The following is a 144,179-nucleotide window of genomic DNA, read 5'->3' on the forward strand; positions in this document are numbered from 1 at the left end:
CTGAACCGTTTAGATCTAGAGTATGAGAACATCATCCTGGTTTATATTTAGGAGCTGCATCAGGATGCTTCCTCAGCAGAATAAATTCATAGACAAAGCACTTTTCAGATTCTCTTAGGCTCACCTCTTCAAAACAATATCTGGTTTTCAACAAATATTAATGTACTTCTTTATCTAAGCTTTAACACCTGACTGAAATAAATTCTCTTGTTATACTTTTGAAAATGAAACTTCTAGAGTAATAAAATTACTTATCAACAGCAAATAAGTGGTTCTAGCTATCCAATTTGTTGTCGTACTCAAAAACCATTCATGGGATTGTGGTAATATCTTTTTAGATACTAATTGGTTTGCAGCAAATCTCCATAACACAGTGATCATGGTAGGCATCATGCAGATCAAATCTCTAAGAATGTACACTGAACAGGAAGTAACTGTTTCCTGTATCTGTTGTTCAGGGTTCAGTGACTGTCAGATAAGGTTTCCAAAATGATCTTAAGCAGGATACTCAGTGTACATTTACGCATTCAATCTTTAGCTGTAAATCAACAGAATGCCTTAAGGGAAATAATAAATTTGTCACCCACATAAATCTTCGCTTTGAAAACAAGCACAGAAAGAAAACAGCATAGAAATTTATATAAACACTTTTAATTGAAAAGATGAAACTTGAGGCTGATAATGCTATAACTGAGAATACAGTTAATGACTCAGTTCAATAAACCTTCCCTGTGACAGCACATACAACATTTTGCCCAAGGCCTGAAGTGTGTGCTGAGAGAAAGAGCAAAATACTATAGAGTATAAGCCAATCAGCTTTGTGACTGCATTTGATAACGTGGAATAAGGGTTGCTTGATTGTGAAAATAGAATGTGCTATAATGTGGCTACTTGTTCTTCTGCATGAGAAAGTGTCCCTGGCAATGATTTTTGTACCACTTTAAAAGCGCTGGAGTGATTAAATAGTAGTCAAAGGAAAGCAACTAGTTACGCATATTTTAGATAGATAAGCTTTTTAGCAATGTAGACTCTGAAGTTACACAAATAATGAGCAGCTCAAATCCCCTGACACATTCCCGCAAGGCATTCCAAACACTGTCCGTTCATTGCCTTGAATTAGCATCATTCTGTGGCTTTCTGTTTTAGGTCTTTCACTGGTAGCTCACTTAGTTGTCACTCAGTTTCATTACATAGTGTTCATGGGAAATATCTTGCAGATCAAACATCCATATCTTTACATGACAATAATTCAGTGATAAAGATGCATATGAGGTAAGCAATAAACTGTTCAGATCCTGTTAAAGTAATGCAACCAAATGTTTCAGTAATTAAGGGTAGTTGTTAAAGCAGAGTAGTATGTGACCACATTTACTATGTAAAATATAAGTGCACTAAACGTTTAAACTTGTAGAATTTTTTTAAAAAAGGAAAAAGAGTTACTGCTACCTAGATCTTCAAGACTACACAGGTTTTTTCCTTTTCAAGTCCTGGTTTTCCTTCAAGTCTCTGCACTATCTCCATATGCTGTAAAATAAATATTCACTCCCTTTACTGTTGGTGTTTCTACTTCTGTTGCTTGCAACCAAATAAACCTATCTGATACATACGAGTTTTCAAACTTCAATGAAATAAATCCCATTTTAATCTGTGTGAGATCACCTGGATAAGGGGAACTGAAATTGTCAATTTAATCAGATCCTTTAACCATCTTTGCTATTCTCCCGACAAAAGAGAACCAGAAGCTTTGCCATCAGATATTAGGAGTAAGTAATTGTATTAAAAATAATTCTAGGTGTGTGCCTTCCCATAAGCAGACAAAATCCTGATAAAAAAAAGGCAGGATCCAGAACAAGGAATCCATGTTTTCTTCCCAATACCAGTGTATCCACTCTCCCCTAAACACTGACTCATCTCTGGCTGGCTTTAAAATTCACAATGGGTTTATATTTAATTCTTGCTATGGCTTCAAAAGCAAATAAAACTTCTTGTTTACATACAGATTGGCTTTTATTTCTAATTTTATTTTTGCCAACTTAAAATTATTTTTTCATGTTCAATTACATGCCAGGTATTATGCAAGGTTCTTAATCTTCCATTTCTGACTCTTCTCTCTTACTCTCAACACTTTGAAAATTAGCCCTGTGATCTAGCTTTGGGAACTGTGGTTTGAGATGTTTTTCAATATATATTTCCTAGTGCATTGTTTTTTGAACCTGTTCATAAAAACTTCACATCTAAATTCTGAAGTATGCAATGAAAAATTTATGATAAAAAATAATGTGGGAAAGTCCTGTTATAAAGGAAAAGTTGATGGTGTAATTTATCTTTTTTGGAAATCCAGACTGTTTTCCTTTAGTTTACTAAAAATAAAGACTATCTGTAGTTAGTTAGGGGTTCATATGTTTATTGAGAACCTGCTTTGTTCAGGCACTGCCAGAAGATCTGGGATTAGAGCAATGTTAAAAAAGAAAAAGTTTTCTGCTATCATAGACATACAGTCTAGTGGAAGATCATTTCCACTGATCAAGGACACCTACTGTGGACCACCCATAAATGAGAGATAAACTTCTATTGTACTAGCCAAATGATTTTTTAGTTCTTACCCATTACAGCAGCTAGTATTGAGGTAGGAGATAGATAGGTCTCGGGTTAACCTGCTGCAGCCATTTTCAAGCTGACCTTCCGAGATAAACTACCAACGGGAAGGACGCACCCTAATTGGGCGAAAGATGAGGTAGCCCACTGCAGCCTCCACATTTTTGTGTTCGAGAAGCTTTCCCAGCACTACACATGTGCAGGAGGGGCCTCAGGTCCTTTTCTAGTAACCTTGGCCACATTGTAATATCTTTAGCATTGTGGTTTTGACCCCCCTTCCCCGCGGGTTTTGCTTTGGTGTTCACCGGAAAGAAGACAAGGACCCAGGTATTCTCACCCTCGAAAACAGTATCACGTAATACAATCACTAATTTGCAAATATCCTCAACGCCTGTGCCCTTTGTCTTTCATTGTGCTTACCTGGAAAAACTTCAGCCCTGGATAAATCTAGCTCTACCAACTCTATGCCAACCTACAAGAGAGCACCTGAGATTTAGTGGAGAAAATTACAGAATCATGAGGTCCGGCCTTGCTTTTATGTTAATGACCATTCACCTAAAGTGGGAAATTAGAGATACCCAGCAATTCTACTTGATAATCCACTTTCCTATATGGTGACGATTTCACATCTCTTCCTCCCTTTTCATTGTCCACTGATGACCTTCTTTTCTATTTCTCTAAGACAATGGAAGCAATTAGAAAATAATAGAATTCCACAGTCCTCCACCATAAGGTGTACCAAGCTTCCTATATCTCTACCTGTACACCCTGCCTTTCTTCCTGTCCTATGGATGAATCATCGATGTTCCTACCCTATGCCAACTACTCCTTTTATTTTCTAGATTGCAACATTTTTACTTACACATACAACATAGCTCCTACAGTTGTCTCTTCTCTCTGCAGATTCATCTGCTTTTTCTTCTCTATTAAATCATTTCCATCAGCATACAAACACGCTATAATTTCTCTCAACATTAAAAAGCACTCCCTTGACCTCACATCTCCTTCTAGCCAGCTGCCACCATATCTTTCTGCTTTCTTTACAGCAAAGCTCCTAGAAAGAGTTGTCTATATATGTGCTGTCTTTACCTTTCTTCCACAGTCTCACTTGACTTCGTTTCAAACAGGTTTTCTCTGAAACTACTGTCCTCATAGTCACTAATAACCTCCATGTTGCCTAATCGAAGTCTTTTTTTGGTCTTCATCTTATTCAGACTTACAGCAGCATTTGACCAGGTTGAGCCCTCTCTTCTTGAAATACTTGTCTCCTTTGGCCTCATGAACACAAATAGTTATCTTCCTGCCTCACTGGATTGTCTTGTCTTTCTGACCCATAAATATTGGAGTGTCCTAGGGTTGAGACATTAAACCTTCTCTCTTCTCTGTCTACATTCATTTCTTATGTTATTTCATCCAGCATATGACTTTAAATACCAACTATATGTTAATGATACACACATTTTTACCTTCAGCCCTATCTATCCTCTGAAATTCACTTTTATTCAACTATTGATTTAATATTTCTACTTGGAATGTGTGATAAGCATCTCAAATTTGGCACATACCCAAATGAATTCTTGAGTTCTCCCCTATAAAAGTACACTCAATCTCTCCTTCTTCTCAGTAAATGGTAATTCTGCTATACCATTGCCCAGGCTAAAACTCTGCAGCTGTCTGGAACTCCTCTTTTTCTTCAAATCTGTGATCTGGCTGTCATCTCCATTACTTTTCTGAACTATCTTGTCTTTCTGAAATACACCAGGCATGTTCATACCTCAGAACTTTTCCATTTTATATCCATATCCCCCAAGATGGCTTTCCCCCTCACTCCATTCCAGTCTTTACACACGTCACCTCAGAGATGAATTTCCTGTCCTTCCTATATAAAATAACATTGTTTTCCTTTTAGCATTCATTCATCACCACCTGAAATATTATATATTTGCTTATTATCTGTCCTCCCCTAATAAAATGTAATCTCCATGAGGGCACATATTTCACAGGTTTTATTTGCTGCTGTGTTACCAATACCAGGCAAGTGGTAGACACTCAAAAAATATCTATTAAATGAATGAGCTATTGAATAAATAAGCAACAGGAAAAAATAACTGTATCTGGAATAATTCATTTATCTGAATCTAAGAAGTCAAACACAAAGACGTTAGTCTGATAGCACATACTATAACTGAGATATACTTTTCTTCACTAGTTCATCTTCTTTTACCTGTTTCTGAAATACAGGGCCCACATTTTCTTCCTGGTTTATTTCATCTAGTCTCATTGCCTCAATTATTAACTTGCATATACATTTTAACTGTGCCATAAGGAATTATAGTAATTTCTCTGATGGAAAGGCCTTGATTAAAAACATATATATAACTGGACTGTTAAGTTTCACATCAATTTTTTTTTTTTTTTTCTGGTACGCGGGCCTCTCACTGTTGTGGCCTCTCCCGTTGTGGAGGACAGGCTCCGGACGCGCAGGCTCAGCGGCCATGGCTCACGGGCCCAGCCGCTACGCGGCATGAGGGATCTTCCCCGACCGGGGCACGAACCCGTGTCCCCTGCATCGGCAGGCGGACTCTCAACCACTGCGCTACCAGGGAAGCCCACGTCAACTTAATTTTTTTACTGCAGTATAGTTTATTTACAATATTTTATGACTTTGAGCTATACAGCATAGTGATTCCGTATCTTTAGAGATTACACTCCATTAAAAGTTATTACAAGATAATGGATATAATCCCCTGTGCTGTACAATATATCTTTGTTGCTTATCTATTTTCTACATAGTAATTTGCATCTCTTAATCCCATACCCCTAATTTACCCCTCCCCTATCCCACTCCCCTTTGGTAACTACTAGTTGTTTTCTACATCTGTGAGGCTGTTTGTGCTTTACATGTACATTCATTGGTATATATTTTTTAGATTCCATATATAAGTAATATACAGTATTTGTCTTTCTTTGACTTATTTTACAAAGCATAGCATTCTCTAGGTTAATACTTGTTGCTGAAAATGAAAGAATTTCATTATTTTTTATGACTGAGTAATATTCCATTGGATATATATACCACTTCTTTATTTATATGTCTATTGATAAGCCCTTGGGTTGTTTCCATGTCTTGGTTATCATAAATACTGCTGCTGTGAACACTGAGGTGCATGTATCTTTTCAAATGAGTGTTTCTGTCTTTTCCGGATATGTAGTCAGAAGTAGAAAGTCTGGATCTTATGGTAGTTCTATTTTTAGTTTTTTGAGGGACCTCTATAATGTTTTCCATAGTGGCTACAGCAATTTACATTTCTGCCAACAGTGTACAAGGGTTCCCTTTTCTCTGCATCCTCTCTAACACCTGTTATTTGTAGACTTTTTGATGATAGCCATTCTGACAGGTGTAAGGCGATATTTCATTGTGGTTTTGATTTGCATTTCTCTAATAATTAGTGATGCTGAGCATCCTTTCATGTGCCTGGTAGTCATCTGTATGTCTTCTTTGGAGAAATGTCTATTAAGGTCTTCTGCCCATTTTTTGATTAGGTTGTTTGTTTTTTTGATACTGAGTTGTATGAGCTCTTTATATATTTTGGATATTAACCCCTTGTTAACCTAGGTTGCAGGCTTTTCTCTTTCAGCAGTTTGAATATATCATGCTGCTTCCTTCTGGCCTGGAAAGTTTCTGCAGAGAAGTCAGCTGATAGCCTTATGGAGGTTCCCTTTTATGTGACTCTTTGCTTTTCTCTTGATGCCTTTAGATTCTCTCATTACATTTAACTTTTACCATTTTAGTTATGATATGTCTTGTGTGGGTCTGTTTGGGTTCATCTTGTTTGGGATCTTTTGTGCTTCCTGTACCTGCATATCTGTTTCCTTCTTCAGGTTTGGGAAGTTTTCAGCCATAATTACTTCAAATATATTTTTGATCCCCGTCTTTCTCTCTCTACTCCTTCTGGAACCACTTTAATGCAAATGTTTGAACACTTATGTTATTTCAAAAATCTCTTAAACTGCTTTCATTTTTTTAAAGATTTGGTTTTCTTTCTGCTGTTCTGATTTGGTGATTTCCATTATCCAGTCCGCTTATTCTTTCTTGTAGGTCACTTAGTCTTCTATTTATTTCTTCTAATGTGTTTTTTTATTTCAGCTATTGAATTATTCATTTCTGATTGGGTCTTTTTTTATATTTTCTAGTTCCTTCTTAAAATGATCAGTGTTTTTAGGTCAATTCTTTGCCTTAATTCAGTTAATATTTTTATTATCAGTGTTTTGAATTCTTTATCTGGTAAATTGCTTATTTCTGTTTATTTTTTCAGGGGTTTTGTCTTATTCTTTCAATTGAGAGTAGTTCTTCTGCTGTTTCATTTTGCTTAACTTTCTCTGCCTCTATGAATTTGAGTGAAACAGTTACCTATTGCAGTCTTGAAGTTGCGTTCTTATGTGGGAGCGTCCCTATGCAGACTGTGTATGCCCGATCCCTTTGGTGGGAGAGCTGAATTTGATGTGGATGCAAGTCACATCTTTCCTCAGAGTGTACTGGCAGCTATTACCTTGGTAGCAGATGGGGCAGGGGATGAAGGGGCTAGCAGCCATACTGGATGTGAGGTGAGACTTCCTCTCTGCTCAGTGGCCATCACCACCCTGTCAGGGGAGAGTCTGATCCCAAGTTGCTGGCGCAGAAGCCCTGTAGGTCAGGCTTAAGCTGTCTCTGTTCCCTTTAAGTGTGTGTTTTTCCATCTCCCCACACTGGCATCTTTGCTGATCACTGCTCCCTGTCTATGCCACCTTGCCCTGTTGAGGAGCCGCTCTGCTGGGCTGGCTGGGGCCTGCATGGACTCTTGGCATTTGTCAGGAGGTTAGCTGCAGCATAGCCGCTGCCATCAGAGATTTTGGTGGCTTCTGAGGCAGTGCTTGAGTAAGTGCGAACAATGGCTGCCACTGTCCCACACAGGCTCCCCCTCGGGACTGAGTCACCTCTGTGTCCCACAGTCAATTCTTTACCCCATTCATGGCTGCCCCAAATCCAGTGCTATGCTGTAGCCTGGACTGTGCAGGCCCAGTCCTGCAATTGCAGGAAACCTGGCAGCTCCTAGGGAAGACCTCTCTCTGCCCTGCCCTGGGGGAAAGACCCCTTTGTCTCTCACAGTTGATCACTGTCCCCAGCCTCTGCTGCTCCTGCCCTGTTGTGGAACTGTTTCACAGGGTGTGTGAGGCCTGTATAATCACTCTGCCTGTATCCGGGCATGAGCTGTGGTGGAGTGATTTCTGTTAGAAATCTGGGCTGCTTCTGGGGAGCTGCTTGAGGAAGCACCAAAATGGGTTCTACCACACCACCTGGGCTCTGCTCTGGGACTGGGTTGCCTCTACATACCAAGTTTGACTCTTTTCTCTTCTCAAAAAGAAAAGCCCAGCCATCTGTGTATTCAAATATATGTGTATTTTGTATATTTATATTCATCTCAGCATTGTTTTTAATATACGATTTTTTTTCCATTTATAAAAACGTCATTTTTTTTTTTTGGTCTGTATGCAGAGAGTTATTTAGGGATGCCTGAGTTAGTTATAACTGGATAAATAGGGTTTATATAAAATGATCTTTTGAAACAGTGTGGGGTCAGATTTCTTTAGCATGCTAGAAACATTTGTCTTCTATGTCTTCTACCTTAAATAAAGTATTTAACGAGTGAAATAAACATTATTATTGAATATCATATTCAGAGAGAGGAGCTACAAAAACCATAATAACTGACAGCACTTAAGGTAGTTTCATTATTAGAATGAAAATTCCTTGAGGACATTGTCTAACTTGTCCTTATTTCCTGAATGGCCAACAAAGTATCTGCTATGTCTGCTGACTGAAAGAAGGAATAAATGACTTCAGTTATTCCTTTCACCAGACTGTAATTACCTAATCACTCTAGAGCACTGTATATTCAAGTGTAGTCCAATACATCTAGCATTAGGATCACCTGAAGAGCTTCTTTAAAATGCATACTTCTAGGCCTTACTTACTTCACATTTATAATCTTACTTCAGCTCTTCATATCTGAATCAGGATGGAGGAGAGGAGGTTATTTCCCAGGATTTTGCATTTTAAAAATAATCTCCTAGGTAATTATTATGTACTCTGCAGAGAGTTGTAAAGCATGACTGATTAGAAGATTTATTCCTAAAAAATTACAGGCAACAGGTAAGAATGCTTAACTTTCCCATTGGTAGGTTTCTTTGTTCATTTTGTGACATTTAGGTAGAATTTAGGGATTGAATGCTCATTCTTTTCTGACAGAAAATAAAGAGCGGTGGAGACACGCACATACATACACACAATGATTGCCCTCAGCCAAACACAAATCAACTAGAAGAAAGAAAAAAAAAACAAGACTGATTACACCCATTTAACACTTGACATTTTAATCAGAGTTGTTGGCAGTGCAGCATTCTTGAGTATCCACACTATTCTGCAGAATCCTGCATACCTCTTATTTTCTGAACACAGTTTTGTTTTTGTTTTTTTCTTAAGTTATATGTCTGTGTTTTATAGATGTTTTAAAAAATCAATGTTTTTGGGCCTCCCTGGTGGTGCAGCGGTTGAGAGTCCACCTGCTGATGCAGGGGATGTGGGTTCGTGCCCCGGTCCGGGAGGATCCCACATGCCGCGGAGCGGCTGGGCCCGTGAGCCATGGCCGCTGAGCCTGCATGTCCGGAGCCTGTGCTCCTCAACGGGAGAGGCCACAACAGTGAGAGGCCCGAGTACTGCAAAAAAAAAAAATGTGTTTATTTATAAAACTACATTGGCATTATTTAGTAACTTAATAAGCTGCATGGTTTTTATTGTGACGTCAGTGATGTTTTGAATATTTGGGTTAAAATTAGTTAACCCGAATTAGAGTGTGTTAATATTGATAAAATTAGTTCCCCATATTTATTTCTATAATAGAAACCCATTTCATAAGCATTAATCAGATATTACAACCTTCTTTCAGTTTGATGTCAAAAGGCAATATAATAATCTCCCTGAAGGAAAGGCCTTGTTTCAAACCTTTCTTATATCTTCCACAGAACAATAAAGGTTTGGACTCAGTGAATACTTGTTGAATTGACCTTATATCATTGGACTAAATTGGGAGAGTATTCTAAAAATTATGCTGGTAAAATAACCGTAAAACATATGTGACAGTTTAACTTTAACATGACGATACCCTTGGCTCTACTATCCAAATTCACGAGTTACTGGTATTTTCATTTTCTTGGTAGGATATCTGCTGCAAAAATCAAGGGTTCACCAGGAACTAAAACTTAAAAACTCCTAAAGGTTGACTAAGAAATCCAGAGTTCCAAAGGAACCCCATATTAATTCTGGTTGTATATTCAGCTAGGGATTAATGAATGTGTTATGATCTAAATTGGCCAAATTACCAGTTTATATAACACCTTTGTTCAATAGTATTGAGAGGAGTCATGAAATTATAGGAAATGGTAGAAACCATGTTGTATGGTAGTTGGGGAGTAAGTCAAGAGCAGATGTGATACCAGCCTGTTACAGATTAAAAGTTAATTACCTTAGTTTGTAATTTTCCATGTTAAACCTTGTATACATTATCTCCTAGGACTTAAATAGTTTTAAAAAATTAGCCTATAAAGGAAAATATTTTTAGATGAAGAAATAATGGACGTGTATTGCCTTTTGCCATCCCCACTTCTTGTGGGGGACTAATCCTACTCCAGACTGTCAAAAACGGTATTCTGCTCCTCTGGCTGACAGGATGCATATATGGATCATGCCTGGCATACCATAGTATTTCATACCCATTGAGTGAATCATGTCCCCCAACAATTCATGTTTACTCTGAACCTTCTAATGTGACCTTATTTAGGACTCAATCTTTGTAGATGTAATTAGTTAAGATGAGGTCATACTAAACTAGGATTGGATTAAGGTGGGCCCTAAATCCATTATGACCGGTGTTCTTATAGGAAGAAGGGAGGAAATGTACAGACATACTAGGAGAATGTCACGTTACAGTGGAGGCAGAGGTTGGAGTGATATGTCTACCAGTCAAGGAGTGTCAAGGATTGTTGGTAACCACCAGAAGCTAGGAGGAGGCAAGGAGGGATCCTCTACTAGAGCCGTTATAGAGAGCATGGCCCTACCGACACCTTGATTTCAGACTTCTCATCTCTAGAATGCTAAGAGAATAAATTTCTGTTGTTTTAAGATATCCAATTGTGGTAATTTGCTTTGGCAGTTCTAGCAAACTATTGATAATACAGACCTCTAACTCATACCATGCACAAAATTAATTTAAGATGGATTGCAGATCTAAACATAAAAGCTAAAACTATAAAGCATCTGGAAGGACCCTAAGAGAATATCTTCATCACCATGAGATAGTAAAAGGATTTTATAGAGGAATGAATGATACTAACTGTAAAGTGAAAAATAAAAAGATAAAGACTTTATTAAAATTAAAATAAACTTATGTTCCTCAAACAGTACCATTTTAAAAATGCAAGGATAAATCACAGAGTAGGAGAAAATATTTGCAAAAGACATATCTGACAAAAATCTTTTATCTAGTATACATATAGAATTCTTACAATTCAATAATTCAGAGACAACACAATAAAAATTAGACAAAACTTCAATGTATATACTTCACAAAGAAAATATATTAATGGCAATAAACACATAGAAAAGTGTTCAAAATCAATAGTTATTAGGGAAATGCAAATTAAGCCGTAATGAGATACCATCATACAATCACTTAAGTACCTAAAATTTAAATGTTTCACAAATCTCAAACACTGGTGAGGATGTGGAGCAACTGGAATACTCATGAATTTTTGTTAGCAGTATAAAACAATACAGTCACTTTGTAAAACCATTTGTTGATTTCTTATGAAATTAAGCATACATTTGTTATAATCCAGCAATTCCATTTCTAGGTACTCAGTCAAGAGAAATGAAAACATATATACACAGAAAACTTTGAATAAGAATGTCAATCACAATGTTATTCACAATAGATCCCCAATGGAAACAGCACACATATTCTTCAACAAGAAAAAAATAAGCAAATTGTGGCATATTCACGCATTGCAATATTACTCAGCATAAAAACAAATAATATATTAATAAAACAACGTGGACCAACATGCAAGAAGAGATGATTTAGATGAATATCAAAACACTATGTTGGGAGAAATAAACAAGGCAGCAAAGAGTATATACTGCATTGTTCCATTTATATGAAGTTCAGGAACAGACAAAACTGACCTCTGACAATAAATTCAGAATAGAGGTTTTCCAGGAGAAATTCTGAATTTTGTGAGAACTGACTATAAGTGAGCATGCTGAGATTTCCTGGGGTGATAGAAAATATTCTATATCTTGATTAGTGAATTTGTTACATGCTTGTATTCCTTAGTCAAAACTCTTTGAAAGGGGCTTCCCTGGTGGTGCAGTGGTTGAGAGTCCACCTGCCGATGCAGGGGACGTGGGTTCGTGCCCCGGTCCGGGAAGATCCCATGTGCCGCGGAGCGGCTGGGCCCGTGAGCCATGGCCACTGAGCCTGCGCGTCCGGAGCCTGTGCTCTGCAACGGGAGAGGCCACAGCAGTGAGAGGCCCGCGTACCGCAAAAAAACAAAAACAAAAACAAAACTCTTTGAATTGAACATTTAAGGTCAATACATTTTACTTTATGAAAAATGTACCTCATGGGAAAAAAATAAAAACAATCATGTGGTTTTTATGAAGATATGGATTTTAGTTCTAACACATCCAAACATTTACTTTCACTAGATTTAAAATTAGGAAAATTTACTTCATTGGTTCATTAATTAAAACTATACGCTACATTCCATTATGTAATAAGTGAAAGCCCCCTCTTCATGTCTCCCTTCCAACTCCCACTTATCAAATGTGGTATATTTTTCCAGGCTTGTTTATAGGTGTAAGTTTGTGAGTGTGTGTTTCTGGATTTTTGTGTGTGTCTTCAACCTGAAAATGGAATTCAACTCCACACACTGTTCTAAAATTTTCTTCTATACTTAAAAAAAAAAAATATATATATATATACAATTAATATACTTTCTGTTTCACTGCATTAAATTTCACTTCTTTCTTTTCAAAGAGCTGCACAGTATGCCATCTTTTGTGCCTATGATATTTGATTTCATAATTGTCATATTAGTGGACATTTAGATTGTCTCCATTTTGTAACAGGGACAAAAAAAAACACAATAAAAATCCTTGCAAATTTGTCACTGCATACTTGGTCTGAGTAGGATAAAGTCATAGAATTGGCTTTGCTCAGTAGAACATAATGTTTCTTAAAAATACTGATTGGTTATTGTCAAATTGCCCTTAAAAAGATCATATCATTTTGCATTTTGATCAAAATATTAATAGCACTGCTTTCCTCACACCTTAGCTAATACTAAATATTATTACGATTTAAAATTTTCTCACTTTGATAGGAGAAAAATTTTATCTGTTTTTAACTTGCATTTCTATTATCAGTAGAGAGATTGGGAATATATGCCTATGTTTACAAAAGATTTTAGTTCTTTTATGAATTACCTGCTTCTTTTCTCACTGTTTTTCTCCTTTCTTGCTTGTCTTTTTCTGAATTGATTTGCAGGAGATATTTATATATTTTACATAAATATAAATATATATATATGGATTTTAGAGCATTTAAATAATTACACATTTAAAGTATCTGGAATTATATATATATATATATATATATATATATATATATATGCAAGTATTTTATTTTTCCAAATGGATATTAGGGTGTATTAACAAAATGCATTGAATATGCTAAGCTTCCAAATTTGAATACAAACATGGACCTATTTTTGAACTCCTTTTTTTTTTTAACATCGTTATTGGAGTATAATTGCTTTACATTGCTGTGTTAGTGGCTGCTGTATAACAAAGTGAATCAGCTATACGTATGCATATATCCCCGTATCCCCTCCCTCTTGCATCTCCCTCCCACGCTCCCTATCCCATCCTCCCTATCCGACCTCTCTATATGGTCACAAAGCACGAGCTGATCTTCCTGTGCTAGGTGGCTGCTTCCCACTAACTACCTATTTTACATTTGGTATACTGTATATGTCCATGCCACTCTCTCACTTCGTCCCAGATTCCCCTTTACCCTCCCCGTGTCCTCAAGTCTATTCTCTACATCTGAGTCTTTATTCCTGTCCTGCACCAAGGTTCTTCAGAACCATTTTTTTCTTTAGATTCCATATATCTGTGTTAGCATACAGTATTTGTTTTTCTCTTTCGGACTTATTTCACTCTGTATGACAGACTCTAGGTCCATCCACCCCATTACAAATAACTCAATTGTGTTTCTTTTTATGGCTGAGTAATATTACATTATATATATCTGCCATATCTTCTTTATCCATACATCTGTCGATGGACACTTCAGTTGTTTCCATGTCCTGGCTATTGTAAATAGTGCTGCAATTAACATTGTGGTACATGACTCTTTTTGAATTATGGTTTTCTCAAGGTATATGCCCAGTAGTGGGATTGCTGGGTCATATGGTAATTCTAATTTTGTTTTTTGAAGGAACCTCCATATTGTTCTCCATAGTGGCTGTATCAATTTATATTCCCACCAACAGTGCAAGAGGATTCGCTTTTCTCCACACACTCTGAAGCATTTACTGTTTGTAGATTTTTTGATGATGGCCATACTGACCTGTGTGAGGTGATACCTCATTGTGGTTTTGATTTGCATTTCTCTAATGACTAGTCATTTTGAACATCCTTTCAAGTGTTTGTTGGCAATCTGTGTATCTTCTTTGGAGAACTGTCTAGTTAGGTCTTCTGGCCATTTTTGGATTGGGTTGTTTGTTTTATTGATATTGAGCTGTGTGAGCTGTTTGTATATTTTGGAGATTAGTCCTTTGTCAGTTGCTTCGTTTGCAAATATTTTCTCCCATTCTGAGAGTTGTCTTTTCATCTTGCTTATGGTTTCCTTTGTTGTGCAAAAGCTTTGAAGTTTCATTAGGTCCTATTTATTTATTTTTGTTTTTATTTCCATTTCTCTAGGAGGTAGGTCAAAAAGAATCTGGCTGTGATTTACGTCATAGTGTTTTGCCTATGTTTTCCTCTAAGAGTTTTATAGTGTCTGGGCTTACGTTTAATCCATTTTGAGGTTTTTTTCGGGTATGATGCTAGACAGCCTTCTAATTTCATTCTTTTCATGTAGCTGTCCAGTTTTCCCAGCACCATTTATTGAAGAAGCTGTTTTTTCTCCATTGTATATTCTTTCCCCCTTAATCAAAATAAGGTGACAACATGTGGTGGGTTTATCTCTGGGCTTTCTATCCTGTGCCATTGATCTATATTTCTATTTTTGTGCCAGTACCATACTGTCTTCATTACTGTAGCTTTGTAGTATAGTCTGAAGTCTAGGAGCCTGATTCCTCCAGCTCCGTTTCTCTTTCTCAAGATTGCTTTGGCTATTCTGGGTCTTTTGTGTTTCCATACAAATTGTGAAATTTTTTGTTCTAGTTCTGTGAAAAATGTCAGTGGTAGTTTGATAGAGATTGCATTGAATCTGTAGATTGCTTTGCGTAGTATAGCCATTTTCACAATATTGATTCTTCCAATCCAAGTATATGGTATATCTCTCCATCTGTTTGTATTGTCTTTGATTACTTTCATCAGTGTCTTATAGTTTTTTGCATAAAGGTCTTTTTTATCCTTAGGAAGGTTTACTCCTGGGTGTTTTATTTGTTGTGTTGCAATGGTAAATTGGAGTCTTTTTTAAATTTCTCTTTCAGATTTTTCATCATTAGTGTATAGGAATGCAAGAGATTTCTGTGCATTAATTTTGTATCCTGCTACATTAGCAAATTCATTGATTAGCTCTAGTAGTTTTCTGGTAGCAACTTTATGTTTCTTTATATATTGTATCATGTCATCTGCAAACAGTGACAGTTTTTCTTCTTTTCCAAATTGGATTCCTTTCATTTCTTCTTCTTCTCTGATTGCTGTGGCTAAAACTTCAAAAACTATGTAGAATAATAGTGGTAAGAGTGGGCAACCTTTTTGTGTTCCTGCTCTTACTGGAAATGGCTTCATTTTTTCACCATTGCGAACAATATGGCTGTGGGTTTGTCGTATATGGCCTTTATTATGTTGAGGTAAGTTTCTTCTATACCTACTTTCTGGAGTGTTTTTATCATAAATGGGTGTTGAATTTCATCAAAAACTTTTTCTGCATCTTGAGATGATCATATGGTTTTTATCCTTCAATTTTATTAATATGGTGTATCACATTGATTGATTTTTGTATATTGAAGAATCCTTGCATTACTGGGATAAACCCCACTTGATCATGGTGTATGAGCCTTTTAATGGGCTGTTGGATTCTGTTTGCTAGTATTTTGTTGAGGATTTTTGCCTCTATGTTCATCAGTGATATTGGCCTGAAGTTTTGTTTTTTTAAAAAAAATCTTTGTTTAATTTTGGTTTCAGGGAGATGGTGACCTCATAGAAGGAGTTTGGGAGTGTTCCTTCTTTTGCTATATTTTGAAAGAGTCTGGGAATAATACGTGTTAGGTCTTCTCTAAATGTTTGAAAAAATTTGCCAGTGAAGCCCTCTGGTCCTGGGCTATTGTTTGTTGGAAGATTTTTAATCATAGTTTCAATTTGCATGCTTGTGATTGGTCTGTTTATAATTTCTATTTCTTCCTGGTTCAGTCTCAGAAGGTTGTTCTTTCCTAAGAAATTGTCCACTTCTTCCAGGTTGTCCATTTTATTGGCATATAGTTGCTTGTAGTAATGTCTCATTATCCTTTGTATTTCTGCAGTGTCAGTTGTTACTTCTCCTTTTTCACTTCTAATTCTATTGATTTGTGTCTTGTCCCTCTTTTTCTTGATGAGTCTGGCTAATGGTTTATCAATTTTGTTTATCTTTCAACGAACCACTTTTAGTTTTATTGATCTTTGCTATTGTTTCCTTCATTTCTTTTTCATTTATTTCTGATCTGATCTTTATGTTTTCTTTCCTTCTGCTAATGTTGGGTGTTTCTTGTTCTTCTTTCTCTAATTGTCTTAGGTGTAAAGTTAGGTTGTTTATTTGAGATTTTTCTTGTTTCTTGAGGTAGGATTGTATTTCTATAAACTTCCCTCTTAAGACTGCTTTTCCTGCATCCCATAGGATTTGGGTCATCGTGTTTTCATTGTCATTTGTTTCTAGGTATTTTTTGATTTCCTCTTTGATTTCTTCAGTGACCTCCTCGTTATTTAGTAGTGTATTGTTTAGCCTCCATGTGTTTGTATTTTTTACAGTTTTTTTCCTGTAATTGATATCTAGTCTCTTAGTGTTGTGGTTGGAAAAGATACTTGATATGATTTCAATTTTCCTAAAATTACCAAGACTTGATTTGTGACCCAAAATATGGTCTATCCTGGGGAATGTTCCATGAACACTTGAGAAGATGTGTATTCTGTTGCTTTTGGATGTTATGTCTTATAAATATCAATTAAGTCCATATTGTTTAATGTGTCATTTAAAGCTTGTTTTTCCTTATTTATTTTCTTTGGTTTTGATCTGTCCATTGGTGAAAGTGGGGTTTTAAACTCAGCTACTATTTTTGTGTTACTGTCTTTTTCCCCTTTTAAGGTTGTTAGCATTTGCCTTATGTATTGAGGTGTTCCTATGTTGGGTGCATAAATATTTATAATTTTTATATTTTCATCTTGGATTTTTCCCTAGATAATTTTGTATTGTCCTTCTTTGTCTGCTGTAATAGTCTTTATTTTAAAGTCTATTTTATCTGATATAGGAATTGCTACTCCAGCTTTCTTTTGATTTCCATTTGCATGGAATATCTTTTTCCATCCCCTCACTTTCAGTCTGTATGTATCCCTAGGTGTGAAGTGGGTATCTTGTAGACAACATATATATGGGTCTTGCTTTTGTATCTGTTCAGCCAGTCTATGTCTTTTCGTTGCAGCATTTCATCCATTAAAATTTAAGGTAATTATCGATATGTGTGTTCCTATTACCATTTTCTTAGTTGTTTTGTGTTTTTTATTGTAGGTCTTTTCCTTCTCTTGTTTTTCTCCCTAGAGAAGTTTCTTTAACATTTGTTGTAAAGCTGGTTTGGTGGTGCTGAATTCTCTTAGCTTTTGCTTGTCTGTAAAGCTTTTGTTTTCTCCATTGAATTGAAGGAGATCCTTGCTGGCTGGAGTAATCTTGGTTGTGGGTTTTTCCCTTTCAACCCAGAAGGGAGTGGCAGGACTTTAAATATGCCCTGCCACTCCCTTCTGGGTTGCAGAGTTTCTGCTGAAAGGTCAGCTGTTAGCCTTATGGGGATTCAATTGTATGTTATTTGTTGCTTTTCCCTTGCTGCTTTTAATATATTTTCTTTATTTTTAATTTTTGATAGGTTGATTAATATGAGTCTTGGCATGTTTCTCCTTGTATTTATCCTGTATGGGACTCTCTGCGATTCCTGGACTTGATTGACTATTTCTTTTCCCATGTTATAGAAGTTTTCTACTATAATATCTTCAAATATTTTCTCAGTCCCTTTCTTTTACTCTTCGTCTTCTGGGACCCCTATAATTCAAATGTTGATGCATTTAATGTTGTCCCAGAGGTCTCTGTCCTCAATTCTTTTCATTCATTTTTCTTTACTCTGATCTGCGGTAGTTATTTCCACTATTTTATCTCCAGGTCACTTATCTGTTCTTCTGCCTCAGTTATTCTGCTCTTGATTCTTTCTAGATAATTTTTATTTTCATTAATTTTGTTGTTCATCATTGTTTGTTTTCTCTTTAGTTCTTCTAGATCTTTGTTAAATGTTTCTTTTATTTTCTCCATTCTATTTCCAAGATGTTAGATCATGTTTACTATCATTACTCTGAAATCTTTTTCAGGTGGACTGCCTATTTCCTCTTCGTTTGTTTGGTCTGGTGAGGTTTTACCTTGCTCCTTCATCTGCTGTGTATTTCTCTGTCTTCTCATTTTGCTTAACTTACTGTTTTGGGGTCCCCTTTTCACAGGCTGCAGGTTAATAGTTCCCTTTGTTTTTCGTGTCTGTCCCTAGTGGTTATGTTTCGTTCAGTGAGTTGTGTAGGCTTCTTTGTGGAGGGGACTGGTGCCTGTGTTCTGGTGGATGAAGCTGGATCTTGTCTTTCTGGTGGGCAGGACCACGTCCAGTTGTGTGTTCTGGAGTATCTTTGAACTTAGTATGTTTTTAGGCAGCCTCTCTGCTAATTAGTGGGGTTGTGTTCCTGTCTTGCTAGTTGTTTGGCATGGGGTGTCCAGCACTGTAGCTTACTGGTCGTTGAGTGGAGCTGGGTCTTAGCACTGAGATGGAGATCTCTAGGAGAGCTCTCACTGACTGATATTACATCAGGCCAAGAGGTCTCTGGTGGTTCAATGTCCTGAACTCCACTCTCCCACCTCAGAATTTCAGGCCTGACACCTGGCCAGAGCACCAAGACTCTGTCAGCTACATGGCCAGGTATGTGGGGAGTTTCTTACCTTTTGGGAAGTCTGAGGTCTTCTTCCAGCGTTCAGTAGGTGTTCTCTAGGAATTGTTCCACATGTAGATGTATTTTTGATGTGTTTGTGGGGTGGAACCTGATCTGCATGTTTTACTCCTCTGTTATCTTGAAAGTCCTCTCCAGGAACTCTTTTTTTTTTTTTTAAAGATGATTTTTCTCTGTTTCTATGCCACATTTTCTAATATCTATATAATACATATATTTGTTTTTCTTTTATAGTTTTGTGTCTGTTAGAGTAGGTCTCACATCATTCTTTTGCTTTACCTAAAAAAAATATTTTGTTTACTCTTACAGAAGACATCATAAAGGGTTTTTCCAAAGGAAAATGTCTTTTAGAGTTTTGTAATTAATCCTTTATATTCATTCTTGATTTAGAAAGAGATCAGCTGGGACATAAAGACAGTTAAAACATTTTTTTAAAATATTGCATCAAGTTAAATTATTACTATATTGCTCTATTTCTTTCTATTAAAGGTATGTAGTGGAGAGAGCAGTATGCCTTTTATGCCTTTCTAATGAAGAGTTGGAGGTTTTCTGTACTGTAGGAGACCCTCAGATCGAATTACCATGCTCCAATACTAATCAAGTGTTATCTTTTTAGAACAACATCTTTATATAACACATAATGCTTTAGAATGGGTTTTGTAAAAGGAACATACATTTAAGTTAACAAGAAAGAGAGATTCAATGGCAATCACAGTTACCTGTCTGACAAAAGAAGGGCATCAATAGAGGAAGTTGTAGGCATTTGACCTATCAAGTATTTCATCTCTCTCTCATCAAAAACCCCTCTCTATATTGTGGGTGAGATTAGGTGACTTGGAGTGTTACAATAAAGCCAAAAGATTATAGGATTTAAAAAATTATCTCTCCCAGATGTTGAAAGATTCAAATGAACAGAAGTAAACACATAAACGAAATTGCAAGTAGAAGCAGCAATTATTCAAAATGAACTCCTCCAGTTGGAGACATAAAGAAGAGAGAATACAAAAAGACTATCAATGAAAGTTCCACAAAAGCACTCGAAGGAGGCATTTTTGATAGCCAAACTAAGGAAACCAGTTGCCTAAACAGAGGGTCTAATTAATCCACCATCCTATAACCTCATCCTTTTGGCACAATTATTAGTCTATTCGATTTTAAGTAAGTTCTAAGTAAAGCTGAGTAAATTTTGAAGCTGTAATTCTTACATATTTGTACTACACTGAACTAATAGTTAACTTTCGTATATTTACTGTTACTTTGTATATGTCCTCGACATTTCCCAAACTTTAAAAAATAATTTTATAACGTAAGAGTGTTAAGTGTTGAGATAAACTACCAGTGCTTAAGCAAAACAAAACAAAGTGGGTATTACTGCTGCTTATAAATTAGATTTAATTAGACCTCTCCCTTGTTAATTTTGATCTTCAGATACTTCATACCAAAATCAGAAATAAGACAGACAAAAAACACAAGATTAAAGTAAAAGAAGACATTGTGTTCATGCCTTGTTAGTAATGAGCAGACTGCTCCCTGGTACATTAATGTTCCAGAAATTTTAACATATCTTCCAAGGAAAAAAGGGAGGGTTTGCACACCATGTTTTATGGCCCTCCCCAAAATACTTGGTAGCACCCTAAATGCTTTATGAAGTCCTGTGTAAAGAACTGTTTAACTTTGTCATGCAGTGTTTCTCCTTTTTGAGAAACACATATTGTTAGCCCTCAGAATAAAGTTTGGGAAACCTTGTCATAGAGGCATGTATTATCTCTATGCAGAGAAACATTCTTTTTATTCATCTCTCCAAGGGAAAGAGTTAAATCACTGTTGTGAGAAAAAAATAAAGCTCTATAGAAAACATGGGCTGACTATTGACAAATACCAGGAAAATCTTTTGTGGTTAATTGGGGAAATCATTTGAATCTCTTATTTGATTCTAAGGCTAAGTGGGAGGTATTATGAAAGAGTGAAGTGCTATTTATTTTAAAAGTGGATATCAATCCAAACCAATAGAGAAAAAAAAAACATAGGAGAGATGGGTTCTTATTATCTCATCTCATATAGCTAAAATTGTATTTCTCATCATTCTGAAGGAGGCACATTTTCTTTATCATCTCTCACTGCAACAGCCACTCTTCTGCACTACAAACAAGAGCAACTTTTTAAACAAATATCATTCCTGCTAACATATAGGTACAAGTATATTAACCTCTCAGGTCTTAGCTAGTAGTAAAATAATAGTTTCTCATTATAAGTCCCCTTAAAACACTGGCAGAGTTCTCCAGAACTATGATATTAGCCTTAATGCACTTTTACAAAAGCACCTTTTGTGATTACTTGAAGAGAAAAGAATGGTAATTATGAAATATATGGGCCAGAAAATATCCACTAATTTCTAAATACAACTGTATTCAAAATGTATGCTGCATTTCATGAAAAAGCAAGATTTGGGGTGGAAAATATAGGAGTAAGAACAAGGCTTGCATTGATGCTTTGAATTTAGGAATGCAGGGGTCTAGGTTCCCAAAGAAGATGCCATATTTTTGCTCTAATTCAAACACAAATTACAGGCTTCAAGGAGATGAGAATTATTTAAGTAATTCCTTACACTCAGCACAAGATAGCTGTTGTAGTTTGACACCTAATCTACCATGCTCTAAAACTCCTTCGGTGGTAGCACCTAAAGCTCCCCAGGTGAACCGTTCTTCTGCAACACTGTCCTTATCTTTAAGAATCATTGTCTAGTACAACCCTTTTCCACAAAGTCAGGAATAAAGGTTCCCGAAGTGAATCTGATGTAGACAAATCATAGAACTAATTTTAGGAGCACTTGTTCTAATTGACCCAAAATTACTTTAGTGGATTCCTGAATTTCAAGATATTCATTTAAGTGGAAATCCTGCAATTGAAAATTCCCCTTTGGAATTCCAGATAAGAAACTTTTACTGCATATACATAATACACTTCCCATCACCCTTCCTTGTGGTCTATCACAGTATCTTTCCTGAAGAAAAATCTCACTTAAGTAACTGTTTCTTGTTTCTCTTTTTGTATATAATGTTTAATTTCTAAAATATGTATATAATAAAGGCCTAATAGATATCAGAAAGTGTCTCTGGAGGGAGAAAAATGTCGAAAAAATTTGGTTTTAATAAATTTATAAATAAATTTTGTGAAGAGCCAAGTGAAATGTTTTCCAAAAGTATACATATTTCTTAGCCTCACTTAGATTTATAAAGTTAAATATTATCTGCTAGTCTCCCCAGTAGCATATGGCAATACGCTTAAAACATTTATATGGATTCTGAGGTAACAGCTAATTAATGATTGCCAAATAAAATGATACAAGCTGAAATTTAAAACATTATATTTCTTAAATCAGAAAGTTTCAGTCAATATCCCTATGGTCAGAAATTATAGGTTTAGAGTTACAACTTTTTTTTTTTTTCGGTACGCGGGCCCCTCACTGCTGTGGCCTCTCCCGCTGCGGAGCACAGGTTCTGAACGCGCAGGCCCAGCAGCCATGGCTCACGGGCCCAGCCGCTCCGCGGCACGTGGGATCCTCCCGGACTGGGGCACGAACGCCTGTCCCCTGCATCGGCAGGCGGACTCTCAACCACTGCGCCACCAGGAAAGCCCTAGAGTTACAATTTTTTATAGAGTCTTCTGATCCCTAAGACATCTGGGTAAAAATCCATGTTGGTCATTTTCTGAAAAACACAGGGAAATTATTGATGGAATTAAGGTCATATTCTATTGCTATTTAGACATGATGTTTTAGGAAGAGTGTTCAGAAATAAATCCCAATTCTTCATTAACCTATTGATAGACTAAAATAACCTACTGTGGTAGAATAAAAGTAAGTGTACTAAGTATTGTGTCTTATAGGATATAACAAAATGACTCAAGGACATAAGCTGCATATTTTGTTTTTCTGAAATGGTGAAGAATTTTCAAAGAGCATGATCTAATTTTGATTCAAAGCCCTTATCTGTGACTTAGTCAACAATAGGGCAAAAGTTGTGAGATGGTTTTCTGCAAAAGTAACTGAATTATATAGCACTCAAATCTGCAAATTTTACTTTTCAAACACTATACTTTAAGCACAGGCTAACTCAAAACAAAAACAAAAAAGGAAATCAATAGTTTTGCCAACTCAAAATTGGCACTTGCCATCTGCCTCTACAAGGATTAGGTCCCTAGCTGCTGTAGTCACTGACCTTCAACACATCCTGAAAGGAGTTCAAGGTGGAGATTAAGAATGAGGCACTCTGTGCTCTGGGGAAAACTGGTAGAACAGGCCTTCAGATAGACATTTTCAGGGGAAGATTGTATGAGCCCAAATTCTTGCATCTTTGCTTATCTCGAAAAGCACTAAAATCATTAACGGAGATATCTGCTCCTCTTGACTAGCAGCAACCTTCTTGTGACTAGCATCAGCCTTTTGCCAAAATGTGTGCTTAACTCCACAAATCCCCCTTTTACTAAAATCACTTGTATACTGACCTCCTTCCTTACCTCTTTGGAGCAGTTCCTCAGAGCTATCTGAGAGGCTGTCTCCTGGGCTATAGTCCTCATCTTGCCCTAAATAAAACTTAACTCACAACTGTCACATTGTGCATTTTTTTTCAGTTGATAGTTTTGATAAAAAATATTAACAAAAGGAAAAAAGAAAATCAAATAGATTGAGCTAAAGTATTACTTCAATTTTAAATAGGTTACTAGGAAAGTATATATGTGTATGCACATACAAGTGTTCTTCCACTCACCACACTTTGTTCTTCCTTGCTATTGATATATATTTCTTCTTTATGTTCATGTGTAAAACAAAATGCACCTGAATTCCTGTATGCTTTGCATATTCAAAGCGTGCAAGTAATTGAGAAATATAAACACAAGAGTTGGATGGAAGATCAAATTGTTAAACAAACAAGAGCTGGTAAAGCAGGTTGTGAGAATGAGTCCAGAATGAGACTTCCTGCCAGAATTAAATTTATCTCCACTGTCACTAGAAACCACAACTGCTTAACACATGTGTAACAATCTCACATCCCAAGGGCAGCAGTCTACTCCAAATGAGAAAGACAAATGAATCTTAGTGCAGGCCAAGTGTGTGTGGATTCTCTTTCCAGTCTCACCAATCAAATCAACTACTCTTTCTTCCTTGGGATTGTCTGTACGAAGAGACTGAAAGAAAGGATGAACGTGACCTTCTAAAACTGTAATTCTTCTAAAACTGGAAATGGACACTACCCCATGGAAACATGAAAGGGGGAAATTAATGACAGCAGAGCTCCAGTTTCTGCCAATTAATACTGATGTCTGAAATCTAGACAAAATGCTTTCAGCCTTTACTATTTAAACTATGGCCAACAAGCCAGCAGTATTAACATCATAAGGGAGGTTGTTAGAAATGCATAATATCAGTTCTCACCCAGGACCTACTGAATCAAGATATGAATTTTAAGAAGATTTTCAATTTGCAGAACACTGCCTTAATTAGAGGCATGATTCTCAAAGTTCACTGTGCATAATAGTCACTTGGGGAGTTTAAAAAATACCAAACTGATATCTAGGTCTCTCTCCCATGTATACAGTCCATGGTGTATTTTATTTTATTTATTTAATTTATTTTTTTTCAAATTGGCATGGTGTATTTTAGATGAAAGCCACTATGTTATTTGAAATAATTTAGGTCATGAGTGCTGTTAAAAATTTCAATAATTTTCATCACATGTAGCAAAAGCTTCAAAGTGGAACCCAAGTCATATCTAACAGGTTGACTGTAGGATTCTAGAAGGACATGAGTATAAGCAACGGAGGCAGGTGGTGTTTGGCTGCGACACAAGTGTGCTTCAAGAGCGTTATTTGAAGGACAGCACAGAGAATTAGATATCGGTCCTTTAGCCAACCCCCTAGAAACTAATGTTTGACTTTTCAGAAAATGGGAGGATGAAATAGAGCAGAAATGGTGTGTTTGCATGCAATATTGAAAAACTTTGTGACTGTTAGGGAATCACCTAGATATGTGTGTTGTTAAAGAGTTTCTCCTTATTTTAGTAGGGCTTTTCAGCACATGGTGAACTTTTCATACTGGGTCTTTCCGTGGGCATCATGAGGAAGCAATGCCAATGGCAGGAGACATCACCTATAGCAACGAAAAAGGCAAGATAGCTTTCGTTTCCACTGGGGACATTAAGGGTGTGAGAAAACTGGATGGCCTCTATTGGAGCAGGGAATGATTAGATTCATGTGACAAACATTGTGTCACTTTTAAAATTAAAATTCACCGGATTAAAAAAGAAAGTCTATGTATCGAACTGTGCCAAATAAGGCAACTGAATTTTTTCAAAAGAAAAATAAACTATAGAATATCAAAATGTAAAGAGATATATTTTACAGTTTATTATTTTCTAATTCAAATTGAATGTAACTGTGGGTTAGACTGGCACAGTTTCCCTCTATCAAGCCCTATTTAGTTACTAAACAGTGATAATCTAGCTTCTGGAACGGAGTTAGTCTGTACTCTTAGCTCCGCTATACCTTGGTGCCTCCTATCTTGGCCCCTCTAATGACAACATAATCTTAATGATTGTTGTAATATAGACCTAGTATGGCATCAAGCCTGAAACAAATCTCTTTCTGTTTTAAGGCTGGGTTCTCATTTGTTTTGTCCTTTAAATTCTGTAACTCCTCCCCTCAGCTCCCCTAGGGACGCTCCATTTTTCATTCATTGACAGAGCAAAACTGACTGATGTACACTGAATTCACAGTATTGTCAACTCAGTTTAAGCCATTTCCATTCCTTTTTATTAGTTCTCTTTGACAACATCACTGCTATCCAGAGAAAGTGGTTTTCCAGGTAGGATCACTAATCTTTCATCCAATAAAAAACATTTCCAACATATTAAGCATGATGTAAATACAAAAGGGTGGGGAACATTTTATCTCATAGGACTCAAGAGATTATATGTGGTGCCATAAGCAAGAATTTAAAGACAATATAAAATAAAAGAAAAAATATGTAAACATCACAGTTTGGCTTGCAGTATAAAAGTATTGTGAGAATAAAGGTAAATATTAGCTGAAAAGTGGAAGGGTTGAAATAAATGTTTAGATCTAATTAGATCTTTGTTGTAATTTGAAATTGTAATAAAAGATAACAGAGCTGCAGTTCACATCTAGGGCTCAGAGTCTTCTAAGCTTACTGGTTTTTGGAAGAATTTATTTCCTTCTCATGCTTTCCACATGGTATCTCCGTCTTCAAGTCAGTAATGACATATTTAGCCATTCTCATTCTTCGTATATCTCTATCTTCCTCTTGTTCTTTTAATGGCTCATGTGATTACATTGGGCTTACTTGGATAACCCAAAATAATCTCCCTATTTTAAGATCAACTGATTAGTAATTTATAACATCTTGAAAGTTCCTTGGGCTATGAATTATACCATAACCATGGGAGTAACATAAAGGGATGAAGATCAAGGGGTCAAAATTCTACATATCACACTGGACAAATTTGGACGCTGGCAAATATATCATGATGGTAATATAACGTGATGACTGACAGGGTAAGCTCTGCAGGTTTGAGTCCTGGCTATGCCACTTCTTAGCTAGTTTCTCTAGGCTTTATCTCCCTGACTTATATGATGATGATAATAACAGAAACTAACTTATAATACTACTGAAAAGATTAAATCATAATTTATTTAAGCATCTGTCACATAGTGCATACCCAATAATTGTTATCATTAGTATCACTTCTATTTTATTTTTCAATATATTTTATTTTTTATTTTCATGAAAGTTACAAGTGCATGTAGAAAATGGCACATAGTAGAGATCAGATTGTAATGGAAAATCACTTCACACTTCAATTCTCATTCCCCAAACTTTTCAATCAATTCTGTTTTTAGTTATTTTGGTGGTTACCTCCATACTCTAAATGTATATACCTAATTAGTCCTTGACAATATCTATCTGTTAACTCCATGCTATGAACAGTAGAGATTTAGATCAATAACACTACTCCTATCTCTTTTTCTTCCCGTTTCCAATTCCTGATAGTTGTATTATTTATATTTCTTCTGTTGGTTACTTTGATAATTATTAATAAATACTTGCTTATTATTATTTTCACTTTAGACATTGTAACTCCCACAATGTAGAAAGGATATTAGAGCCCTAATCTTCTCTCCCATCACTCCTTCCTACCTCAGATCTCACATTTTCTGTCAACATTAATTTACTTTTCATTGTCAATATTGATATTCATATTGATATCATTTACACTCTACTTTGTAGTCATAATTAAAGATTTCATTCTTGTCCAAATCTAGATTCTTACTGAAAAACCATAAACAGCCTTTATGATATCACAGTTATATATTTGTTATTCATTAGAAAGACAAGTAATGGGGTAGGGTTACATTGTCTTCTCTATGGGCCCAATGTCATGATCTCTGTCCCACTAAAAGAAGTGTATTACTCCTGACTTAAATGAAGGGAGTTTACTCTTCATAACGTGAAATTATTATTCTGAAATGGTATATAATATATAATGTAGTAAAGACCATGGACAAACTTAATACTTTAATTATTGAATTGGCAAAGGTTTGTTTTTTAAATAAGTATACTATGAAGCAAAACTCATATAAGTATTATGAAAAGATAGAGTCTAATATTTTCTTAGTTACCAATAAAGAAGTGTAACCTTTGATAAAGGCAGTTAAAATTATACTTATTTCTTAGCTACCATTTTAATTCTGAAATAATGGTTGTAATTTGTCATTTTGATAAAATGAACAACAAGTAGCAGCATTTATATGAACCACTTTTTTAAAAGTCGATTTCTTCCTATTCCATTCTTGTTCATTCTTTGATTTCGTTTGAAGGTTCTTTCTTCCATGGCACCTGTTTTGTTCAAGCTGTGAGCATATTACAAAATAAAATGTCAAATTTTAATTTTGCAGTGAATTGAGAAATGAATTATTTAATACAGAGAGAATTACTTTGTAATGTCACAGTGATGTACACAATGTTTCTTATGAAAATGCATGTGGGTGAGGAAACAATAGTTGTGCCCTACTAACTAAATTCCAGGGCTATTTGCTATATTTGTCATATACTTCAGAAAATAGGAAAAGCAAAAATAGATTTATTCCCCCAAAACACAGCATTTTCCATCAAATGAAAAATTATTTGGTTATGGTAAGCTATATTTGTTTCTTTCAAGGGGACAGTGCATCTGGAATCATATATTATAAGAAGTACATGCTCAAAAAATGATGTGACCAAAGAGGTGTTCCCATTTAATCTCATTCATCTATGTGGCCTCATGGAAAATAATGGAAACACATTAACACTGCCTTATAAATATTTATTTTTGTAATGCTCAGTAAAAATCAAACCCAGAAAATGTTTTAGTCATATCCAATTCTGTGGTAGTTATATACACTATGATATATAGTTGTCTATTTAAGAGAAAAATGGCAAACCCTTCAATAATAAATTTATTTATTGTCTAATTTAGCTGCATCGAATGATTTTAAGTATAATAATTCAGAGTTAGCAAAGTCAGTTCTCTCCTCTGGATATGATAGTAATTTCCAAAATCAAACCAACCAACCAGCCTGCTATTTGACCAAGGAGTGTTAGACTCCATTCTAGTAACTATAATGTTTCTTTACATTTTGTACAAAACCAAAACTAAGTAGTGACTTTTGAGAAAGAATTACACCAAAAACTCTTATCTTAAATAAAAGTAATTATTTCAACCAATGGATCTTGAGAAGGGAGTTTATACCATCATTATGTGAAAAATAGGAAGCAACAATATCATTCTATTTTCCTGTTTCTAATTATGATCATGTAATTGAATTAAGAAAAAGGGAAGGTCCCAGTTAGCTCTGAAAATGGTGCTATAGCAATCACAAATTACCTGACAAACCTCTACCTTTAATATATTTTCAAAATAAGTTTCAGATATCTACCTTAAAGGTACCATCCAAATCCCTGATAGAATAATGTTACTAATATTGCATAAACACTCCTAAACTTTATGAATAAACAGATAACTCATTTCATTTTTCCATTTAGTGCCTAAAAGAGCTAGTATGCTCCATTTCTAAGATGAGATGTTCTCATATGTTCTAAATAGAGTGATTTCAAAGAGAAGAACGACTAGTATTGCCACAGATGTTTATAGAATGTTAAATGTTGGTAATTAATGAAGAGAATAAGACCAATGCTGTGAACAAAAACACAAAACAAAACAAAACTGCCACTGTGATTGTTTCACCATTCATTACCGCAGGACACCAACATGTCTTCTACAAGTTGCATTCCAGCATGGTGGAGATGCTGATTAAAGGGTCCATATGATAGCAATATGGATACCTGCTGAGCAACAGAGGAGTGAATTCTACAGGTCAGGTGATGAGTTTATTTTGTGATGGTGAAAAACTTCAAACTTTGGGGATTTCTAAACATTTGAATGAATAAAGTAATATATGATTTGAAAAATACAGTCAACAACTTTTATTATTTTAAGAATAAATGTGAAAAAGCAATACAGTTGTACATTGAAGTCATTTTTAATCTTGAAGACTCAGTAATAAGTTTTTAATCAAAAACTTCAATTTAGCATCTGACTTGGCAGATCCCCATCCCGAGTGGTTTATATACATCAGGGGTCTCTAACCCCCGGGCAGTGGACCGGTACTGGTCTGTGACCTGTTAGGTATCTGGCTGCACAGCAGGAGGTGAGCTGCAGACAATCGAGCGAAGCTTCATCTGCTGCTCTCCATCGCTCCCCATTGCTTGCCTTACAACCTGAACCATCTTCCTCCACCCCCGGCCATGGTAAAATTGTCTTCCATGAAACCGGTCTCTGGTGCCAAAAAAGTTGTTATTATCACCATTATCAACATCATCACCAAAACCACCAAAACCAAACCCAAAGCAGAATATGGTCCCTATGTTTTAGAAAGTTTACAGACTGTTTTGGAAGCAAACACAATGAAATTAGACCAAGTAAAGCAATATATCCACAAGAGCAAAGAAGTCACTGCAAGATTAATGTAAGTACTGAGGGAAAATAGAGCAATGAAATGGGAGAACATTTCCATGTTTATTTTCTCAGTGGCCCTCTCTCTGGCACAACTCTCAAATCTCCATTTCTCATCCTGATTTCCCACCCTTTTTCTGTTCCCTTATGTTCTATTGCTCAAATAATCTCATTACTTTTGTTTTCCTTTGATACTGGAGCAATGTATCTGCATAGCCCTAAATAGGAAAGAACCTTAATTTCTTCACTTACTGCAATTGCATGCTTTTCTCTTTCTCAGGCTCACAATCTGGGAAGATTTCTCTTATAAACTTTTCTCTTTTCTTCCTAACCCACAACAAATCCTTATTTTTATATTAATGTTTCTTTGCAATATCTCTTAAATTCATTCCATAATTTACATTTCAACATGTACCATGCTAATCTTATCTTTCATAGCGGGATTAACTCCAGCATCGACATTCTTCTTATAACATCACATCACTCTCCCTCATCCTCAATTTAAGAATTTATAGTGATTCCCTCTTGCCTATACTATAAAATAGAAATCCCATAGCCTGGCATTCAAGGTCCATTTCCAATCTTGCTACAGTTGTCTCTCCACTGTTTTTAAAATTTCTTTGCCGCTCAAATAATTCCTCTAATCTAGGTATATGAATTCCTTGGCACTTACACAAGTAGTTTATAAGAAGGCTCAAATTTGCATATGCTCTTATGGTTCTCCTGGCTTAGGGTATCATGCCTGCTAATTTATGTTCACTTAACTAGTTCATGTTTATCAAATTTAGCTACACTATACAAAGCCCTCTCTCAATGAAACTTTCACCAACCCCCACACATGCTAAACATTCTTGTCCTTCATGTTCAGTCAACACTTATATAGGCAGTTTATAGGATGATTCTTCATATTTGTGGGGATTGTGTTACAAATCCCAGGAAGAGGAAAATCCTCTAATGATGTACTGAGACATAGTGATGAAGCTAAAGAGGGAGGAGATGGGGGATGCATATGTCTAAGTTTTCTCTTTGATCTCTTTTTCTCTCTTACCTTCTTTTCCCCCCCAAAGCAGGTAGTAGCACAGATAGACAGTAACACTGTCACCTGTCTGCTTAGTTTACACTAGCAGTAATAGACTAAATGGAGAAGCCAAAGTGGAAAGCCTGTGGAGGAGGGGATAGGTGATTTTTCTTAACCTGGAGAAAGCTGAGATTTGAAGACTTCAATAATTTGTTCAGAATTCTTAATTTGATCTTTTCCAAACTACAGCAGATTTTCAATGATATGTTGACTGTTGACACTGCAAAGTAGACAAAATTTGTCTTTGTCGCTCCCACTTCCTGTGTGGCTCTCCTCAATCCCAAATTTCAGTGCCTGTATGCTGCTTTCTAGCTATCCTCCAGGCTTGTCTTGCATACTCTCTCCACCACACCAAAAAGGCCCCATCTTTTCTGCCCCAATCAAAGATCCCATTTTTTTCAGAGCTACAAGGCCCTCAGCAAGGTACTACAATTGATTAAGATATAAATGAGGTGCAACCCTCCATTTGCATTTTATAAAAGGAGATTGTTAACCCAAATGAGTCTCTAATTAGTAGAATGTGAAGGAGAGTTATTTTTGAACAAATTTAATGGAGGGTGTTTCAAGTACATCTTTGCCTATACATTCCTTCCCCCTTCCCTCAGATGGCTAGAGAATAAGGTTTATGGGATCTTTGCAGGCATATAGAACTTATTCTCACCATATCCTAATGTCTGCAAAGCAATTTTATTCCTACTTGGGCACAATAAAATTTATTTTGAGAGCAGTTATGTGTTGAATTGCAAATATTCTCAAAAGTGGACTCATACATGCACATATTTTAATGCTTTCTATTTTGCAGTTATTAATGATGTTTTATGTGTTCATCAGTCAATTCGTGTATTTTCTTACTCTCCCCTATGACAGGGTAAGAATGCTAAAAGGGAAGACTATTCTATAAGTATGTGTGTGGTAGCATGTTAAAGGAAAGATGTGGAATCAAACATTTCTTGTTTGGAATCCTAGCCTCTGTCATTTATTAGCTATGTGATGTGGCAATTTACTTAAGCTCTGCAAGTCTTAATTTTCCATTCATAAAACAGTGATAATATATTCATCAAACAGTTGTCATAGGGCTAAACAAAATATCATTCAGGTTAAAGCTTAACTAGGTAACTTGCCCTTCTTAGGGATTCAGTAAATATTAGTGTTCTCAATGTCCCCCCACCTCAAATCAATCAACATATCTCTACAATTTCCCTCTAAAATACCTCCTGCACTTTGGTGACTGCTCTTTTTTTTTTCTCTTCTTTATTGAAGAAAGACAGTGTGGTACAGCAGAAAATATGTTGACTTTAGGAGCAAATACACCAGACTGTGAATTCTAAGAATGCCATTTACTATTTGTGAACTCTGGCTAGCCGTAATCATGAGTTTAATGATACTGCCTGAGTTGCTATAAGAAACACACACACACACACACACACATACACATGAGTTCCTGATACATAGCTGAAGTTCATAAATGGTAGTTATAATCGTTGACATTTCTCTAACTGCAGGCCCTTTCCTCTTCATGCCTGGATTTCTCTGACAATTTCTAATGCAGCCTTCATGATTCCACTCTTTTGCCATTCTGATCATCCTGCTCAAAACTCTTCAGTGGCTTTCTATAACACCTAGGAAAAAAAATTCTAAACTCTGTATTCTGGCCTACAAGGCATGGAAAGATCTGATCTTTGCCATTATCTCTTGCCACTCTCTACTTTGCTCTTTATGTTCTAGTGACAGAGACCTTTTAGTTTCAGAAATACACTAAACTATTTCCCTCCTTAGGACTTTTGTAGATACTATTCCTTCCGGCTATTACACTATCCTTCCACCTCATTCCAAACCTTTGTGCATTGCTAGAGCTTCATCTTTCTGGTCTCATCATAAACACCCTCTTTTGAGACGTTTACCTGATTGCTTAAAATATATTAAATGTCTCTGTTATTTATTTTATTTTTTCTTATATCAAAATATATTTAATTTCATGACACTTCAATTTATAGCAATATATTTTATCTGTTTTCTGTCCGTCTTCCCCTAGTAGACTGTTTCTTTGGCTGAAATGCCCATCATTTGTCTAAGCTTGATTGTTAGGGGACATGGAAAAGAAGTCTACTCCCTCTTCTACATGACAGATCTCAAAATATTTTAAGACAAATATCATGCCCTTCCTGAGTAGTCTCTCTTCTATGCCAAATGTCTTCTGTTCCACCAATTGCTTCTTTTTTGACCTGGCTTTGTAACCTTTCAGCACCTTTCTCTATTCTCCCTACTCTTAGCTGAATCCCATTCATCCATCAAGTACCAGCTCCTCCTTGAAATAGTTCATTCCTATTCCTGTCTGCCCTCATCCTGCTACTCTCACATTTAGAGAATATTTTTTTTTTATGAGAGAGAAGAAATGTTTTCCATATTTGGTTTTAAAGTTGAGTTCCAAAATGTAAGAGCTTAGTGTTTTTTTCTGACTTAATGCTGTGATGTTAGGCACCCAATGAATAACTTAACATTGTAATGAGAAGTAAGAGGGCAGCCACACAACCAAATCAGAGTGATGTAGTGAAACTTATAGAAATAGTCTTGAGTATTATGTTTTTTCTGTTCTATATTAATTCACCAGAATTTCTACCTCTTTTAGTATCCAATTTAAAAATCCAGTTCCAAGCAGAATTTAGTGGGAACTCAACTAGCTGTAAGAAAAGAATGGCTTCTGGGTACTCAGCAATGTTCACAGATAACCTTGCTGACCTACTAATTATAGAGTTACCTGGGGGAATCTCAGAATAAAACATATAAGATGATAACTTCATTATACTTGAGCTAAATTTAGTCTCCATGAGATACACAGGAATACCTTAACAATCTATAAAATGCAAAGAACTAGAAGCCTATCTTGTAACATGATTACAATAAAAGAGCTGTTTAAAATCAAGTTTTTCTTGTATTCTATGCCACTGCACTCAAGTAGAAAATTTCCCTTCATGTTATTGCATACAAAACTTTGGTATATCTCCATTTCAACTGTCAACTCAAAAGATCTTGGTTAAAACAATATTCCTACTATAAGTTAGAGGTTTTTTTTAAAATGTTACTTCCTTCATCTATTTACAGTAAAGGAAGGGAAATATTCATTTTCTTTTCATTGGCTCTCTGCCCTCTAGTTCTGAGAAGATTCAAAAACATTCCAAGGGATGCCTTCTATCTTACCTTTCCACTCCCCTCCAAATAGAATGAAGATACAGATAAGTAGAGGATTGGGAAATCTTTCCATACATTCACACACACACACACACACACACACACACACACACACACACAGAGGCATATTTGATACCCTCAAATATGACAGAGATAAAAAGCATAAATATAAACTAAATTTAAACCATCTTATCCCTGTAGTTTCTTCAATGAGACATTCTAATTAGATTATTAAAATATTTATTTCTGCTTATAAAAATAATAAGTCCATTGTAGAATATTATGAAAATATAAACACGATAAACATATAAAAATCTATAGCTTCACCAGAGTTAACTAATATTTACAAGCAATTGTATTTCTAGGCTAGTCATGATTTTTTTTAATATCTTATGTACATACACAAAAAAAATCAGCATCAAATTAAGATCAACTGAGATTTTGCACTTCATAAAGTCTTTTTAAAATCATTTAACAGTACATGATGAGCATTTTTAGGTAGACATATTTAAAGGGTGATACAGAGGGAAATGAGTTGAAAATATATTTAAGATCTGGTTCTAAGATTGACAAAGCAGAGAAAACTTAGTTTAGAAGGTTTTCTTTCAATAGCAATATCTGGGTTGTGATAGCTTCTTTATTCTTTTTCATTTATGACACTACATAGTGAAGGATGTTAAAGCTGATTAGCCTTTTCACAAAAAAATTGGTTGTAATTGGTGATCTCATCTGAGGGAATGTAGAAGCACTATTTCAAACTTCCCCTTTCTCTAACATACCCTATACCCAGAGTTGACAATCAGCTGGTAAGTGTCAGAATGATAGAAAATGAAACTAAAGTTCTTTTAAAATGAGTTTAAAATGAAAATGAAACATAAAATTTTATTCATGAAAATAAGTTTACTTAATGTTTCCTTTGGCAAAATTAGGTTTATGGCTTTGTTTATTTTTACTATAATTTTTCTGACAAAATTGTCTGATAACCTAGCATGGTTCACCTTTTAATTGCATTTCACTTTTAGACAAAAAAAAAAAATCAGTAGGAATATATTCTTGCAAAAATGTTTGATGTTACATAAAATTTCCCATAGAACTCTATGAGTATTTTGAACATTCTTTTTGCAGCACTTACTGTGTCACAACCTTGTAGATTCTCTCTTCTAACTTGGCCAGATCCTAGTTTCACTCTTGTTTGTCAGGGGTTTTACAATAAGATTTGTGTGGCTCTCCAACATAGCTTTCAAGAAATTTTGCAAGCTTTGCAACCTCACTGTGCAACCAATTTTTATTATATTTGCACTGTACTATCAGATGTTTTCAATGCCTTACACTTAGCAGGAGAATGATTAATAAAGTACTTGACAATTATACCAAAACATTGTTACCCGAGAATTTGTTATAGATGGGGCCTATATAATGTAGAATCGATTTAGACACTATCCAAATGGTTTTGTAATTGAAATACAAAAATTATATCATTAAAGCACTCTTAATGTCAAAGAATAGGATTTGAAATTTCAGTACATTCAGTTTTATTTAATGTCTAAACAAATACCTAATTTCTGGGAAAAGTTTATCCACTAATTACAAACAATAGAATAAAAGGTAAAAAAGATTCCTTTTTGGCAAGAGAAACTAAGATCTAAAGTCTAAACAAAGAATGGAAATCTTGCCCTTAAGAACGCAATGTGTTTTTTTTTTTCGAAATGCAGTTAATTTCTAAGAACAAAATTGCACATGTGTAAAATGTTTCCAGTCCATTCCTCTTTTAATAAAATATATCACAAATTTATTCTGAGAAGTTACATCTATCTATGAAATCATTAATTAACAGCCCTATGAAAATGCACACACATATCTCAGTTTCACAAATAAAGGAATGGAGAAAGCAATAAAAGGACTTTATTGATGAGTGACATTTTGTGTAAGCCAAGCTCAAATGGTTTAATCCTGCAGTTGAGAAAAAAACACAGATAGCCACAGGGGAAGTACAGCAGAGAACAAGGCAAATGCTTTACAGCTAAATCAAGCATCTCAAGCGTCATAGCAATACTAACGAAATCAGATTAGCAATTACCATTCAATATGGAAAGCTGTTAAAGAAGCAACATTTAGAGCTCTGTATTTATTACATTATGTCTTTGTGCCTCATCAGGCTTATTCCACCTCTAAATTTCCATAAATAAGATTGATTGTTATTTTTCAAGTTTAAAAAATCCCTCCTCCTTCATTTAGCTTTATCTTTAGCTATTGAAGGGTGCAAGGCATTGCTTATATGAGCTTTAAGAGGGAGTTTAGTGTGGTTATCCTGTTTAGAGTGAAGTAAACAGGTTAATCATAATCTATGGTCAGAGATCTATGCAGGCAATTATTTTGAAATGGTTCTGTTCTCCTATAAGAATACTGTGATAGTTAATGTTATGTGTCAACGTGGCTGGACCACAGGGTGTCCAGATATTTGATCAAACAGTATTCTGGTTGTTTCCCTGAGGGTGTTGAGGATGAGATTAACATATAAATTGGTGCAATTTGAGTAAAGCAGATTGTCCTCCAAAATGTAGGTGGGGCTCATCCAATTAGTTGAAGGCCTGGAATGGAACAAAAAGACCAGCCTTCCTGGAGCAAGAGATAATTCTCTAGCTGGCTGCCTTCAGGCTTCATCTGCAGCCTCAGCTGTTTCTGGATCTATAGCAGATGGACTTCAACTGGAACTGAAATGCCCATTCTCCTAGGTCTCCAGCTTGCTGGTTTCAGACTGGAACTGCAGCATTGCTCCTAATGGGTCTCCAGCCTGTTGACCCACCATTCAGATTTTGGACTTGACAGCCTCCATAATTTTGTGAGCCAATTCCTTATGTAATAAATCTCTCTCTCTCTCTCTCTCTCTCTCTCTCTCTCTCTCTCTCTCTCTCTATATATATATATATATATATATATATATATATATATATATCTTACTGGTCCTGGAGAACCCTGACTAACACGCCTACTGTCTAGACCTAGGAAACTCCAGTGGGTAGATCAGCCTGGCTTTCATAAGGGAAACAAAGTGAAAATGTCACAGAAAACAAATCTTCCCTCCCCAGTGCTTCCTGTGTCTACTATGCAAAATGAGAGGTTGGACTAAATGTTCTTTAAGGAAACTTTCAAGTCTGACATTCTTTGGTTCCATGATTTTCACTATTCAGATATGTATATATATTATGAATGAAATTAATTTTGTATTAGATATTACAGGCTTTCTTTCAGAGATTATCATTATTTAAATTTATCCAGATTTTGTGAAGGTATATGCCTGATTGTATGCTGAAAGTAAATACCACAAAGGAGAGAATAGAACCGAAATATAGTAACATGAAATGTACTAGCTCTCAGTTGAAAATTGTTTGCACATCCCTGAGTTGATAAATTCGAGAAATCTCTGTATTATTAAATATGAACAGTTGCATATTTCACAGGAGCAAAATGAACTATTTTCTTCCAAAATATTTTAAGGAGGACATTTTCTAAGTATAATCTGAAATGCCAACTCTGGTTCTAATATGCTACAGGTCATGAAAATATAACTCAATATATAGGCTGATTTTGCACTTTCCATAGTCACAATGATTTTTACACTCAGAATACATTTATTTCCTAAAGGCATTCTACCCACGCTTGCACATCTTCACGATAAACGTATATTACTCAAAGAAAGATGCATGACTGATTTTATGTTTTAAGCTCATATATATCACACAGATTACGAACACAATAAAGCTTACTTAATAATTTTTAATTTTGGAGACTTCTCGATGAAAATATATGAAAATGGCATACATTATGTTCATAATTTAGTCTAATCATACACCTCGATTGCAGCAACATTCCCATATATTTTTTCAAATCTTCAGATGCAGAGCATAGCATATGACTCCAAATCTCCTGCTGACCTTGAAATCCTAATCCTTAAGGACTCTTTCACACAGAAGTACTAAATTTTGTAGGCACATAGCTTAACTGAGTTTAACATTTCTATCTCATCAATGGAAATTTTTATTATATAAATCAAGGGATGGTGCAAATCTTATGAGAATTAAAAATATACCCATTGACTTGTAAACCAAGCATCTTAAGTAGAAAAATATTATTGCATTTCTAAGATTTCAGAATAAAATAGCATGTGTACCATGCTAGCAGTGTACACTGGCTGGGTTGAGAAGAGAAGCTGTCTTTTGCTTCATGTTTGCTAAAGACAAAAAATATAGAATATCACACTTTCTCATTTCATCATGGCCAAATCATAAAAATGTATGTCAGTACCTAGGGTTATATATTCATCTACTCTTATTAGTAGCCACTGAGGAAAAATTTAAGATATGGAATCCCAGGTTTTTTCTATGTTTCAGGATTTCTGAGACTTCCATAGCATCTTTCTATTCCATCATAGCACTGTGGCAGTTCTTTTCATATAAGGAAACGTTAATAAATTTTGAGAACAACGCCTTTGTTGAAATAAATGGTTTAGATATGAAAGTTCTTTTAACTTTGCTATAGAAATATTATGTTTCTGGGATAGAGGTGGTTTTGTTGTTGCTGAGTTTTTTTTGTTTGTTTTTGTATGGATTTGCAAGGTGTGGTTTGTTTTTGACTCTGAGGAAGCCATGTTCTTGCTTTAGAAGTGTCTAGATCTGCTCTGAACTAATAGAGATATTTCAAGGTGTCTATATATTGGTGAATGTCTCATCTTACCCATCTTTACCATGGCTTCTGGACTCTTTAAGAGTGATTAGCATCTAGTTGAAGGTGAGTGAGGAATGCCCCCTAATCGAAATCACTAGTCAGTTCCCTCCACAGAGTGATCAGCCACCTACCAGATCAATATGGTGCCTCTGAGTGTGAAATATGAAGTTAATAAAAATAATTATCTCATAACCTGTTAATCAACTGTATTTATTTAGATCAGTTGTTCTTAGTGAGAAAGAGAGTGGCTTTGCTCCCTAGGGGACATTTGGTAATGTCTGGAGACATACTTGTTTGTCGCAACTGGGAAGATTATGCTATTGGCATCTAGTGGGATGCTGCTAAACATCCTGCAATGTACAGGCCAGCCCCCTACAACAAAATATGATGCTTCCCAAAGCATCAATTGTGCTGAGGCTGAGAAACCCTTCCTTAGAAAAATGCTCACATTACCTATTTAATGTGTCTGCTGTATTTTCCTTAATATTTATTGAACATATATTAAGTACTTGGAAATATACTAAGTGATTTACAAAAATCCGTTAATTTAATCCTCACATTTGACCTAGGAGAAAACCCAAGTAGAAGAGTCATATCATTTACCATGTATCACATATTTCATAGGTGGCCTGACTGAATCTGGGTTTGTGAGCTTAACATTGAGCTATTCAAAATTCAAAGTATTGTGGGGGTACTTCTTGTGGCACCTGGCCCCTTTTGAAAATCTGATGAAGGCTATTGAACCTCTGTCCAGAAAATGAACATATGTTCAAACACATAAAGAGTTACATACAATCTCGGGATATTTCATCACACACCCCCACCCATCTATGGGTCTCTGGGTAAGAAATTGTCTAGTAGGAGAGAAAGACAAGCAAACAAACCATTTTAAATAGCCTGGTAAGTGTAATGGATCCCAGCATTATGCCTGACATAGAGTAGACACTCAATAAATATTCACTCGGTGAATCAAGAAAGGTTTGTCAAGGCTGAGAAGAGTGGAGAGAAGAAGGAGTACACATAACTACTATTACCAAAGGAAATATTAGCAACTTAGATAGTATTGTGCTTTGTTAGGAACTAATACAAACACAATATTAACTGGACATATGCCAAGAGTTCAAATGCTGGGAAAATCTCTATAAGAGTGACCTGTCTCCTGTGGCATCATATTTTATCTTATTTCCTAGTGATTTGGACTGTGTTTTATTCTTATATTAGACTATGCACTCCTTGTATTAAGACTCTCCTATTCATCTTGATTTTTCTATATTGTGCTACCTTTTAGAATTAGTTCTTGCACATGGTAAACACTAAATAATATTTGTTGACTTATTTAAGGACTAGAAAAAACCTTAGAGAACATTCAATTTGGTGGTTTATCCATCTTTTTCTTAGGTAGTAGAAACTTCTTTAAAAGTGGGACATACCATGGAAGAAAAACATAAGAGATTAAACAAGAGAAAGGAAGAGAAATAAAAGAGACAGAAGTGATACAAGAGAGGGAGGGAAGAAGGGAAAGAGGCAAGATGGAAGTCAGAAAGAGAGGGAAAGAGAGAGAGAGAAAAGTAAGAACATGAAGATATGAGGATAAAAGTGAGAGGAGATGAAAGAGTTTGAATCCCAGCTCTGTGGAAGCTTGAGCAAATTATTTAGCATTTCTGTGTTTCAGTTTCCTTAATTTAAGATGGAGATGATAACATTAGAATCTCACAGGACTGTGGAGGGTTTTAAATACATTGATACTTGTCAAGTGCTTAGAACAATGCCTGACCTGCAGGAAGTAATTATCATTATTACTTTTATTCAGTTTTTACCCTGCTGTACTCACTTAGATGCTGTGAGTATGAAGTTTAAGACCTGTCTTCTACCCACGAGGAGCTTATGATCTAGCTTGCCAGGGACCTGGCAAGGGAAAAAATCCTAACCCCTCCTAGTCATTCTTCTAATTATTGCCAGTCAGGGATATGATTTAAATTATAATGCATCCCAGTTTGCCTGGGGCAAGTTCCGGTTTTGCATGTTATCCTACTATAATATTATGATTAACTGAATCTTTTTTCACTCTCAAAAATGTCCCATTTTAGACAATACATTTGGCAATAATTCTACTTATGTGTGTGTTGAAAACTGTGTAAGACTGAACACTTAAAGATAATATTAGCATACTCCCAAAACTCAGAGAAATAAAACCAAAAAACATGTTGAAATAAAGCTGCTGTGGCTTCTTAAACGTTTAGGAGAGGTTGATATGCCTTTAAACTAATTCCATTAGGATGTTCCTTTCATATAATTTTCAGAACAGAAGTGATAGTCACAGGCCTTTTCCCTGTATTTAAGGACTGTATCTAACGACAACCCAAAGGGTCATTGAAACATCTACAGCGTCTATGAAACATTTGTTATTTTCACTGATACAGTGTATTTACTCCAGTCTATGTGCATACACACACACACACACACACACACACACACACACACACACACACTCACACACACATATACACACTGAGTAAAGGGATTTTAAATCCATTTACTACTTTACCATCACAAGATAAAAATTATTCACTCAACACATGTGGGAATATTGCTGATAAGGCCACCTTTTTGTTTAGCATTCTCTTTCCTGAAATAAATAGCTGTAATTCTCTTCCTTTTTCTTGTAGAATTTATTTCCAATCCCTTTAATCATTTTTGCTGTTTTCCTTTGGACATCTTCCTACATCTTGCTTATGTTGCACAACCCCAAAATAGAGTCCACATTCCAATAGAGGTCTGAGCAATGCTGGAGATAGAGCCAGGATTAACTTGTGGTTCATAAAACAATGAAAATGTTATCAGCATTTCATAAGGTTCTATCTATTTGGTCATGGTGGGCAGGTGGACTAAAGGACACATATAAACTTTATTTCAAGGAATATAAAAGTTTGAGATGGTTTAGATAATGCTGCAAAAACTAATCATTAAAATTACTTAAAAAGCAGTCACCATTTTTAGGTGAACAGATTCTAGGATGGCTCCATGATTCCTGTCTCTTGGTGTTCACATCTTTGTGTAATCCTCTACCCCTGAGTGTGGTGGGACCTGTAACTTGGTTACAATCTTTAGAATATGGCAAAATATACAACACGCCACTTTTGTGATTATTTAGGTTACATAAAAATCTGTTTTGCTAACCAACTTACTCCAGACTTTCTTCATTGCTAGCTTTGGAGAAATAACCATTTTAGGAGGCTTACATGGAATAGATTCTAGGATCTGAGAGAGGTTTCAACCCAATATCCAGGAATAAACCTCTACAGCTGCTAAAAAATAAAATAAAATTTTAAAAATTAATAAAATAAAATAAAATATGTCAACAATCTGAATGAGCTTGGAAGCACATTCTTCCCCAGTTGAGGCTCCAGATAATAATGCAGACTTGGACACCTAGATTTACAGTCTTGTGAGAGCCTAAGCAAAACGGACAGCTCAGTCCTTCCCAGGCTGCATGACGCAGAAACTGAAAAAATACAAGTGCTAGTTTAAGCCTCTTAATTTGTGATTTTTTTTTAAACTAGGCAATAGATAATAGAGAATGACACTGCCTGGGTCATAGTTATTGGTCACATTTTTAATATCCATCAACAATCAGCAAATTTCTAGATTATCACTGTGTTAGCACTTGTGTCCTGAGTTTTTAATCACAGTATTCCTATTAGGAGCCTAAGCACACCTAAAAGATGTTAAGTTTAAAAGAAATGTTGAGCTGGCAAAATGTTGGAAGACATCAGCCATGACACGACATTCTGTCTGTTTGGCTCAAATAGTCATTAGGTGCCAGAGAACATTCTTAATGAGAATTAAGTATTTAAGAATCCTGTAGATAGATATTGCTTTCATTTCTGGTTGGTATATTCCACATGGGTTTCAGTCCTTCGATAGGACTGCTTAGGTTCGTTCAGACCTGCTTCTTATATTATGCTTTGTCTAGGTACTAACTAGTCTGCTTTTTCTTTTTTTTGGCTGCACCTCGTGGCTTGCAGGATCTTTGTTCCCTGACCAGGGATTGAACCCAGGTCTGGCAGTGAAAGCGTCCGACTCCCAAACAACCACTGGACCACCAGGGAATTCCCATCTGCTTCTTTATTCTTGTTGGCTTTTGCCTTGCCCCAGTCTGGCTGCTGATTTAAATGCTATCTCCTCAACTATGTTCTTCCTAACTACCTTGAAGACAAGCACCCAGACATGAAAGAGAGGGAGATTTTTTACTGCTAATCACTAGGGGAAACACAAAAAGTATCGAACTAAGGAAGTGATAATGTTTCCAGAATTAATTCCTCTTCTATAATTTCTGACTGTCCTATTTTTTTGTTTTTGTGCTATAATTCATATGTCATAAAATTCACTCTTTTAAAGTGTACAATTCAGTGGTGTTTTGTATATTCACAAAGTTAAGTAAACATCACCACTAATTCTGAAACATTTTTATCACTCCCCCCAAAGAAACACCATACCTATTAGCAATAGCTCTCTAAACTTCCCTCCCCTTCACTCAGACCCTGACAACCATGAATCTATTTTCTGTCTCTATGAATTTGCCTTTCCAAGCTATTTCATATAAATGGTATTATAAAAAAATGTGACTTTTTCTGTCTGGCTTCTTTCACTCAGTATAGTTTTTCAAGATTCACCCATATTGTAGCATGCATCATTACTTAGTTCTTTTTTATTGCCAAATAATATCCCATTGTATAGATATGCCACATTTTGCTTATTCATTAATTACTTGATGGACATTTGGACTTTGACTATTATGAACAGTGCTATTATAAACATTGTGTATGGATATTTGTTTAAATACCTGCTTACAATTCTTTTGGGTTTATACCCAGGAGTAGCATTGATAGGCCATATGCTAATACTATATTTAAGGACTCTTTTTGAGGACCTGACAGCTTTCTGAAATGGTAAATTGAAGGACCCTTGGTTTCTCTCCATGTTTATTTAAGGATCCAGCACATTAAATCTTTTTCCACACAGAAGTCTTAATTGAGATCCATGGAGCCTCTTCTTCAGAATGCCCACCCCCAATACTAACTTCCCAATGTTGTAAGATAGGGAAAAAAAATTACATTCTTATTTCTCTCTTGAAACAATTAGCACCGCTGAGAAACTTTGTTTTAGGTGATGCTCATTTCTTTAACATTTTACCTACTATGATCATATAATTTATTACACAAACCAGGACACTTTGAGTGTAAAAGTTGAGATATTAAAGTGTTTCTAGGACAATGGCTGTAAACTAGGACTATCCTGAGAAAACAGGAAGCGTGGTAACCCCATTACTGTCTAACAAAAATGAGAATTTGGAACCATTCCCTCAAACCCAAAGAAGTTGAAAAATGTGCTTATTTGCCATGGAAACAAATACTTGCACATTTAGCATAGATTACCAAGAGCAAAGTATTTTAACCTTTTATTTGCTTTACTGCATATGTGCAGTTGTGTTGGAGGAGGTGCTCACTGAGAAAAAGGGAAGCTTTCGGTAATAATTTTCTTACCGAGTCTTAAATGGACTTTTCATGGTGTTTTTCATATTTCAATTTAGCATTTAGTAATTTTTTAGAGCTGTTCTTGTTCAAAAATAAATTATTCCAGACAAATACTAAGTCAGCTTCATCTTATGCAAGGCAGGGATTGAAAACTGATTTGGTAAAGTAACCATAGATTTCAAGCATCTGGTTTTGTTTTGTTACGTTTTGTTTTGATACTGGAATCTAGGTTAACCCCTCACATCCTTAAACCGTATTAAAAATAATCTTTTCAGTGCTTTACTAAAATTTAAACCAGGACATTTTCATTTTTGTATAATTTAGTCATATAATTACTACATACATTTATATGCTTGAGCTAACGTGTGTTCGCCCTTAGGAAATACACTTATTATGTATGTATGTATATATGTATTCCTCATGAAGTTTTGCATTTTAAGACAGAAAAAGTTCACATCGGGCTTCCCTGGTGGCGCAGTGGTTGAGAGTCCGCCTGCCGATGCAGGGGACACGGGTTCGTGTCCCGGTCCAGGAAGATCCCACATGCCGCGGAGCGGCTGGGCCCGTGAGCCATGGCCGCGGAGCCTCTGGAGCCTGTGCTCCGCAACGGGAGAGGCCACAACAGTGAGAGGCCCGCGTACTGAAAAAAAAAAAAAAAAAAAAAGTTCATATCATCGAGTTTCTGGAGTCCTTACTTAACCCATATGACTAAAAGTGATATATATATATATATATATATATATATATATATATATATATATTTCTCCAGGATTATAAAATAATCACCTAAATTCACTGATTTCCACAAAAGATTTCATAGCATTAAGCAAATATTTTCTCTCATTACAGAGGCAGTGAGAATGCTGAATCAGAAAGGAGGAGCATGTTTGATGCCTTTATACAAATCATGTAAGCTTAATATCATCTCTAAGCAGAAAAAATATTATGGAGGCTATTACTAACATTGTGTACCATGGATCATAGAAACCTTACGATTTTTGATTGTTTCTATATAAGTTGAATTAGATATTAAGTGACTCCATATGTGAGAAATTACCATATTTCTCTTTTGCAAGCCAGAGACCCCACTGGTAAACAATCCAGAAAATGCATTTCATCTTACTGCCTCCCCAAATAACAAGAATGTCAGAAAAAGTCACTGCAGCTGACCTCATTTAAAGAAAGAATGTACTCTTCAGAAATATGACAGTATTTCATCATTCTACAACGGATAGGCAGACTCAGAGAGTTCAATTAACAATATGTGGAGGGAAAGAAAAATACATATGATTTCTCCCTTATTTTCATTGCCTTGTTTTCTTAGTTATTGCCTCTAAACTGAAGATACTGCTGTCCAATCTGATATAGGTTAATTAAGAATTTAAACCAGTAATAAATACTTATGGTTAGCTGTTTATCTAAAATATCATTTAACAAAATATTCAGAAAAGAGGAATATGTGTTATTAATGAAGTTGATAATGGTAATAATAATAATAACTAATTTCGCTGACTGCATACTATGTGTTTAATATCATCTGAAGCACTATATATGCATAATTTTATTTAAAACTTACCTCAAATCTATGAAATGGTATCATTGCATGGATTCATCCATTTTATAGTTTAGGAAATTGACTTGCCATCTTCATCCAGCTTGTTAGTGGCAGAGTTGGGATTCAAATTCAAATCAATTTTACTCCTTTGCATCAGTCCTATACAGTGTACAAGCAGAGATATCTGAGACATTCCATGTAAATATGCCTTCCAGACATGAAAATCAGATATACTAATGTATCCTTTTTCATTTGAGGGGCCTTGTTTATAAAATTGGAAGATGATTAGGCAAACAGGAAAGAAAACACCAGGGTTACTTTTTGAAGATGAGATCAAGCAAATTTAAAAGTTCTGCTTGAGGCAAATTCACCTCAGACTATGCTAGCTATAGCTTCAGCCAAGACTGGGTTTCAGATGATAAAAAAGAAGGTGAATTTAATTTGTGGTCTAAGAATGAGTGTTTAGTGACTGCAGTAAAACTTAGGAAGCTGGTTTTGGTGCACAACATTGTCAAATCAATCAAAATATATTCACATATTCATTATGATGCCATGCAAGCTCACTATTTTTAACATTCTGATTCTGTCACCATCTTTGTTTAAAGCTCTTCTTTGCTGACTTTTTAGCTGTTAAAATTGGCAAGATACTTAGACTGCCTAGGGTGTTATTTCAAATCAGTCCTTCCTAGTTTATCAATAGCCTTTATTTATATTATTAGTGAGGACTGCCATCCAGTGTTCAATTTGATTAATAATAACTAGCTCTTCTAGCTTCCAAATACTGCACTTTTTTTAAAAAAACATAGTTAACACCAAGGTACATTTAGTTAACTTGCCTGCTCTACTACGAGAGGAAATATATAGGTGACAATGAGAGATACCAAAGTCTAAAATACAGTCTCCCAAAGTCTTGATAGTGTTGTCTCTTGATGTTACAACTCAGACAGGGCTAAAAAGAGGACTAAGTGAAAGGCAGTGCAAATACAGTGGTATATGTAGCCTACATTTTAATACTTGGATACTCTAGAGAAATTTAGGTTTAATAACACCTCCATGGTTCCAAATAAACACACAGCCAAGATGTTATAAGACTTAAGGCATAAACCAAAGGAAATGTCTTTTCTTGGCAATTGAAAGCCAAGATTTAGCTTCTTTCTTCACTGTCTTCTTTATAACCTTGAGCGTTGTTGTTCTAGAGAAAGAACAGATTCAAAGATTTAGCATTACAATAAAACCTTTCTAAATCTGAGTAATTGCTGGGTTGAATCACTTTGGATTTTTAAACAAATGTGGTTATTACAATGCACCCTCAGAAATTAAAATTGCTTGAGATTGAATTTAAGCTGCATGCAAGGATATGTAGAGCACTTAGAGGAAGAATCATCTTATGGATTTACCTAAAGAAACTCTCTTTGTATAAGGAGATTTAACAAGATCTCTTCAGGTCTTCTTCAGAGTAAATTCATCTTGCATTTAAATGAGATGTTAGAGATGATTTAAATATAAGGCTTACAATGCAAGGTAGTTTAGTAAATCAGAGTTTCGGATAAGCAGTCATTGTATACATAAATTTGCACTGTATTTCAAGTTCATATAACAATTTGTTAGCTTTTTATAGGGTTTACAAATACAGGTCTTGGTGTAATGAATAGATAAAACTCATGCATGATAAAACAACAAAAAAGCATCTGCTTTCAACCTATTTTTTACTAATAGGCTAAATATCTTAAACCACTTGTTTTTGTTTTGAATTGGTTAAAGATACCCTGCAATATTGTATAATATTTTAATGGATTTGATAAACTTTAATGAAAGACAATGGAGCATGGTGATTAAGAGTGTTAGCTCTAGAGTCAGACACACTACCAGGGTCCAAATTATGCCTCTACTTCTTACTGTGTAATATTAGAAAAATTACTTAACTCCTATGTGCTTCTGCTTATTCATCTGATATATGAACCTTACCTCATAAAGTTGTTGTGACATTCAGTTAATTCATGTAAAGTTCTTAAAACAGTTGCCAGCATATGGTAAGTGTTTAATAAATGTTATTATCCATTTATGTAGGTCAAAGAACCACTTCAGCCCAAGTCAGAGCATGCAGTGTCACATGAAGTGTAACGTGAAGACCATATTAATTGGGTTTTTCTGAATACTATGGAACTGAAGGAAATTGATTCATTCTTTCTCAAGACACAAGAGCTGTACAGAGAAGCACATGCATAACACTAGAACCCACATTCACATCCAGAGCCAAATGTTTCTGGAGCATTATTGATGCTTGTTTTACATGTATTGTCTCATTTAATTGTAACAATACCCCATCTGAGGTAGATACTACTATATATTATTCTCATTGTACAGAGAAAACAACTGAGGTTCAGGGAGGTTAATTAAAAATTGCCCAAGATCATACACAATAAATGACAGAGCTACAAATTTAAACACTGCAGTCTGACTCCAGAGGCTGCCCTCTTAGCCACTTGGCTTTAAAAGTAGCTATCATCATTATTATCAGTTTTTCCTCATACCATAAACTGAAACATTAAATAGCCATCTTATTGGTTGCTATTTCTCTGCCTTCTAAATCTCAGTGACTTTCCAACATGAATCACAGTTCTAATCAGATAATGAAGGCTTAAGCAATTTCATTACATACTGTTAAAATATGAATCTATCTGGGGATTCCATTCAAATCGACTCTGTCAGAGCATAAAGTGAACTACCTGGAAGTCAGTATTGAGCTTTAGTTGAGAACTTTCACTCCCTAATCCAATTCATTTCCTTGCCCAAAATTGTCAGTAGAAACTACCAAATTTTCATTAGATTATTCAACCACGAAAATACTTAAATGTAACTCTTTGTTCTCTTCCTTAAGTGTCTTGTCTTTGGGGATGGTTAGTTGTCTGAAATAGTTTTGCTAGTAGATCTACAGTATATATGTAAGCATAGTACTTGTTGAAAACAGGAATTACTCCTTCAATATTCCTCTTCAAAGCCTCTCCTCTAGCTTTCTTTTTTTCTTTCTTTCTTTTTTATTGTTCACATATCCGTCATTTTATTAGCAACCCTAATCTAAAACCTCAGATTCATTTAGTTTCTCCCCTTTTATTATCTCCTACAGCCAATGAGTTGTCAGAGCATATAGTTTCTACTACCTTAAAGTCTCTCAAATGTACCCCACTGCAACCACTCTATTTCATGTGTTTTTATCTCTTGACTAAACTGTTGCCTTAGCTTGCCTACTGGCCCTTTCATTAGGGGTCTCTCTGTGTCAATCAACTTTATTCATTACTTGTAGATTTAATTGTCCCAAAATACACTTTGAAAACATTTTTCCATTTTTATAAACAAAACAAACATTTTCAATTGCTTCTCATATCCTTTCCAATCATTATACAATTCTCACTTTTGTTTTCAAAATCTAGCACAAATCTGGTCCCAATCTACTTTCAAAAGGCTGCTTCTACAGAACTTTACTACATGATATTGCTGACCATTCACCATGGTTTCACTCCTCCAAGCTTTTTCCTCTGTGTGAAATGTCCCTCTCTTTTTCTACATGTTAATTGCCAATGCATCTTTCAAAATTCATCTAAAATGAAACTTCCACTGTGAAATTTTTCTATCCCCCTAACTGGATATTACTTCTCTGTTTTCTCAATCTTAATAGCATACTATATTTATAGAATTTACAGTTCTCATTATATTTTGTGATATGTTTTATCTTTACATTCCTTTCACAAACTGTTCAAGGAATATCTGTTGAATTGAGTAAGTCTCAAACATTAGGCAAAGGTGACCAACTTCTTATAAATAGCAATCTCTACAAATTATGCAAAGACAATTTACTTGTACTTGATATTTACTTTTATTCTGATTATATAAGCATTGATTTTTTTAAGAATTAAACTATCTATGACATTTATAAGCTACACTGATGATAATATTTATGTTGTAAATATGTATAGATATACATAGTGCAAGTTTAATTAATATGCATCAAGAAACACCAATGTCATCAGATTTAGAGCTCAGAAAATTTTTAATATATCTTTTCCCAAAGGTTTAATTATGGCATTTCCTCCAATGAAAAAAATATGCAAGTTTGTGACAAAATATGAAGCGAAGGTAACTAAATTGTGTGTAATACAGTTCACTTTATTGTGGGAAGCTGTGAAAGATAAAGAAATAGAAGACAAAAAGAGATGACAACAACAAAAAAGAAATGAAACAAACCATTTATTATTAGGGAAAATTCTAGAATTGTATTGATCATATAAGAATTCCAGGCTATTAACCTTTGTCACTAAGCTACCCTTCTCTCTATTTAGCTGAGAATAGGTTTTCTACTCAAAAGATTTCATGAATTAAATCCAGGAGCTCTAATTATTTCTGCTGTTTGATTATAATGAGAGCTAGGCAAGCTCTGCAGATCCACATCTGAGATTCCTTCACTGCAATGGCAATCACCAGGTTCTCCCTAGGAGCAAAAGTAGACTGAGTTTGATTGGCTTTTCAAGCTGTGCATAATTACCAGTCTCCTGTCTGAACTTTTCAGTGGTTATACATTCCTGACCAAGGCCAAAGAGGTCTAGAAATGTATATTTCATGCTATTTGAAGAAAACATAAATTTTAATCAGAAACAGGAATACCAGCAACCGTGCAAGGATAAAACTGCAGCAGCTTTGCATAGAAGATGTTCACCTTCAGGATTCAAAGGCTATTTCAAGAAGAAAAGTACAATGAAAAATTTAAAATAAATAGATAAGAGCTAACAAAATTCCCTAAAAATCTGTCTCAGGTTGTGATCTTAACTAGAGATCTTATTTAATACATAAATGTAACCAATATTGTGTTCTTTCTTCTTATAGCAATGAGGAACTCTTCGGCTTCTCACGAAGATCATGTGGGCCAAGATCTTTCTAATTTTAAATTTGGCTGCAACTCAGAAATTCATTCATGAGGAAGTATAATTGACAACTAAAGTGGTGTGGTTCTATTTGTAAACTTCATTGGTCCCTGCTTCTATTGAAGGATCCTTTTGCTTCCATATTGTGTCTTAAGGGGACAGTAGTGAAATTGAATTAAGTTGAGCCATCTGGGACTTGGGATATAAACTGAAGAGAATACCATTTTAGGACTCAGGAATACATCATAAAATCTTATAATATAGTGCTCAGAGAAGTTGTTACAGAGTAAGCAATGTCCTCTGGATGTGCACAGAAGTCTTATGGAATGTAGCAAACCTGTGGAGTCATATATTAAATATACAGTTTAGGGGAGAATAACACTAAAGAGCTTTACACTATTTAAATCATTGGATTTTCCACCAGTCCTACATAGGGGATATAGACCTGGTGATCAAGCTTAGAAGGCATCAAAGCTAAATAGCTTATCTCAACTTAATGTATTCTGAGGTGGTAAAAAAAAGAATGCATATAAGAAACACTGTTTTATTCAAATATAACCTTCCTGTATATGGACTTATAGCCTGTTTTGGCTTAAAAAAACACTATAAAAATGTTTTGGGACTTACCTAGTGGTCCAGAGGTTAAGACTTTGCCTTCCAATGCAGGGGGTGTGCGTTCAATCCCTGGCCGGGGAGCTAAGATCCCACATGCCTCGTGGCCAAAAACCAAAACATAAAACAGATGTAATATTGTAACAAATTCAATAAAGACTTTAAAAACGGTCCACATCAAGAAAAATGTTTTTCTCTATCTGAGCACATGATAAAATAATAAAGAACTTCTACTTATTTTTTTAAAGAAATACCAAATCCTCCTGTCACAAAATTTCAGACATAGAATCTTACATTTAGTTCACTTACAAGTAAACTGTAATCATAGTAGCCTTTGGACAATAATGAATTTGAATGTATTTTGATATTCACTTATATGTACTAAAATTCTATTAACAGTGCCAAATTCAGTGAAATATGAGATTAGCTTCATATTGAACTGGTGTATTAGTCAGTGTAGTATTGTTTAAAGAAGATAGTTAATTGAGATCACCAAAGTAATCATTGACCACAAGGATAAAAGTTCCATATTTATTCATCTTCATTTTAATAAGAAGATAGAATAGTGTAACAAAGCTCATTTAACTCAAAGCCCTATGCACAAAATTAAAAAGACTTAGGTTTAGCTATATTTACTTAGAGCAGGGGACACATACAAATTAAATATAGCATATGATGTGACTTTATCCTCTTTGTGTTTACTTAATAACAACCTACCAGAATCGTGGCAGATTATCTACCTTATGTTCTCCAGTTAATCTTACCTATCTCTAGCATATTTCAAACATCTACTTTAGTATTTGGAGTTACCACAAACATCTATTTTTGTGCAATGCATGTGTTAGACAAACAAAAGAGAAAAGTTATGTCTTTCAAATATAAAAATAATCCCCCTGGAAATAAATTGAGTTTGTTTATAACAGGCTAAGGGTCTCAACAGATGAGGGGAAGAGGAGGAAGAAAATTATATGGGGGAGAAAAATACAAGCAAAATTGAAATAGCAAAAATTTGTGACACACCATGCTTTCATTCATCTCTGGGTCTTTGATTGGAACAATTTCCTTACCTGCCCCAACCCCAGCCCCATTCATTTACCTGGAAAACTCTTGCTCATCCTCAATTTAGAAGACACTTGTTGGGAATTTAGAAGACACTTGTTGGGAAGTGTCTTCTAAATTTAGAAGACACTTGTTGGGAAGATTTGGTCCTGTCACTTGCTCCTGTGGATGCTTGGTTTCTGCTGTTCATGTTCTTTGCCTAAAGAAATATAATCTATAAATATAATGATTATTACTGTGACTATTAATCAATACAAAATAAAATTGTTAAGAGCTAAAAGTTATTTTTGCATGGTGAAATTTATTATTGAGTATAAACTGAAATTACAACTTCAAATATTGATCCATGAAACTAAAGATAAAATTTTTAAATGAAAAATTAAACTTGGTAGAAAGCAAGGCTGAATACCACTAACAAAGGCTAATATTGCACACAGTTTAATTGCACTATATAAACAATGTATCAATATCTTAACATAGCTAAGTAGAGTTTATTCTTGAAATTATTTTTTTATTGAAAATTCATGCATGTGGAATAAGTTTTATTAAAATTGTAAGATTTATAAACTTGAAGTAAAAATATCCATTTGTCAAAACAATAAGGTCTAAACATCAACTCAACTGAAAGATGGTAGAATCAAACCTTTTATATCTTTTCCTATTTGTTTGCCTAACTCTTTTAATTGTCCTATGATAGAATGTATCATATGATTCTGCAGTTGCTTATCTGCAAACCACACTCAAATGTAGCTTTTTGAAGCCAGGGAAAAGTGTCACTTTTTTCCCCCATTTTATCTTCAGCATTCTAGCAAAGTACCTGGGACATAACAAGCATTCAGTAAATATTTTCTAAATGAATGACAGAATGAATGAATCAAAGGAAAATTCAGGGAATATTTATAGCAACACAAAAATTCAAGAGTTCAATCATAATGAATATAGTACATGTGAATAGAGAGAATTGCAGGGAAGGAGTATACCAGGGAACAAGATTGGAAAGGGGTTTGGAAACAGTGGGCTGGGGCTTGAATATAATTCTCAAGAGTTTGGAGGTAATTTTGTATGCAGTGAGGAACTATTGAATTTGTTTTTTGTTTTTTAAGAGGAGAGCAAAATGTTTAAGGGCACTGTAGCAGGGATTGACAAACTATGGCCTGTGGGCTAAATCCAGCCCACTGGCTTTTTAAAATAAACTTTTATTGGAGCACAGGTGTGCTTGTATGTTTCTGTATTGCCTTGTTGCTTTGGCACCTTAACATCAGAGGTGATTAGTTGCAACTGAGACTGTGACCCTCAAAGTCTAAAATATTTACTATCTGGCCCTTTACAGAAAAAATTTTGTCAACTTCTGATCTGTAGATCATCTCCTCCAAAACAAATAATTGAAAAGACAGACACATATCCTGATATAATGATATTGCAACTTATTCAGTCTTAAAGTGATATTTGACTGGTCTTTAATATTAAAATTTTTCATAAAGTTAGGCTATTATAATCTGCAACTTCAGTGACAGATATATCTGGCTGCTGGTATTCAATATTCTATAGTTCCTTCCAGTTATTTTTTATACTTTATTTTGGCTAAGTTTATTTTTATATGATTTTTGGTCCTGTTTGCAATTGTGATCTTTTTATTTTCTATTTAACTTTCCTTTGATTGTTTCTAGAAAGAATACAGAAAGTTAAGGACTGTTGTATAGTAATCATGTATCTGGCCAAAATGTTGAACTCTCTTATTAACTATAATAGATGTTAGTTAATTTTCTTGAACTTTCTAGGTAAAAGATCATATTGTCTGCAAAGAGAGACAGTTTAGTTGTTTTCTTTCTTACCTTTATACCTGAATTTTCTTCATTAATGTATAAGCTTAAATTGACCAGAGGAAAAGAAAACTTGGGGAAAGTGAACTGTTTCAACACTAGAAGCTAGAAAATGTTTTAAAAAAACAAAAATAACTTAAAAAGCAATAATTAATAAAAATAAGAAATTAAAACTTTAACTGTGATCCTTACTTTTAGATATGATTTTTCATCCATTATCAAATATATAGTTATTTCCACCAGGATTTATTCTTTAACTCTTGTATTATTTAGATGTGCATGTGCACGCATGTGCATATATATATGCATGTGTGTTTAATTTATGGGTGAATAGCTTATTTTTTACTATTGTTTTGCTTTTGATATACAAATTTATTTCATTATCCGCAGCAATTTTATCATGTTAACAGTACATGTCATTTAAAAAGATGTATAGTTATGGGATTTTATATCACAGTAAGGCCTCCAATAATACACAATTCTCGAAAAAAAAACAACAAAAGAGCAGAGGCAATCAGACCTTCAAGACGGCAGAAGAGTAAGATGTGGAGATCACCTTCCTCCCCACAAATACATCAGAAATACATCTACATGTGGAACACCTCCTACAGAACACCTACTGAACATGGGCGGAAGACCTCAGACTTCCCAAAAGGAAAGAAACTAACCACATACCTGCGTATGGCAAAAGAAAAAAGAAAAAACATAGAGAAAAGAATAAGGATGGGACCTGCACCTCTGGAGGCAGCTGTGAAAAGGAAAGTTTCCACACACTAGGAAGCCCCTTCACTGGTGGAGATGGGGGTGGGCTGGGGGGAAGCTTCAGAGCCAGGGAGAAGAGTGTAGCAATAGGGAGAAGACACAAATCAATAGAATTAGAAATGGAAAAGGAGAGGTAACAAGTGACACTGCAGTAATACAAAGGATCATGAGAGATTACTACAAGCAACTGTATGCCAATAAAATGGACAGCCTGGAAGAAATGGACAAATTCATAGAAAAGCACAACCTTCTGAGACTGAACCAGGAAGAAATAGGAAATATAGACAGACTAATCACAAGCACTGAAATTGAAACTGTGACTAAAAATCTTCCAACAAATAAAAGCTCAGGACCAGAGGGCTTCATAGGCAAATTCTATCAATCATTTAATGAAGAGCTAACAACTCTCCCTCTCAAACTCTCCCAAAATATAGCAGAGGGAGGAACACTCCCCAAATCCTTCTACAAGGCCACCATCACCCTGATACCAAAATCAAAGATGTCACAAAGAAAGAAAACTAGAGGCCAATATCACTGATGAACATAGATGCAAAAATCCTCAACAAAATACTAGCAAACAGAATCCAAAAGCACATTAAAAGGATCATACACCATGATCAAGTGGGGTTTATCCCAGGAATGCAAGGATTCTTCAATATATGCAAATCAATCAATGTGATACACTATATTAATAAAATTGAAGAATAAAAACCATATGATCATCTCAATAGATGCAGAAAAAGCTTTCGACAAAATTCAACACCCACTTATGATAAAAATCCTCCAGAAACTAGACATGGAGGGAACTTACCTCAACATAATAAAGCCTGTATATGACAAACCCACAGCCAACATCATTCCCAATGGTGAAAAAAAGGAAACCATTTCCATTAAGGTCAGGAACACGACAAGGTTTCCCACTGTCACAACTATTATTCAACATAGTTTTGGAAGTTTTAGCCAGAACAATCAGAGAAGAAAAATAAATAAAAGAAATCCAAATCAGAAAAGAACAAGAAAAACTGTCACTGTTTGCAGATGACATGATACTATACATAGGGAATCCTAAAGATGCTACCAGAACACTACTAGAGCTAATCACTGAATTTGGTAAAATAGTAGGATTCAAAATTAATGCACAGAAATCTCTTGCATTCCTATACACTAATGATGAAAAATCTGAAAGAGAAACTAAGGAAACACTCCCATTTACCACTGCAACAAAAAGAATAAAATACCTAGGAATAAACCTACCTAAGGAGACAAAAGACCTGTATGCAGAAAAGTATAAGACACTGATGAGAACAATCAAAGATGATACAAACAGATGGAGAGATATGCCATGTTCTTCGTATGGATGAATCAACATTGTGAAAATGACTATACTACCCAAAACAATCTACAGTTTCAATGCAATCCCTATCAAACTACCCATGGCATTTTCCACAGAACTAGAACAAAAAAATTCACAATTTGTATGGAAACACAAAAGACCCCGAGTAACCAAAGCAATCTTGAGAAAGAAAAACAGAGCTGGAGGAATCAGTCTCCCTGACTTCAGACTGTACTACAAAACTACAGTAATCAAGATGGTATGGTACTGGCACAAAAATAGATATATAGATCAATGGAACAGGATAGAAAGCCCAGAGATAAACCCATGCACATATGGTCACCTTATTTTTGATAAAGGAGGCAAGAATATACAATGGAGAAAAGACAGCATCTTCAATAAGTGGTCCTGGGAAAACTGGACAGCTACATGTAAAAGAATGAAATTAGAACACTCCCTAATACCATACACAAAACTAAGCTCAAAATGGATTAGAGACCTAAATGTAAGGCCAGACACTATCAAACTCTTACAGGAAAATATAAGCAGAACACTCTATGACATACATCACAGTAAGATCCTTTTTGACCCACCTCCTAGAGAAATGGAAAAAAAAAACAAAAATAAATAAATGGGACCTAATGAAACCTAAAAGCTTTTGCACTGCAAAGGAAACCATAAAAAAGATGAAAAGACAACCCTTAGAATGGGAGAAAATATTTCCAAACGAAGCAACTGACAAAGGATTAATCTCCAAAATATATAAGCAGCTCATGCAGCTCAATATCAAAAAAAAACCAAAAACAACCCAATCCAAAAATGGGCAGAAGACCTAAATAGACATTTCTCTAAAGAAGATATACAGATTTCCAACAAACACTTGAAAGGATGCTCAACATCACTAATCGTTAGAGAAATGCAAATCAAAACTACAATGAGATATCATCTCACACTGGTCAGAATGGCCATCATCCAAAAATCTACAAACAGTAAATGCCAGAGAGGGTGTGGAGAAAAGGGAAGCCTGTTGCACTGTTGGTGGAAATGTAAATTGATACAGCCACTATGGAGAACAGTATGGAGGTTCCTTGAAATACTAAAAATAGAACTACCATACGCCCCAGCAATCCCACTACTGGGCATATACCCTGAGAAAACCATAATTCATAAAGAGTCATGTACCACAATGTTCATTGTAGCTCTGTTTACCATAGCCAAGACATGGAAGCAACCTAAGTGTCCATCAAAAGATGAATGGATAGAGAAGATGTGGCACATACATACAGTGGAATATTACTCAGCCATAAAAAGAAATGAAATTGAGTAATTTGTAGTGAGGTGGATGGACCTAGAGAGTGTCATACAGAGTGAAGTGAGTCAGAAAGAGAAAAACAAATACTGTATGCTAACATATATATATGTAATCTAAAAAACAAACAAAAAAATGGTCATGAAGAACCTAGAAGCAAGACGGGAATAAAGATGCAGACCTACTAGAGAATGGACTTGAGGACACGAGGAGGGGGAAGGGTAAGCTGGGCCAAAGTGAGAGAGTGGCATGGACATATATACACTGCCAAATGTAAAATAGATACCTAGTGGGAAGAAGCCGCATCACACAGGGAGATCAGTTCGGTACTTTGTGACCACCTAGAGGGGTGGGATAGGGAGGGTGGGAGGGAGACGCAAAAAGTAGGAGATATTGGGATATATGTATATGTATAACTATTTACTTTGTTATACAGCAGAAACTAATACACCATTGTAAAGCAATTATACTCCAATAAAGATGTTGAAAAAAAGAAGAGCAGAGGCAATATATGCAACTATTCTCAGCTAAATTCTAAAAAATACTGGAAAATTCTTGGCCATTATTTCTCCAAATTGTGTGTCATTTCCATTGTTAGTATTCTCCCCTACTATATTTTCCTTTATCTAAATATTAAAATTTATGGAACTGGTCTTCATGTGTTTTCATTTTTATAACATATTTTCAATCTCTCCATTCCTTTCTACCAAATTACAGTAGAATTGCTCAGTATGATATTGCAGCTCAATTTTATTTATTTACTTTTTGTCCTTTAGATATTTTTTGTCTATTTAAGGCATCTGTTAATGTTTTGATTCAATTTTTTCCAAGGTCTTTAATCATTTTGCTCTCATAGCCATTTGTTTTTTTGTCAAATATTTACTCCTTCATTTTGATGGGGATAATAAGTTTAGTGATTTTAAGGTCCTTTTTAATATATATATGTTATCATATATATATAATATACATATATATATCTTCAGTTCGTTTACCATTTGTTGAGTTTATTGACTCCATTTCATAAGGTTACTTTTCCTTAGATGTTTCTTGCTAGATTTTGGATTTCTTTTTCTGTGACATAATCCTCTTTTACATGTTCTTGGCTATGTTGGTCTTTTAGTGACTATGTTTGCTTCCCATAATAATTGTAGTGATGATACATTTGTAACATCCTCTATGCTTCCTTCTGTTAGGGAGGGCACACATTGTCTGCTCCACATAGATTTTACTTTCTGTTTTCTAGTGTGGAAATTTTTTACTGATTTTTTATGATACCTGATTTTTTTACTTTTTTTTTTTTAACATCTTTATTGGGGTATAATTGCTTTACAATGGTATGTTAGTTTCTGCTTTATAACAAAGTGAATCAGTTATACATATACATATGTTCCCATATCTCTTCCCTCTTGCATCTCCCTCCCTCCCACCCTCCCTATCCCACTCCTCCAGGCGGTCACAAAGCAACGAGCCGATATCCCTGTGCCATGCGGCTGCTTCCCACTAGCTATCTACCTTACATTTGTTACTGTATATATGTCCATGCCTCTCTCTCGCCCTGTCACAGCTTACCCTTCCCCCTCCCCATATCCTCAAGTCCGTTCTCCAGTAGGTCTGTGTCTTTATTCCTGTCTTACCCCTAGGTTCTTCATGACATTATTTTTTTCTTAAATTTCATATATATGTGTTAGCATATGGTATTTGTCTTTTTCCTTCTGACTTACTTCACTCTGTATGACACACTCTAGGTCTATCCAACTCATTACAAATAGCTCAATTTCGTTTCTTTTTATGGCTGAGTAATATTCCATTGTATATATGTGCCACATCTTCTTTAGACATTCATCCGAAGATGGGCACTTAGGTTGTTTCCATCTCCGGGCTATTGTAAATAGAGCTGCAATGAACATTTTGGTACATGACTCTTTTTGAATTTTGGTTTTCTCAGGGTATATGCCTAGTAGTGGGATTGCTGGGTCATATGGTAGTTCTATTTGTAGTTTTTTAAGGAGGCTCCATGCTTTTGCACAGCAAAGGAAACCATAAACAAGACCAAAAGACAACCCTCAGAATGGGAGAAAATATTTGCAAATGAAGCAACTGACAAAGATTAATCTCCAAAATTTACTTGGTTTTCATATGTGTAAGAGACAACAGATTTTAGTATGGACCAGTCTGTCATCTTGAATGTCTTGATGTCTCCAAGTATCCATTTGTTTTTTGTTAATACCTCATACTCAACATGAGGAAATATATTTTTTGTATAGACAATATTAATGACTATCTTCAAACTTAGGCAAGAAACACACCTTTATTTTTCTGTAATTGGACATAATCCATTTTTAATGATCCATTTCCCTGGATGATCATAATGTAATGTCAATTTTTAAAAAATTCTCTCCGCTTTTTTTCAGTTATGTTTAAGTTCTATGTAGCTCATATTTTGACAAGGTATATAGGGGAAAGTCTTTGGCATCATATCTCTATGTTGACATCAGTTGACACATCCAATATCACTATTAGAATATATAGGTCACAGCTGTGTTCTCTAAACTTCCTCACCACAAGGCTTCTTCACATCTGTTAGCTCTCTGTACCATGTCTGTGCTGCTTTCAGGGTTGTTGTCACATCTTGCCACAACGTGTTCTAAGACTGTCTTGGGCTATTATCCCAAAAACAGAGGTCACTCACTGGTGGATCATGAGTCACATCTAACCCATGGACCTATTTGTTTGGCTTACACTGTGTTTTAAAAATTGAGATGTTTGACATAAGAAATCAGATTTGTCTTCTTTTATAAAATTGCAAGAACTGGCAACACTGAGTATATATTTTTGTCTGACAGCAGCTGATTGAATCTGAGTAGCTACTTCTGCTTTAGATAGAACATATGCTTTAAATTTAATAGTTTCACCACACTTTTGTGTCTTAGGCAAGCTCACTTTACATATTTTTATTACCTAGCATATCCCTGTATGCATTTGATTTTGTGAGCATTGGTCCAGATTCACAGTGCCGATGTACATTATTCCTATCATACAATGTAAATGATACAATGGTGTCTTATTGCCTTTTCAGAATTTAATTGAGAATAGTTGCATTTATTGCCTCTGCTCTTGAACTCCACAAATATACATGGAGTTTTGATTATTTACCTCCCATCCTGATCTAAAATTAGTCTGGGAAATAACAAAGAACAATGTTCTATCCCAAGGACTACTTTGTGTCTTTCCCTCTGAACTTTACCCCATTTCCCATTTTCTTTTCTGATATGGAAAGAAAAATAGTAGATTAGCAATGTTAATCTTCTGTGACTTGAGTCCTATAAGAGTCTAGGATTTTAAAACTCAAAAAATTGAGTATTGCCTGTTTTTTTTTTCCTTTCTTCATTCCTGCTGTGCCTTTCCCTTCCCCGAGGCAATGATGGTAGAATTCTCCACCTAAGAAACAGCAGAATTAAAGAAAGAAAAACAATTATATAATGTTAATACTTCAAGAATACTAGCCTGTACAATTACACAACAAGGAATGAACAGGCCTTCAAGAAAATGATCATTTATTACTACAAAACCCTGCTCTGCAGCATCTGAGTAAAATGCAGAGGTGGCGAACAGATATAATCAAATCTAAATTGAATTCAAACACTAATATTAGACCATAGTACAAGCAATGAATCTAATTATATGGATTCAAAAGTGCACAAATGCAACTTGTTTTGAAGTCTTTTGACTATGTGATAAGGATTAGTAGAGGACTATTTGGATTTCAAGAGGCAAGAAAAAGATTATGTGTTTTGTGTTAGAAGAGTGATCTAAATAGGTACTAAACTTGGATATCAGTCCATCTTTCATACTTAGACCCTTGAACAATTGATTAAAAAAATCAATGTACAAACACCTAGAGGATTTCAACTTGTTAAGCAGCAAACAAAATGGATTTATTTCCAGTCAAACCATGTTAAAGAGGATTGTTATTCTTTGATCTTTATATAGGAAAATGATGCTGCAAGTTTATTTCTGAAGTGCTTTCAACAAGCATGCATCCAAGATGGTAGCAACAAGAGTAGTTACCATGCTGAACACCTAAAAATGATTTCTGACAGTGCTACTTTGCAAGAATGCACATATGACTTTTTGATACAAGGGGGGAAGGACTTTATTTTATGTCAGATGAATCAATAATGTTTAAGCTTTACAATACTTCTATCTTGTGTCATAGGAAAGTAATAAGGATGGACATAAAAAAGGTTTTTCCAGCAACAAAGACTGTTGAAACTATATGAAGTTCAAAAAGCAGACTGTAGAGTCACTCTATCAGATATTTTTTCTATAATGGGATCCTGATTTTTTGAAAATTAGGGAGTGGAATATAAAGCCAATTTATTTAGTTTTATTTCACTCTTATCAGTCTCAAAAAGCAACAAGGCATGGGTTGTAACAAATGAGTAAGAAAAGAAAGATGAAAAATTGTAGGATCTCTCTCACTGCTGGCATTAGGCAAATATTAAACACTAATAGGGCAGTGTATCCCCTTCCTTTCATTGGCCTTCTCACATGACCCTTCTTTACTTTACTAAGGAAACAAGTTATGTGTAGAATGCTGATGAATAGGATCAACCTTGGTAAAATGTAGATAGCTTTCCTGACACCCTCCCTGAGTCATTGTCTTTCTTTTTTTTCTCATTTTTCTTACCGAGGTTCACAAGTTATTCCAGGCTAATCTGTCTTGGAGAAAAGCATATGCTAAAATTATTTAGTTTGAAAAATTAGTGGCTCCCTATATAAGGATATTACTGTTTTAAAAAGGACCCTAGAAAGATGAAATCTGATTGTAGAGAGATTCATGGGCTAGGTTTCCCCTTATGTCCTACAACATGAGAAAGTGTATACTTGTTGATGGCAAAGAGTTTTGACATTATTCCCTCACTTCCATTTCTGCCATATCTTAAAATACACATTCACCATTTTCAGGTATAATCTAAAGGAAAAATAAAAGGCAGTTTAGGGTTTCAAGACACATTTAACAAAACCACCTAAATATTTAAATCCAATGATGTAAATATTATGCAGTCATAGTAAATTAATCATTTCAAGATATTTCAGGTCATGGGAAAATATTAATAATATTGTATATGTAAATGCAGTCTACAAAAGTATATTGAGTAACATTCCAATTTTGATAAAATATAATTAAAATTAAAATTAATTTACATGTGCAAATATAAAGGCTGGACTGAAATATAGCAATATGTTAGTAGTGTTTAAAAGAGCAACTCTGTGATTGCACCAGAAAATGAGAGTGGAAAGCTGTAAGAGAAATAGTACTCTTAACCATGCTTCCTTTATTCATAGAGATGGCAATAATGGGTTTCCATTTTTTCCATATATTGATGAATGGTATCTTTTCAATACACCAAAGCTTATGACATTTTACTAGATATAGACTATTCTTTTGACATCAAATAGTTGAATCCAAAAAGTTTGCAATAGCTATTTTTCTTTAAAACTTTTCATATCATACTTATCTCATTAAAAAGGTAATGTGTTCATTTTAGAAAATTTGAGGAAAACAGATAAGTACACAGCATATCACCTATAAGTCGATCACTGGGGGATGTCACTGTTAGCACTTAGTGCATTTGTATCCAATCCTTAATCTATGCATAAGACATACATTTGCATATATGTGTTTGTATATGTGTATACTAAAAAGTGTATACAGTTTTGTATCCTGCTATTTTTCACTAAATGTTATATGCTGGGTCTTAAGACATGATTGATGGCTTTAGTTTTCCAGAGTATGGCTGTATCAAATGGCCCCTATTGCTGACCTACTAGGTTCTCTCCAGTTTTTCAATATTTTCTGAGTTTCCTTAATGAATATCCTTGTACACCAATATTTTCATTTCTGGTTACGTCCTTAGACTTAATATCTATGAGTGAAACTGCTGGGACAAGGAATATATTCATATATAAAATTTGTGAGATGTTTTTGTGAAATTACACTCTAATAACATTATTACTATGTTCCTTTTAGCAGTCTGTGAAAGGCATATTTCATCAAATCCTTACCAAGTTTAAGCATTATCAATGTTTTCATCATTGTGTGTCTAATTGGAAAAGCGATTTTCTAATTAAAATTTTATTTTGCATTCCTTTGGACAGTATGTCATATTTAATAGCCATTTGATTTATTTCTTTTAGGAATTTCCTGTTTATTGCTAAGAAAATCATATAATAACACTCCTCTCTCCCTCCCATTCCTCACATATGAGAAAGAGACAATAATAGTACCTACCTCATAGTATTTTGTGAGGATTAAATGAAAAATTTTATGTGAAACACTTAAACCAGTGGGTATCACATAGTTTGTTGAATGTTAGCTGTTTTTATTATTGTTAATATTATATTATTATTAGGTTATTCATCTTTTTCCTTATTTGTAAGAAATTGTTATATATTAAGAGTGCTCACTTTTTTTTCTGTTTGTTGGTGGTATGCGGGCCTCTCACCATTGTGGCCTCTCCCACTGCGGAGCACAGGCTCAGGACATGCAGACTCAGCAGCCATGGCTCGTGGGCCTAGTCGCTCCGCAGCATGTGGGATCTTCCCGGACCAGGGCACGAACCCGCGTCCCCTGCATCGGCAGGCAGACTCTCAATCACTGCACCACCAGGGAAGCCCAAGAATGCTCACATCTTATCTGCATATTTGATGTATGTTTTTCAATTTGTTTAATTTGGTTTTGTTATTTGTTTTCCCGTACTATGATATCTGTAGAACTTCTAAATTTCTATGTAGCCACATCTATTACTCAATGTGCTTTGTTTTATTTCACGTAGATGTTCCATAAAGAATTAACCTTGTAAAAAGGGGGAGGTTTGCACAAAGAGAGGTTTGGTCTTTGCTCCTGGGGGTACCCTCTAAGTCCTTGGATTGTCCTGCCTAATAAGGATGTCTTTGCTTATCTGAGAGCCTTAGGTCACACCAGATAGTCTATGATAATAATGTGATTTATTGGGGGTGGCTGCTCAGGCCATGTGGTATCAACTCAACCTCTGGAGGGGCTGAAGATTAAGGTCATCCATGCAGGCAGTCAACCATGTCTATGTGACTGGGGCCCCAGTGAAATGTCTGAATATCAAGGCTTGGGTGAGCTTCCATGATCGGCAATGCTCCAAACATACTGCCACACCTCATTGCTGGGACAATTTAGCAGTGTCCACAAGACTCCACTGGGAGAGGACAATGGGAAGCTCATCCATGGAATTCTCTTGGTCCTTGCCCTATATGTCTTTTCTTATTGCTGATTTTAATCAGTAATCTTTCACTGTAATAAATTACATATAACCATGAGTATAATAGCCTTTCCAACTTCTGTGAGTCTTTCTAGTGAATTTTTGAATTGAGGGTAGTCTCAGAAATCCCCAAACTTGCAGTTGATGCCAGAAGTAAGGATGGTCTTAAGGACTCCTGAATTTTGGAGAAATATATTCTCTACCCTGAGACAAATGCATATTCACATATATCTGGGTCTAGGCTTTCTTTTATTTATTTTTTCCATTAATTATATCTATCTCTTTAAGTCATCTGCTATTTATCTTTGCACATTTTGTGAAGTAGAGACCTGAATTTGTTTTTGTATATATATATATATATATATATATATATATATATATATATATATATATATATAATCAGTTTTCCAGCCCTGTCAATTGACTAAATCATTCTTTACTTACTAGTATGAGATGTTTCAATTATCAAATACCAAAATATCTAGGCTTTTTATGCTATTCCACTGATCAACTTTTGTGCTGATCTCATATTATTTTACTTATTGTTACTTTATAATGTATGTTAATTTTTGGTAGTACAGACCACCTGTCATTACGGTTTTTGGAGTACACTCATGATGCTGATATTGATGATTATAATAATGGCAACTTTAACTTTTAATATTTATTGGCTACTTACTAGTAGCCCAATACTTCTATATGTGCCTTATGTGTATTAATATATTACAGGTCCTCATAATAGCATAATGAAGATGGTACTATTTTTTTCCCTCTTTCACAGATGAAGAAACACAGGCATATGGAGGATAACTGACTTGGCAAAGAGCACACAGCTAGTTATTGATAAAACAGTCTGCCTTCAGAGCTTTTGCTTTATATTGTCCTTGGATTTTCTTGTCTACTAATTCTTCCAGATGAATTTCCTTCCATGGCTCTTAGGAGCTTCAGTGCAAATGTACTTCTTGATTTGTATAACTTCTACTAAAATTTAGCTATATTTGGCCTGTCTCTGACATCCAGGAGCCTTAAATACTATTTACTTAAACTTGAGTATTTTCTCTTTCTAGGCACATACGCTTTCATTTGTTTGACTATTAGAATTAGGACTAAGCACCTGCTAAATATTTACCAATTTGAGATGATGGCTCTTCCTGGCCTTATTACTTAAGGAAAAATGGCCACCATTTTTCTCCCATGTTTAAGTACCTAAACTGAAGCTCAAAGGACATGGCTACATATGCCCAAGCATTGTAATTATATCAGACATGTCCAAATCCATGTCATTGGTCATAAGGTTATTAAATGCTAAGATCCATAGCTTCTATGCCTATAGAATGGCATTAAATAGAAAGTGTCAAGGCAGCGTGCAAATGTGTGTGCATGTCTTCAGTGTGGTTTTGTGTGAGGTGAGAGGATGTTGCATTTCAGTTTGAATTCCTAGCAGGATAATACTCTTCTCATAAAAGGGTGGGGTGGTTAAAACTCTTTCTGTCTTCACAGTGTGAAGAGAGAATGCAGCTGCCAGAGCAGTAGAAAGCTGATCCCTGCAGAGAGAGCAAAAATAGAGTGTGGGTTAGAAGCAGCTGTAGTATTACATACTCAGTCTCAGAATTCACAAAGGAAGACTAAATCCTCAAGAATGCATTTCAAGAAAGTGCATAAACCGAGACTAAGACTTAATAATAAGGGTTGTCTATGTAGCAAGATGTGGAAAATCTCAATGCAAAAAAAGCACAAGGGGCCAAGAATATTCAGGACAAACAGAAGAAGATTTCAAGCAGACCAGAGCCAGACTCTTACCCTACTTACACTGGTAAGGACTATCACCAGAGATATTCATATATCAGAACCCACTTATATATCCTTTATCTTGTATAGCTTGTTGTATATGAGTATTCATAACATTCACTTTTACAACTGTTCTTATTACACGAATGTGGGGTCCTAGGTATTGATGAACACTTCTAGTTATTGTGATATATAAAGAATTCCTCTAGGCATGTAAAGATAACAGGACAAGAAAATAGAATCAAAATGCTGCTGTCCAGAATGTGCAAAATCCTATAATCAGTCCCCTTTTCTCTCTTCCCTACTTAAAAACTGTTGACTGGACTTACTGCACATTGAACTAAAAATGCCTGATACATGTCACAAGGGTAGGTGTCCCATTGTGAGGCACAATCAATTTCCTTGACTTGCTCTCCTTCGTCAATAAATTATTCCTCCTTTTTTTTTTTGATAAACAAGCATTCATTCTATGGGGTCTTTGCTTTGAGTTACAAATCCAGTTTTATTCCTCTTAAAATGGTCATTGATCTTCATCCTCCTGTAAACTTTTATGCATTTTGCAGTGAAGTTAATTCCCTTGGTAACCTTCCTCTGTACCAGGTCTAATGTTTCTAGTGGTTCTAGATACTAATTTTGGGCAAACTTTCTACAGAAATAGGCATTGTAGTAGCCCCTAGTACAAACTACAAGTTCATGAGACTACAGTAAACAGACTTGTAACTTGTTTCTTAATATCGCTTTTGCTCTCTTCAAATCTATTTTCCATGTTTGTGGCCACAGTAAACTTTTGAGCTTCTTTTACTGTGGTAAAATTTACATAATATAAAAATTTACCGCTTTAACTACTTTTAAGTATACAATTTATTGGCTTTAAGTGCATTCACCTTGTGCAAATATTACCACCATCCATTGCCAGAACTTTTTCATCTTCCCCAGACTGAAACTCTATACCTATAACCCGCAGCCCATGACAGCCACCATTCCACTTTGTGCCTCTGTGAAGTGCCTATTCTAGGTAGCTCATATAAATGGAATCATACAATATTTGTCCTTTGTGTCTGGCTTATTTCACTTAGCATAATTTCTTAAAGATTTATCCATGTTGTAGCAAGTGTTAAAATTTCATTCCTTTTTTAGGTTGAAAATTATCCCAATGTATCACATTTTGTTCATTTTTTCATTCACTGATGGACATTTGAGTTGCTTACATGTTTTTGTTATTGTGAATAATACTGCTCTGAACATTGGTGTACAAACATGTTTTCAAGTCCCTGCTCTCAATTATGTTGGATATATACCTAGAAATAGAATTGCTGGATCATACGGTAATACTACATTTAATTTTCAAGGAACTGCATACTGCTTCAACAGAGAGCACCCCATTTTAAATTCTCATTAAAGATGCAGAAGGGTTTCAGTTTCTCCACATCATCACCAATATTTATTTTCTTTTTAACTTTTTTTCCTTTGATAATTATCCTTATAGGAGTGGAAGTGGTTTCTCACTGTGGTTTTACTTTGCATTTCCTTAATGATTAGTGACTTTTAGCATCTTGGCATGTGCTTATTGGCTATTTGTATATTTTCTTTCTGGAAATGTCTATTCAAATTTTTTACCCATTTTAAAATTTGGTTGTATTTTTGTTGTTGTAGTTGAGAAGTGGATATTCTTTGTATATTCTGGAAAGTAAGCCATTATTGGATGTACAGTTTGCACATACTTTTCCTCCATTTCATGGGTGACCTTTGCACTCTGTTAATAGTGTCCTTTGATGCACAAATCTTTCTAATTTTCATGAAGTCCAATGTATTTATTTTTTTCACTTTTGCCTATACTTTGGTGTTACATCCAAGACATTATTGCCAAATCCAATGTTATAAAGTTTTTTCCTTATTTTGTATTCTAAGAGTTTTATAGTTTTAGCTCTTATATTTAAGCCTTTTCTCTATTTTGAGTTAATTTTTTTGTAAAATAGGAGTCCTACTTCATCTTTTTCAATGAATAGCTAATTTTCCCAACACAATTTTTGAAAGGACTGTCCTTTCCCCTTTGAATGGCCCTGACACCTTTGTTGAAAATCATTTGGTTCAGTCTTGGAAGGTTGTACCTTTCTAAGAATTTGTCCATTTCTTTCAGGTTGTCCATTTTATTGGCATATAGTTGCTTGTAGTAGTCTCTTATGATCCTTTGTATTTCTGCTATGTCAGTCGTTACTTCTCCTTTTTCATTTCTAATTTTTTTGATTTGAGTCCTCTCCCTTTTTTCTTGATGAGTCTGGTTAAAGGTTTATCAATTTTGTTCATCTTCTCAAGGAACCAGCTTTGAGTTTCACTGATCTTTGTTGTTGTTTTCTTCATTACTACTTCATTTATTTCTGCTCTGATCTTTATGATTTTTTTCCTTCTACTAATTTTGGGTTTTGTTTCTTCTTCTTTCTCTATTTGCTTTAAGTGTAAGGTTAGGTTTTTATTTGAGATTTTTCTTGTTTCTTGAGGTAGGACTGTATTGCTGTATACTTCCCTCTTATAACTTTTTGCTGCATCCATATGTTTTGGGTCATTGTGTTTTTGCTGTCATTTGTTTCTAGGTATTTTTTTTAAAAAGAGTCTCTTCAATAAGTGATGCAGGGAAAGCTGGACAGCTACATGGTGAAAGAATGAAATTAGAACACTCCCTAACATCATACACAAAAATAAACTCAAAATGGATGAAAGACCTAAATGTAAGGCTATCAAGCTCTTAGAGGAAAACATAGGCAGAACACTCTTTGACATAAATTGCAGCAGGCTCTTTTTGGACCCACCTCCTAGCGTAAGCAAAATAAAAACAAAAATAAACAAATGGGACCTACTGAAACTTAAGAGCTTTTGCACAGCAAAGGAAACCATAACAAGACAAAAAGACAACCCTCAGAATGGGAGAAAATATTTGCAAATGAAGCCACTGACAAGGGATTAATCTCCAAAATATAAAAACAGCTCATGCAGGTCAATAACAAAAAAACCCCAACAACCCAATCAAAAAATGGGTGGAAGACCTAAATAGACATTTATCCAAAGAAGACACACAGATGGCCAACAAACACATGAAAAGATACTCAACATCACTAATTATTAGAGAAATGCAAATCAAAACTACAATGAGGTATCACCTCACACTTGTCAGAATGGCCATCAACCAAAAATCTACAAACAATAAATGCTGGAGAGGGTGTGGAGAAAAGGGAACTCTCTTATACTGTTGATGGGAATGTAATTTGATACAGCCACTATGGAGAACAGTATGGAGGTTCCTTAATAAACTAAAAATAGAACTACCATATGACCCAGCAATCCCACTCCTTGGCATATACCTGGAGTAAACCATAATTTAAAAAGATACATGCACCACAATGTTCACTGCAGCACTATTTACAATAAACAGGACATGGAAGCTACCTAAATGTGCATCAACAGAGGAATGGATAAAGAAGATGTGGTGCACATATACAATGGAATATTACCCAGCCATAACAAGGAATGAAACTGGGTCTTTTGTAAAGACGTGGATGGACCTAGAGACTGTCATACAGAGTGAAGTGTGTCAGAAAGAGAAAAACAAGTATCACATATTAATGCATGTATGTGAAATCTAGAAAAATGGTATAGATGATCTTATTTTCAGAGCAGAAATAGAGACACAAATGTAGAGAACAAACGTATGGATACCAAGGGGGTATGAGGGTGGGATGATTGGGAGATTGACATATATGCACTATGTATAAAATAGATAACTAATAAGAACAGACTGTATAGCACAGGGAACTCTACTCAATGCTCTGTGGTGACCTAAATAGGAAGGAAATCCAAGGAAGAGGGGATATATGTATATGTGTGGCTGATTCACTTTGTTGTATGGCAGAAACTAACAGAACAGTGTAAAGCAACTATACTCCAGTAAAAAAAAAAAAAGAGAATGTAGTATAAGCTCAATAAACATTTATTAACTAAAAATAAATGAAAGAAAATTATATGATCACATATGTCGGGGAATTATTTCTAAGATCAATATTCTATTCCATTGGTGTATATGTCTCTATGTCAGTACTACACTGTTTTGCTTACTGTATGTTTGTAGAAAAAATTGAAATCAGAAGTGTGAGAGCCTCAATCTTGCTTTTGTTTTCAGGATTATTTTTGTTTGGAGGATCTCTTGAGAGTCCATATGAATCTTAAGATAAAATTTTCTATTTCTGCTGATAACATTGGGATTTTGATAGGTATTGTACTGAATCTGTAGATTGCTGTGAGTAGTATTGAAATCTTCCCAAGTCTTCTAATCCATGAATATAAGATGTCTTTCCACTTACTTCTCTTGTTTAATATTTTTCAGCAGCATTTCTAGTTTTTAGTTTTCAAGTCTTTTGCCTCCTTAAGTTTATTCTTAAGCATTCTATTCCTTTTTATGCTGTTGTAAATAGAATTGTTTTCTTAATTACCTTTTCAGAATATTCAGTGTTAGTACATAGAAACACAGCTGATTTTTACATTTGATTTTGTATCCTGCAACTTTGCTGAGTTCCTTTGTTAGTTCTAATAGTTTTATTTGTGGAATCTTTAGGGGTTTCTATATAAAAGATTATGTCAGCTGTAAACAAAGATATTTCCTTGAACAATAAATTTCCTTGTAACCATTTTTTCACTGTCTCTCATAAATTTTAGTATTTTATGTTTTCATTATAATTTGTCTCAAGATATATTTTAATTTCCCTTGTAATTTCTTCTTTGACTTACTGGGTGTATGTGTTGTTTTATTTTCATGTTTGTGAATTTTCCTGTTTTCTTTCTGCTACTGATTTCTAGATTCATTCTACTGTGATCAGAAAAGATACTTGGTATGATTTCAATCTTTTAAAATTTATCAAGACTTTTTTGTGGCTTAACATATGATCTACCCTGGACAATATTTTATGTGCTGTGCATTTAACAAAAATATGTATTATGCTGTTGTTAGGTGGAGTGTTCTGTATATATCTGTTAGATACAAATGATCTATACTGTCCAAGTTCTCTGCTTCCTTATGGACCTATTCTTATGTTTTAACAACTGTTGAAAGTGGGTATGGAAGTTGCTATGGTCTGAATGTTTGTGTTCTCCCAAATTCATATGCTGAAGTTCTAATGCCCAATCTGATGGTATTAGGAGATGGCGCCTTTGGGAGATGATTAGGTCATTGCGGTAGAGCCCTCAGGAATAAAATTAATGCCCTTATAAAAGAGACCTGAGAAAGCCCCTTTGCCCCTTTCACCAAGTGAGGACACAGCAAGAGGTCCAGATGTCTGTAGATCTATCATCTCCCTACAGATTTCATGAGCAATGGCTTCTGCTTCCTGTGGCTCTTTCTAGCTTGAGATTCAAGCTTTGAGGCCTTTTCTTGTCTGAGTTCTGAGTTTTGTAAAATAGAGTCTTATCCATCAGGAAGCCTCCCAGACAAGTAAGAATGTCATGAATAAAGTCCACCATACTCCCCCTGATTCAATCAAGGGAACTGGAAACTGGAGTGTCACTTCCCTGAGACCACACTGTGCCATGCTGGGGACATGGGGGGCAAGGGTAAATAAAAACACCGTGAAGTTTTCTACTATTTTCAATGTGGCGCTTTCTTTACTGAGTGTTTATTTGGGTGCCATAGACCTTTCACCATTTTTCATAGCTCCTATAAAGTTACTTTTAGCTAGTCTCTTGTTCATTTTTTTAATGTTTCCATGAGGAAATGAAGGCCTGGAACCTACTAGTCTGCCATCTTTTGGACATGCCAACTCCACAGTAACTTTTAAAACACAAATCTGGTTGTGTTCTTTCTCTTCTTAAAATTTATAACTCTTTAATACCTTCTATTTTCATATATAGGAATTGTATTTCCTATATATGGAATAACTTTACCTTGTATATCTAGGCCTGTAAAGATCTATGGGATCTGGCTCTTAAAAATCACTCTATCATCATCTCTAACACTCTTACTCACAGTGATCTGATTCTATCCAAACCATGAGGTTCTTCTAGTAGTTCCACTATGCTGCATCTCATCTCAATTCATTCTAGTGTGTTCTCTTTTCCTGGAACACTTCACCCCATCCATTAACTAACCAATTCATTCTACTATTTACCTTTCAGATATCAATTTAAATTTCATTTCTTTAAAAAAGCCTTTTAACCCTCTTTCAATCTAGGTCATATCCCCTCTCATAATGCCCTGTTAGCATTCTGCACTTTTCATTCATAATACCCACAACAATTGTCATTAGTATAATTAATTAATTCATTAATATATTTCTTGCTATATTTATTTTATTTTATTTATTTATTTTTTTGCTGAATGCAGGCCTCTCACTGTTGTGGCCTCTCCCGTTGCAGAGCACAGGCTCCAGATGTGCAGGCTCAGCGGCCATGGCTCATGGGCCCAGCTGCTCCGTGGCATGTGGGATCTTCCTGCCCTGCATCGGCAGGCGGACTCTCAACTACTGTGCCACCAGGGAAGCCCTCTTTCTTTCTTTACAAAGCAGAGGCAAGGACCATGAATTCCTCACTACTGTATTCCTAGTGCTTAGCCCAGTGCCTCGCACATAGTAGGCATTCCATATGTTTTGGTTAAATGAATGAATGAAACTCCTACTCTGCAATATGAGAACATAAGTATTGATGCCAATCATGTAATATGTCATTTTCTATGAAATACCACTTTTTGTGGAATTAGGCTAATTTTTGAAAGCTCCATATTAGAACAATATTTCCACTAATGAGATAGCTTAACACCTCTTGAAACACGTGAGATTATTCTCTCTGGGTTTCATGTAAAAAGGAGCAAAAATAGGCTTTTTAAGACAGAAAAACATAGCTATCAGTATCAACCATTTTACCCTCCTTATTCTATGATTCTACCTTCTAGATAGGCATGTATATAATATTTGAAAAAGGCATATTGTAAACTATTCTCAATATGATAAACTATAGAAAGTAAACAAAAACAATGTGAAATCCAATAGTATTTGTATCACTGAATGGTATTTCTGTTAGAAGGATATTTAACTGAATGTCCATGTCAATGTATTCACCAGTAACAGATAGCAATGTGATTGTTACTTAGCAGTTATGTGGAACAAGGTGAGTTATTGCTGAGTGGTGATAAATAACTTTATGGAGATATTACACCATGTATGTGATAGTTGATTTTATATAATAACCTCAGATCCTATTTACTAGGAATTTTGGATTAATTTGGATTTGTATTTAATTTAATCACAACCTGAATACTTTAAAAAACACTAATTAGAATAGCATCTCTTTCAAAGTCTATTTGCAACAAACATGAAATAAGCACTATCAGGTATGTATAATTTTTTGAAAACACTGTTGTTTTACTTCAATTTAGCAAAGCTATTTAAGTGTTGTAGAAGACTAAAAATATTTTTTTCATCTAAATGCTTTCTTTCTGAGTATATTTATGTTACTAAATGCCTTCCTTTTAAAATGTGTATTTAAATAATAAGACAATGAGCACTTCATTAAATCAAAAAACCTAATAGTCAGAAAAGAAAATATCTCATTAATTTTGAGAAGCAAGATAATATTGTACCATTTCTGGAAAGAAAAAGAGAATCGTTTCTTCTTCCCATATATTACTTTAAAAAACATATTTTAATTAATCTCTCTCATGTTACATGGAAAACATTAATGACCAACCCCTACAGTCTTGTTCAGTGAAACATCAATTGACTGTTTGGTCATCTATGACTTGACTTTACTATTATTTAATTCAGAGAAAGTCAAGAGTAAAATAAATAAAGTTGAAAAATGACTCTGTGTCCCAAATAATGCTAGACTCAAAGTCACATAGAAGCCCTGTTAAGAGCTCCTATCCACACTCCGGGTTCACATTTCAGGTACAGTCGTCACTTGGTATCCATAGAGGTTTAGTTCCAGGATCCCCCTTGAATACAAAAATCTTTGGATGCTCAAGTGACTTATAAGAAATGTTGTAGTATTTGCATATAACCTAAACACACCCTCCATATACTTTAAATCATCTCCAGGTTACTTATAATACCTAATACAATGTAAGCACTATGTAAATAGTTGCTGGCTGGCAGCAAATTCAAGGTTTGTTTTCTGGAACTTTCTGGATTTTTAAAAAAAATATATTTTCAATCAGCAGTTGGCTAAATCCTTGGATGTAGAAACCATGGATACAGAGGGTTGACTGTATTATTAGACTGAAGGGCAGGTCGGTTCATCCTGCTGCTTGAGTAGAAGGTAAGTGTGATGCAGATCAGGCAGAAAATTATAAGAAAGGACATTTGTTATGGGTTTTCAGCTTTTCTTTCCACATCTTTTCCTTCTACTTTCTCCTTTTACCATTGTTATTTCCCTATTTTTCTTTTATCTGCATTTGAATGTTCTATCTTAAAGGTTGTTTGCATAGAATCTTTAGGTTTCAAGAGAGTTTATTCATTATCTTTACATAGTCATAATAGCTTTACTCTAATTTCTAGTTTGATTGGCCTACCTTCATTTGAAGTTCTTTTTAGTTTTGGTTCCATGGGTGAATACTAACAGAACTCACACCACCAGTATCTTGCTACAATTACTGTTGATATTCTCCCCTAAATATGATGCCTTTAATGCCCATTGTAGGTAATCATCCTTGCACATTTTAATGTGACTTATTATAAACATATATTTGTTTATAATCAACTTCAGAGCAAAGTAAAAGAAAAATACGGGGGTGGCATTGTTCAGAGAAAAATCTGTTTATAGGTTAATATTAAGAGAGACATCATTTATTAGTCTTTTTTTAACATCTTTATTGGAGTATAATTACTTTACAATGGTGTGTTAGTTTCTGCTTTATAACAAAGTGAATCAGCTATACATATACATATATCCCCATATCTCCTCCCTCTTGCATCTCCCTCCCAACCCACTTTTTAGCCTTTTTAAAGCTGCGGAAGAGATTTAAAAATCATTATTTTACACTGTAAAATAATGGTCACCTTATTGAACAATTCCATTCCTTAAAGAGTTAATTAACTAATTAGCATTTCTATTGGCTTAGCTAATGAAACTCTGTAGTCTTCACATAACCAAAAAAACCCACTATTTAGAAACATTGATTATTTTTGCCAACCTGCATTATATCTACTATTTTACTTTTTTTTTTAACATATTTATTGGAGTATAATTGCTTTACAATGGTGTGTTAGTTTCTGCTTTATAACAAAGTGAATTAGTTATACATATACATATAATCACCATATCTCTTCCCTCTTGCGTCTCTCTCCCTCCTACCCTCTAGGTGGTCACAAAGCACTGAGCTGATCTCCTTGTGCTATGGGGCTGCTTCCCACTAGCTATCTATTTTATGTTTGGTAGTGTATATATGTCCATGACACTCTCACATTGTCACAGCTTACCCTTTCCCCTCCCCATATCCTCAAGTCCATTCCCCTGTAGGTCTGTGTCTTTATTTATTTATTTATTTTTTGCGGTACGTGGGCCTCTTACTGTTGTGGCCTCTCCCATTGCGAAGCACAGGCTCTGAACGTGCAGGCTCAGCAGCAATGGTTCACAGGCCCAGCCGCTCTGCAGCATGTGGGATCCTCCCGGACTGGGGCACGAACCCGTGTCCCCTGTATCAGCAGGTGGACTCTCAACCACTGCGCCACCAGGAAAACCCTAGGTCTGTGTCTTTATTTCCGCCTTACCCCTAGGTTCTTCTTGACATTTTTTTCTTTTCTTAGATTCCATATATATATATATATATATATATATATATATATATATATATATGTGTGTGTGTGTGTGTGTTAGCATACGGTATTTGTCTTTCTCTTCCTGACTCACTTCACTGTGTATGACAGATTCTAGGTCCATCCACCTCACTAAAAATAACTCAATTTTGTTTCTTTTTATGGCTGAGTAATATTCCATTGTAAATAAGTGCCACATCTTCTTTATCCATTCATCCGATGATGGACACTTAGGTTGCTTCCATCTCCTGACTATTGTAAATAGAGCTGCAAAGAACATTTTGGTGCATGACTCTTTTTGAATTATGGTTTTCTCAGGGTACATGCACAGTAGTGGGATTGCTGGGTCATATGGTAGTTCTATTTGTAGTTTCTTAAGGAACCTCCATACTGTTCCCCATAGTGGCTGTATCAATTTACATTCCCAAAAACAGTGAGAGAGGGTTCCCTTTTCTCCACACCCTCTCCAGGATTTATTGTTTCTAGAATTTTTGATGATGGCCATTCTGACCAGTGTGAGATGATAACCCATTGTAGTTCTGATTTGCATTTCTCTAATGATTAATGATGTTGAGCATTCTTTCATGTGTTTGTTGGCAATCTGTATATCTTCTTTGGAGAAATATCTCTTTAGGTCTTCTGCCCATTTTTGGATTGGGTTGTTTGATTTTTGTTATTGAGCTTCATGAGCTGATTGTAAATTTTGGAGATAAATGCTTGTCAGTTGCTTCATTTGCAAATATTTTCTCCCATTCTGAGGGTTGTCTTTTTGTCTTGTTTATGGTTTCCTTTGCTGTGCAAAAGCTTTGAAGTTTCATTAGGTCCCATTTGTTTATTTTTGTTTTTATTTCCATTTCTCTAGGAGGTGGGTCAAAAAGCATCTTGCTGTGATTTATGTCATAGAGTGTTCTGCCTATGTTTTCCTCTAACAGTTTGATAGTTTCTGGCCTTACATTTAGGTCTTTAATCCATTTTGAGCTTATTTTTGCGTATGGTGTTAGGGAGTGTTCTAATCTCATACTTTTACATATACCCGTCCAGTTTTCCTAGCACGACTTATTGAAGAGGCTGTCCTTTCTCTACTGTACATTCCTGCCTCCTTTATCAAAGATAAGGTGACCATATGTGAGTGGGTTTATCTCTGGGCTCTCTATCCTGTTCCATTGAGCTATATTACTGTTTTTGTGCCAGTACCACAGTGTCTTGATTACTGTAGCTTTGAAGTATAGTCTGACGTCAGGGAGCCTGATTCCTCCAGCTCCAATTTTTGTTCTCAAGACTTCTTTGGCTATTTGGGGTGTTTTGTGATTCCATACAAATTGTGAAATTTTTTGTTCTACTTCTGTGAAAAATGCCAGTGGCAGATTGATATGGACTGCATTGAATCTGTAGATTGCTTTGGGTAGTAGAGTTATTTTCACAATGTTCATTCTTCCAATCCAAGAACATCCTATATATCTCCATCTATTTGTATCATCTTTAATTTCTTTCATCAGTGTCTAATAATTTTTTGCATACAGGTCTTTATTCTCCTTAGGTAGGTTTATTCCTAGATATTTTATTCTTTTTGTTGCAATGGTAAATGGGTGTGTTTTCTTAATTTCACTTTCAGATGTTTCATCATTATTGTATAGGAATGCCAGAGATTTCTGTGCTTTAATTTTGTATCCTGCTACTTTACCAAATTCATCAATTAGCTCCAGTAGTTTTCTGGTAGCATTTTTAGGATTCTCTATGTATAGTATCATGTCATCTGCAAACAGTGACAGCTTTACTTATTTTCCGATTTGCATTCCTGTTATTTCCTTTTCTTCTTTGACTGCTGTAGTAAAAACTTCCAAAACTATGGTGAATAAGAGTGGTGAGAGTAGGCAACCTTGTCTTGTTCCTGATCTTAGTGGAAATGGTTTCAGTTTTTCACCATTGAGGCCGATGTTGGCTGTGGGTTTCTCATATATGGCCTTCCTAATTTGAGGAAAGTTCCCTCTATTTCTACTTGCTTTAGGGTTTTTAGCATAAATGGGTGTTGAATTTTGTCGAAAGCTTTCTCTGCATCTATTGAGAGGATCATATGTTTTCTCTCTTTCAATTTGTTAATATGGTGTATCACATTGACTGATTTGTTTATATTGAAGAGTCCTTGCCTTCCTGGAATAAACCCCACTTGATCATGGTGTATGATCCTTTAATGTGCTGTTGGATTCTGTTTGCTAGTATTTTGTTGAGGATTTTTGCATCTATGTTCATCAGTGATATTGGCCTGTAATTTTCTTTCTTTTGTGACATCCATGTCTGGTTTTGGTATCAAGGTGATGGTGGCCTCGTAGAATGGGTTTGGAAGTGTTCCTCCCTCTGCTATATTTTGGAAGAGTTTGAGAAGGATAGGTGTTAGCGCTTCTCTAAATGTTTGATAGAATTCGCCTGTGAAGCCACCTGGTCCTGGGCTTTTGTTTGTTGGAAGATTTTTAATCACAGTTTCAATTTCAGTGTTTGTGATTGGTCTGTTCATATTTTCTATTTCTTCCTGGTTCAGTCTTGGCAGCTTGTGCATTTCTAAGAATTTGTCCGTTTCTTCCAGGTTGTCCATTTTATTGGCATAGAGTTGCTTGTAGTAATCTCTCATGATCTTTTGTATTTCTGCAGTGTCAGTTGTTACTTCTCCTTTTTCAGTTCTCATTTTATTTATATGAGTCTTCTTCCTTATTTTCATGATGAATCTGGCTAACGGTTTATCAATTTTGTTTATCTTCCCAAAGAACGAGCTTTTAGTTTTATTGATCTTTGTTATTGTTTCCTTCATTTCTTTTTCATATATTTCTGATCTGATCTTTATGATTTCTTTCCTTCTGCTAACTTTGGTTTTTTTTTGTTCTTTGTTTTCTAGTTGCTTTAGATGCAAGTTTAGGTTGTTTATTCAAGATGTTTCCTGTTTCTTAAGGTAGGGTTTTATTGCTATAAACTACCCTCTTAGAACTGCTTTTGCTGCATCCCATAGGTTTTGGGTCGTTGTGTCTCCATTGTCATTTGTTTTTAGGTATTTTTTGATTTCCCTTTTGATTTCTTCAGTGGTCACTTCATTATTAAGTAGTGTATTGTTTAGCCTCCATGTGTTTGTATTTTTTACAGGTCTTTTCCTGTAATTGATATTTAGTCCCATAGTGTTGTGGTCGGAAAGGGTACTTGATACAATTTCAAATTTCTTAAATTTACTAAGGATTGATTTGTGACCGAAGGTATGATCTATCCTGGAGAATGTTCCATGAGTACTTGAGAAAATGTATATATATATATTTTGGATGGAATGTCCAATAAATATCAGTTAAGTCCATCTTGTTTAATGTATCATTTAAAGCTTGTTTTTCCTTACTTATTTTCACTTTGGATGATCTCTCCATTGATGAAAGTGGGGTGTTAAAGTCCCCTACTATGAATGTGTTACTGCCAATTTCCCCTTTTATGGCTGTTAGTATTTTCCTTATGTATGGAGGTGCTCCTATGTTGGTGCATAAATATATACAATTATTATATCTTCTTCTTGGATTGATTCCTTGATCATTATGCAGTGTCCTTGTTTGTGTCTTGTAATGGTCTTTATTTTAAAGTCTATTTTGTCTGATATGAGAATTGCTACTCCAGCTTTCTTTTGGTTTCCATTTGCATGGAATATCTTTTTCCATCCCGTCACTTTCAGTCTCTATGTGTCACTAGGTCTGAAGTTGGTCTCTTGTAGACAACATATATATGAGTCTTGTTTTTGTATCCATTCAGCCAGTCTGTCTTATGGTGGGAGCATTTAATCCATTTACATTTAAGGTAATTATCAATATGTATGTTCCTCTTTCCATTTTCTTAATTGTTTTGGGTTTGTTACTGTAGGTCTTTTCCTTCTCTTGTGTTTCTTACCTAGAGAAGTTCCTTTAGCATTTGTTGTAAAGCTGGTTTGGTGGTGCTGAACTCTCTCAGCTTTTGCTTGTCTGTAAAGGTTTTAATTTCTCCATCAAATCTGAATGAGATCCTTGCTGGGTCGAGTAATTTTGGTTGTAGGTTTTTCTCCTTCATCACTTTAAATATGTCCTGCCAGTCCCTTCTGGCTTGCAGAGTTCCTGCTGAAAGATCATCTGTTAACCTTATGGGGATTCCCTTGTGTGTTATTTGTTGTTTTTCCCTTGCTGCTTTTAATATGTTTTCTTTGTATTTAATTTTTGGTAGTTTGAGTAATATGTGTCTTGGCATGTTTCTCCTTGGATTTATCCTGTATGGGACTCTCTGTGCTTCCTGGACTTGATTAATTATTTCCTTTCCCATATTAGGGAAGTTTTCAACTATAATCTCTTCAAATATTTTCTCAGTCCCTTTCTTTTTCTCTTCTTCTTCTGGAACCCCTATGATACGAATGTTTGTGTGTTTAATGTTGTCCCAGAGGTCTCTGAGACTGTCCTCAGTTATTTTCATTCTTTTTTCTTTATTCTGCTCTTCAGTAGTTATTTCCACTCTTTTATCTTCCACATCACTTATCCGTTCCTCTGCCTCAGTTATTCTGCTATTGAACTCTTCTAGAGTATTTTTAATTTCATTTATTGTGTTGTTCATTGTTGCTTGTTTCCTATTTAGTTCTTCTAGGTCCTTGTTAAAAGCTTCTTGCATTTTGTCTATTCTATTTCCAAGATTTTGGATCATCTTTACCATCATTATTCTGAATTCTTTTTCTGGTAGACTGCCTATTTCCTCTTCATTTGTAGGTCTGGTGGATTTTTACCTTGCTCCTTCATTTGCTGTGTGTTTTTCTGTCTTCTCATTTTGCTTATCTTACTGTGTTTGGGGTCTCCTTTTTTCAGGCTGCAGGTTCGTAGTTCCCGTTGTTTTTGGTGTCTGTCCCCAGTGTCTAAAGATGGTTCAGTGGGTTGTGTAGGCCTCCTGGAAGAAAGGACCAGTGCCTGTTTTCTGGTGGATGAGGCTGGATCTTGTCTCTCTGGTGGGCAGGTCCACGTCTGGTGGTGTGTTTGGGGGTGTTTGTGGCTGTATTATGATTTTAGGCAGCGTCTCTGCTAATGGATGGGGCTGTGTTCCTGTCTTGATAGTTGTTTGGCATAGGGTGTCCAGCACTGTATCTTGCTGGTCATTGAGTGAAGCTGGGTCTTGTTGTTGAGATGGAGATCTCTGGGAGATTTTCACCATTTGATATTGCGTGGTGCTGGGAGGTCTCTTGTGGACCAGTGTCCTGAAGTTGGTTCTCCCACCTCAGAGGCACAGCACTGACTCCTGACTGGAGCACCAAAAGCCTTTCATCCACATGGCTCAGAATAAAAGGGAGAAAAAGTAGAAAGAAAGAAAGAAAGAAAGAAAGAAAGAAAGAAAGAAAGAAAGAAAGAAAGGGGATAAAATAAAATAAAATAAAGTTATTAAAATAAAAATAATTATTAAGAAAATTATTTTTAAAAGTAAAACAAACAAAGAAACAACCAAACAAAAAACGCATGGAAAGAACCCTAGGACAAATGGTGAAAGCAAAGCTATACAGACAAAATCTCACCCAGAAGCATACACATACACACTCCCAAAAAGAGAAAAAAGGGAAAAAATAATATATCTTGTTTTCAATGTCTACCTCCTCAATTTAGGATGATTCATTGTCTATTCAGATGTTCCGCCGATGCATGGTACATCAAATTGATTGAGGAGATTTAATCCGCTGCTCCTGAGGCTGCTGGGAGAAATTTCCCTTTCTCTTCTTTGTTCGCACACCTCCCGGGGTTCAGCTTTGGATTTGGCCCCGCCTGTGCGTGTCGGTTGCCTGAGGACGTCTGTTCTTTGCTCAGAAAGGACAGGGTTAAAGGAGCAGCTGATTCGGGGGCTCTGGCTCACTCAACCCGGCGGGAGGGAGGGTTACGGATGCAGGGCGAGCCTACGGTGGCAGAGGCCAGCATTATGTTGCACCAGCCTGAGGTGTGCCGTGTGTTCTTCCGGGGAAGTTGTCCCTGGATCAAGGGATCCTGGCAGTGGCGGGCTGCACAGGCTCCTGGGATGGAGGTGTGGATAGTGACATGTGCTCGCACACAGGCTTCTTGGTGGCTGCAGCAGCAGCCTTAGCATCTCATGCCCGTCTCTGGTGTCTGTGCTGTTAGCCACGGCTCGCACCCATCTCTGGAGCTACTTTAAGCAGCGTTTTTAATCCCCTCTCCTCGCGCACCAGGAAATAAAGAGGCAAGAAAAAGTCTCTTGCCTCTTCGGCATGTCCAGACTTTTTCCCAGACTCCCTCCCGGCTAGCTGTGGTGCACTAACTCCTTCAGGCTGTGTTCACGCTGCTAGTACTCTCCCTGTGATTGGACCGAAACCCAAGCCTCAGCTCCAGGCCCCGCCCACCACGGCGGGCGAGCTGACAAGCCTCTCGGCTGGTGAGTGCTGGTAGGTACCAATCCTCTGTGCGGTAATCTCTCCACTTTGCCCTCCACACCCCTGTTGCTGCGCTCTCCTCCACAGCTCTGAAACTCCCCCCTCTGCCACCCGTAATCTCCACCAGTGAAGGGGCTTCCTAGTGTGTGGAAACCTTTCCTCTTTCACAGCTCCCTCCCACTGGTGCAGGTCCCTTACTCTTCCGCCATCTTCCACTGAGCTTTAGTACTATTTTACTTTTGTTGTAGATTTTAGAAGGAACAAAATTAGTCAATGATTTCTATGAGATAAAGATTTAAAAGATGAAACAGCTTTTAAACTTTAGGGTTAATATATAATTTCTTTGGTTTTGAATTCAGAAATTGGGGCCCCATATAAATAGTCCAACTCCGCTATGAAAAATTGTGTACTCTGAAAGCCTTAGGCATGTGGTTTATTATATATGCTCCTGTACCAGGGTAAACAAGAGAAGGACTGCCTCCCAGTCTGTCAACCCTGCAGGCAATGACCTCCCTGTTTCCCATGAGACAGCTATTGTCAGGATTTCCTGCAAAGAACACTGGACAACAAATGCAATTACTGTATTTTTGCCCCTTCTTTCTGACCCTGGTATACTTTTAACACTTTTCTTTTAAAAATTGCGTACAAATAACTAGCTCCTCATTGAATTAACCATTCCTGAGGTAGACTGAGCATCACCAACTAGAGAGTTTTGGGGGGCATTGACTTGAAAGAATCTATTTTTGTTACAATGAAATAGGAATGTTAATATCCTGCAAGGTCATTAAGAAAAAACTTGCTAAAATATTGCTAACTCTGGTGTCTGATGTATTCAAGGCTTTACATATCACAGAGAGTTGTAATTGGTTTCATTGTGTAATTTAATCAGTTATTTTAACATTGATTACTCTATCATTTCCACACAATGAAACAGACTTGTTTGTCATTCATACCTTATTTATGTCATTTAAAAATAATGAATCCTGTTTAAACAAATCCTATATGTGGTTTACATTAATTGCTGGGCTAAATACTCTATATTAACTTTCAGAAATAACTTTAGTAGAATTTCAGGAAAGTGTCACATACTGAAATTATAAAGCTCAGAAATATTTTCAAGAAAAACTGTAGTTCTGGGTGTTACAATATCTCCTCCATGAGATGAGAAAGCATGAAGATAGTCCCTGTATGAAAATGCTGTCATTATCCATAGGCTAAAATCTGATTTACTTAGTCTGGCACCAGGACGGTTCACTATTTAATTCCTGATATTATCTAACAGAACCCTATATTTATTTATTTTTAAAAATATTTATGTCATGCTAAACCTTACATTGTTTATCAAACATACACTATTTTGTGTCTGTGCCTTTTTGTCATGCTGTTCCCTTCGCATAGAATAGTTTTGCCATATCTGATTCACCTGGTAAAGTCCCACCCAGTTCACAAAACTCTTTTCAAACATAAAACTGCTATCATAGTTTCAAGTAGAATGCCTTAGTTTCAGTTCTTCCAAAAGAAGACACTGAGACAAGCATTCAAGTGCAAGTAGTTTATTTTGGTGGTGATCCCCAGAAATTCTGGTAAGGAAGCAAATGAATGAGACAGAGAAAAGAAAAAGAACAGATAAAAGTCATTAAAATGCATTTTCAAGCAAGTTATTGTGAATGAAAAATATTTCTTGCTGTATCAGTAAACAAAGAATATTGCAGCCATCAAGCCATCACATTACAGCCACCCCAACATTGCACACTGAGGACACTCAGGATGAGAAAACAGGATACTGGCCCCAGATAGCTGAGGTGCATATCAAAGGAATGATTTCAATGAGCCCAGACTTTTACATCTTCCCATAAATAGAAAAGCTCTAAATTCCTTGAGATATCTGGTTTTCCTTAATTAACAGTAATCTTTTGATGTTCCAACTATCTGGTCTTTGTTGCAAACACTCCTCTATATCCTGGCTCCCCACCACTTGCCTCTTTGGAGCAATCCTTCAGAGTTATCTGAAATTCTGTGTCCCAGGCTTAAGTCCTCAGTTTTGTCTGCCGAATAAAACATAACTCAACTTTTAGGTTGTGCATTTTTTCAGTCAACATTACCAGTGATGGCAATTGGAGCTTAATAGCATGAGGGAACTCTGAGAGTCAGCATAGAATTTCAGAATTATTGTATCCAAGGGGAGAGGGAGGTAGGATTTTTATTCACAACCCAGTCATTTGTTGAGAGTTACACCTGGGGGCTGTTAATTCCCTAGAATTTATGGCTTGCTCTGCATTTTGGCAAAGTGGCCTGGAGAGGCCAGAGAAAGCCCTCAGCATACAGTCACACAGTTCCTGGTTGTTAGAAGTCTGGCTGGTGTGCACAGAAATGGTAAGTGCTAAGAATAGTCATTGACAGGGTATGCAGCACAGAAGATTTTAGGGGTGCTTCTTTTGAATCAAAAATAATTATCCATTGATCTCCTTTAGGCCATGACAGGAAATATCTGTGATGTTTATATGGACTAAGAATGTCACCTACCATATCAGTAAACAAAGGATGTGTGGCCATCAAGCCATTAACCACTACAACTGATGCTCTGGTGCACTCTGAGGGGATTCAGTATAAGAAAACACAGGAAACCCCAGTTAGCTGAAGTGCATATCAAAGGAATGATTTCAATGAGCCCAGATTCTTGCATCTTTCCATACATAGAAAAGCCTAAATTCCTTAACTTGAAATGTCTGGTTTTCTTTAATTAACAGTAATCTTTTAATGTTCCAACTACCTGGTTTTTGTTGCAAAAACTCCTATGTATCCTGGATCCTCCCTTACCTCTTTGGAGCACTCCCTCAGAGCTATCTGAGAGGCTGCATTCTGGGCTTAAGTCCTCAGAAATTCTGCCCAATGAAACATAATTCTCAACTTTTAGATAGTACATTTTTTTCCAGTCGACACTTATGAGAATATATTTTATAGATTTTGTAAAAATATAATTTCCATGTTTTTTAAGCATATTCTATAGAAATCTGAATCCTTTAAGTAATATTCCTGCCTTTCACATTACTGTTGTATGCTGTGTGAATTAACTGATACTTCCTTCTTTGCTAATACTCTCTTCTTTCTTCTCGATTCTTCTTACTCTTTACTTTCTATTTAAAGACTTACCAGAATTCACAATTCTTGTGAGCTGGGCAATGGACTAATTTTTCTAAAAACAGCAAGTATTTCCCGAGTAGTCATATATACCAAGCAAAATTCAAGCCAAAGTGTGTATACATGCTTTAGAATACTTAAAACTTCTATAAACATTTCATTCATGCATACATTCAACAAATATTTTCAAGTACTTAGTACTTATTAAGGGTCAGGAACTGTACTAGGTGCTAAAGATACAATGATAAATAAAACACAGTTCCTGCTCTCATAGAAAGTATATTCTGCAAGGGATACTAATCAAATATTCATACAAATATTCTTGAAGAATTATATTAGAAACCAAGATCTGGCACTGGGTGTTGCTATCATAGTACTACACTGCTTCTAGACTCTCTCACCTGACAGAGCAAGGAAATTTGTGTGTGTATGATAACCTACATATATACACATATCTATAAACACTTCTGTATATAACCATATGTAGCTATATTAAACTTATGAGTTTATACTTATCCCTCCAAATCTAATCCATTACCACATGGATGATTCTAGCCTTTTCCTTTTCTTTGCTTATCTGTAATTTTCCACTCCAATAGTGAGAAACCTGTCTCCTGGAATTTGAAATGCAAGTACTTAATTGTTCAATTGCAGTATATATGTATAGCAGTATCAGAATTGTTAACCCATTTTCTAGTGGGAAACAACTTTATCTACATGAGTACAGTGCTAAATTGTTTTTTATTTTTATTATTTTATTTTTTATTGATGAATAGTTGACTCACAATGTTGTGTTAGTTTCTACTGTACAGAGAAGTGATTCAGATATACATATATATACATTCTTTTTATATTCTTTTCCATTATGGATTATCACAGGATATTGAATATAGTTCCCTATGCTATACAGTAGGACCTAGTTGTTTATCCATTTTATATATAACAGTTCACATCTGCTAATCCCAAACTCTCAATCCATCCCTCCTCCACCCCCCTCCCCCCTTGGCAACCACAATCTGTTCTCTATGTCTGTGAGCCTCTTTCTGTTTTGTAGATAGGTTCATTTGTGTCATATTTTAGATTCCACATATAAGTGATATCATTTGGTATTTGTCTTTTTCTTTCTGACTTACTTCACTTAGTATGATAATCTCTAAGCCAATCCATGTTGCTGCAAATGGCATTATTTTATTCTATTTTATTGCTGCATAGTATTCCATTGTATATATGTAACACATCTTCTTTATCTATTCATCTGTCAAGGGGCATTTCTTTTTTTTCCCTGTCTTGGCTATTGTGAATAGTGCTGCTATTAATATAAGGGTGAGTGTATCTTTTTGAATTATAGTTTTGTCTGGATATATGCCCAGGAGTGGGAATGCTGGATTATATGGTAACTCTATTTTTAGTTTTTAGAGGAACCTCTATACTGTTTTCCATAGAAGCTGCACCAACTTACATTCCCACCAACAGTATAGAAGGGTTCCCTTTTCTCCACGCCCTCTTCACCGTTTGTTATTTGTAGCTTTTTTAATGATAGCCATTCTGACTGGTGTGAGGTAGTACCTCACTGTAGTTTTGATTTGCATTTCTCTAATAATTAGCGATGTTGAGTATCTTTTCATGTGCCTGTTGGCCATCTGTATGTCTTATTTGGAGAAATGTCTATTTAGGTCTTCTGCCCATTTTTTGATTGGGATGTTTGTTCTTTTGTTGTTGAGTTGTATGAGCTGTTTGTATATTTTGGAAATTAAGCCCTTGCCAGTTGCATCATTTGCAAATATTTTCTCCCAGTCTGTAAATTGTCTTTTTGTTTATGGTTTCCTTTGCTGTACAGAAGATTGTAAGTTTGATTAGATCCCATTTGTTTATTTTCACTCTCTCTTTTTTTTTTGCCTTGGTAGAATGACCTAAAAAACATTGGTATGATTTATGTCTGAGAATGTTTTTCCTGTTTTCTTCTAGGAATTTTATGGTGTCATGTCTCATATTTAAGTCTTTTAAGTCATTTTGAGTTTATTTTGGGGTATGGTGTGAAGGTGTGTTCTAACTTCATTGATTTATATGCAGCTGTCCAACTTTCCCAACATCACTTGTTGAAGAGACTGTCTTTTTTCCTCTGTATATTCTTGCCTCCTTTGTTGAAGATTATTTGATTGTAGGTGTGTGTGTGTGTTAGTTTTTTTGGCTGTGCCACACAGCTTGTGGGATCTTAGTTTCCCTAACAGGGATCAAACCTGGGCCCCTAGTCCTAACCATTGGACCACCAGGGAATTCCCAGTGTGTGGGTTAAGATTGTTTTATAAAACACTACATTCCACATTGGAATTCCCTGATCTCCTAAATGATTTTTAATTTGCATACTTTGTTTTACTCTTTGTACTGTTGAATATCTAATTTTATTAAATTATATTTCTTCATCTATTGAATTGATCATGTTCTCTTTTTCCTTTTGCTTGATAATATGGTGAATTATATTGTTTTTTGTATATATTAAAGCTTGAATTCTTGGGTTAAACTATAATGATATATTCTCTTTTTTATGCACTGTAGAATTCAGTTTGCATATATATATATATTTTTTCTTTTCTTTCTTTTTTTTTAGCCATGCCACGTGTCTTGGGGGATCTTAGTTCCCCAACCAGGGACTGAACCCAAGCCACAGCAGTGAAAGCACCAAGTCCTAACCACTGGACTGCCAGGGAATTTCCCCACATATATTTTTCATAATTTTTGTTTCTCATTTCATAAGTGAGACTGGACAATAATTTTTTTCTAGTGCTGCCCTTTTCAAGTTTTTTATCTGTGTAATCCTAGCTTCATCAAATGAATTGGGGAGTGTTCCTTCTTTTTCTACTCCTTGCCAGAATTTACAAAATATTGGATTTGTTTTTTCTTCAATGTTTTACAGATTTCGTAGGTGGAACTGAAGGAGCTTCAGGTTATGTTTGAGGGAAAATTAAACATTTTTCTGATTCAAAACTTTACTTCATGCTCACAATTCTCTTTTTTTTTAATTGAAACATAATTCATGTACTATAAAATTTACCCTTTTAAAATGTACAAATCAGTGATTTGTAGTATATTCACAAAGTTGTGTATCCATCATACAATAGAATAATACTATTCTCTAATTTTAGAATAAATGCATTACCACAAAAAGAAATCTCATACACATTAGCAGTTACTCCAAATTCCTCTCTCCCCTGCCCCTTGGAAACACTATAAACACATTCTGCATCTATAAATTTGCTTAATCTAATCTGGACCTTTCATATGAATAGAACTATACAATATGTAACCTTTTGTGTCTAGCTTGTTTCACTTAGCATGATTTCAAGGTTAACCCACGTTGTAGTGTTTATAAGAATTTCATTTGTTTTGAAGGTTGAATAATATTCCGTTGTATGTATATACCATGTTTTGGTTATCCTTTCAGCAGTTGATGGCCATTTAGGTTGTTTCCTTTTGTTCGGGGGCTATTTTGAATAATGATGCTATGAACATTCATGTCCATGTCTTTGTGTGGACATGTGTTTCCAACTTTCTTCGGTATATACCTAGGAGTGGAATTGTTGAGTTATATGGTAATTATATGTGTGTGTGTGCATGTGTGTGTGTGTGTGTGTGTGAGGAATTGCCAGACTATCTTCCAAATCAGCTGCTCTATGTTAAATTAGCACCAGCAATATATGAGCTTCAAACGTCTCCACATACTTGCTGACAATTGTTATTGTCTGCCTTCTTTATTTTAGCCACCCTATTCCATGTGAAGTAGTATCACCTTGTGGTTTTGATTTGCATTTTCAAAATGACTAATGATATTGAGCATCTTTCATGTAGGTATTGGCCATCAGTATATCTTCTTGGAAAAGTGTCTACTCAAGCTATTTGCCCATTTTGAATTGTGTTACTGTCTTTTTATTGTTGATATGTAAGAGTCTTTTATACAATCTGAATGCTAGCATCTAAAGATATATGATTTGCCAATATTTTCTCCCATTTTGTGAGTTGTCTGAAGTTTCTTAATAATGTAACTTGAATCACAAAAGTTGAAATTTTTAATAACATGCAATTTATCAGTTTTCTCTTTTGCTGCTTGTGTCTTTAATGTCATATCTAAGAAACCAATGCCTGTACAAGTCACGTAGATTTATACCTCCATTTTTTTTTTCAGAGTTTCATAGTATTAATTCTTACATATAGGTTATTGTTCCATTTTAAATAATTTTTATATATGGTGTGAAGCAAGGGTCCAGCATCACTCTCTTGCATGTTGATGTGATCAGTTTCCCTGCTCAATTTGTTGAAAATCAATTGAACATATTTAAGGGTTTATTTTTGGATTCTTTATACTATTACATTGACCTATATATCTACCGTTATGCCAGTACTGTCTAGTCTTGGATGACTATGGCATTCTAGTAAGTTTTGAAATTGGAAAGTGTGAATCTTCCAACTTTGTTCTTGTTTTCCAAGATTGTTTGTCTATTCTGGCTTCCCATGTAAACTGAATATATATTCTGGTTTGAATATTTCTTTCTTCTAACTAGGATAGTTATTGTTTTTAGTTATTGTAATGACATACATATTTAGATTTATAACTACTATTATATTTTATGTTTTACATTTGTCCTCCCTTTACTGATTATCTTCTCTTCTTTACATTTTAAAATAATTTTTATTCTATTTCATTTTTCCTTCTGCTAGTTTGAAAATTATACTTTCTACTTCTATTCTTTAATGGTTACCCTAGGATTATCATTAATACATAAACTATGAATATCAAAAATATTACATTTTAAAACGTTCCTCCAGGTCAGTATTAGAATCTTAGAAAACTTTAATTATGATAATGCTCCAACTTATATGATTTGATCTCTTTTATTTTAATTATATACTGTTCTCCCTTCTCTTTTTAAAAATCATAGATGATATTATTTTCACTTTATGCCCTCAGTTTTCTTTGCAGATTCACATAGATTACCTTATATTTATAATATTGTATTTGGGATCCTTTCTTTTTTGCCTAAGTTGAATCCCTTAGAATTTCCTGTGGAGTCTCTTGTTTGCAAAATCTGTTTTTTTTTTTCTGCAAATATTTTTATTTACCCCTTATTTTTGGAAGATTTTCACTGGACATGTATATTTAGCTTATAATAATTTTCTCTTAACATTTTGATGATACTATTCATCAATCTTCTGGCTTTCATATTTTCTGTTGAGAATTCAGCTAGACATCCTTTTAAAAAAATGCTATTATGTATTTTTTTTTTCCAACCTCTTTTAAAATCATTTTGTGTGTGTGTGGTGGGAGAGAGGTGATATTTCTACAGTTGCACTCTACTATGTCCAGTTTTACATTTATTTAAAATAAATTGTTTTATTTTGCATAATTTCCTAACAAACACAAAGCAGAGATAATGGTTTAATTAACCTCCTTGTATAACCATCATCCTCCTTCAATGTACATCTACTTGTGTCTAATCTGGTTTCCCCTACACCTGTAGCCACCACCATCACTCAACCTTCAGATTATTTTGAATCAAGTTCCAATTATCATTTTATAAAATAAAGTTAATATATCTAGATAAACATTCTTTTATAAAAACACAATCATAATAGCATTTTTACATATGCAAATTTTAATAATAATTTCTCAATATTTTCAAATATCCAATGAGTGTAAATGTTTGGAGTTTCTCAGATTGTCTTTGAAATGTGTTTTTTTTTCTCTTAAAGTATTTGAATCAGCATCAAACAGCAACCACATATATAATTGGTTGATACATTTCTTAAGTCTATTCTAATATATAGGTCCTTCTATCCTTTTAAAATTTTCCCTACAATTTGCTAGTTGAATAAACCAGTTTGTTTGTACTTAAGCTTTTCTATAGTCTGAATTGTATATTTCCTTTAATTATCATGTTTGGGATTCATTGGGCTGCTGAATCTGTAGATGATTGTTTTTAATCAGTTTGGGGAAAATATCAGCCATTATCTCTTTAAGTATTTCCTTTGCCACATCCTCTCTTTCCTTAACTTCTAAAACTCTGACATTTTTATATTAATTTCTGTGTCTTTTAGCTTCTCATCCTTCCAAAGTAGGTTTGGAATTGATTGTCCCAAGCACCTGGCTGGAAATATTACCAATCAGAGAAAATTTAAATTAAATTCCAAACGATATTTTTTGGACCACCTAGGTAGGGCAAAATTTAGGCTGCAAGGCCATATGAAGCTGGACTTATTTTTATAAATTATCAGAAGAAATATAATTTTTCCTTCCAATCAGCATGATTGTTCAAGAGAGGCAAGTTTGCTTTGTAGTCCCTGGGAGGTAGAGGTTTATTTCTAGTACATACTTTATACTAAGGATGGAACACTTGGCAATCCCAATTTTATTTACAGTGTAAGGAATTATTGTGTTAGACTCCAATTCTCTGATGATACCAAGCTTTATGCTTATACCCTTTTTTCCCCTATGAGTTGGTGAAAACAGAACACAAGTTACTCTGATATGGCAAATATCCCAAGAGCAGGCCAGTTTAAGTTCTCTGCTTATTTTTCTGGTTTTCTGATTTTAATTATTTTCTAGAATTTGAATATTCCTGCTTTCTTAGTAGCTTTTAGATAAGTTTAGGTTATTTTTTTTCCTTTTACGTGTATTTCCTTTGTCTATTTTGTTATTTTCAAAGAAAAGTAGGTCAGGTTATATGTGTGTGCTTGTATATATATATGAATGAATAGTGAATGGTGAATGGTGGTCTTGCAAATCAGCCTTTGCTTTGAAATGCCTTTTAATGTTTCCAAGGTATTGGCATTTTCTCCTGCTTTCAGTTGCTGGGTTGGCCTGTAATAGGCATCTCAGATACAAAATGTCACACAACTTTATCTAAGGGGTTCTGTAAAATGCTCTGCAAGAAAAATGTGAAAATGCATCATCCCACTGACAAAAATTCACTTCACTAATGTCAATTTGCTCCCCACTGCTGTATTCTTGTGCCTGGCTGCATCCATGATAAATGTTTGCTTTAATGCTGAATCATAAAATATTGGGTTCACCAAAAAGTTTGTTCAAGTTTTTCTGTTACATTTTACAGAAAAACCCAAACGAGCTTTTTGGTCAACCAAATATATATGTGTATATATTTTTTCTTTAGTGGTGGCTTTTAAAATCATACAGGTACAAAACCTAGGTTTCCAATGCCTTTTATTTTATATAAATAAATAAATAAATTTATTTATTTATTTTTTGCTGCATTGGGTGTTCATTGCTGTGCATGGGCTTTCTTTTGTTGCAGTGAGTGGGGGATACTCCTTGCTGCAGTATGCAGCCCTCTCATTATGGTGGCTTCTCTTGTTGTGGAGCATGGGCCTCAGCAGCAGTGGCACATGGGCTCAGCAGTTGTGGCTCATGGGCTCCAAAGCACAGGATCAGTAATTGTGGCGCAGAGGCTCAGTTGCTCCATGGCACATGGGATCTTCCCGGACCAAGGATCAAACCCATGTCCCCTGCATTGGCAGGTGGACTCCCAACTGCCATGCCACCAGGGAAGTCGTAGGTCTCCAATTCTTCAAGTCTTCTTTCTATCATCCTTACTGACTGTTGATTTGGTTCATCTATATTATCAAGTCTATACAAAGGAATTCATATTTCTTTAAAAGACTATGTATTTCAAAATTTTCACATTGCTTGTTTAGACTTCTTACGTTAATCAGTTATGTGATATTGGGCAACTTAACAAATGCATGCTTTATTTTTCTTTTGTGAAACATGGAAATATTAATCTTAGCAGACGACCCTTGAAGATTGTGAAGAACAAATGATAATGAGATAGTATATAAGAATCTGTGTTGCCATATATATACTGTCTACAAGAGACCCACTTCAGACCTAGAGACACATACAGACTGAAAGTGAGGGAATGTAAAAAGATATTCCATGCAAATGGAAATCGAACGAAAGGTGGAGTAGCAATTCTCATATCAGACAAAATAGACTTTAAAATAAAGACTATTACAAGAGACAAAGAAGGACACAACATAATGATCAAGGGATCAATCCAAGAAGAAGATAAAACAATTGTAAATATTGATAAACCCAACATAGGAACACCTCAATACATAAGACAAATGCTAACAGCCATAAAAGGGGAAATCAACAGTAACACAATCATAGTTGGGGACTTTAACACTCCACTTTAACTTATGGACAGATCATCCAAAAAGAAAATAAGTGAAGAAACACAAGTTTTAAATGACACATTAAACAAGATGGACTTAATTGATATTTATAGGACACTCCACCCATAAGCAACAGAATATACTTTCTTCTCAAGTGCTCATGGAACAATCTCCAGGATAGATCATATCTTGGGTCACAAATCAAACCTTGGTAAATCTAAGAAAACTGGTATCATATCAAGCATCTTTTCCAAAAACAGTACTATGAGACCAAATATCAATTACAGGAAAAATACTGTAAAAATAGAAACACATGGAGGCTAAACAATACACTACTAAATAACCAAGAGATAACTGTAGAAATCAAAGAGGAAATCAAAAAATACCTAGAGACAAATGACAATGAAAACATGACAACCCAAAACCTATGGGATGAGGAAAAAGCAGTTCTAAGTGGGAAGATTTTCGCAATAAAATCCTACCTCAAGAGCTTCCCTGGTGGCACAGTGGTTGAGGGTCTGCCTGCCAATGCAGGGGACATGGGTTTGTGCCCCAGTCTGGGAAGATCCCACATGCATGGAGCGGCTAGGCCCGTGAGCCATGGCCGTTGAGCCTGCACATCCGGAGCCTGTGCTCCACAATGGGAGAGGCCGCAACAGTAAGAGGCCCACGTACCACAAAAGAAAAAAAAAAATCCTACCTCAAGAAACAAGAAAAATTTCAAATAAACAACCTAAACTTACACCTAAAGCAATTAGAGAAAAAAGGAAAAAAGGAAAGAAATCATAAAGATCAGACCAGAAATAAATGAAAAAAAATGAAGGAAATGATCAATAAATGAAAAAAAATGAAGCAAAGATCAATAAAACTAGAAGCTGTTTCTTTGAGAAGATAAAAAAACTGATAAATCAATAGCCAGAGTTATCAAGAAAAAAGGGAGAAGACTCAAATCAACGGAATTAGAAATGAAAAAGAAGTAAAAACTGACACTGCAGAAATACAAAGGATCATGAGAGATTGCTACAAGCAGCTATATGCCAATAAAATGGACAACCTGGAAGAAATGGACAAATTCTTAGAAATGCACAAACTTCCAAGACTAAACCAGGAAGAAATGGAAAATATAAACAGACCAATTACAAGCACTAAATTGAAACTGCAATTAAAAACCTTCTGACAAAGAAAAGCCCAGGACCAGATGGCTTCAAAGGTGAATTCTAACAAATATTTAGAGAAGAGCTAACACATATCCTTCTCAAGATCTTCCAAAATATAGCAGAGGGAGGAACACTCCCAAACTCATTCTACAAGGCCACCATCACCCTGATACCAAAACCAGACAAAGATGTCACAAAAAAGAAAAGTACATAAGAATAAACCTACCTAAGGAGACAAAAGACCTGTTTGCAGAAAACTATAAGACACTGATGAAAGAAATTAAAGATGATACAAACAGATTGAGAGATATACCATGTTCTTCAATTGGAAGAATCAACATTGTGAAAATGACTATACTATCCAAAGCAATCAACAGATTAAATGCAATCCATATCAAGCTACCAATGACATTTTTTCACAGAATTAGAGCAAAAAAATTCACAATTTGTATGGAAGCACAAAAGACCCCAATAGCCAAAGCAATCTTGAGAACGAAAAACGGAGTTGGAGGAATCAGGCTCCCTGACTTCAGACTATACTACAAAGCTACAGTAATCAAGACAGCGTGGAACTGGCACTAAAACAGAAATATAGATCAATGGAACAGGATAGAAAGCCCAGAGATAAACCCATGCACATATGGTCACCTTATTTTTATAAGGGAGGCAAGAGTATACAATGGAGAAAAGACAGCCTCTTCAATAAATGGTGCTGGGAAAACTGGACAGCTACATGTAAAAGAATGAAATTAGAACACTCCCTAATACCATACACAAAAATAAACTCAAAATGGATTAAAGATGTAAATGTAAGGATGGGTATGGTAGATCAAAAAATCTATAACAATCAATAAATGCTGGAGAGGGTGTGGAGAAAAGGGTACCCTCTTGCACTGTTGGTGGGAATGTAAATTGTTACAGCCACTATGGAGAACATTATGGAGATTCCTTAAAATCTAAAAATAGAACTACCATACACCCCAATAATCCCACTACTGGGCGTATACCCTGAGAAAACCATAATTAAAAAAGAGTCATGTACCACAATGTTCATTGCAGCTCAATTTACAATAGCCAGGACATGTAAGCAACCTAAATGTCCATCCACAGATGAATGGATAAAGAAGAAATGGCACATATATACAATGGAATATTACTCACCATAAACAGAAATGAAATTCAGTTATTTGTAGTGAGATGGATGGACCTAGAGTCTGTCATACAGAGTGATGTAAGTCAGAAAGTATAAAACAAATACTGTATCCTAACAGATATTTATGGAATCTATAAAAAAAAAGTTTCAGAAAACTTAGGGGCAGGACAGGAATAAAGACACAAACCTCGAGAATGGATTTGAGGACACAGGGAGGGGGAAGGGTAAGCTGGGACGAAGTGAGAGAGTGGCATGGACATATATACACTACCAAATGTAAAATAGATAGCTAGTGGGAAGCAACCACATAGCACAGGGAGACTAGCTCGGTGCTTTGTGACTACCTTGGGAGGTGGGATAAGGAGCATGGGAGGGAGACAAAAGAGCGAGGGGATATGGAGATGTATGTATACGTATAGTTGATTCACTTTGTTATGCAGCAGAAACTAACACAACAATGTAAAGCGATTATACTCCAAGAAAGATGTTTAAAGAAAAAAAAAAGAATGTGTTTTGTAAACTGTAAAGTATTATGGTAATACAAGTTGCTAATGTTACTAAGCAGCTCATCTTCTATCATCAGTTAGGCACCCTATATAGCGGGGTGTTTTCCTCTTGTATTAAGTAGATTTGGGGGACATTTAAAAAAATCAGTGCTAGTTATTTATTTATTTATTGTCACAATCATCTGTATTCTTTCTCACTTAACTAATGTTTTGGTCTTACTCTATATTACTTCCCCATGTGAAACAATGAATAATTGTTCATGGGAATTTTACCGCAAATTCTAATCTACTCTATTTGAGTACATTCCATAAAGTGAAAAACATCACAATTACTTTATTCAAGCATATGAAGTGCATAATGACAACCGAATTCCTATTTTTTTTATATTTTGGAATGTTTATATTATTAGTTACAAATTCTTTCATTCAGGGTTATGTCTGTATCTCCAATTTACCTCTGACATATAATGAATTACCTTGAGCTTTATTTTTATGTATTTTATGAGTATATTTATGTATTACTCTTAAAATATCAATCTTAAAAATTAAATTGCCATGCTTATAGTGATTCTAAGGCCCCCATGTGCTCACTCTGACAGATTCTTCAGTTTTCTAATGATAAGGCACATTTCTAGTTAAGTACACAACTTTTTTTACAGAGCAGAACTGATGAGATTGATGAAGCAAAAATGAACATTTTGACAATTATACATTTGACGAAAACAATGGTATATATTGATTGTGCCATACCTAGTAAACATTAAAATATGAGTTTATACTAAAATGTAAATTTGAGGTTTGTTCTCCTCATTGTGTTCTTACTTTCAAAATACAATACCTACAGGGTGATCTATCACTTCAAATAATTTCACTTTGATCCTACGTCTTTGAAAAGATAACTACAATTCTGAAGTCTACAATAGTCAGAGTCTAGAAAATTATCAGATATCTAATGAATCAAATATAGTTTCAGAAGTGACAAGATAAGAACATTTAGTGTGATACTTTATTGAGCTAAAAACATACATGTTAAGAAAAGTGGAAGCACAGTTGTATTTAGATCATAGTAGTTAAACACATCAAAAAAAATTATAAATCTTTAAAAAATAAGCATAGCTTCAATCAATGAAATTAAAGAAAATAAAAAGAATTGAATTGTATTTGAACATAATTTGAAGGGGGAGCACTTTTACTCAACCTTTTTTTGATAATAATTTGATCAATAAAGTTTCCTATGTAAGTAAAAAAAAAAAAGTAACATGCCATTGCCTCAGTCAGTTCAGTTCAAATCAGTTCAATTCAAGACATTTATTGAGATTTTACTATGTATAATGGAGCATCCCATGAGTTGAGTGTGCCAGTGGTGAACACGAGATAATTCTCATCTTCCAGGGCTCTAAACTATTATGAAAGTCAGACATATACAGAAATACCTCTAATCTATGAAAAGGTAAAATAAATACAATAATAGGGACACAAAATGCCATGGGAATATGGTGGAAGAAAAAATCGGTTCTGACTGAAATTAACCAGTTCTGGCTGAGAAATCAGCAGTGACTAATAATCTTACCCTAAGCAATATAAATATCCTGAATAAAACAATCAGAACCTAATATTCCAAACTGAGGACACAATTAACACTCTTGCAAATTATTTTTCCATATGAGTTGCTACACACATGTCATAAACATTTTACATTATCTGAGACATTATGTAATACCTGTATATATCTCTGTGGGTGAAAAAATATAAAATAAAGCTAGATCCCAGTTGTGAAATGCTAGACAAGGGTGAAAAATATTTTTATTATAGAAACTCAAGCATGTTGTCATTTCAGACAATAATAATTCATATTTCTAGAAAATTAGACATGGAAGAACACTTAGAGGTCATTCTTACATGAGAAACTGAGACCCAGAGAGGTGAATTGATTTAGTGAAGGTCACACAATGGGTTATTTGGCAAGAAATAGATTTAGTATTCCCAGTTGGGTGCTGCCCACCAAGCTGTTTTACATGAGCAAGGCAAGTTTGGTTAATGAAACAATTTAATATATTTCACAATTAATGTTAAAACCTAATTTTAAAATTAAAAAAGATTATTTTATAAATAAATGGATTATCAACATTTAACTCACATTAAGGTTTGTGGAGCTGAACACTGAAACTCTGAGACAATACAAAATGTTATCTGGGTTTTCTTAGGGTAACTTATTAGGAAGTACTTTTGAAAAAAGTTAGTAGAATTTTGTAATATGTGCTGGCAATTGTCTGATTAAACTGTCAGAAGGCAGTCAGGTGAAGAAGGTATACAGAACTTGAGTTTATGAAAAACTTGAAAAGGAATCCACACCTTTAAATTCAGTTATCTTCACCTAGCCCTACAACTTAAAAATGTATATTGATTTAAAATTCTAGACATTTATAGTATCTGAGTAAGAATAGCTAATGCCTAGTAAAGCACAAGAAAGTTACATGTTTAAGGTCAAGTTTGCAAAAGAAGATGCTCTTATGACTAGATTACTCAGAAGTAGTTATCAAAATAGATAAGACCTCAGTGTGTTATACAAAGAATTAAAACAGGTTGGTTAAGCGTGTGGGTGTGTTACTTTAGATGGTCAGAAGGTTTCTTTAAGAGTAATATTTGCATCCTTCTGAATGACAAGAAAGATATAGATTGGCAAAAGATCAAAAATAATTAGCAAAGATAGAGGCTATATTTTTAGGGACCTTATCTTCTTGACAGGCTTCAAATAAAAAATGAATACAAGTAGTGCAATATGCTTGCAAACATATATTTTAATACACACCATCTAAGAATGTGCTCTTTCTCTTCAATCAGAGTATATTAGAATGAGTCAACCATTGAATATCTGTAAAGTGTCATCATTGGTCAACATGCCTTTTAACTAAAAAATTACAAAATATGAATTAACATTTCATGGAAATAAGACAGATTATTTGAAACTGGGACAATTTTATCAGAAAATATTTTTAAATATTTACTATACATATTCCTATGGGGTACTCATCCTTTTTTATTAATATTGAAAATAATTTTAGAAAGAGAAAATGACAATTATCTAGTTCTAAATTTCTTCATATTGAATTCATATTGGTTTAGATGTATGCTAAAGATATTGAATACTCAAAAATAAAAATAAACAGATTTTTTTTAAAAATGAAGGACTATTCAGAATCTTTGTTATGATAGAGTTTTGCTAAATTTATTTGACCATTTGAAACACATGTATTTTCAAGTTTGAGTCATTAACATCTCCCAAAATAGTGTTCCATGGAACCCCTGATTAGCTGATACTAAGGTAGTCCAACAATATCACCTAGCAGAAGTGAAAATGGAGATCCACAGAACTTAACTCACTTCACCTCTCTTACAAGACTGAAATCAATATGCAGGCAGGTCTGGGCTCTTATCTAAAGTCTCAGGGGAAAAATATGCTTCCAAGTTTATTCAGGTTAATGGTCCTTGTTTCTTTGCTGATTGCCAACAGGGACTGGCTCTCCATTCCTAGAGGCTGCAACACATTCCTTCTAACATCTCCTCCATCGTCAAAGCAGAAAAAGCACATCAAGTTATTTTCATGTTTGAATCTTTTCAACCTCCTCTTCTGCCAGAGAAATCTCTGTTTTTAAGGACTAACGTGATTACATTGGGCCTACCCTGGACAAATAAGGATATTCCCCCTTTCTCCAGGTCAACTGTGCCATATAACAAAATAATTACAGGATTGATATCTCATCATATCCAAATGCTTTAAGGATTAGGGAGAGGAAATCTTTGGGAGGCCATTTTAGAACTCTGCTTATCATAGCAGCAGAGCTGAAACTAGAACTGAAGTCTACTGTGAATCCACAATTTTTTCCTATCCTGTTTGAAATTAGTAAATGTTTTTTTATAAATATTTGAGTCATTGAATTAATATTGAAATTATAATTCATGTTATATTTAATTTACCCATGTTATATTTAATTTACCCTAAGAGATTAGAACACTACCCAATATTGTGTAGCAGACATAAGCACAAGTTTATAGATCACTGATGCTGTGAACGTGATGTCACTTTCTGTGCTTTCATATTACACACTTCCACTTGGAGCATAAGTCCATTAAACTGTAGAATCCCATTTTTGAGAGGTGGGAACAATGACATTGATCAATTATTGCCAGGAAACATACTAACTCGTTGCATCAGCTGTCATAGCGAACCATGTAAGTCTTGAAATATTTTTATTTCCTACTTTTAAAATGGAGATTTTTTGTGGGTTTTATATTTAATGATAGTTTCTTCCTCATGTTGTGTTAGTTGCTGATGTGCTTGGAGTTGCTGGAACTGTCTTTGAGTTGCATTCTTCTACTGGCTGCAAGTACAGTCCAATTGCTTTTAGGAGTGTTGTCAAATGATAAGTGTTATATGCAAACCTACACTTTGAACATTTACCATTAGTTGCCTAATTATGATTGTGCCAGAAAGTGTATCTTGTATAAATATGCGAATTAGACTCTTGTACTTTTTTATCAATTAAAATATATATTGCATTGCAAAACTTGCAATGTCAATTACAGTATCTCTCTGATTTCAAAATCACTATACATGCTGAAAAATTAGTAAACGTATATTTTAAAGAAAAACAACTCATGGAGAAAAGCATTGTCCTTTTTGTAGCTAAATACTAGCTAGATAAGAATGTTAAGATGGACAAGTCACCTAGTTAATGCTTAAATTTTGTTTGGTTTCCTTTTGTTTTAGAAATTCCATAGCATATTTAATAAATGTTTTTATTACATGTTTCGAAGGAACTACTTAGGCCTCCAATTTTTTTGTTATTGTAATCTTCTGACCTCATTACAAGCAGTTCTTATTCCAGAGCAGTAATCCACTTCATAATAATATACTGTTCACAATGCTTTGCCTATTGTACTCATTTTACTATTTATTGTATTTATAACAGGTAGCACAAAAATTATATTATTCATTGAGCTTTCACACACAGTATCTTCTTCCTTTTAGAGAAGAGTTAATCTCTTGGTTATTACTGGATCCCAGACTCTTACATAGTATTTTATTAAATTCTGCTACACTGAGAAGTCCCAGTTCTTGTCCAAGTGATAGTCATTCTTTCAGAAATCACTTATATAAGTTATATTAAATAAAAATTATTTTATTATCCATGAATTAATTAATTGATTTGACAAATATTTTGAACCAATTATTAGCTACATAATACTAAGTACTACTTATAAAAGATAAGATACATGAAGCCTCTCCTTTCATAGGCTTTACATTCCAATGGTCACTGTCCTGTCCCATTCATTAACATACATAATTCTGAAAGCTTTATGTCATGTGAAATAAAGGCATATCATTTTTAGTTTATTTAATATACAAATATGCACTGAGTTTATACATTTTCTCCCTCACACTCCTGTAATTTTTCTCTACAAATAAACAAGGGTAATCTTTGCAACATGTAAATCAGATTATGTCATTCATCCTCTTCAAATGCAACATGCCATATATATCTCACTTAGAATAAAGTCCTAGTGGCCTACAGGACCCCATAAGGTTTTACCCACTGCTACCTTTTCAACCTCACCTAATGTCACTCTCTTATTGTATTGTTATGTCTGAGTCACAGTGACTTTTCTGTTTCTTGAATATATACGTGCTGGTCCTTCTGGTTGGAATGTTCATTCATAGGATTTCACATGGTTAGTTTTTTTTTAATAATCATCTCCTACAAGAAGCCTTCCCTGGGGCAGCCTATCTTGGCTCTATTGTTATCCCTTTCAGCTCTTTTATTAAATAACAAATAACAATTTACAATTCTACACTTGTTTGCTTGTTTATTGTCTGCCTCATCCACTAGACTAAGCTCCATGTGGGCAGGAGCAAGATCTCTTTCATTCATTACTGTATATTTAGCCCTTGGCATGGCACTGACACAGGAAGAGATTGTTTAATAAATGAATAGGTGAATGATTAAATGAATGAGAGCCTGTGGTGGGGGATGCAGCCCTTCATTATAACATTTGTCCTTCCTATGAAACAGTCTTAGACCCATATCATTGCAGTACCTTTTTCAAGAACACAGTTCAAAGTTGAAGAAATATCAACTTGAAAATATACATGATTTTTATAAATGTTTCATGAGCCTGAATCCAAAATTTATGCTGATATGGTACAAAAATATTTTAAGTTTCATACATGGATATTATTCATATATGCTGAAAAATACAAAGTCTGCTTTCTTAAACAGATTAAGATAAATCAGTATTTTTAAAACTATTTTTATACATACAGTCATTATGGTATCCATGAGGGTTCCAGAAATAAGCTGTTGTGATGTGATTTAAATTCTTTGGATGTGGTGAGCCATAAAGATTGTCTGTGCAAAGACTAAACAGTCACTGAAGAGGACTCACCTCTGTATTTCTAAAGATGTTAACTAAGCTTTACAGTAAACTTCTTCCAATTTTTTGGCCTTAAGACACATCTCTTCCATGTAACAGTCCCTAACTAGCCATGTCTTCAACCATATCCCTCCTTTCATGAATTTATCATCTGCTCTGTGCATGATTTAGCACATAATTATAAGCTAGTTTTTTTTTTAATCTGTTGATTTCTTTGTGTATGCTAGTTTGATCTCCACAACTAGATTGCAAGCTCTTTAAGGGTAGAAAACTATCATGTCATATCTCTTCTGTATACTCCAAATCTCTGGCATGATACTGAGTACACAAAGAGTGCAAAACACATGCTTAATTACTATATGTGTTAGTTTTGAATATTAATATTTTATGTATAAGGTAATAATGTATGTACAAAGACCTGAACACTCTTTAATACCTTAAGAATCCTCTACAAGAAGAAAAGTTATAAATGAAGAGGTAATTTATATTTTTTCATTTGGATAAAATATAATTTGCCTAAATTTTATTTAAATAGAACCCAAATATATGGCCCCTATTGGAATTTCAGGGCCTGGCCTTTACAGGGAAGTTATTTTCCCCAGTCTATGTGATAATTTCTATTCCTATATAAGATCAGGAAATTTATGTGTGTGTTTCTGTAGGAAGCATCAGGGAAATGAGTAGAAAAGCAAATTGAGTCTCCTGGCGATTTTGACCTCTTCTATTTTCTTTCTTTCCTTTGTTTTTAAATTTTTTTTTAATTTCTGAATTTTATTTTATTTTTTATACAGCACTTTCTTATTAGCTATCTATTTTATACATATTAGTGTATATATGTCAATCCCAATCCCCCAATTCATCCTGCTACCACCACCCCTCCTGCCACTTTACCCCCTTGGTGTCCATACATTTGTTCTCTACATCTGTGTCTCTATTTCTTCCCAGCAAACCAGTTCAGCTGTACCATTTTTCTAGGTTCCATATATATGCGTTAATATATGATATTTGTTTTTCTCTTTCTGACTTACTTCACTCTGTATGACAGTCTCTAGATCCATCCACATCTCTACAATGACCCAATTTCATTCCTGAGTAATATTCCATTGTACATGTGCACCACATCTTCTTTATCCATTTGTCTGTTGATGGGCATTTAGGTTGCTTCCATGACCTGGCTATTGTAAATAGTGCTGCAATGAACATTGGGGTGCATGTGTCTTTTTGAATTATGGTTTTCTCTGGGTATATGCTCAGTAGTGGGATTGCTGGGTCAAATGGTAATTTTATTTTTAATTTTTTAAGGAACCTCCATACTGTTCTCCACAGTGGCTATATCAATTTACATTCCCACCAACAGTGCAAGAGGGTTCCCTTTTCGCCACACCCTCTCCAGCATTTGTTTGTAGATTTTCTGATGATGCCCATTCTAACTGGTGTGAGATGATACCTCGTAGTTTTTATTTGCATTTCTCTAATAATTAGTGATGTTGAGCAACTTTTCATGTGCTTCTTGGCCATCTGTATGTCTTCTTTGGAGAAATGTCTATTTAAGTCTTCTGCCCATTTTTTGATTGGGTTGTTTGTTTTTTTAATATTGAGCTGCATGTGCTGTTTGTGTATTTTGTAGGACCTCTTATATTTTCAAATCTTCTTGTTGTCCACAGAAAGGGATACAGTTAACACTGAAATGTTTGACTAAAACAAGGAATTTAAAAAGTCAGACTAAATTCCTTTCTATGCCACTCTCAGGGGCAAGACTGCAGAGATTTTCAGCATGAAATCTTATGCTATTCCCAGTCAATGGACCCCCTGCAACAGTGTAGCCAATGTTTCCCTTTGATTCTTCTTTAAATGTAAAATTTGTTGTTTCTTCACATATGTTATCTAATCTAGTCTTCACATCAGCTCTCTTGAGACAAGCATGATTGACTCTACTTCAGACAGAAAGGAAATTGCATCTCAGAGAGCTTGAGTAATTTGCCTCAGGTAAAACAGTAATGAGGTTTTTGAGGACCTACACTTACCTCACTACAATTCCTGTGTTCTTTCTAATATTTTACAATGTGTCCTTCCAAAACACACAGAAAAAAATATGTTAGGGGAAGAAACCTGAGATTGGGTATTGCAGATAGAGGTAGACAGAATTGTCACTGGGAAGAAGGAAAAGCAGAGAGAAATGTTTTTGAAAACTCCCTAACACCATACACAAAAGTAAGCTCAAAATGGATTAAAGACATAAATGTAAGGCCAGACACTATAAAACTCTTGGAGGAAAACATAGGCAGAACACTCAGACATAAACCACAGCAAGATCTTTTTTGATCCACCTCCTAGAGTAAGGAAAATAAAAACAAAAATTAACAAATAGGACCTAATTAAACTTAAAAGGTTTTGCACAGCAAAGGAAACAATAAACAAAATGAAAAGACAACCCTCAGAATGGGAGAAAATATTTGCAAGTGAAGCAACTGACAAGGGATTAATATCCAAAATATACAAACAGCCCATGCAGCTCAATAACAAAAAAACAACCCAATCAAAAAATGGGCAGGAGACTTAAAGAGACATTTCTCCAAAGAAGACATACAGATGGCCATACAGATGAGAAGATGCTCAATGTCACTAATTATTAGAGAAATGCAAATCGAAACTACAATGAGGTACCACCTCACTCCAGTCAGAATGGCCTTCATCAAAAAATCTACAAATAATAAATGTTGGAGCGGGTATGGAGAAAAGGGAACCCTCTTGCACTGTTGGTGGGAATGTAAATTGATATAGCCACTGTGGAGAACAGTATGGAGGTTCCTTAAAAAATTAAAAATAAAATTACCATTTGACCCAGCAATCTCACTCCTGGGAATATACCCAGAGAAAACCATATTTCAAAAATATACATGCTGCATCCGATGTTCATTGCAACACTATTTACAATAACCAGGACATAGAAGCAATCTAAATGTGCATCAACAGAGGAATGGATAAAGAAGATGTGGTACACATATACAATGGAATATTAGCCATAAAAAGGAACAAAATTGGGTCATTTGCAGAGACATGGATGGACCTAGAGACTGTCATGCAGAGTGAAGTAAGTCAGAAAGAGAAAAACAAACATCATATATTAACGCATATATGTGGAATCTAGAAAAATGGTATAGATGGTCTTAATTTCAAAGCAGAAATAGAGACACATACGTAGAGAACAAACATATGGATACCCAGGGGGGAAAGTGGTGGGAGGGATGGTGGTGGTGGGATGAATTGGGAAACTGAGATTGACATATATACACTACTATGTATAAAACAGATAACTAATGAGAACCTAAAAACATTATTGAAGGTTAAAAAAAAGAATATATTTGTTTTGTTAAAAAGATTTCTCTTTGACAAGAAATATTAATGAACATGATTTTTTTTTTTTTTTTGTGGTACGTGGGCCTCTCACTGTTGTGGCCTCTCCCGTTGCGGAGCACAGGATCTGGACGCACAGGCTCAGCGGCCATGGCTCACGGGCCTAGCTGCTCCGCGGCATGTGGGATCTTCCCGGACTGGGGCACGAACCCGTGTCCCCTGCATCAGCAGGCAGACTCTCAACCACTGCGCCACCAGGGAAGCCCAAGCATGGGTTTTAATTGTTAATAAATATTTTATTAAGATAGTAAAATAATAAAAAATATATAAGGATAAAGCAGAGGGTGAATAAAAGCATAGATTTTCTACTAAAAGAAAACTCAGCTAATAAAACCAGTTGGTTGCACCTTAGAATATAATCGTCTTCCAGTTTCACAGTGGTCAGGACGAGTTGTTTTACTAATGTCTTTGCATGATGAGAATTTTCCCAATGTTGTCCATGGATGGGTTTTTTCTGCTGCTTTGCTTTGTCAGAAACCTGTTTTGCTGCCTGCAGCAAATTTGTAACTATATCAAGGAATGTACAGGGTTGAAAATTACTACATTTATTGCTCAAGACAACTAAGCAAGACCAAATGACACCAAATTAGTTCTGAGAAAATAGTTAGTCACTTTCCAGTTTTGGTTGAAAGATAAAATCCTCACTAAAAGAACACTCTACAAAGGTCAGAGTTTGTTTATTGTTTTCTCTTTTCCTCCCTATTTTTTCCCAAGACCTAAAAGGTACATGAGAAGAAGCAGCATTTTATTAAAGTGTTCCCTGATCCAGCAAGATGTGGAAGACATTAACAAACTGATGAACAAACTTCATCTAATCCCATTCTAAACACACAAAAGCAGGCCATGAATGGCTTTAGACAAAAATTTTAAGCATTTACAAGGATCATTAATACTGTTGTGCAATTAAAATGTCAGTAGTTAATGCCAACCTTGGGGAGGAAATTGATTGGTTTAATAGCTTCCCAAGGTGACAACAGTCATCTGCAATCCAGTAGTGAACTCTAATGTGAACTGCCTAGAAGAGAAAGGAAACAAAATAATAGAGGTCATTCCTTAATTGCTTTCTAACTTAAAGTGACAGTAAAAACAAGCCAATGTAGAGCATTTCTAAATCTCTTGCAATATAAACAGTCCTTTGGACTATTTAAGCTAATGAAGGACATAAAACATGTCAATTATAAGGATATTTAGGAATTCAGAATTAAGAATTTGTAAATAGTCATTTCCTCATATGCATTTTTAAGTCCAAAGCATAGCATATTAATCAGATGATGTCTAAGTATAATCAATTAAATATTTTTTAGGACACTGTCTTAAAAGACCTTTCTGGTAAATGAGGAAGAAAGTTAAATAAATTCCATTTCCAAATGAGGATAAAGGCTTGAGAGGTTATACAGTTTTTCAGGACCTGAATTCTATTTGTGTATTCAAGCATCAGAAATTATCACGAAGTTTCAATGTTACATTTAAATTAACTTTAACTTGAAACCCTCTATCTTGGAGTAAGTGGATATGGAAGCATGGTGCTCTGTAGTATGACTTCTGCTAACCCTCTCCTTTCTAGTTTATATGGCATAATGGTCAAGGGCATAGGAGTTAGAGTCAAATAAATTAGGGTTTTGGTCTTACCTCCAATATTTATTAGCTATGTGCCAGACACTGTGTTAAGCAATTCATGTGCTTTATCCTAATTTTCCCATCAAATTATCTAGTAAATTATTTTGAACTACTTATTTTCAATATGGAAATAAAGGCTCAGGTGGCTAAAGGAATAGCCCAATATCACACAGATGTTAACAAATAAAGTCAGGATTCTAATCAAGATGTATTTAAATCCACTACTCATAATTTAGCCTTTGGCATTTGTAGCAGATGCTGCTAGTGCCCTGTCCAAAATCCCTGCAAACAATTTCTAGACACTTTAAAGGCTTCCTGTATCTCTCTGCTTGAAGGCATTTTCTGACCAAGGGGGCCATTCAGGGGCAAGTGTCATATCATATCTGTAAATTATGCAGATTAGGGTTCATGTGGAGAAATAAAAGATTCTCCACTGTAAATGAAGTGGATATGTCTGAACTGCCTTGCCATGGTGTTGAGGAAGGAATTAAAAGGCTAAAAAAGATGACATGCTAGAAGGGATTAACCATAAAACCTATCATCTGAACATCTTCCTCAGGAGGGCCCGGAGGCCACTCTCTTCATCAAAGTAGGAAGGAATAATTTGGCTGATCACCGGAAGTGTGTAATGAGAAAGGTTTGAAAATTGAGGACCACAAAGTTGGAGGGAGATAAATGTGACTGAACCTACCGGAGTAGGGGCAAAGTGTACAGATTTTTGTCTCAAGTCAATGCCCACCTGAGACCATCCACACACAGGAGACATTGAACAATCAAGTGGATTGAATGACTGTTTTAGTGGATTTCTTCTAGTTTATTTTCTCTTCCACCCCATTGCTTACAGAATGAGATTATGAATACAGTAATCATGGTGTATTAGTTTCCTAGGCCTGCCATATAATGTCACCATAAATTTGGTGGCTTAATATCATGGAAATTTACCTTCTCACAGTTAAGGAGGCCAGAAGTCCAAAATCAAGATATCAACTGGGCTGTGCTCTCTCCCAAAGCTCTGGAGAAGAACTGATTTTATACCTTTCTCATAGAGTTTGGTAACTGCTGGCAATCTTTGGCCTCCTTCACATTGCCTCCTCCTTGCCTGTCTGTTATAAGCACACTTGTCATTGGATTCAGGACCTACCCAGATAATTCACATTGATCTCCTCATCTCAAGTTCCTTAACTTAATTACATATGCAAAGATTATTTTTCCAGATAATGTAACATTTATAGATTCCAGGGATTTGATGTGGGCATATCTTTTTGGGGGCACCACCATAAAGCAACTACACATGGTAACAAATTTGGCAATTATGCATAAGCTCAAAAGCATGGATTCGCTCTCACCAAGGCTAATCTACCTACTTTTGCTGCTAAATATCTGATATGTAAACAGTAAAGACTGAGACTGGGCTCTTGATATAGTACCAGCCCTCAAAGAGAACAACGAGCCACATGGTGGGAAGTTGATTACATACAACTCTTTCCACTAGAGATGATGGTCCTTACTAAGAATGGCATGAATTCTTGATATGGATGTGCTTTATCTGTTCACACTGTTTCTGCTAACATCACTACTCAGGGACTCACAGAGTGTCAGATTTGCCCACACTGGTTCCCACATAATATTACCTTGGAACAAGGGATAAATTTTTTAGCAAAAATGCTGCCACAATCAGCACATGATCACAAAATTCATTGCTTATACCATAATTACATCACCCGGAAGCTGCCAGCCTGATGAAACATTGAAACAGTCTCTTGATGGTGCAGCTAAGGTACTATCTTGGAAATGACAATCTAAGAAGCTGATATACTCTTTTTTCTCTGGATGTAGTCTACCCCTTAAGCAAATATGAATTTTATGGTGCTATTCCCCCAAAGATAGAACACAATGATTTAGGAACAAAGTGGTAGAGGTAGAAATGACACACTCACCAGCACTGAGGAATTTGTGATTCCTTTTTCAGCAACTTTAGGTTCCATGGTTCCCGTTTCCCACAGAAGCAGCTTCTATTAGTGAACACAAGAAGAGGCCTATGAAATCTAAATCTATGGCTGAAATGGGTCTCTTTGTGTTCTTTCTACATGTAGAACAGTAGGGAAAGAAAAATGTTACAATACTAGTAGTGGTAATTGAACCTAATATCATCAAGAACTATGATTGCTGCTCCATAGTGGGGATATTTACTCAGATTCCATTTTGTACTTCCATACTGGATATTAATAGTAAGAGAGAAATTGTAGCTATAATGGGCTGTTAAGGGCAAGGTATCCAGAAGGCTTAAATCTTTTAGAGATGAAGGTCCAGGTCACTCAACTTGGCAGACAACTCTGACCAGTAGAAGTGCATGCTGAAGATAAGGGAAATGAAATCTAGAATTCATGGTAAAGCAAAGGAATAATAGAAAAAATAACACCATCAAGTTCTAATGCTTATCTCATTAACTCTCCCGTTGTATTCTTTTTTTCCTCAAGGAATTACAACTGGGCACCACCATAAAGGATCAGTGATAGGACAGAGTGGAATTTAGGTGAGGCATGAGTGGATATGAGTGGTGCAAGGGTAGGACTGTAGCAAATGTTGTCTTCCTCCTCTTCAGACTACTCTGGAGACTGAAGACAACAGATGACTTCCTTCATTTCTAGGCTAAGGACATTTTCTGGTTCCACTTCTAATTCTAGTTTTCTTGCTATTTCCACCATGTTTTCAGTTACTTCCTCCACTTAAGTCTTGAATCCCTCAAAGTCATCCATGAGAGTTAGAATCAACTTCCAAACTCCTTTGAATGTTGACATTTCAACCTCTTCCCATGAATCAATAATGTTCTTAGCAACGTCTAGAATAATTAATCATTTCAAGAAGGTTTTCATTGTCTTTGCTCTGGTCCATCAGAGGAATCATTATCTATGACAGCTGTAGCTTTATGACATGCATTTCTTAAATAATAAGACTTGAAAGTAGAAACTACTCCTTGATCCATGGGCTGCAAAGTGGATGTCTTGTTAGCAGGCGTGAAAAGAACATTAATCTTGTTGTCCATTGCCATCAGAGCTCTTGGTTGACCAGGTGTGTTGTCAATGAGCAGTAATTCTTTGAAAGCAATCTATTTTGTTTTTTTTTCTGAGCAGCAGGTGTCAACAGTGGGTTTAAACTATTCAGTAAACCATGTTGTAAACAGATGTGCTGCCATCCAGGCTTTGTTGTTCCATTTAGAGATCGCAGGAAGAATAGATTTAACATAATTCTTAACAGCCCTAGGATTTTCAGAATGATAAATGAGCATTGGCCTCAACTTAAAGTCACTAGGTGCATCAGCCCCTAACAAGAGTCAGCCTGTTTTTTGAAGCTTTGAAGCCAGGCATTGACTTCTCTCTAGCTATGAAAGTACTAGATGGCATCTTCTTCCAATATAAAGCTATTTTGTCTACACTGGAAATATGTTGTTTAGTGTAGCCATTTTCATTAATTATCTTACCTAGATCTTCTGGATAAGTTGCTGCAGCTTCTACATTTGCACTTGCTGCTTCACCTTGAACTTATGGAAGTGGCTTCTTTCTTTAAACCTCACGAACCAACCTCTGTTAGCTTCAAACTTTTCTTCTGTAGCTTCCTCACCTCTCTCAACTTTCACAGAATGGAAGAGAGTTAGAGCCTTGCTCTGGATTAGTCTTTGGCTTAAGGGAATGTTGTGGCTGATTTGACCTTCTATCTAAATCACTAAAACTTTCTACATATTGCAGAAAGGCTGTCTGCTTTCTTGTCCATCATGTGTTCAATGGAGTGGCACTTTTAATTTCCTTCAAGAACTTTTCCTTTGCATTCACAACTTGTTTAACTGTTTGGTGCAAGAGGCTTAGGTTTCAACCTATCCTGGCTTTCTACATGCTTTCTTCACCAAACTTAATTATTTGTAGCTTCTGATTTAAAGTGAGAGATGTACAAATCTTCTTTTCATTTGAACATCTGGAGGTCATTATAGGGTTATTATTAATTGGCCTAATTTCAATATTTTTGTGTGTCAGGGAATAGGGAGGCCTGAGGAGTGGGAGAGAGACTGGGTAACAGATAGTTTGCTGTCTTATATGGGTGCAGTTTCTGGAACCCCAAAATAGTTACAATAGTAACATCAAAGATCACAGATCACCATAACAAATATAACAATAATGAAAAATTTATATATTGCAAGAATTACCAAAATGTGACACAGAGACACAAAGTGAGCAAGTCCTGTTAGAAAAATGGCATCGATAGATATGCTCAATGTAGTGTTGCCACAAATCTTCAACTTGTAAAAACCACAATATCTGTCAAGTGCAATAAAGGGAAGTGCAGTAAAATGAGGTATGCCTGTATCATTTAAAATTAATCAAAATAAAGCAGGAATGGCTATATTAATATCAGGTAAAGTAGACATCAGAGCAAAGAAAATAATTGCAGAAAAAGAGGGACATTACATAATGACAAAAAGGTCAATATACCAGGGAGCCATAATGATCTGAAATGTGTGTGCAGCAAACAATGAAGACTCAAAATAGATGCAGCAAAAATTGATAGAAATGAAAGCAGAAATAGACACATCCACAATTACAGATGATGATTTCAACACCCCACTCTCTGCAATTAATAGAACTACTAGAGAGAAAAATCAGCAAGAATATAAAAGAACTCAGCAACACCATCAGATAATAGAATCTTATTGATGTTTAGAGAATAGTCCACTCAACAACAGCAGAATACACATTTGTATATGATTTCTTTCTCCATAATTGTATCAAACTAGAAATCAATAGCAGAAAGGCAAAAGGAAATTTTCCAAAAACTTGGAAATTAACATAACCCTAAACAACACACGGAAATACATTGTATTTCCTAAACACATGTAGGAAAATTCCTATAGAAAAGACAACAGGAGCGTTTTCTTGGTGGCACAGTGGTTGAGAGTCCACCTGCCGATGCAGGGGTCACGGGTTCGTGCCCCGGTCCGGGAAGATCCCACATGCTGCAGAGTGGCTGGGACCATGAGCCATGACCGCTAAGCCTGCACGTCCAGAGCCTGTGCTCCACAACGGGAGAGGCCACAACAGTGAGAGGCCCATGTACCGCAAAAAAAAAAAAAAAAAAAGAAAAAATAGATAACAGGAGATAATGAAATTAAAAATGGGAAAACAATAGAGGAAATAGATGCAACAAAAATTGGTTCTTAAAAAATAATTGACAAACCTCTAACAACAAATGGCACATGAAAGGATATGCAACATCAGTAATTATCAAGGAAATGCAAATCAAAATCACAATGAGATATCACCTCATACCCATCAGAATGTTCATTATCAAAAAGACAGGAAATAATGTATTGGTGAAGATGTGGAGAAAAGGAAATCCTTGTGCATGATCATTCTTTATGACAGTGGTGAATCCATGTCATTATTTATTTTTCCAAACCCATAGAATGTACAACAGTAAGAGTGAACCCTAATATAAATTATGGACTTTGAGTGATAATGATGTTTATCAATTGTTCCAATTGTATCACTCTGGTGCAGGATGTTGATAGTGGAGGAAGCTGTGCATGTGTAGGGACAGGAGTTATATGGGAACTCTAGGTATATTCTGCCTAATTCTTCTGTTAACCTAAACTGGCTCTAAAAATAAAATCTATTTAAAGGAAAAAAAGAGAGGGAAACAAGAGATATTATTAAATATTGCATGTATAGTATCATTGAATGCATTGAATATCACTGAATAGATATATATTCAAACTTAGAATCCAATGAAGGTATTACAATAAAAAATACTTTAGAGTATACTTTGTGCTCAGATACTTTGTTTGCAAAACAATATATAGGCTACAGGGTACAATGGAGTTGATGCATGGTTCAGTGAGGGTTTGTTGGACAAAATTTGCAAGGGTTCTAAAGAAAGTGCATTTATAATGATTTGTAGTAGGAGCAGTAACTTCCTCATAGTGTAATAAATTAAATTTTGAGTTAATTATAGAAGCAACCTGTAAATCCCTATGAAACACACTTAGAGCCCAGAAGATTAAGAAACAGACAAATGAGAATATGATCTCATTATCCCTGGTTACAGAGTTATCGTAAGTACCAACTGCTTAGTGATGAGCAATTAGATATCAAAACTAAACACATTCCTGTACCATATATCTGCAATTTGCAGTTTATGCTTAATTAAACTGCTTAGAAATTATGTTTTTATGTTGATCCACCCTGTGGTCATGTTATACCCCAAAATACCTATACACTTTAAATCTGAACTAAAGAAAACAATCAAGTATTAGCAAAAATCAGAAATACTTGAATATGGTGAATTCTATAAATCGTCTGATTAATGGATTAATGTGGGGACAGACTGCCTATCTGTCTTCTGGCCTACTAATGAGGTAAGTGAGTGAAGGCTATAAAACTGGTGTCCTGAATGTAGGCATTTAAATCTACAGTACTTACTTCAACATGGATTAATGTTTTGCTTAGAAATCTTAGCATATCACGAGATAGTGCTAAAGATGTTAGAAAAAATGCAGTACTTTTTAAAAAAAATATGGATTCCAGCTTTCAGTAGGAGATACACAATGCTTTCAATGGTGTTTTAAGATGTTTCAGTTATTTCCAAACAAGAGACTGCAAGGAGCATAAAACACAAAAAAACACATATCAATGAATCTCCAAATATTTACCATGAAATCAAATGTTTATTCAATTATCATAACTATGACAAGTAAGAGTAGGTGCCATTATGTCTGAGTCTAAATTCTTTTTTATCTTGGAAAAGATAAAATTCAATTTAACAGCCATCACGTATTTTGGTTCCTAGGGAGTATAATGCAAAAGCTGTGAAGGGAATACAAAGATGTATAAAACATAGTCCCCATATTTCATCAAAAATATCACAATGCAGGGCTTCCCTGGTGACGCAGTGGTTGAGAGTCCGCCTGTCGATGCAGGGGACGCGGGTTCATGCCCCATTCTGGGAAGATCCCACATGCCACGGAGAGGCTGGGACCGTGAGCCATGGCCGCTGAGCCTGCGCGTCCGGAGCCTGTGCTCCACAATGGGAGAGGCCACAACAGTGAGAGGCCCACGTACCGAAAAAAAAAAAAAAATCACAATGCAGTGGAGTTGGCAAATGACACTCATTCTCAGTAGCTCTAGGAGAAGGTCTAATGTCTTCTTATTTGGAGGAAGCAGTGTTGCTTCTCTTTGGTGTACTGGCAAATAACTTCAAATGTGTCATCCTGGAAATAACTCTCAAAGCTATTTGAAGTATACTTCTGGCCTATGTAAGGAGAACCTATTTTAAACTATTGCATGCATATTAGTGATACTTATGCTTTGAATACTGTACTATTCTTGAATGTAGCAATAATTGCCTGGTACACCATTGTCCTTTGCCCTCTTATTGCCTCATGGCATCCAACACATAAACACATTAGCCTGTCAGAAATCCAGAAATAGAAAAATTAAAACCACCAAATCAATAAATAGTATTTAGTAAGAGATTATTGTGCATATAAGAACAGCTCACCAATCAGTAGCATTCAAATTTAAAACTGATATGAAGCTCAGGAGCATCATGTTACAGAATGGCCTATAAAGTGAAAGTGAGGAAGTTGTTAAAACTTTACAATGATTAGTTATTACAATGAGGGATTCCAGACGGCAGGGAATTGGTTAAAAATCATTATACCATTTCTAGAAAGATGATTTAAGTTTCTCTGATGATTATCAGAGGCATTTATAAGAAAGAGACTAAGTTTCACTTATGTTCATGAAATAAGCTACCTTTAATTTTGCATGTGTGGCTTAAATTGTTTTATCTGCTCAGGAAATTTTCAAGTCTGGTCTTCATTTTGTATTTAATTTTAACAAGCTCAAACGATTCAATTTTGCTTTATCTTTGACATTAAGTAAGTCAGTTTTTGGTTTGAGAATTTTCAAAACTTGTTTTTTAAGAAAAAGTCTGCATGTTTGGAGGTAATATAATTATCACCTTTAGCAAGAATATAACTTAGGAATATAAATATAACTTCTGGAATGATGGAGTTAGGAACTAGGTAGACTCTCTCCCCAGCAAAATTACAATCTAACTGATAAAAATTGTAGAAAACAGTCATTTAAATTCTTTGGAAACTGTGCTAAGGGCATATAGCAAGTGGAGAAACATTCCTTCAAGAAAATTTACTAAATCTCAGTAAGAAAAATATGAATCTCTGACATTTTAGCCATGACTTCCTGCTCCATTACTCACCACCCCTGTCTAGCTACCAGGTGTTTAGGTGATCTATTAGTACAAGAAGTCAAACTGAAAATAACAATCCAGCTTTTATTCACTTACCATGATAGTGCAGACAAGAGGCAAAGGAAAAAAGTGCTGGCTCCTTACTGTTCCATTTTTTCCCCAGGGAAGCACATAGGTAAGCATCAGTCAGATGACATGCAGTGCAGGTAGGGGGAATCATCTCACTGCCAAGGAGCCCAGAACAAAATGTTCCTACTGCTTTATGGATCTTGAGAACTAGGACTCAGGAGAGGGGGAAAGTCTAGGTGTGAGTCAGATATTAAATATACTGACAGTGAAAGAAAAAGTATCTTAGTCAAAGATCCCTTATAAGGAGGTCTTAGCAGAGGTGCCTCAGTGGAGGCCCCCAGATGTGAAAGCCTCTGAATGGAGGCACCTTGTCTGGGAAGGCAGATATGTATATGAGCATGGCTGGCCCAGGGGTTACCTTAGTCTTTGACTGCAACTCTCTCCAGAGATTGTAATGTGCTGACTGTGCACCACATTTGGGGTGGGGAGGGTAGCTTTCCCCCATGTGGTCTGCCAAGCAAAGCCTTTGCAATTGCCTGTAGTTGGGTCTGAAAGATTACACATTGAATTTTCATATGCAGGTGGACTCCTCAACCCCTAGCTCTGTATTTGAGCTAAGACCCTAGTCTGAGCATGTGCAGTCAAGAAGACAGGCTCTCTCTCCCTTCTACTTCCAGTCTGGCATGACAGTTCAACCCTGAGAGAGGCAAGCTGTAAGCATTTTTCATTCCCTTTCCCCCAGCCCCATATTGCAGAAACTTTTTCTCGTATGCAGCTACAGCAAGCTGAGAACATTGTGGGCCTCTATCCCAACTTGCTTATAGGGTGAATGTTCTATGCCAGAAGGGGCAAGCCAAGAAGTTGAGGAGTTGCCATCCACTCCCCACAATACTTACTTGTAGAACTGGGTTATCACTCCTGGAACTGAGGGACCCCAGTCTCCATTCCTGTGCAAGGAGCTCTAAGTCTCTGTCAGAGGTGATAGACCTTATTTGGAACATTGAGAACTCCATGCCTAAGGGCAGTGTTTGGGAATATAAATTGATACAACCACTATGGAGAACAGTATAGAGGCTCCTTAGAAAACTAAAAATAGAGCTACGATATGATCCAGCAATCCTACTCCTGGGCATATATCTGGAGAAAACCATAATTCAAAAGTATACATGCACCCCAATGTTCATTGCATCACTATTTACAATAGCCAGGACATGGAAGCAACCTAAATGTCCATCAGCAGAGGAATGGATAAAGAAGTGGTACATATATACAATAGAATATTACTCACCCATAAAAAGGAATGAAATTGTGTCATTTACAGAGATGTGGATGGACCTAGAAATCGTCGTACTAAGTGAAGTAAGTCAGAGAGAGAGAGGCAAATATCATATGATATCAGTCATATGTGGAATCTATTTAAAAAAAAAGAAAAGAGACAAATGAACTTACTTACAAAACAGATACAGAATTATAGATATTGAAAGCAAACTTATGGTTACCAAAGGGAAAATGTGGGGGGAGGGATAAATCAGAAGCTTGGGATGAACACACACACACTACTCTATATAAGATAGATAACCAACAAGGACCTACTGTATAGCACAGGGAACACTACTCAATCTTCTGTGATAGCCTGTATGAGAAAAGAATCTAAAAAAGAAAAAATATATGTATATGTATAACTGAATCACTTTGCTGCACACCTGAAAGTAACACAACATTGTAAATCAAATATACTCCAATTTTTTTTAATTAAAAAAAGGGAGATTTTGGTGGAGAATCATCATTACCATGGAGGTTTGTAACTCCATTATATGAGCAAAATCATAGAGCAACCAGAACTTTAGTATTTAACACTCACTCTATTATTTGGGGAAATAAATTATATGATAACCTTAAAGCTAATAAGTATTTTATATACAGGTTTCTGTCTTGTCTATTCTTACATTTTAGTATAAAGCTAGACATTACAGGTTCAATGCAGAAACCTGGGTAGAATGGAAACATCAAGACCTTGAACTTCCCTTAGCACAAGGTTAATGCAGTCACTTGAGATACGGAGTCAGCCATACATATTAAGAGGATGATAGAAGATTAGAGGTGATAGTCCTACACAAAAATTAACCTTGGGGTCTGTAGTGAAACTTACATTCATAAAACCTAATAGTTGAAATTTAGAACGGCTGGGCTTTATATTAAGATCAATGAAAGTAAAACGTTTCAACAGTAATAAATATAGTCATTGACTAATGCATTTAAAATTCAGCATTATGTCAGTATCAAGCAAAATTGTTCATGAAGATAACTTCGGCAGAGTTTTCTTAAAAATCTGGCTATAATAGCATGGCTTTGTCATATATAATTTAATATTATTCCAGGCAATCCTAACTATATATAAAGTGGGTGGACTGATAAGTATTTGATTTATTTGAGACCATTCCAGCTGGCAATAAAAAAGCAGAAAACAGAAAAAAAAAACCTTCTATAATGTAAAAAGTCTTTGTGAAAGTACAGTGATTTAACTTTGAAGCACTTTAGACAGGGTTTCTTTAGCTGCAGGACTTCTCAGTGTGTTAACATGTTAATATTATACATTATGAATCCCCAAGAGAAGGGTTTAATAAGCACCATTTCCCATTTAACAAAATCGCACTTTGCTCTTTTATTTCGTCTTGCATAGTAATATAATATTGTCAGTTACAATTAAAAACTAAATCTCATACACATATTTCTAATCCAAAATTGGCAAAACTGCAACAAAACCTAATTTCAAGAAGCAATGAATATATATGAACAAATAATTATAAACTGTTACCAGGTTTGCATGCATTGTATCAAATGGCTTCAACTGAGGAGGTCAATGGAAGACCTGGACCAGCAATCTCGGTCCTTGTGATAGCAAGCAAAGAATTGTAGACTATCACTTCAGGCTTAAGTGCAAAGCAAAGTTTATTAAAGCATTGTTACACTCTCAGAGGGAGAGCAGGCTGTTTCTGTGAAGTGAAACCAGCCTGTAAGCATAGTTACACTCTCAGAGAGAGAGTGGGCTGTTTCTGTGAAGTGAAACCAGCCCTCCTGTACAGGCTTAAGGTGTTTATAAGGAGCATTCTGTGACGAGGCTGGGCACGATCATGGGTGAGTGACAGGAGAGCATTATTTGATTGACAGTCCTGAGCTATATAACAAGTTCATTACTGAGCATGCCCTTACCCTTGATTTGATAAGGAAAGCCCACGGTGGGGGGGGGCAAAATCTTATGCAGATTTTATTATAATAATGGTATAACGAGTTTGGGTTTACTATAGGTTATATGCCTGTCTGGTCTGGGCATGTGCAGCCCGGGGAAGTTCCCTCATGTTACTGTGCTCCCTCTTTATCAGGATAAATTGCCCACCACAAGACCATAGTTTCACCCGTTCTGGGTCGGGTCAGGGGAGGGTCCCCAGATGGTTGGGGTGTGAATTGATTATTCCCCTCTTGTCTTTCTGCCACTGTCACCTCCTTGTTGCTAATGTTTGACTAACTACCTAACATAAACTACATTATATTATATGACTTGTCAAATTTACCTTGTATAAGTAGTGCTTTCTCTATCTGGCCCAATCTTACTTAAAAACCTCTTACTCAATCAGTCATTACAATGATGTTTTAAAGATCTGGATTTTTATAATATGCATAAAATGTATGCACATATCTCATCAAGCCTTAGAGAAGGTGTTAAGCTTTGTGTTGGGGCCCATTTTTCCTACTTTAGCCATTCATTGGGACAGTGCAATTGGGCGCTTGTTATCCTGACAGATGGGCAAAACATAGCAATAAGGAATTTAGGACAACAAACTTGTAACTGAGTAGGACCCCATGGGGGCCTTCCCGGGACAGGCCTTCCCCCATATTCTCTGCTTTGGCTCCTCTCTGAGTACCTAGATAATAGTATTTGATACACATTTCTTGAGTTGTTTTGCAGATGTAGGCCTCCCCCGTCTCCAGCAAGTGGAAGATGCTAACTACTTGACGACCATGAGCACAGAGCCCCAGGCCTCCTGGAGCTTAACGACTGATAATGTTAACCCCGTGACACTACCCTGCTACCTCACCATCATACAATCAGAGAATTGTGCACAAGCTGATCACATACCCTGCACCCCATTCCCTCACCTGGCTTTTAAAAATGCTTTGCTTAAACCCTTCAGGGATCTCGGGGCTTTTTAGGGCATGAGCCACCTCATCTCCTTTCATGGCTTTGCAATAAACCTTTTTCTGCTCCAAACTCCGACACTTCACTCTGTTCGGACTCACTGTGCGTTGGGCATACGAACTTGGGTTAAAAGACTATGCTTAGAAATCCAGTCACGTTAGCAGTTGAAATCAGAAAATGTTGTCAATCTTTCAGACTAAATTGTTTCAAATCATTACCCTGGATGACCATGACTGCCCTGAATACTGACTTTCTTCAGCAGAGCTGCTAGTATAACCTAACTGACCATAGAAAGGGTATGCTTCCTTACACTTTTAAGCATTTATTTTACCTTTTTTTCAGCCATCCTACTTCATCCTGACTTTGAATAGCTGTATGAGGTTCATTCACTATCTTGTAATGTACCCATTGGAAAGGGTATTGACTTAATGTTTGTAGGTTGTCTGAGGTTGTTTTGTTTCTTTTGTTTGTTTTATTAACTTTTTTTTAAGCATCAGGCTCTAAAGCCTCCTCCTTGATGATCAGGTCCTATTTGTTAAGATTAAGGAGGGCTCATAGGTAATATAGATTGCATTGCTCCTGAGAGTTAGTGGGGCCTATTTGTAAATCTATGGTCAAACAAGGAAGAAGTCATGAAACCATGTACAAGCCCCTGTGTCCTTGTCATGTTGCAGCAAAAATAGAAATGAAGTTTTTTGCTTTTCTGACAAACAAGGAAAATATAGGAACTATGGGCAGGCTATAGAAACAACATAAACTGGCCTGAAAGAGTTAATCAATCCTAGTTTTATTTTAACTGTTACTAATCTGTATTGTCTGTAACTAGATTTGTCCTTCACAAAGCTAACCTCTAACACTCTCTGACACTATGTGAATCACATCCTGCACCTATCACTCCCTAACTCTGTGAATTACATCCTGACCCTAACATTCTCTGATCCCGTGTGAATTGCGTCCTTCACCTGGTGTTTACACTCCCTGCACTTCCTTGTAGCAAATAACCCCTTATAGCATTATGCATTCAGAAAGTAGGTTGTGGACTGATAACCCAGAGATGAACAGACCCACTTACTGGGCTGCCAGACCCATTTACCAGGCTGCCTGATGCCAACTGTGACCATTTTAAATTTTTGCAAAAGAAAGCAGAATACAAGGCCATCACTGCTTTGATCCTTATCACCTATCACAGACCGCAGACTATAAGACCTCTCCTAATTCCCCAGAGAGGGGGCACAGTTCTTGAGGCGCTAACCTGTTGTGTTCCCTGTTTGCCTAGCAAAGAATAAAGCTTCTCTATTTCTTTTCCTCTAAAACTCTGTCTCCGTATTTCTGTTTGGCGTCGGTGCACAGAGAGCCAAGATTTTTTGCATCAATCAGAAAACAGGACTATATACATTTTTGTTCTTGGTTATAATGCAAAATTGCAGCCAACCACTGTCTTTCTTATATATTTATTTTTAAAAAGCAGAAGAAAAGGTCAAACCCATGTAACTATGTTTTAATTAAGATTGTGAGTTTTCTTAAAGGGTTGGTCTACATGAATTTATTCTGATATCTCCTTGAAAATATAATAAAATCATTATTCTTTCCCCTGCATTTATATATGTGTATCTTTACTGTACTTGTGTGTATTATCTATTCTGTCCTTCACTCTAAATTAAACCATAAAAATTTGACTTCATAAAAATATCTATTCAGTCCTACCACAGAAATTTAAATGGGAGAAAACCCCCATAAACTGTGATTTCTCATCCACTGGCATGTCATTACAAAAGTAGATGTTTAGAATAACCAGTCTTTTGAAATGCATTGATAGATCTCTAATAGTTTTATTGTCATATGAACTTCACTTTCAGCTCTAAGGTATTGAATTCTTTCAAATTGTAATTTGAAGCCATTCTTTCATTCTGTACTGCCATTTAGTTTTCTTTGTAAGTTCCTTGAATATAAGTTATATGACTAAAGCATTAATTTATTTGGTGTAACAATGACACCAATTTTAAGTGGAGCTATGCATTTGATTCACAAGAAGTTGCTAATGTGTTCAAGACAATTAAGCATCCAAATATAAAAACCAATTATTAGGTAAAATGATTTTTTTAAGAATCACCTTTCAACAGTTTCATAATGTTTGACAGAAGGATGAACAAATTGTTGGTTAAAAAGTCATGAAGCTGCAGTCATCTGAAATGAAACTAATTATAAGATGTATTACTTTAGAAGGAATTATTTTGTCAAATTACACTTAACAACACTATTTTTTTTAAATGATTTGCTCAAGTCTTAAAATGTAAGCAAATTTCTAGCTAACATGGCAACTAAAACATGCTCTTATGAAACACTACAATGAAGGTACAAAAAGTTTAAATTCACAAGGACAAAGAGAATAGAAAAGGAGGTAAAAGGCAACAGCATTTTAGAAGTGTTGACAGAATTTTGGTGGATGGAATGTAACTAGATAAATGGTAACTGACTCACTCAAAGAGTGTGGAAAGTTGAGACCTAAGGGCTACAGGAAAGAAAGTGACCAGAAACACACAAAGCTGTGCCTTGTTGACCAATAATGCTGTTAAGAGAAGCATTTTCTATATATTGCCTCTTTCTTTAGTGTATTTAGCCAAAAACCCATGTCCACAAAATCATAAATATCATTATTTCAGAATTAAAAGTATTTTTATTATTCAACTCAATGACAAACCTTGCCTACTGAAAACAATCTTCTTTAATTCTGTATTTCCTCCAGCTACCACCCTCTTTCCACCTATTCACAAGCAAAGTCTCCCCCACTCCTCAACTGAACATAATTCGATTTCTTCCCTTACGACTCAAGTTAAATTTCTCTTCCTCAGGTCACTAGTGACTTTGTGTCTCTAATCCTAATAAAGATTTCTCAGTCTACATCTTGCTTGACTTCTTTTTTAACAACTTTATTGGAATATAATTGCTTTACAATGGTGTGTTAGTTTCTGCTTTATAACAAAGTGAATCAGCTACACATGTACATATATCCCCATATCTCCTCTCTCTTGTGTCTCCCTCACATCCTCCCTATCCCACACCTCTAGGTGGTCACAAAGCACTGAGCTGATCTCCCTGTGCTATGCGGCTGCTTCCCACTAGCGATCTATTTTACATTTGGTAGTATATATAAGTCCATCCCATTCTCTCACTTCATCCCTGCTTACACTTCCCCCTACCCATGTCCTCAACCCCATTCTCTACATCTGTATCTTTATTCCTGCCCTGCCCCTAAGTTCTTCATAATCATTTTTTTAGATTCCATATATATGTGTTAGCAAATGGTATTTGTTTTTCCCTTTCTGACTTACTTCACTCTATATGATAGACTCTAGGTCCATCCACCTCACTACAAATAACTCAGTTTCATTTATTTTTATGGCTGAGTAATATTCCATTGTATATATGTGCCACATATTCTTTACCCATTCATCTGTCAATGGACACTTAGGTTGTTTCCATGTCCTGGCTATCGTAAATAGAGCTGCAATGAACATTGTGGTACATGACTTTTTTGAATTCCGGTTTTCTCAGGGTATATCCTCAGTAGTGGGATTGCTGGGTCGTATGGTAGTTCTACTTGTAGATTTTAAGAAACCTCCATACGGTTCTCCATAGTAGCTGTATCAAATTGCATTCCCACCGACAGTGCAAGAGGGTTCCTTTTTCTCCACAATCTCTCAAACATTTATCGTTTGGAGACTTTTTGATGATGGCTATTCTGACCAGTGTGAGATGATACCTCATTGTAGTTTTGATTTGCATTTCTCTAATGATTAGTGATGTTGAGCATCCTTTCATGTGTTTCTTGGCAGTCTGTATATCTTCTTTGGAGAAATGTCTATTTAGGTCTTCTGCCCATTTTTGGATTGTGTTGTTTGTTTTTTTGATATTGAGCTGCATGAGCTGCTTGTAAGTTTTGGAGATCAATCCTTTGTCAGTTGCTTCATTTGCAAATATTTTTTTCCCATTCTGAGGGCTGTCTTTTCATCTTCTTTATGGTTTTCTTTGCTGTGACAAAGTTTTAAGTTTCATTAGGTCCCATTTGTTTATTTCTGTTTTTATTTCTATTTCTCTATGAGGTAGGTCAAAAAGGATCTTGCTGTGATTTATGTCATAGAGTGTTATGCCTATGTTTTCCCCTAAGAGTTTTATAGTGTCTGGCCTTACATTTAGATCTTTAATCCGTTTTGAGTTTATTTTTGTGTATGGTATTAGGGAGTGTTCTAATTTCATTCTTTTACATGTAGTTGCCCAGTTTTCCCAGCACCACTTATTGAAGAGGCTGTCTTTTCTCGATTTTATAGTCTTGCCTCCATTATATATGGTAACCATATGTGCATGGGTTAATCTCTGGGCTTTATAGCCTGTTCCATTGATCTATATTTCTATTTTTGTTCCAGTTCCATACTGTCTTGATTACTGTAGCTTCGTAGTATAGTCTGAAGTTAGAAAGCCTGATTCCTCCAGCTCCATTTTTCTTTCTAAAGATTGCTTTGGCTATTCGGGGTCTTTTGTGTCTCCATACAAATTGTGAATTTTTTTGTTCTAGTTCTGTGAAAAATGCCAGTGGTAATTTGATAGGGATTGCATTGAAACTGTAGATTGCTTTTGGGTAGTATAGTCATTTTCACAATGTTGATTCTTCCAGTCGAAGAACATGGTATATCTCTCCATCTATTTGTATCACCTTTAATTTCTTTCATCATTGTCTTATAGTTTTCTGCATACAGGTCTTTTGTCTCCTTAAGTAGGTTTATTCCTAGGTATTTAATTCTTTTTGTTGCAATGGTAAATGGGACTGTTTCCTTAATTTCTCTTTCAGATTTTTCATCATTAGTGTATAGGAATGCAAGAGATTTCTGTGCATTAATTTTGTATCCTGCTACATTATCAAATTCATTGATTAGCTCTAGTAGCTTTCTGGTGGTGTCTTTGGGATTCTCTATGTATAGTATTATGTCATCTGCAAACAGTGACAGCTGTACTTCTTTTCCGATTTGTATTCCTTTTATTTCTTTTTCTTCTCTGGTGGCTGTGGGTAAAATTCCAAAAGTATGTTGAATAATAGTGGTGAATGTGGGCAACCTTGTCTTGTTCCTAATCTTAGTGAAAATGGTTTCAGTTTTTCACCATTGAGAATGATGTTGCCTGTGGGTTTGTCATATATGGCCTTTATTATGTTAAGTTCCCTCTATGCCTACTTTCTGGGGACTTTTTATCATAAATGGGTGTTGAAATTGTCAAAAGCTTTTTCTGCATCTATTGAGATGATCATATGGTTTTTATTTTTCAGTTGGTTAATGTGGTTTATCACACTGATTGATTTTCATATATTGAAGAATCCTTGGATTCCTGAAATAAACCCCACTTGATCATGGTGTATTATCCTTTTAATGTGCTGTTGGATTCTGTTTGCTAGTATTCTGTTGAGGAGTTTTGCATCTGTGTTCATCAGTGATATTGGCCTGTAGTTTTCTTTTTTTGTGACATCTTTGTCTGGTTTTGGTATCAGGGTGATTGTGGCCTCATAGAATATGTTTAGGAGTGTTCCTCCTTCTGGTATATTTTGGAAGAGGTTGAGAAGGATAGGTGTTATTCTTCTCTAAATATTTGATAAGAGTTTGCCTGTGAAGCCATCTGGTCCTGGGTTTTTGTTTGTTGGAAGATTTTTAATCACAGTCTCAATTTCAGTGCTTGTGAATTATCTGTTTATATTTTCTATTCCTTCGTGGTTCAGTCTCGGAAGGTTGGGCTTTTCTAAGAATTTGTCCATATCTTCCAGGTTGTCCATTTTATTGGCATATAGTTGATTGTTTGCTTGACTTCTTAGCAGTGTTTGACTCTTCTGACTACACTTAATATTATGAAATATTCTTGTCCTTCGGCTTCCTCACAAAAGCAAATGGAACAACACCTCTTTTATAACTTTAGGGAGTTTAACTGGCCACTCCTTTTCTATCTTCATTGCAGGCTCATTTTCTCTATCCATTAATTAAGTATTGCAGTTCATCCACTTTGAATCCCATGCCCTCTTATTCTCTTGTTTTATATTCTCTTAGGCAAACTCATCCAGGTCTGAAACTGTACTGACCTCTTAAATGGTGTCCTCTGTCAAATCTTTATCTTCATCATAGGACTTTCTTCTGTAGTCCATAATTATAAATCCATTTATCTAAGTGGCATATCCTCTAGGTTGCTTCTAAGGAAATTTAAACACTACAGGAACAAGTTGAAACTTGGTCATCCTGCATCCCTGAACCTGATGATCTTCCATTGCTCTCTATTTCATTTAATGGACACCACCATAAACCTAGAAACCCCGGATTCAGCCCTGACAACTCATTTTCTCTCATAGCTACTTCTTCCACAATCTGTCATTAATCCTGTTTACTTTACTTCCCAGTATATCTCAAACCCATCCATGTCTCTCATTCTCCACTGCCACTTCCCTCCCTGATTCTAAGCAACTATAAACTTTCTCTTGAGTTAGTACTGCAAGAATCTCCTAACTCCCAGCTTCTCTTCAGGACTCCTCTACATTTTTTATATCACTGAAACCAAACTGATATTTACAAAATGCAAATCTCATTAGGTAACTCTCTACTGGAAATCCTTAAATGGTTTCAAAATACTTTTAGAATACAGACAAAACCTAACATGGCTTACATGGCCATGCATGGTCTGGACTCTACCCATTCTTCCAGCCTTATCTCCAGCCACACTCTCCGTTGCTCTCGTCACTCCAGATGCATTTTAAGTTGTTTAAATGTGCTTTTACTGTCTCGCAAAATAGGGCATTTGCATAAGCTACTAGCTCATTTCACAATTCTTCACACATCTACCGGCTCCCCAGTCATCATTAATAAACATATTTTCTTTCTTCAGAGCTCAATTCATATATAACTTAGTCAAATAAATTTCCCTATATAACTTCACTTTTACCCTCAAATCCACACCCTGCAAGTCTAGGTCAGATTACTTCAGTATAGGTTCTCATGGTGTCATATTTATTCAGATCATTTTCCTCTGCTTGTGATTAGACATCCATTACTGTGATGGTTTGATTTTTGTTTTATGTCACTAGATTTTAGGCTCATTAGGGCAGCAACTATGCCTCAGTAGCTCACTGATGTCAAACACCTTGCACACTGCTTGATAGACTGTGGGAGCTTAATAAATATTTGTTAAAAGAATCAATTAAATGGTGAATTGATGTGTTTGGAGGAAGAGCTTTGTGTCTCATAAATAGGGAGCCTGAGATCAATGAAGAGCCATTCTGTGGTAAGCCCCCAGGGGTAGAATCAGTGAACTTGAAGGAGGGTCAATAGAAATTACCCAATAAAGCATAGAAAGAAAAAAGAGTGAAAAAAGAGAGAGAGAGAGAAGAAGAAAGTGCCAAAGAGCTGTGAGAAAATAACAAATGATCTTACATACAGATAATTGGAACTCAAGAGGAGAAGTGAGAGCAAATGGTCTGGAAGAAATATTTGAAGACATACTGCCCGAGATTTTTCCAAAATTAATGAAAATATTCAAACCACAGTTCCAAAAAGCTCAGAGATCCCCTTTTCAGGAAGGTAACTGATACTCTAAAGGAAAAATAGTAGCAATCTATTGTAGTTCATGTCCCATATAAAAATAAAATATATGACAATAAAAGCACAGAATATGGGAGAGTGAGGTATTAGAAGTATACTGTTGAAAGGTCCATGCAGTATATGTAAAGTATAATATTTCTTGAAAGTAGATATGATTAATTAAAGATATATATTGTAAGCATCAGGAAAATTCCTCAAAAAATTAAAAAGAAGTAAAAATAATGAGTCACTATTGGAGATAAAATGCAATAATAAAAACACTCAATCCAAAAGTAGGCAGAAAGATGGAAAAAAGAAATATAGAACAGATGCAATGAAGAGAAAACAAATAGGATCCTGTTGCTTTAATGCTAACCATATTAGTAATTACATTAAGTGTAAATGTCTAAATCAGGAATTGTAAAGCTACAGACTACAGGTCAAATCTGTTTTGCTATCTGTTTTTGTAAATAAAGTTATTGGAGCACATTCATTATCATACTTTTACCTATTTCTATGGTTGCTTTCATGGAATAACAGCAGAGTTAAGTACTTTGGAAAGGGGCCATAAGGCCTGCAAATTTTAAATATTTACCATCTGTCCCTTCATAAAAAAAGTTTGCCAAACTATGGTCTAAACACATAAATTAATGTCATTGGCAGATAGAATATTTTTAAAGAAAAGATCCAATTATATTCTGTCTATAAGGAGACTTTTAAATATGAGGAGATAAATAGGTTGAAAGTAAAGAGATAGAAAAATAAGTGCCATGCATGCATTAATCAAAATAAACCTAGCATGGCTATCTTAGACAAGTAAACTTCGGAACAATAAAAATATCAGGGATGAAGAGAAATATTACATTATGGTAAATAAATCGATTCACCAAGAAGACACAACAGTACTAAATGTATATGCATCTAACAGAGTTTAAAAATACATGAAGCAAAAAATGATAGAACTAAAGGGAGAAATAGGATAGTTCACAATTATATTGGAAAAAAATCCACTTTCAGTAATCGATGGAATAAGACAGAACATCCAAAAAATCATAATCTACCAATCTGACAATATTTATGAACACTACACCCCAGAATATCAATAGAGATTATTTTAAAGTGCATATAGAACATTTACCATGATAGAGCAAAGTATGTTCTATAGTATAAAACTCAACAAATTTACAGAACTGAAATCATACAAGGTGTGTCCTATAACCATAGGGGAATTAACCTAGAAATCAGTAACTGCAAGATAGCTGCAGGATAATAGAGTAACTTTATTTTTAGTTTTTTTAAGGAGCCACCATACTGTTCTCCATAGTACCATAAGATCCAGCAATCCCACTTCTGGGCATATAGCCAGAAAAGATGAAAATTCTAATTTGAAAAGAGACATGAAGCCCAATGCTCATAGCAGCACTATTTACAATAACCAAGATGTGGAAGCAACCTAAATGTCCATTGATAGATGAATGGATAAAGAAGATGTGAAATATCGATATATCTATATATATCTATATGCATACACACAGTGGAATATTATTCAGCCATAAAAATAATGAAATAATGCTATTTGCAGCAATATGGATAGTTGTGCAAAATTATTATACTAAGTGAAGTAATTCAGACAGAGAAAGGCAAATATCATATGATATTGCTAATATGTGGAATCTAAAAAAAAAAAGATGTAAATGAACTTATTTACAAACCAGAAATAGACCCACAGACATAGAAAACAAACTTGGGGTTACCAAAGGGAAAGGGGGAGAGGGATAAATTAGGAGTTTGGGATTAACATATATACATTACTGTATATAAAATAGATAAACAACAAGGACCTATTGTGTAGTACACGGAACAATATTCACTATATTTTAATAACCTATAATGGAAAATAATCTGAGTCACTTTACACCTGAAACTAACACATTATAAGTCGACTATATTTCAATTAAAATAGATAGTTGCAAAGTCCCCAAATATTTGAAAAAAATAAATAACACACTTCTAAATTACCCATGAATCAAAACAAAATTTAAAAATAACTTGAATGAAAATAAGAATATAACATTTCAAAATTTATAGGATGCCACTAAAGCAGTACTTAGGACAAAATGTATTGCACTAAATTCTTAAATACTTATGCAGATGATCCCTGACTTACAATGGTTCTACTTATGATTTTTTGACTTTATGATCATACAAAAGTGATGGGTATTCAGTGGAAACTGTACTTAGAATTTTGAAATTTGATCTTTTCTCAGGCTATCAATATGTGGTTCTATTCTCTCAAGATGCTGGGCAGTGGTAATGAACAGCATCTCTCAGTCAGCCATGCAATCATGAGGGTAAAAATGTGATACACTTACAATCATTCTGTACCAATACAACCATTCTGTTTTTCACTTTCAGTACAACATTCAATAAATTATATTAGCTATTCAATACTTTATTATAAAATAGTCTTTGTGTTAGATGATTTTGCCCAACTATAGACTAATGTAAATGTTTTGAGTATGTTTAAGGAAGGCTAGGCTAAGCTAACGTTTAGTAGGTTAGACATATTAAATGTTTTTTGTATTTTTGACTTACAATATTTTCAATTTACAATGGGTTTATTGGGATGTAATCCCATCATAAGTCAAGGAAAAAAACAGTAGTAGAAAATAAGAAAAGGTCTGAAATCAATGATCTATACTTCCAACTTAAGAAACCAGAAAAGGAAAAGCATTTTAAACCTTAAGCAAGTAGAGCAGAGGAAATAATAATGATGAGCAGAAATTTATAAAATTGAAAAATTGAAAACAAAAAAGAATACACAAAATAATTAAAACAAAAATGGATTATTTCACAATATTAATAAAGCTGATAATTCTCTACCCAAACTGATTCACAAAAAGAGAAAAATAATATTAAATCCATAATTTTTTTTATTTTTCATTTTTATTTATTTATTTTTTTGTGGTACGTGGGCCTGTTACTACTGTGGCCTCTCCCGTTGTGGAGTACAGGTTCTGGATGCGCAGGCTCAGTGGCCATGGCTCACAGGCCTAGTCACTCCACGGCATGTGGGATCTTCCCAGACTGGGGCACGAACCTGTGTCCCCTGCATCGGCAGGTGGACTCTCAACCATTGCGCCACCAGGGAAGCCCTAAGTCCATAAATTTGACAAAATGATAGAAAATGTGCAAATGTGGTGAAAGATACGAACTACCACAAGACAGTCAAGAAGAAGTAGGTAACTTGGTGAATTAAATTCACAGTAAAATGGCTTCTGTGTAGAAAACTTCACTTCTGTGTGTTTCTTCTTTATTCTCACACTACTACCATGCTCACGACACTTCTAACACCAGATGTGTGGGGTTTCTTCCCCACACCAAGCAATTCTTCATGACACCAGTTGAATGTTCTATAACTTAACTACATTCTGAAACTATCTACCTGGAGACAGTGTCAGATCCCATAGGTTAAGTGCTCAGTCCCATGAGACTGCACTCCACTTCATGTGCCAATGACAAGTAAGAGGTCGCCATGTTAACTACAACTTCCGTCTAACTTGGTTATGCCCAGGAAATTCCAAGGGATTTAGGAGCTCTGTATCAGGAGTAAGAGTCAAAGACCCAAATATTAGAACAAAAGATGCTCCTAGTGCTGTTATCACTTAGGATATTACAACAGTTTTGGGAGTCCTGTGTCAGGTACCAGAGATGGAGACCAATATATGTATTTTCTGTTATCTCACACCATCCAGTAAAGAAAACTTTAGACCAAGGAGGCTTCACTGATGAAATATACCCATCCTTTAAGGAATATTAATATCTGCTCTACAAAAATTCTGCACCATACAAGAGAGTAAAGCTTTGAAGTTGCTTTCATGCATACAGCAATACCCTTATACTAAAACTAGACAAAGACATTAAAACGAAACTATAAGCAAATATCTTCTATCTAATATAGACACTAAAATACACAAGAAATACTATTAATTCTAATCCACAATGTATAAAAATGATAGTAACTCAAGACCAAGTGAAGTTTGTCCCTGGAATACAAAGTTAGTTCAACATTCAAATGTCAAACAATACAAGGTAACCTCCTGAAAGGTGGAGTAAGGAATTCTGTAAATCCATTCCTCCATAAAAGCAAAGAAAATACTAGAATTGTGAAAAATCATCATTTTGAAAATTCTTGAAGTTAACCAAATGCAACAATTGCAAGAGTATTGAAGAAAAACTGCTGAACCTTGCTAAGAAAATCAGGTTCTGTAATATTTTTATTTGACCTCCTCTCATTCCCTCTACAGCTCCATAGTTACTTTGAAAACCTTCGGTTTTTACAATGTTAGCTCTGAACACCAGCAGTCTTGCAGACCCTGGAGGGTGCAGACTGGATTTTCTAAAAGTTCTATCTCCAAAGCATTGTCACTATTTGACCTTTTGCAGGTTGCTGGAAAAGACGTAATGACAGAGTGTAGTCTCTATTTGACATGTCTCAAATCTGGCTCAGTGGGAAAAGTCCTACCCCCAGGATGTTTGTTGAGAACAATCAACTACAATTGATAGATATAACAATTACCTGAGGCTATGATATCAGTTATGGTAAAAAATCTCAACCAAATTTTAAAGGAATATCTGGGGAGCAAGATGCCCACAGATGACTTTGAAAAACTCTGACATGCTCCTGGGGAGCTAAATGACAATAAGCATGTTTAGGGCTGTATATCTTCCCAGGAAACATGTGAGGTCCTCAGTCAGACTCAGCTCTGATTAAAACCGAGGCCCTGAGATTGGTTCAAGATGGTGGAGTAGAAGGACATGCTCTCATTCTCTCTTTCAAGAACACCAGAATCACAACTAACTGCTGAACAATCTTCAACAGGAAGATACTAGAACTCACCAAAAAAGATACCCCACATGCAAAGACAAAGGAGAAGCCACAATGAGACGGTAAGACGGGTGCTATCACAATAAAATCAAATTCCATAAGTGCTGGGTGGGTGACTTACAAACAGGAGAACAATTATACCACAGAAGTCCACCCACTGGAGTGAAGGTTCTGAGTCACACAACAGACTTCCCAACCTGGGGGCCTGGCAACAGAAGGAGGAATTCCTAGAGAATCAGACTTTGAAGGCTAGTGGGATTTGATTGCAGGACATCGGCAGGACAGGGGGAAACAGAGACTCCACCCTTAGAGGGCACACATAAAGTAGTTTGCACATTGGGACCCAGGGGATGGAGAAGTGACCCCATAGGAGACAGAACCAGACATACCTGATAGTGTTGGAGGGTCTCCTGCAGAGGTGAGGGGGCAGCTGTGGCTCACAAAGGGACAAGGACACTGGCAGCAGAAGATCTGGGAAGTACTCCTTGGCGGAGCCCTCCCAGAGTCCACCATTAGCCCCACCAAAGAGCCTGGGTAGGCTCCAGTGTTGGGTCACCTCAGGCCAAAAACCAACAGGGCGGTATCCCAGGCTTACCCATCAGCAGACAAGTGGATTAAAGTTTTACTGAGCTCTGCCCACCAGAGCAACAGTCAGCTCTACCCACCACCAGTCCCCCCCATCAGGAAACTTCGACAAGCCTCTTAGATAGTCTCATCCAAAGAGGGAAGACAGCAGAAGCAAGAAGAACTACAATCCTTCAGCCTGTGGAACAAAAACCACATTCACAGAAAGATAGACAAGATGAAAAGCCAGAGGGCTATATACCAGATGAAGGAACAAGATAAAACCCCAGAAAAACAACTAAATGAAATGGAGATAGGCTACTTCCCAGAAAAAGAATTCAGAATAATGATAGTGAAGATGATCCAGGATTTCAGAAAAAGACTGTAGGCAAAGATCGAGAAGATGCAAGAAATGTTAACAAAGACCTAGAATAATTAAAGAACAAACTAGCAGAGATGAACTATACAATAACTGAAATGAAAAATACACTAGAAGGAATCAATAGCAGAATAACTGAGGCAGAAGAATGGATAAGTGACCTGGAAGACAGAATGCTGGAATTCACTGCTGTGGAACAGAATAAAGAAAAAAGAATGAAAAGAAATGAAGACAGCCTAAGACACCTCTGGGACAACATTAAACACAACAACATTCTCATTATAGGGGTCCCAGAAGGAGAAGAGAGAGAGAAAGGACCAAAGAAAATATTTGAAGAGATTATAGTTGAAAACTTCCCTAAGATGGGAAAGGAAATAGCCACCCAAGTCCAGTAAGTGCAGAGAGTTCCATACAGGATAAACCCAAAGAGAAACATGCCGAGACACATAGTAATCAAATTGGCAAAAATTAAAGACAAAGAAAAAGTATTGAAACCAGCAATGGAAAAATGACAAATAACATACAAGGGAACTCCAATAAGGTTAACAGCTGATTTCTCAGCAGAAAATCTACAAGCCAGAAGGGAGTGGCATGATACACTTAAAGTGATGAAAGGGAAGAACCTACAACCAAGATTACTCTAGCCAGCAAGGATCTCACTCAGATTCAATGGAGAAATCAAAAGCTTTACAGAGAAGCAAAAGCTAAGAGAATTCAGCACCACCAAACAGCTCTATAACAAATGTTAAAGGAACTTTTCTAAGTGGGAAACACAAGAGAAGAAAAGGACCTACAGAAACAAACCCGCCAAAATTAAGAAAGTGGTAATAGGAACATACATAGCGATAATTACCTTAAATGTGAATGGATTAAATTATCCAAACAAAAGACAGGCTTGCTGAATGGACACAAAAACAAGACCCATATACAAGCTGTCTACAAGGGACCCACTTCAGACCTAGGGACACATACAGACTGAAAGTGAGGGCATGGAAAAATATATTCCATGAAAATGGAAATCAAAAGAAAGCTGGAGTAGCAATACTCATATCAGATAAAATAGACTTTAAAATAAAGAATGTTACAAGAGACAAGGAAGGACACTATGTAATGATCAAGGGATCAATCCAAGAAGAAGATATAACAATTATAAATATATATGCACCCAACGTAGGAGCACCACAATACAAAAGTCAACTGCTAAGAGCTCTAAAAGAGGAAATCGACAGTAACACTATAATGGTGGGGGAGTTTAACACCTCACTTACACCAGTGGACAGATCATCCAAAAAGAAAATTAATAAGGAAACACAAGCTTTAAATGACACAATAGACCAGACAGATTTAATTGATATTTATAGGACATTCCATCCAAAAACAGCACATTAAACTTTCTTCTCAAGTGTGCATGGAACATTCTCCAGGATAGGTAATGTTTTGGGTCACAAATCAAGCCTCAGTAAATTTAGGAAAATTGAAATCATATCAAGCAACTTTTCTGACCACAATGCTATGAGATTAGAAATCAATTACAGGCAATAAAATGTAAAAAACACAAACACATGGAAGCTAAATAATATGATACTAAATAACAAAGAGATCACTAAAGAAATCAAAGAGGAAATCAGAAAATACCTAGAGACAAATGACAATGAAAACACGATGATCCATAACCTATGGGATGCCGGAAAAGCAGTTCTAAGAGGGAAGTTTATAAGCTATACAAGCCTACCTTAAGAAACAAGAAAAATCTCAAATAAAGAATCCAACATTACACCTAAAGGAACTAGAGAACAAAGAACAAACGTAACCCAAAGTTAGCAGAAGGATAGAAATCATAAAGAACATAGCAGAAATAAATGAAATAGAAACAAAGAAAACAATAGCAAAGATCAATAAAACTAAAAGCTTGTTCTTTGAGAAGATAAACAAAATTGATAGACCATTAGCCAGACTCAACAAGAAAAAGAGGGAGAGGACTCAAATAAATAAAATTAGAAATGAAAAAGAAGTTATGACAAACACCACAGAAATACAAAGCATCCTAAGAGACTACTATACTACGAGCAACTCTATGCCAATAAAATGGACAACCTGGAAGAAATGGACAAATTCTTAGAAAGGTATAATCTTCCAAGACTGAACCAGGAAGAAATAGAAAATACGAACAGACCAATTACAGGTAATGAAATTGAAACTGTGATTAAAAATTTTCCAACACACAAAAGTCCGGGACCAGATGGCTCCATGGGTGAATTCTATCACACATTTATAGAAAAGCTAACACCCATCCTTCTCAAACTCTTCCAAAAAGTTCCAGAGGAAGTAAAACTCCTAAACTCATTCTATGAGGCCACCAACACTCTGATACTAAGACCAGACAAAGATACTACAAAAAAAAAAAAGAAAATTACAGACCAATATCACTGATGAACATAGATGCAAAAATCCTCAATAAAATACTAGCAAACAGAATCCAACAACACATTAAAAGGATCAGACACCATGATCAAGTGAGATTTATCTCAGAGATGCAAGGATTCTTCAATATATGCAAATCAATCAATGTGATACACCATATTAACAAATTGAAGAATAAAAACCACAGGATCATCTCAATAGACACAGAAAAAGCTTTGACAAAATTCAACACCCATTTATGATAAAAACTCTCCAGAAAGTGGGCATAGAGGGAACCTACTTCAACATAATAAAGGTCATATACAACAAACCCACAGCAAACATCATTCTCAATGGTGAAAAACTGAAAGCATTTCCTCTAAGATCAGGAGCAAGACAAAGATGTCCACTCTCACCACTATTATTCAACATAGGTTGGAAGTCCTAGCCACGGCAATCAGAGAAGAAACAGAAATAAATGGAATACAAATTGGAAAAGAAGAAGCAAAATTGTCACTGTTTGCAGATGACATGATACAATACATAGAGAATCCTAAAGATGTCAACAGAAAACTACTAGAGCTAATGAATGAATTTGGTAAAGTTGCCGAGTACAAAATTAATGCACAGAAATCTCTTGCACTCCTATACACTAATGATGAAAAATCTGAAAGAGAAATTAAGGAAACACTCCCATTTACCATTGCAACACAAATAATCAAATACCTAGGAATAAACCTACCTAGGGAGACAAAAGACCTGTATGCAGAGAACTATAAGACACTGATGAAAGAAATTAAAGATGATACCAACAGATGGAGAGATATACCATGTTCTTGGATTGGAAGAATAAATATTGTTAAAATGACTATACTACCCCAAAGCAATCTACAGATTCAATGCAATCCCTATAAAATTACCAATGGCATTTTTACAGAACTAGAACAAAAAATCTTAAAATTTGTATGGAGACACAAAATACCCCGAATAGCCAAAGCAGTCTTGAGGGGAAAAAACGGAGCTGGAGGAATCAGATTCCCTGACTTCAGACTACACTACAAAGCTACAGTAATCAAGACAATATGGTACTGGCACAAAAACAGAAATATAGATCAATAGAACAGGATACAAAGCCCAGAGATAAACCCACACACCTATGGTCAACTAATCTATGACAAAGGAGGCAAAGATATACAATGCAGAAAAGACAGTCTCTTCAGTAATTGGTGCTGGGAAAACTGGACAGCTACAGGTAAAAGAATGAAATTAGAACACTCTAACACCATACACAAAAATAAACTCAAAATGGATTTGAGACCTAAATGAAAGATCAGACACTATAAAACTCTTACAGGAAAACATAGGAAGAACACTCTTTGACATAAACCACAGCAAGATCTTTTTTGATCCACCTCCTAGAGAAATGGAAATAAAAACAAAAATAAACAAATGGGACCTAATGAAACTTAAAAGCTTTTACACAACAAAGGAAACTTTAAAGTAGATGAAAAGACAACCCTCAGAATGGGAGAAAATATTTGCAAATGAATCATTGGACAAAGAATTAATATCAAAAATATATAAACAGCTCATGCAACTCAATATTAAAAAAACAAACAACCCAATCCAAAAATGGGCAGAAGACCTAAATAGACATTTCTCCAAAAAAGGCATACAGATGGCCAAGAAGCACATGAAAAGCTGCTCAACATCACTAATTATTAAAGAAATGCAAATCAAAACTACAATGAGGTATTACCTCACACCATTTAGAATGGGCATCATCAGAAAATCTACAAAAAACAAATGCTGAAGAGGTTGTGGAGAAAAGGGAACCCTCTCGCACTGTTGGTGGGAATGTAAATTGATACAGCCATTATGGAGAATAGTATGGAGGTTCCCTAAAAAACTAAAAATAGAACTACCATATGACCCAGCAATCCCACTACTGGGCATATACCCAGAGAAAACCATAGTTCAAAAAGACACATGTTGGGCTTCCCTGGTGGTGCAGTGGTTGAGAGTCCGCCTGCCGATGCAGGGGACACGGGTTCGTGCCCTGGTCTGGGAAGATCCCACATGCCGCAGAGCGGCTGGGCCCATGAGCCATGGCCGCTGAGCCTGCGCGTCCAGAGCCTGTGCTCCGCAACGGGAGAGGCCGCAACAGTGAGAGGCCCGCATGCCGCAAAAAAAAAAAAAAAAAAAAAAAAAAAAAAGACACATGCACCCCAATATTCATTGTAGCACCATTTACAATAGCCAGGTCATGGAAGCAACCTAAATGCCCATCGACAGACGAATGGATAAAGAAGATGTGGTACATATATACAATGTCATATTACACAGCCATAAAAAGGAATGAAATTGGGTCATTTGTAGAGACGTGGATGCATCTACAGACTGTCATGCAGAGTGAAGTAAGTCAGAAAGAGAAAAACAAATATCGTATATTAACACATATTTGTGGAACCTAGAAAATGGTCAGATGATCCGGTTTTCAGAGCAGAGATTGAGACACAGAAATAGAGAACAAACATATGGACACCAAGTGGGGAAAGTGGCGGGTGGTTGGGGTTGTGGTATGATGAATTCGGAGATTGGGATTGACATGTATACACTGATGTGTATAAAATGGACAACTAATAAGAAAATAAAGAAATAAACATTAAAAACAGAAAAAAAATAGACCTTTATAAAAACAAAAATAAAACAAAAAACGTAGCCCTCTACAAACAGGAAGTGAAAGCTAAGGCAGATTTATAAACTCCCTGAGTAGTGAAGTTGTGCCCCAGGTACATATTCATCTGAGACATTTAAGGAATTCTGACTAATCATTAGCTGTGCCCTAAGTTAACTGAGAAGATACTACAATGGCCACACACTACAGAGAATACATGATTTGTATAATTTGTCCAGAAAAGTTCCCTAACCCCAACAATTACAACATTGACCAAACAATGACATAAAACAACAGCAAAAATAGCACACCCTGGGAGGGGGTAATTAGATTTCCAGAATTGAGAACTTATTATTTTTAAAATATCTAGTTTTCAAAAAAATTACAAGACATACAAAGAAACTGGAAAGTCTGGCCCATACACAGGAAAAACATCAGGCAACAGGAATTGCCCATGAGAAGCCCTAGATACCAGATTTAACCGACAAATCCTTTAAATCAACTATTATAAATATGTTCATTTAAAATTTTTTTTATTTACTTATTTTAACATCTTTATTGGAGTATAATTCCTCTACAATGGTGTGTTAGTTTCTGCTTTATAACAAAATGAATCAGCCATATGTATACAGATATCCCCATACCTCCTCCCTCTTGCATCTCCCTCCCACCCTCCCTATTGCACCCCTCTAGGTGGCCACAAAGCACCGAGCTGACCTTCCTGTGCTATGTGGCTGTTTCCCACTATCTATCTATTTTACATTTGGTAGTGTATATATGTCAGTGCCACTCTCTCACTTCATCCCAGCTTACCCTTCCCACTCCCTGTGTCCTCAGGTCTATTCTCTATGTCTGCATCTTTATTCCTGTACTGCCCCTACGTTCTTCAGAACCTTTTTTTTTTTTTTAGATTCCTCATATATGTGCAAAAAACTTAAAGAAAACATGTCTAAAGAATTAAAGGAATATATGAGAACAATGTCTCACCAAATAGAGAATATCAATAAAGATATATAGATTATTTAAAAATTTGATTCCAGAGTTTAAATGAAAAATAGTGGTAATGAATAATTCATTAGAGGAGTTCAAAATCAGAATCAACTTGGAATAAGAAAGAATTAGTGAACCTAAAAATAGGTCAATTGAGATAATCTAGTTTGAGGAACAGAAAGCATAATGAATGAGGAAAAATAAATAAAGCTTCAGAGAAATGTAGGACAACACTGAAGGTATCAACGTTTGTGTAATGAGAGTTCTAGTAGGAGATAAATGAAAGGGGCAGAAGAAGTATTTGAAGAACTAATGCCTGACAAATTCCTAAATTTGATGAAAAACATGTATTCACACATCCAGGAAACTCAATGAACTTCAACTAAGATAAACTAAAAGAGAGTCACACCTATAAACATCACATTCAAACATACTCAGGCATGACATATTCACTGTGCTGAAAGAAAAAAGGATTGTGAACCAAGTATTCTATATCTAGTAAACCCATACATCAAAAATGAAAAAAAAAATCAACAAAATCTGAGAGAATTCTTAGCAGATCTGCCCAGCCCACCAGAAATATTAAAATGAATAAATATTTTAGGCTGAAATAGAGAACACAAGACAGTAATTCCAATCCATATGAAGAAATAAAGAACACTACTGAAGGTAATTATATAGGTAAATATAAAAGATAGTATAAATGTATTTTTATTCATAATTCTTTGCTTCTCATGTCTGAATTAAGAGACAATGCATAAAGCCATAGTTATAAAACTGTGTTGATGGGTTTATAATGTATAAACATGTAACATGTATGACAACAGTAATAAAAATGAGGGAAAGGGAGGAAGTCGTATTGGAATAAAATTTCTAAAAACAAGCCCTCATATTTAAATTCAGTTGATTTACAGCAATTCAGTGGAGGGGTGGGGGAGGGATAATCTTTTTCAACAAATGGTGCTGAGACTTTATACCTTATACAAAATTTAACTAAAAATGGATCAAAACTTAATGTAAGACCTGAAACTATAAAACTGTTAGAACAACCCATAGGTGTAAACATTTGTGACATTGGATAAGGCAGTGGATTCTTAGATATGACATCTAAAATATAAGCAACAAAAGAAAAAATACATAAGTTTGAGTTTAATCAAAATTAAAAACTTTTTCGTAAATCAACTTCAATAAAAAATTTTAAAACTTTCATGCTTCAAAGAATACTATAGAGTGAAAAGACAACTGACAAAATGAGAGAACAAATTTTCAAACCATATATCTAACAAAAGTTTAGTATCTAGAATATGTTTGAAAAAAACTCTCACAACTAACAAAAACACAACTCAATTTTATAAAGGACAAAGAATTTGAATAGATATTTCTCAAAAGAAAATATACAAATGGCCAATAAGCACATAAAAAGACCATATCACTAATCATTTAGGAAATATAAATACAAGTCACAATGAGAAACTACTTCACAACCATTGGGATGGTTGTAATTAAAGCGATGGACACTGATGCATTTTGGCAAAGATGGAACCCTCATACATTGTTGGTGGGAATGTAGAGTTGTACATCTCCCTGCTGAAAACAATTTAGCAGTTTCTCAAAAAGTTAAACATAGCATTACCATATAACTCTGAAATTTTACTCCTAGGAATATCCCCAAGATAAAAACATATGTTCATACAAAAACTTCTATGCCAATGTTCATAGCAGCATTAATCATAATAGCTAAAAGGTGAAAATAATTTTGCATTTGCCAACTGATGAATGGATAAGCAAAATGTGTTATAGCCATATAATGGAATGTTATTCAGCCATAAAAGAAAATGAAGTACTGATTCATACAACATGGATGGACCTTGGAAACATTATGCTAAGTGAAAGAAGCCAGACATAACAGACCATATACTGCATGATTATATTTACATAAAATATCCAGAAAAGTCAAATTTGTAGATGAATGGAAATGGGGATTAATTTTAAATGGGCATGTTCGTCTTTTGGGAGGTATAAAAATGTTTTAAACCAGATTTAGGATGGTGGTCACACCACTTTGAATTGTACACTTGAAATGAGTAGATGTTGTGGTTTGCAAAACAGACCTCAATACATTTGTTTAAAAATAAATTAACATAAATCACCATGTCAATAGATTAAATATATAAAACCATGTGATCAACACAATTGGTTTAGGAAAATTATTTGGAGAAAGTTCAATATCCATTCGTGATATAAGTTTTAGGAAGCAAAATAGAAGGGAACATCTTTAAGGTGATAAAGGCATCTACAAAAACCTATAACTAACATCAAACTTAATGTTCAAAACTGGAATCCTTTTCCCATTTTGGACACAATACAGGGATGCCTATTTTCATCACTCCTATTCAACATTATACAGGAAGTCCTATGCAGTTCAATAAGAATAAATAAATAAATTTATTCTTCATTCCTACTCAAAATTATACTGGAAGTACGGTATAGTTCTATAAGAATAAATAAATAAATAAATACACAAATAAATACATAAATATTATACAGATGGGAACAGAATAAATAGTCTCACTTAACAGAAGTTGTGATTGTCTACTTGACAATTTTAAAAAGATTACCACATAGTTATTAAGACTTAAAAGCATCTTTAGCCAGGTTGCAGGATACAAGGTCAATATCTAGAAATCAACTGTTTTTCTATATACTAGGAATAAAAATCTAAAAGTACCATTAAACTACCATCCAACAGCAACAGAATACACAGTATTCTCAATTACATATGGATCATTTTCTAGGCTAGATTTTATGTTAGGCCACAAAACAAGTCTTAGCAAATTTAAGAAGATTGAAATCATACAAAGTATCTTTACCAAGCACATGATATGAAATCAGAATTCAATAGCAAAAGGAAAGCTGGAAAATTCACAAACACATGGAAATTAAAACACATCCCTGAAAAACCAATGAATCAAAGTAGAAATCAAAAGGAAAATTAAAAAGAATCTTGAGATAAATGAAAATGGAAATACACATAACAAAACTTATGGGATGTGGCAAAAACAGTTCTAAGAGGAACATTTATAGTGATAATCACATACATCAAGAAAAATCTCAATAAACAACTTAACTTTACACCTCAAGCAAACAACTTAACTTTACATCTCAAAAAACTAGAAGAACAAACTAATCACAAAGTTAGCAGAGAAAAGG

Source organism: Orcinus orca, chromosome X (assembly GCF_937001465.1).
Source record: "Orcinus orca chromosome X, mOrcOrc1.1, whole genome shotgun sequence".
Lineage (NCBI taxonomy): Eukaryota > Metazoa > Chordata > Mammalia > Artiodactyla > Delphinidae > Orcinus > Orcinus orca.